The sequence below is a fragment of the Equus asinus genome, chromosome 1, assembly GCF_041296235.1.
Source record: "Equus asinus isolate D_3611 breed Donkey chromosome 1, EquAss-T2T_v2, whole genome shotgun sequence".
NCBI lineage: Eukaryota > Metazoa > Chordata > Mammalia > Perissodactyla > Equidae > Equus > Equus asinus.
Window position 1 is genome coordinate 78,794,635 of NC_091790.1, and position 139,470 is coordinate 78,934,104.

The following is a 139,470-nucleotide window of genomic DNA, read 5'->3' on the forward strand; positions in this document are numbered from 1 at the left end:
CCAGAGCAGAAGTTCTACTTCAGATAGATCAGGCCTTCAAAGAAACTGCGTTTCACGGGCCTTTGTAAGAGATGTTCCCAGTAGTCTGTAAGAACACTGTGCAGAGCGATTTGTTTCTTAGCTTCCCAAAGAACTGGAAGCAATATGCTTTTTGGCGTATCTTTCCCTTTGGAAACAAGGCAGGGCTTTCAGCCTTGAAGCTCTAGAGCAATGTTGCACACCCACAGCAGAAGTTCTACTTCAGCCAGATCAGGCCTGCCAAGAAACTGCGTTTCACAGGCCTTTGGAAGAGATGTTCCCAGTTGTCTGTAAGAGCACTGTGCAGACTGAGTTGTTTCTTAGCTTCCCAATGAGCTGGAAGCAAGATGCTTTGGGGACTATCTTCCCCTTTGGAAACAAGGCAGGGCTTTGAGTCTTGAAGCTCTAGGGCAATGTAGCAGACCCAGAGCAGAAGTTCTACTTCAGCCAGAGGAGGCCTAGAATGAAATTGCGTTTCACAGGCCTTTGTAAGAGATGTTCCCGGCCGGCTGTAAGAGCACTGTGCAGAGCGAGTTGTTTCTTAGCTTCCGAAAGAGCTGGAAGCAAGATGCGTTGGGGCCTATCTCCCCCTTCGCAAACAAGGCAGGACTTTGTGCCTTGCATCTCCTGGGCAATGCAGCACACGGCAGAGCAGAAGTTCAACGTCAGCCAGATCAGGGCAGCGAAGAAAATGCGTTTCACAGGCCTTTGTAAGAGATGATCCCGGTAGTCTGTAAGAGCTCTGTGCAGAGCGAGTTGTTTCTTAGCTTCCCTAAGAGCTGGAAGCAAGACGCTTTGGGGCCTATCTCCGCCTTTGGAAACAATTCAGCACTTTGTGCCTTGAAGCTCAAGGGCAACGTAGCACACCCAGAGCAGAAGAACTACTTCAGCCATATCAGGCCTGCAAAGAAACTGCGTTTCACAGGCCTAAGTAAGAGATGTTCTATAGGCTGTAAGAAAACTGTGCAGAGCGAGTTGTTTCTTAGCTTCCCAAAGAGCTGGAAGCAAGATGCTTTGGAGCCTATCTCCCCCTTTGGAAACAAGGCACGTCTTTGTGCCTTGAATCTCTAGGGCAATGTAGCACACCCAGAGCAGAAGTTCTACTTCAGATAGATCAGGCCTTCAAAGAAACTGCGTTTCACGGGCCTTTGTAAGAGATGTTCCCAGTAGTCTGTAAGAACACTGTGCAGAGCGATTTGTTTCTTAGCTTCCCAAAGAACTGGAAGCAATATGCTTTTTGGCGTATCTTTCCCTTTGGAAACAAGGCAGGGCTTTCAGCCTTGAAGCTCTAGAGCAATGTTGCACACCCACAGCAGAAGTTCTACTTCAGCCAGATCAGGCCTGCCAAGAAACTGCATTTAACAGGCCTTTGGAAGAGATGTTCCCAGTTGTCTGCAAGAGCACTGTGCAGACTGAGTTGTTTCTTAGATTCCCAATGAGCTGGAAGCAAGATGCTTTGGGGCCTATCTTCCCCTTTGGAAACAAGGCAGGGCTTTGAGTTTGAAGCTCTAGGGCAATGTAGCAGACCAAGAGCAGAAGTTCTACTTCAGCCAGAGGAGGCCTAGAATGAAATTGCGTTTCACAGGCCTTTGTAAGAGATGTTCCCGGTAGGCTGTAAGAGCACTGTGCAGAGCGAGTTGTTTCTTAGCTTCCCAAAGAGCTGGAAGCAAGATGCTTTGGTGCCTATCTGAGAAGTTTCTAAACAATTCAGCACTTTGTGCCTTGAATCTCTAGGGCAATATAGCACAGCCAGAGCAGAAGTTATACTTCAGCCAGATCAGGCCTGCAAAGAAATTGCGTTTCACAGGCCTTTGTAAGAGATGTTCCCGGTAGGCTGTAAGAGCACTGTGGACAGCGAGTTGTTTCTCAGCTTCCCAAAGAGCTGGAAGCAAGATGCTTTGGAGCCTATCTCCCCCTTTGGAAACAAGGCACGGCTTTGGGCCTTGAAGCTCTAGGGCAATGTAGCACACCCAGAGCAGAAGTTCTACTTCAGATAGATCAGGCCTTCAAAGAAACTGCGTTTCACGGGCCTTTGTATGAGATTTTCCCTGAAGGATGTAAGAGCACTGTGCAGAGCGAGTTGTTTCATAGCTTCCCAAAGAGATGGAAGCAAGTTGCTTTGGGATCTATCTCCCACTTTGGAGACAAGGCAGGTTTTTGTGCCTTGATGCTCTAGGGCAATGTAGCACACCCAGAGCAGGAGTTCTACTTCAGCCAGATCAGGCCTGCCAAGAAACTGCGTTTCACAGGCCTTTGGAAGAGATGTTCCCAGTTGTCTGCAAGAGCACTGTGCAGACTGAGTTGTTTCTTAGATTCCCAATGAGCTGGAAGCAAGATGCTTTGGGGCCTATCTTCCCCTTTGGAAACAAGGCAGGGCTTTGAGTTTGAAGCTCTAGGGCAATGTAGCAGACCCAGAGCAGAACTTCTACTTCAGCCAGAGGAGGCCTGCAAAGAAACTGCGTTTCACAGGCCTTTGTAAGAGATGTTCCCAGTAGGCTGTAAGAACACTGTGCAGAGCGATTTGTTTCTTAGCTTCCCAAAGAACTGGAAGCAATATGCTTTTTGGCGTATCTTTCCCTTTGGAAACAAGGCAGGGCTTTCAGCCTTGAAGCTCTAGAGCAATGTAGCACACCCACAGCAGAAGTTCTACTTCAGCCAGGTCAGACCTGCAGAGAAGCTGCGTTTCACAGGCCTTTGTAAGAGATGTTCGCAGTAGGCTGTAAGAGCACTGTGCAGAGAGAGTTGTTTCTTAGCTTCCCAAAGAGCTGGAAGCAAGACGCTTTGGGGCCTATCTCCGCCTTTGGAAACAATTCAGCACTTTGTGCCTTGAAGCTCAAGGGCAACGTAGCACACCCAGTGCAGAAGAACTACTTCAGCCAGATCAGGCCTGCAAAGAAACTGCGTTTCACAGGCCTTTGTTAGAGATGTTCCCTATAGGCTGTAAGAAAACTGTGCAGAGCGAGTTGTTTCTTAGCTTCCCAAAGAGCTGGAAGCAAGATGCTTTGGAGCCTATCTCCCCCTTTGGAAACAAGGCACGTCTTTGGGCCTTGAATCTCTAGGGCAATGTAGCACACCCAGAGCAGAAGTTCTACTTCAGATAGATCAGGCCTTCAAAGAAACTGCGTTTCACGGGCCTTTGTAAGAGATGTTCCCAGTAGTCTGTAAGAACACTGTGCAGAGCGATTTGTTTCTTAGCTTCCCAAAGAACTGGAAGCAATATGCTTTTTGGCGTATCTTTCCCTTTGGAAACAAGGCAGGGCTTTCAGCCTTGAAGCTCTAGAGCAATGTTGCACACCCACAGCAGAAGTTCTACTTCAGCCAGATCAAGCCTGCCAAGAAACTGCATTTCACAGGCCTTTGGAAGAGATGATCCCAGTTGTCTGTAAGAGCACTGTGCAGACTGAGTTGTTTCTTAGCTTCCCAATGAGCTGGAAGCAAGATGCTTTGGGGACTATCTTCCCCTTTGGAAACAAGGCAGGGCTTTGAGTCTTGAAGCTATAGGGCAATGTAGCACACCCAGAGCAGAAGTTCTACTTCAGCCAGAGGAGGCCTAGAATGAAATTGCGTTTCACAGGCCTTTGTAAGAGTTGTTCACGATAGGCTGTAAGAGAACTGTGCAGAGCGAGTTGTTTATTAGCTTCCCAAAGAGCTGGAAGCAAGATGCTTTGGTGCCTATCTGAGAACTTTTTAAACAATTCAGCACTTTGTGCCTTGAATCTGTAGGGCAATATAGCACACGTCAGAGCAGAAGTTCAACGTCAGCCAGATCAGGGCAGCGAAGAAAATGCGTTTGACAAGCCTTTGTAAGAGATGTTCCAGGTAGCCTGTGAGAGCACTGTGCAGAGCGAGTTGGTTCTTAGCTTCCCAAAGAGCTGGATGCAAGATGATTTGGGGCCTATCGCCCCCTTTGGGAGCAAGGCAGGGCTTTGCGCCTTGAAGCTCTAGGGCAATGTAGCATACCCAGAGCAGGAGTTCAACTTCACCCATATCAGGCCTGCAAAGAAACTGCGTTTCACAGGCCTTTGTAAGAGATGTTCCCAGTGAGCTGTAAGAACACTGTGCAGAGCGATTTGTTTCTTAGCTTCCCAAAGAACTGGAAGCAATATGCTTTTTGGCGTATCTTTCCCTTTGGAAACAAGGCAGGGCTTTCAGCCTTGAAGCTCTAGAGCAATGTAGCACACCCACAGCAGAAGTTCTACTTCAGCCAGGTCAGGCCTGCAGAGAAACTGCGTTTCACAGGCCTTTGTAAGAGATGTTCGCAGTAGGCTGTAAGAGCACTGTGCAGAGCGAGTTGTTTCTTAGCTTCCCAAAGAGCTGAAAGCAAGACGCTTTGTGGCCTATCTCCACCTATGGAAACAATTCAGCACTTTGTGCCTTGAAGCTCAAGGGCAACGTAGCACACCCAGAGCAGAAGTTCTACTTCAGATAGATCAGGCCTGCAAAGAAATTGCGTTTCACAGGCCTTTGTAAGAGATGTTCCCGGTAGGCTGTAAGAGCACTGTGGACAGCGAGTTGTTTCTCAGCTTCCCAAAGAGCTGGAAGCAAGATGCTTTGGAGCCTATCTCCCCCTTTGGAAACAAGGCATGGCTTTGGGCCTTGAAGCTCTAGGGCAATGTAGCACACCAAGAGCAGAAGTTCTACTTCAGATAGATCAGGCCTTCAAAGAAACTGCGTTTCACGGGCCTTTGTATGAGATTTTCCCTGAAGGATGTAAGAGCACTGTGCAGAGCGAGTTGTTTCATAGCTTCCCAAAGAGATGGAAGCAAGTTGCTTTGGGATCTATCTCCCACTTTGGAGACAAGGCAGGTTTTTGTGCCTTGATGCTCTAGGGCAATGTAGCACACCCAGAGCAGGAGTTCTACTTCAGCCAGATCAGGCCTGCCAAGAAACTGCGTTTCACAGGCCTTTGGAAGAGATGTTCCCAGTTGTCTGCAAGAGCACTGTGCAGACTGAGTTGTTTCTTAGATTCCCAATGAGCTGGAAGCAAGATGCTTTGGGGCCTATCTTCCCCTTTGGAAACAAGGCAGGGCTTTGAGTTTGAAGCTCTAGGGCAATGTAGCAGACCCAGAGCAGAAGTTCTACTTCAGCCAGAGGAGGCCTAGAATGAAATTGCGTTTCACAGGCCTTTGTAAGAGATGTTCCCGGTAGGCTGTAAGAGCACTGTGCAGAGCGAGTTGTTTCTTAGCTTCCCAAAGACCTGGAAGCAAGATGCTTTGGTGCCTATCTGAGAAGTTTCTAAACAATTCAGCACTTTGTGCCTTGAATCTCTAGGGCAATATAGCACAGCCAGAGCAGAAGTTATACTTCAGCCAGATCAGGCCTGCAAAGAAATTGCGTTTCACAGGCCTTTGTAAGAGATGTTCCCGGTAGGCTGTAAGAGCACTGTGGACAGCGAGTTGTTTCTCAGCTTCCCAAAGAGCTGGAAGAAAGATGCTTTGGAGCCTATCTCCCCCTTTGGAAACAAGGCACGGCTTTGGGCCTTGAAGCTCTAGGGCAATGTAGCACACCCAGAGCAGAAGTTCTACTTCAGATAGATCAGGCCTTCAAAGAAACTGCGTTTCACGGGCCTTTGTAAGAGATGTTCCCAGTAGTCTGTAAGAACACTGTGCAGAGCGATTTGTTTCTTAGCTTCCCAAAGAACTGGAAGCAATATGCTTTTTGGCGTATCTTTCCCTTTGGAAACAAGGCAGGGCTTTCAGCCTTGAAGCTCTAGAGCAATGTTGCACACCCACAGCAGAAGTTCTACTTCAGCCAGATCAGGCCTGCCAAGAAACTGCGTTTCACAGGCCTTTGTAAGAGATGTTCCCGGTAGGCTGTAAGAGCACTGTGCAGAGCGAGTTGTTTCTTAGCTTCCCAAAGAGCTGGAAGCAAGATGCTTTGGTGCCTATCTGAGAAGTTTCTAAACAATTCAGCACTTTGTGCCTTGAATCTCTAGGGCAATATAGCACAGCCAGAGCAGAAGTTATACTTCAGCCAGATCAGGCCTGCAAAGAAATTGCATTTCACAGGCCTTTGTAAGAGATGTTCCCGGTAGGCTGTAAGAGCACTGTGGACAGCGAGTTGTTTCTCAGCTTCCCAAAGAGCTGGAAGCAAGATGCTTTGGAGCCTATCTCCCCCTTTGGAAACAAGGCACGGCTTTGGGCCTTGAAGCTCTAGGGCAATGTAGCACACCCAGAGCAGAAGTTCTACTTCAGATAGATCAGGCCTTCAAAGAAACTGCGTTTCACGGGCCTTTGTATGAGATTTTCCCTGAAGGATGTAAGAGCACTGTGCAGAGCGAGTTGTTTCATAGCTTCCCAAAGAGATGGAAGCAAGTTGCTTTGGGATCTATCTCCCACTTTGGAGACAAGGCAGGTTTTTGTGCCTTGATGCTCTAGGGCAATGTAGCACACCCAGAGCAGGAGTTCTACTTCAGCCAGATCAGGCCTGCCAAGAAACTGCGTTTCACAGGCCTTTGGAAGAGATGTTCCCAGTTGTCTGCAAGAGCACTGTGCAGACTGAGTTGTTTCTTAGATTCCCAATGAGCTGGAAGCAAGATGCTTTGGGGCCTATCTTCCCCTTTGGAAACAAGGCAGGGCTTTGAGTTTGAAGCTCTAGGGCAATGTAGCAGACCCAGAGCAGAACTTCTATTTCAGCCAGAGGAGGCCTGCAAAGAAACTGCGTTTCACAGGCCTTTGTAAGAGATGTTCCCAGTAGGCTGTAAGAACACTGTGCAGAGCGATTTGTTTCTTAGCTTCCCAAAGAACTGGAAGCAATATGCTTTTTGGCGTATCTTTCCCTTTGGAAACAAGGCAGGGCTTTCAGCCTTGAAGCTCTAGAGCAATGTAGCACACCCACAGCAGAAGTTCTACTTCAGCCAGGTCAGACCTGCAGAGAAGCTGCGTTTCACAGGCCTTTGTAAGAGATGTTCGCAGTAGGCTGTAAGAGCACTGTGCAGAGAGAGTTGTTTCTTAGCTTCCCAAAGAGCTGGAAGCAAGACGCTTTGGGGCCTATCTCCGCCTTTGGAAACAATTCAGCACTTTGTGCCTTGAAGCTCAAGGGCAACGTAGCACACCCAGTGCAGAAGAACTACTTCAGCCAGATCAGGCCTGCAAAGAAACTGCGTTTCACAGGCCTTTGTTAGAGATGTTCCCTATAGGCTGTAAGAAAACTGTGCAGAGCGAGTTGTTTCTTAGCTTCCCAAAGAGCTGGAAGCAAGATGCTTTGGAGCCTATCTCCCCCTTTGGAAACAAGGCACGTCTTTGGGCCTTGAATCTCTAGGGCAATGTAGCACACCCAGAGCAGAAGTTCTACTTCAGATAGATCAGGCCTTCAAAGAAACTGCGTTTCACGGGCCTTTGTAAGAGATGTTCCCAGTAGTCTGTAAGAACACTGTGCAGAGCGATTTGTTTCTTAGCTTCCCAAAGAACTGGAAGCAATATGCTTTTTGGCGTATCTTTCCCTTTGGAAACAAGGCAGGGCTTTCAGCCTTGAAGCTCTAGAGCAATGTTGCACACCCACAGCAGAAGTTCTACTTCAGCCAGATCAAGCCTGCCAAGAAACTGCATTTCACAGGCCTTTGGAAGAGATGATCCCAGTTGTCTGTAAGAGCACTGTGCAGACTGAGTTGTTTCTTAGCTTCCCAATGAGCTGGAAGCAAGATGCTTTGGGGACTATCTTCCCCTTTGGAAACAAGGCAGGGCTTTGAGTCTTGAAGCTATAGGGCAATGTAGCACACCCAGAGCAGAAGTTCTACTTCAGCCAGAGGAGGCCTAGAATGAAATTGCGTTTCACAGGCCTTTGTAAGAGTTGTTCACGATAGGCTGTAAGAGAACTGTGCAGAGCGAGTTGTTTATTAGCTTCCCAAAGAGCTGGAAGCAAGATGCTTTGGTGCCTATCTGAGAACTTTTTAAACAATTCAGCACTTTGTGCCTTGAATCTGTAGGGCAATATAGCACACGTCAGAGCAGAAGTTCAACGTCAGCCAGATCAGGGCAGCGAAGAAAATGCGTTTGACAAGCCTTTGTAAGAGATGTTCCAGGTAGCCTGTGAGAGCACTGTGCAGAGCGAGTTGGTTCTTAGCTTCCCAAAGAGCTGGATGCAAGATGATTTGGGGCCTATCGCCCCCTTTGGGAACAAGGCAGGGCTTTGCGCCTTGAAGCTCTAGGGCAATGTAGCATACCCAGAGCAGGAGTTCTACTTCACCCATATCAGGCCTGCAAAGAAACTGCGTTTCACAGGCCTTTGTAAGAGATGTTCCCAGTGAGCTGTAAGAACACTGTGCAGAGCGATTTGTTTCTTAGCTTCCCAAAGAACTGGAAGCAATATGCTTTTTGGCGTATCTTTCCCTTTGGAAACAAGGCAGGGCTTTCAGCCTTGAAGCTCTAGAGCAATGTAGCACACCCACAGCAGAAGTTCTACTTCAGCCAGGTCAGGCCTGCAGAGAAACTGCGTTTCACAGGCCTTTGTAAGAGATGTTCGCAGTAGGCTGTAAGAGCACTGTGCAGAGCGAGTTGTTTCTTAGCTTCCCAAAGAGCTGAAAGCAAGACGCTTTGGGGCCTATCTCCACCTATGGAAACAATTCAGCACTTTGTGCCTTGAAGCTCAAGGGCAACGTAGCACACCCAGAGCAGAAGTTCTACTTCAGATAGATCAGGCCTGCAAAGAAATTGCGTTTCACAGGCCTTTGTAAGAGATGTTCCCGGTAGGCTGTAAGAGCACTGTGGACAGCGAGTTGTTTCTCAGCTTCCCAAAGAGCTGGAAGCAAGATGCTTTGGAGCCTATCTCCCCCTTTGGAAACAAGGCATGGCTTTGGGCCTTGAAGCTCTAGGGCAATGTAGCACACCAAGAGCAGAAGTTCTACTTCAGATAGATCAGGCCTTCAAAGAAACTGCGTTTCACGGGCCTTTGTATGAGATTTTCCCTGAAGGATGTAAGAGCACTGTGCAGAGCGAGTTGTTTCATAGCTTCCCAAAGAGATGGAAGCAAGTTGCTTTGGGAGCTATCTCCCACTTTGGAGACAAGGCAGGTTTTTGTGCCTTGATGCTCTAGGGCAATGTAGCACACCCAGAGCAGGAGTTCTACTTCAGCAAGATCAGGCCTGACAAGAAACTGCGTTTCACAGGCCTTTGGAAGAGATGTTCCCAGTTGTCTGCAAGAGCACTGTGCAGACGGAGTTGTTTCTTAGATTCCCAATGAGCTGGAAGCAAGATGCTTTGGGGCCTATCTTCCCCTTTGGAAACAAGGCAGGGCTTTGAGTTTGAAGCTCTAGGGCAATGTAGCATACCCAGAGCAGGAGTTCTACTTCACCCATATCAGGCCTGCAAAGAAACTGCGTTTCACAGGCCTTTGTAAGAGATGTTCCCAGTAGGCTGTAAGAACACTGTGCAGAGCGATTTGTTTCTTAGCTTCCCAAAGAACTGGAAGCAATATGCTTTTTGGCGTATCTTTCCCTTTGGAAACAAGGCAGGGCTTTCAGCCTTGAAGCTCTAGAGCAATGTAGCACACCCACAGCAGAAGTTCTACTTCAGCCAGGTCAGACCTGCAGAGAAGCTGCGTTTCACAGGCCTTTGTAAGAGATGTTCGCAGTAGGCTGTAAGAGCACTGTGCAGAGAGAGTTGTTTCTTAGCTTCCCAAAGAGCTGGAAGCAAGACGCTTTCGGGCCTATCTCCGCCTTTGGAAACAATTCAGCACTTTGTGCCTTGAAGCTCAAGGGCAACGTAGCACACCCAGTGCAGAAGAACTACTTCAGCCAGATCAGGCCTGCAAAGAAACTGCGTTTCACAGGCCTTTGTTAGAGATGTTCCCTATAGGCTGTAAGAAAACTGTGCAGAGCGAGTTGTTTCTTAGCTTCCCAAAGAGCTGGAAGCAAGATGCTTTGGAGCCTATCTCCCCCTTTGGAAACAAGGCACGTCTTTGGGCCTTGAATCTCTAGGGCAATGTAGCACACCCAGAGCAGAAGTTCTACTTCAGATAGATCAGGCCTTCAAAGAAACTGCGTTTCACGGGCCTTTGTAAGAGATGTTCCCAGTAGTCTGTAAGAACACTGTGCAGAGCGATTTGTTTCTTAGCTTCCCAAAGAACTGGAAGCAATATGCTTTTTGGCGTATCTTTCCCTTTGGAAACAAGGCAGGGCTTTCAGCCTTGAAGCTCTAGAGCAATGTTGCACACCCACAGCAGAAGTTCTACTTCAGCCAGATCAAGCCTGCCAAGAAACTGCATTTCACAGGCCTTTGGAAGAGATGATCCCAGTTGTCTGTAAGAGCACTGTGCAGACTGAGTTGTTTCTTAGCTTCCCAATGAGCTGGAAGCAAGATGCTTTGGGGACTATCTTCCCCTTTGGAAACAAGGCAGGGCTTTGAGTCTTGAAGCTATAGGGCAATGTAGCACACCCAGAGCAGAAGTTCTACTTCAGCCAGAGGAGGCCTAGAATGAAATTGCGTTTCACAGGCCTTTGTAAGAGTTGTTCACGATAGGCTGTAAGAGAACTGTGCAGAGCGAGTTGTTTATTAGCTTCCCAAAGAGCTGGAAGCAAGATGCTTTGGTGCCTATCTGAGAACTTTTTAAACAATTCAGCACTTTGTGCCTTGAATCTGTAGCGCAATATAGCACACGTCAGAGCAGAAGTTCAACGTCAGCCAGATCAGGGCAGCGAAGAAAATGCGTTTGACAAGCCTTTGTAAGAGATGTTCCAGGTAGCCTGTGAGAGCACTGTGCAGAGCGAGTTGGTTCTTAGCTTCCCAAAGAGCTGGATGCAAGATGATTTGGGGCCTATCGCCCCCTTTGGGAACAAGGCAGGGCTTTGCGCCTTGAAGCTCTAGGGCAATGTAGCATACCCAGAGCAGGAGTTCTACTTCACCCATATCAGGCCTGCAAAGAAACTGCGTTTCACAGGCCTTTGTAAGAGATGTTCCCAGTGAGCTGTAAGAACACTGTGCAGAGCGATTTGTTTCTTAGCTTCCCAAAGAACTGGAAGCAATATGCTTTTTGGCGTATCTTTCCCTTTGGAAACAAGGCAGGGCTTTCAGCCTTGAAGCTCTAGAGCAATGTAGCACACCCACAGCAGAAGTTCTACTTCAGCCAGGTCAGGCCTGCAGAGAAACTGCGTTTCACAGGCCTTTGTAAGAGATGTTCGCAGTAGGCTGTAAGAGCACTGTGCAGAGCGAGTTGTTTCTTAGCTTCGCAAAGAGCTGGAAGCAAGACGCTTTGGGGCCTATCTCCGCCTTTGGAAACAATTCAGCACTTTGTGCCTTGAAGCTCAAGGGCAACGTAGCACACCCAGTGCAGAAGAACTACTTCAGCCAGATCAGGCCTGCAAAGAAATTGCGTTTCACAGGCCTTTGTAAGAGATGTTCCCTATAGGCTGTAAGAAAACTGTGCAGAGCAAGTTGTTTCTTAGCTTCCCAAAGAGCTGGAAGCAAGATGCTTTGGAGCCTATCTCCCCCTTTGGAAACAAGGCACGGCTTTGTGCCTTGAATCTCTAGGGCAATGTAGCACACCCAGAGCAGAAGTTCTACTTCAGATAGATCAGGCCTTCAAAGAAACTGCGTTTCACGGGCCTTTGTAAGAGATGTTCCCAGTAGTCTGTAAGAACACTGTGCAGAGCGATTTGTTTCTTAGCTTCCCAAAGAACTGGAAGCAATATGCTTTTTGGCGTATCTTTCCCTTTGGAAACAAGGCAGGGCTTTCAGCCTTGAAGCTCTAGAGCAATGTTGCACACCCACAGCAGAAGTTCTACTTCAGCCAGATCAGGCCTGCCAAGAAACTGCGTTTCACAGGCCTTTGGAAGAGATGTTCCCAGTTGTCTGTAAGAGCACTGTGCAGACTGAGTTGTTTCTTAGCTTCCCAATGAGCTGGAAGCAAGATGCTTTGGGGACTATCTTCCCCTTTGGAAACAAGGCAGGGCTTTGAGTCTTGAAGCTCTAGGGCAATGTAGCAGACCCAGAGCAGAAGTTCTACTTCAGCCAGAGGAGGCCTAGAATGAAATTGCGTTTCACAGGCCTTTGTAAGAGATGTTCCCGGTAGGCTGTAAGAGCACTGTGCAGAGCGAGTTGTTTCTTAGCTTCCGAAAGAGCTGGAAGCAAGATGCTTTGGGGCCTATCTCCCCCTTCGCAAACAAGGCAGGACTTTGTGCCTTGCATCTCCTGGGCAATGCAGCACACGGCAGAGCAGAAGTTCAACGTCAGCCAGATCAGGGCAGCGAAGAAAATGCGTTTCACAGGCCTTTGTAAGAGATGATCCCGGTAGTCTGTAAGAGCTCTGTGCAGAGCGAGTTGTTTCTTAGCTTCCCTAAGAGCTGGAAGCAAGACGCTTTGGGGCCTATCTCCGCCTTTGGAAACAATTCAGCACTTTGTGCCTTGAAGCTCAAGGGCAACGTAGCACACCCAGAGCAGAAGAACTACTTCAGCCATATCAGGCAAGCAAAGAAACTGCGTTTCACAGGCCTTTGTAAGAGATGTTCTATAGGCTGTAAGAAAACTGTGCAGAGCGAGTTGTTTCTTAGCTTCCCAAAGAGCTGGAAGCAAGATGCTTTGGAGCCTATCTCCCCCTTTGGAAACAAGGCACGTCTTTGTGCCTTGAATCTCTAGGGCAATGTAGCACACCCAGAGCAGAAGTTCTACTTCAGATAGATCAGGCCTTCAAAGAAACTGCGTTTCACGGGCCTTTGTAAGAGATGTTCCCAGTAGTCTGTAAGAACACTGTGCAGAGCGATTTGTTTCTTAGCTTCCCAAAGAACTGGAAGCAATATGCTTTTTGGCGTATCTTTCCCTTTGGAAACAAGGCAGGGCTTTCAGCCTTGAAGCTCTAGAGCAATGTTGCACACCCACAGCAGAAGTTCTACTTCAGCCAGATCAGGCCTGCCAAGAAACTGCGTTTAACAGGCCTTTGGAAGAGATGTTCCCAGTTGTCTGCAAGAGCACTGTGCAGACTGAGTTGTTTCTTAGATTCCCAATGAGCTGGAAGCAAGATGCTTTGGGGCCTATCTTCCCCTTTGGAAACAAGGCAGGGCTTTGAGTTTGAAGCTCTAGGGCAATGTAGCAGACCAAGAGCAGAAGTTCTACTTCAGCCAGAGGAGGCCTAGAATGAAATTGCGTTTCACAGGCCTTTGTAAGAGATGTTCCCGGTAGGCTGTAAGAGCACTGTGCAGAGCGAGTTGTTTCTTAGCTTCCCAAAGAGCTGGAAGCAAGATGCTTTGGTGCCTATCTGAGAAGTTTCTAAACAATTCAGCACTTTGTGCCTTGAATCTCTAGGGCAATATAGCACAGCCAGAGCAGAAGTTATACTTCAGCCAGATCAGGCCTGCAAAGAAATTGCGTTTCACAGGCCTTTGTAAGAGATGTTCCCGGTAGGCTGTAAGAGCACTGTGGACAGCGAGTTGTTTCTCAGCTTCCCAAAGAGCTGGAAGCAAGATGCTTTGGAGCCTATCTCCCCCTTTGGAAACAAGGCACGGCTTTGGGCCTTGAAGCTCTAGGGCAATGTAGCACACCCAGAGCAGAAGTTCTACTTCAGATAGATCAGGCCTTCAAAGAAACTGCGTTTCACGGGCCTTTGTATGAGATTTTCCCTGAAGGATGTAAGAGCACTGTGCAGAGCGAGTTGTTTCATAGCTTCCCAAAGAGATGGAAGCAAGTTGCTTTGGGATCTATCTCCCACTTTGGAGACAAGGCAGGTTTTTGTGCCTTGATGCTCTAGGGCAATGTAGCACACCCAGAGCAGGAGTTCTACTTCAGCCAGATCAGGCCTGCCAAGAAACTGCGTTTCACAGGCCTTTGGAAGAGATGTTCCCAGTTGTCTGCAAGAGCACTGTGCAGACTGAGTTGTTTCTTAGATTCCCAATGAGCTGGAAGCAAGATGCTTTGGGGCCTATCTTCCCCTTTGGAAACAAGGCAGGGCTTTGAGTTTGAAGCTCTAGGGCAATGTAGCAGACCCAGAGCAGAACTTCTACTTCAGCCAGAGGAGGCCTGCAAAGAAACTGCGTTTCACAGGCCTTTGTAAGAGATGTTCCCAGTAGGCTGTAAGAACACTGTGCAGAGCGATTTGTTTCTTAGCTTCCCAAAGAACTGGAAGCAATATGCTTTTTGGCGTATCTTTCCCTTTGGAAACAAGGCAGGGCTTTCAGCCTTGAAGCTCTAGAGCAATGTAGCACACCCACAGCAGAAGTTCTACTTCAGCCAGGTCAGACCTGCAGAGAAGCTGCGTTTCACAGGCCTTTGTAAGAGATGTTCGCAGTAGGCTGTAAGAGCACTGTGCAGAGAGAGTTGTTTCTTAGCTTCCCAAAGAGCTGGAAGCAAGACGCTTTGGGGCCTATCTCCGCCTTTGGAAACAATTCAGCACTTTGTGCCTTGAAGCTCAAGGGCAACGTAGCACACCCAGTGCAGAAGAACTACTTCAGCCAGATCAGGCCTGCAAAGAAACTGCGTTTCACAGGCCTTTGTTAGAGATGTTCCCTATAGGCTGTAAGAAAACTGTGCAGAGCGAGTTGTTTCTTAGCTTCCCAAAGAGCTGGAAGCAAGATGCTTTGGAGCCTATCTCCCCCTTTGGAAACAAGGCACGTCTTTGGGCCTTGAATCTCTAGGGCAATGTAGCACACCCAGAGCAGAAGTTCTACTTCAGATAGATCAGGCCTTCAAAGAAACTGCGTTTCACGGGCCTTTGTAAGAGATGTTCCCAGTAGTCTGTAAGAACACTGTGCAGAGCGATTTGTTTCTTAGCTTCCCAAAGAACTGGAAGCAATATGCTTTTTGGCGTATCTTTCCCTTTGGAAACAAGGCAGGGCTTTCAGCCTTGAAGCTCTAGAGCAATGTTGCACACCCACAGCAGAAGTTCTACTTCAGCCAGATCAAGCCTGCCAAGAAACTGCATTTCACAGGCCTTTGGAAGAGATGATCCCAGTTGTCTGTAAGAGCACTGTGCAGACTGAGTTGTTTCTTAGCTTCCCAATGAGCTGGAAGCAAGATGCTTTGGGGACTATCTTCCCCTTTGGAAACAAGGCAGGGCTTTGAGTCTTGAAGCTATAGGGCAATGTAGCACACCCAGAGCAGAAGTTCTACTTCAGCCAGAGGAGGCCTAGAATGAAATTGCGTTTCACAGGCCTTTGTAAGAGTTGTTCACGATAGGCTGTAAGAGAACTGTGCAGAGCGAGTTGTTTATTAGCTTCCCAAAGAGCTGGAAGCAAGATGCTTTGGTGCCTATCTGAGAACTTTTTAAACAATTCAGCACTTTGTGCCTTGAATCTGTAGGGCAATATAGCACACGTCAGAGCAGAAGTTCAACGTCAGCCAGATCAGGGCAGCGAAGAAAATGCGTTTGACAAGCCTTTGTAAGAGATGTTCCAGGTAGCCTGTGAGAGCACTGTGCAGAGCGAGTTGGTTCTTAGCTTCCCAAAGAGCTGGATGCAAGATGATTTGGGGCCTATCGCCCCCTTTGGGAACAAGGCAGGGCTTTGCGCCTTGAAGCTCTAGGGCAATGTAGCATACCCAGAGCAGGAGTTCTACTTCACCCATATCAGGCCTGCAAAGAAACTGCGTTTCACAGGCCTTTGTAAGAGATGTTCCCAGTGAGCTGTAAGAACACTGTGCAGAGTGATTTGTTTCTTAGCTTCCCAAAGAACTGGAAGCAATATGCTTTTTGGCGTATCTTTCCCTTTGGAAACAAGGCAGGGCTTTCAGCCTTGAAGCTCTAGAGCAATGTAGCACACCCACAGCAGAAGTTCTACTTCAGCCAGGTCAGGCCTGCAGAGAAACTGCGTTTCACAGGCCTTTGTAAGAGATGTTCGCAGTAGGCTGTAAGAGCACTGTGCAGAGCGAGTTGTTTCTCAGCTTCCCAAAGAGCTGGAAGCAAGATGCTTTGGAGCCTATCTCCCCCTTTGGAAACAAGGCATGGCTTTGGGCCTTGAAGCTCTAGGGCAATGTAGCACACCAAGAGCAGAAGTTCTACTTCAGATAGATCAGGCCTTCAAAGAAACTGCGTTTCACGGGCCTTTGTATGAGATTTTCCCTGAAGGATGTAAGAGCACTGTGCAGAGCGAGTTGTTTCATAGCTTCCCAAAGAGATGGAAGCAAGTTGCTTTGGGATCTATCTCCCACTTTGGAGACAAGGCAGGTTTTTGTGCCTTGATGCTCTAGGGCAATGTAGCACACCCAGAGCAGGAGTTCTACTTCAGCCAGATCAGGCCTGCCAAGAAACTGCGTTTCACAGGCCTTTGGAAGAGATGTTCCCAGTTGTCTGCAAGAGCACTGTGCAGACTGAGTTGTTTCTTAGATTCCCAATGAGCTGGAAGCAAGATGCTTTGGGGCCTATCTTCCCCTTTGGAAACAAGGCAGGGCTTTGAGTTTGAAGCTCTAGGGCAATGTAGCAGACCCAGAGCAGAAGTTCTACTTCAGCCAGAGGAGGCCTAGAATGAAATTGCGTTTCACAGGCCTTTGTAAGAGATGTTCCCGGTAGGCTGTAAGAGCACTGTGCAGAGCGAGTTGTTTCTTAGCTTCCCAAAGACCTGGAAGCAAGATGCTTTGGTGCCTATCTGAGAAGTTTCTAAACAATTCAGCACTTTGTGCCTTGAATCTCTAGGGCAATATAGCACAGCCAGAGCAGAAGTTATACTTCAGCCAGATCAGGCCTGCAAAGAAATTGCGTTTCACAGGCCTTTGTAAGAGATGTTCCCGGTAGGCTGTAAGAGCACTGTGGACAGCGAGTTGTTTCTCAGCTTCCCAAAGAGCTGGAAGAAAGATGCTTTGGAGCCTATCTCCCCCTTTGGAAACAAGGCACGGCTTTGGGCCTTGAAGCTCTAGGGCAATGTAGCACACCCAGAGCAGAAGTTCTACTTCAGATAGATCAGGCCTTCAAAGAAACTGCGTTTCACGGGCCTTTGTAAGAGATGTTCCCAGTAGTCTGTAAGAACACTGTGCAGAGCGATTTGTTTCTTAGCTTCCCAAAGAACTGGAAGCAATATGCTTTTTGGCGTATCTTTCCCTTTGGAAACAAGGCAGGGCTTTCAGCCTTGAAGCTCTAGAGCAATGTTGCACACCCACAGCAGAAGTTCTACTTCAGCCAGATGAGGAATGCCAAGAAACTGCGTTTCACAGGCCTTTGTAAGAGATGTTCCCGGTAGGCTGTAAGAGCACTGTGCAGAGCGAGTTGTTTCTTAGCTTCCCAAAGAGCTGGAAGCAAGATGCTTTGGTGCCTATCTGAGAAGTTTCTAAACAATTCAGCACTTTGTGCCTTGAATCTCTAGGGCAATATAGCACAGCCAGAGCAGAAGTTATACTTCAGCCAGATCAGGCCTGCAAAGAAATTGCGTTTCACAGGCCTTTGTAAGAGATGTTCCCGGTAGGCTGTAAGAGCACTGTGGACAGCGAGTTGTTTCTCAGCTTCCCAAAGAGCTGGAAGCAAGATGCTTTGGAGCCTATCTCCCCCTTTGGAAACAAGGCACGGCTTTGGGCCTTGAAGCTCTAGGGCAATGTAGCACACCCAGAGCAGAAGTTCTACTTCAGATAGATCAGGCCTTCAAAGAAACTGCGTTTCACGGGCCTTTGTATGAGATTTTCCCTGAAGGATGTAAGAGCACTGTGCAGAGCGAGTTGTTTCATAGCTTCCCAAAGAGATGGAAGCAAGTTGCTTTGGGATCTATCTCCCACTTTGGAGACAAGGCAGGTTTTTGTGCCTTGATGCTCTAGGGCAATGTAGCACACCCAGAGCAGGAGTTCTACTTCAGCCAGATCAGGCCTGCCAAGAAACTGCGTTTCACAGGCCTTTGGAAGAGATGTTCCCAGTTGTCTGCAAGAGCACTGTGCAGACTGAGTTGTTTCTTAGATTCCCAATGAGCTGGAAGCAAGATGCTTTGGGGCCTATCTTCCCCTTTGGAAACAAGGCAGGGCTTTGAGTTTGAAGCTCTAGGGCAATGTAGCAGACCCAGAGCAGGAGTTCTACTTCACCCATATCAGGCCTGCAAAGAAACTGCGTTTCACAGGCCTTTGTAAGAGATGTTCCCAGTAGGCTGTAAGAACACTGTGCAGAGCGATTTGTTTCTTAGCTTCCCAAAGAACTGGAAGCAATATGCTTTTTGGCGTATCTTTCCCTTTGGAAACAAGGCAGGGCTTTCAGCCTTGAAGCTCTAGAGCAATGTAGCACACCCACAGCAGAAGTTCTACTTCAGCCAGGTCAGACCTGCAGAGAAGCTGCGTTTCACAGGCCTTTGTAAGAGATGTTCGCAGTAGGCTGTAAGAGCACTGTGCAGAGAGAGTTGTTTCTTAGCTTCCCAAAGAGCTGGAAGCAAGACGCTTTGGGGCCTATCTCCGCCTTTGGAAACAATTCAGCACTTTGTGCCTTGAAGCTCAAGGGCAACGTAGCACACCCAGTGCAGAAGAACTACTTCAGCCAGATCAGGCCTGCAAAGAAACTGCGTTTCACAGGCCTTTGTTAGAGATGTTCCCTATAGGCTGTAAGAAAACTGTGCAGAGCGAGTTGTTTCTTAGCTTCCCAAAGAGCTGGAAGCAAGATGCTTTGGAGCCTATCTCCCCCTTTGGAAACAAGGCACGTCTTTGGGCCTTGAATCTCTAGGGCAATGTAGCACACCCAGAGCAGAAGTTCTACTTCAGATAGATCAGGCCTTCAAAGAAACTGCGTTTCACGGGCCTTTGTAAGAGATGTTCCCAGTAGTCTGTAAGAACACTGTGCAGAGCGATTTGTTTCTTAGCTTCCCAAAGAACTGGAAGCAATATGCTTTTTGGCGTATCTTTCCCTTTGGAAACAAGGCAGGGCTTTCAGCCTTGAAGCTCTAGAGCAATGTTGCACACCCACAGCAGAAGTTCTACTTCAGCCAGATCAGGCCTGCCAAGAAACTGCGTTTCACAGGCCTTTGGAAGAGATGTTCCCAGTTGTCTGTAAGAGCACTGTGCAGACTGAGTTGTTTCTTAGCTTCCCAATGAGCTGGAAGCAAGATGCTTTGGGGACTATCTTCCCCTTTGGAAACAAGGCAGGGCTTTGAGTCTTGAAGCTCTAGGGCAATGTAGCAGACCCAGAGCAGAAGTTCTACTTCAGCCAGAGGAGGCCTAGAATGAAATTGCGTTTCACAGGCCTTTGTAAGAGATGTTCCCGGTAGGCTGTAAGAGCACTGTGCAGAGCGAGTTGTTTCTTAGCTTCCGAAAGAGCTGGAAGCAAGATGCTTTGGGGCCTATCTCCCCCTTCGCAAACAAGGCAGGACTTTGTGCCTTGCATCTCCTGGGCAATGCAGCACACGGCAGAGCAGAAGTTCAACGTCAGCCAGATCAGGGCAGCGAAGAAAATGCGTTTCACAGGCCTTTGTAAGAGATGATCCCGGTAGTCTGTAAGAGCTCTGTGCAGAGCGAGTTGTTTCTTAGCTTCCCTAAGAGCTGGAAGCAAGACGCTTTGGGGCCTATCTCCGCCTTTGGAAACAATTCAGCACTTTGTGCCTTGAAGCTCAAGGGCAACGTAGCACACCCAGAGCAGAAGAACTACTTCAGCCATATCAGGCAAGCAAAGAAACTGCGTTTCACAGGCCTTTGTAAGAGATGTTCTATAGGCTGTAAGAAAACTGTGCAGAGCGAGTTGTTTCTTAGCTTCCCAAAGAGCTGGAAGCAAGATGCTTTGGAGCCTATCTCCCCCTTTGGAAACAAGGCACGTCTTTGTGCCTTGAATCTCTAGGGCAATGTAGCACACCCAGAGCAGAAGTTCTACTTCAGATAGATCAGGCCTTCAAAGAAACTGCGTTTCACGGGCCTTTGTAAGAGATGTTCCCAGTAGTCTGTAAGAACACTGTGCAGAGCGATTTGTTTCTTAGCTTCCCAAAGAACTGGAAGCAATATGCTTTTTGGCGTATCTTTCCCTTTGGAAACAAGGCAGGGCTTTCAGCCTTGAAGCTCTAGAGCAATGTTGCACACCCACAGCAGAAGTTCTACTTCAGCCAGATCAGGCCTGCCAAGAAACTGCGTTTAACAGGCCTTTGGAAGAGATGTTCCCAGTTGTCTGCAAGAGCACTGTGCAGACTGAGTTGTTTCTTAGATTCCCAATGAGCTGGAAGCAAGATGCTTTGGGGCCTATCTTCCCCTTTGGAAACAAGGCAGGGCTTTGAGTTTGAAGCTCTAGGGCAATGTAGCAGACCAAGAGCAGAAGTTCTACTTCAGCCAGAGGAGGCCTAGAATGAAATTGCGTTTCACAGGCCTTTGTAAGAGATGTTCCCGGTAGGCTGTAAGAGCACTGTGCAGAGCGAGTTGTTTCTTAGCTTCCCAAAGAGCTGGAAGCAAGATGCTTTGGTGCCTATCTGAGAAGTTTCTAAACAATTCAGCACTTTGTGCCTTGAATCTCTAGGGCAATATAGCACAGCCAGAGCAGAAGTTATACTTCAGCCAGATCAGGCCTGCAAAGAAATTGCGTTTCACAGGCCTTTGTAAGAGATGTTCCCGGTAGGCTGTAAGAGCACTGTGGACAGCGAGTTGTTTCTCAGCTTCCCAAAGAGCTGGAAGCAAGATGCTTTGGAGCCTATCTCCCCCTTTGGAAACAAGGCACGGCTTTGGGCCTTGAAGCTCTAGGGCAATGTAGCACACCCAGAGCAGAAGTTCTACTTCAGATAGATCAGGCCTTCAAAGAAACTGCGTTTCACGGGCCTTTGTATGAGATTTTCCCTGAAGGATGTAAGAGCACTGTGCAGAGCGAGTTGTTTCATAGCTTCCCAAAGAGATGGAAGCAAGTTGCTTTGGGATCTATCTCCCACTTTGGAGACAAGGCAGGTTTTTGTGCCTTGATGCTCTAGGGCAATGTAGCACACCCAGAGCAGGAGTTCTACTTCAGCCAGATCAGGCCTGCCAAGAAACTGCGTTTCACAGGCCTTTGGAAGAGATGTTCCCAGTTGTCTGCAAGAGCACTGTGCAGACTGAGTTGTTTCTTAGATTCCCAATGAGCTGGAAGCAAGATGCTTTGGGGCCTATCTTCCCCTTTGGAAACAAGGCAGGGCTTTGAGTTTGAAGCTCTAGGGCAATGTAGCAGACCCAGAGCAGAACTTCTACTTCAGCCAGAGGAGGCCTGCAAAGAAACTGCGTTTCACAGGCCTTTGTAAGAGATGTTCCCAGTAGGCTGTAAGAACACTGTGCAGAGCGATTTGTTTCTTAGCTTCCCAAAGAACTGGAAGCAATATGCTTTTTGGCGTATCTTTCCCTTTGGAAACAAGGCAGGGCTTTCAGCCTTGAAGCTCTAGAGCAATGTAGCACACCCACAGCAGAAGTTCTACTTCAGCCAGGTCAGACCTGCAGAGAAGCTGCGTTTCACAGGCCTTTGTAAGAGATGTTCGCAGTAGGCTGTAAGAGCACTGTGCAGAGAGAGTTGTTTCTTAGCTTCCCAAAGAGCTGGAAGCAAGACGCTTTGGGGCCTATCTCCGCCTTTGGAAACAATTCAGCACTTTGTGCCTTGAAGCTCAAGGGCAACGTAGCACACCCAGTGCAGAAGAACTACTTCAGCCAGATCAGGCCTGCAAAGAAACTGCGTTTCACAGGCCTTTGTTAGAGATGTTCCCTATAGGCTGTAAGAAAACTGTGCAGAGCGAGTTGTTTCTTAGCTTCCCAAAGAGCTGGAAGCAAGATGCTTTGGAGCCTATCTCCCCCTTTGGAAACAAGGCACGTCTTTGGGCCTTGAATCTCTAGGGCAATGTAGCACACCCAGAGCAGAAGTTCTACTTCAGATAGATCAGGCCTTCAAAGAAACTGCGTTTCACGGGCCTTTGTAAGAGATGTTCCCAGTAGTCTGTAAGAACACTGTGCAGAGCGATTTGTTTCTTAGCTTCCCAAAGAACTGGAAGCAATATGCTTTTTGGCGTATCTTTCCCTTTGGAAACAAGGCAGGGCTTTCAGCCTTGAAGCTCTAGAGCAATGTTGCACACCCACAGCAGAAGTTCTACTTCAGCCAGATCAAGCCTGCCAAGAAACTGCATTTCACAGGCCTTTGGAAGAGATGATCCCAGTTGTCTGTAAGAGCACTGTGCAGACTGAGTTGTTTCTTAGCTTCCCAATGAGCTGTAAGCAAGATGCTTTGGGGACTATCTTCCCCTTTGGAAACAAGGCAGGGCTTTGAGTCTTGAAGCTATAGGGCAATGTAGCACACCCAGAGCAGAAGTTCTACTTCAGCCAGAGGAGGCCTAGAATGAAATTGCGTTTCACAGGCCTTTGTAAGAGTTGTTCACGATAGGCTGTAAGAGAACTGTGCAGAGCGAGTTGTTTATTAGCTTCCCAAAGAGCTGGAAGCAAGATGCTTTGGTGCCTATCTGAGAACTTTTTAAACAATTCAGCACTTTGTGCCTTGAATCTGTAGGGCAATATAGCACACGTCAGAGCAGAAGTTCAACGTCAGCCAGATCAGGGCAGCGAAGAAAATGCGTTTGACAAGCCTTTGTAAGAGATGTTCCAGGTAGCCTGTGAGAGCACTGTGCAGAGCGAGTTGGTTCTTAGCTTCCCAAAGAGCTGGATGCAAGATGATTTGGGGCCTATCGCCCCCTTTGGGAACAAGGCAGGGCTTTGCGCCTTGAAGCTCTAGGGCAATGTAGCATACCCAGAGCAGGAGTTCTACTTCACCCATATCAGGCCTGCAAAGAAACTGCGTTTCACAGGCCTTTGTAAGAGATGTTCCCAGTGAGCTGTAAGAACACTGTGCAGAGTGATTTGTTTCTTAGCTTCCCAAAGAACTGGAAGCAATATGCTTTTTGGCGTATCTTTCCCTTTGGAAACAAGGCAGGGCTTTCAGCCTTGAAGCTCTAGAGCAATGTAGCACACCCACAGCAGAAGTTCTACTTCAGCCAGGTCAGGCCTGCAGAGAAACTGCGTTTCACAGGCCTTTGTAAGAGATGTTCGCAGTAGGCTGTAAGAGCACTGTGCAGAGCGAGTTGTTTCTCAGCTTCCCAAAGAGCTGGAAGCAAGATGCTTTGGAGCCTATCTCCCCCTTTGGAAACAAGGCATGGCTTTGGGCCTTGAAGCTCTAGGGCAATGTAGCACACCAAGAGCAGAAGTTCTACTTCAGATAGATCAGGCCTTCAAAGAAACTGCGTTTCACGGGCCTTTGTATGAGATTTTCCCTGAAGGATGTAAGAGCACTGTGCAGAGCGAGTTGTTTCATAGCTTCCCAAAGAGATGGAAGCAAGTTGCTTTGGGATCTATCTCCCACTTTGGAGACAAGGCAGGTTTTTGTGCCTTGATGCTCTAGGGCAATGTAGCACACCCAGAGCAGGAGTTCTACTTCAGCCAGATCAGGCCTGCCAAGAAACTGCGTTTCACAGGCCTTTGGAAGAGATGTTCCCAGTTGTCTGCAAGAGCACTGTGCAGACTGAGTTGTTTCTTAGATTCCCAATGAGCTGGAAGCAAGATGCTTTGGGGCCTATCTTCCCCTTTGGAAACAAGGCAGGGCTTTGAGTTTGAAGCTCTAGGGCAATGTAGCAGACCCAGAGCAGAAGTTCTACTTCAGCCAGAGGAGGCCTAGAATGAAATTGCGTTTCACAGGCCTTTGTAAGAGATGTTCCCGGTAGGCTGTAAGAGCACTGTGCAGAGCGAGTTGTTTCTTAGCTTCCCAAAGACCTGGAAGCAAGATGCTTTGGTGCCTATCTGAGAAGTTTCTAAACAATTCAGCACTTTGTGCCTTGAATCTCTAGGGCAATATAGCACAGCCAGAGCAGAAGTTATACTTCAGCCAGATCAGGCCTGCAAAGAAATTGCGTTTCACAGGCCTTTGTAAGAGATGTTCCCGGTAGGCTGTAAGAGCACTGTGGACAGCGAGTTGTTTCTCAGCTTCCCAAAGAGCTGGAAGAAAGATGCTTTGGAGCCTATCTCCCCCTTTGGAAACAAGGCACGGCTTTGGGCCTTGAAGCTCTAGGGCAATGTAGCACACCCAGAGCAGAAGTTCTACTTCAGATAGATCAGGCCTTCAAAGAAACTGCGTTTCACGGGCCTTTGTAAGAGATGTTCCCAGTAGTCTGTAAGAACACTGTGCAGAGCGATTTGTTTCTTAGCTTCCCAAAGAACTGGAAGCAATATGCTTTTTGGCGTATCTTTCCCTTTGGAAACAAGGCAGGGCTTTCAGCCTTGAAGCTCTAGAGCAATGTTGCACACCCACAGCAGAAGTTCTACTTCAGCCAGATGAGGAATGCCAAGAAACTGCGTTTCACAGGCCTTTGTAAGAGATGTTCCCGGTAGGCTGTAAGAGCACTGTGCAGAGCGAGTTGTTTCTTAGCTTCCCAAAGAGCTGGAAGCAAGATGCTTTGGTGCCTATCTGAGAAGTTTCTAAACAATTCAGCACTTTGTGCCTTGAATCTCTAGGGCAATATAGCACAGCCAGAGCAGAAGTTATACTTCAGCCAGATCAGGCCTGCAAAGAAATTGCGTTTCACAGGCCTTTGTAAGAGATGTTCCCGGTAGGCTGTAAGAGCACTGTGGACAGCGAGTTGTTTCTCAGCTTCCCAAAGAGCTGGAAGCAAGATGCTTTGGAGCCTATCTCCCCCTTTGGAAACAAGGCACGGCTTTGGGCCTTGAAGCTCTAGGGCAATGTAGCACACCCAGAGCAGAAGTTCTACTTCAGATAGATCAGGCCTTCAAAGAAACTGCGTTTCACGGGCCTTTGTATGAGATTTTCCCTGAAGGATGTAAGAGCACTGTGCAGAGCGAGTTGTTTCATAGCTTCCCAAAGAGATGGAAGCAAGTTGCTTTGGGATCTATCTCCCACTTTGGAGACAAGGCAGGTTTTTGTGCCTTGATGCTCTAGGGCAATGTAGCACACCCAGAGCAGGAGTTCTACTTCAGCCAGATCAGGCCTGCCAAGAAACTGCGTTTCACAGGCCTTTGGAAGAGATGTTCCCAGTTGTCTGCAAGAGCACTGTGCAGACTGAGTTGTTTCTTAGATTCCCAATGAGCTGGAAGCAAGATGCTTTGGGGCCTATCTTCCCCTTTGGAAACAAGGCAGGGCTTTGAGTTTGAAGCTCTAGGGCAATGTAGCAGACCCAGAGCAGGAGTTCTACTTCACCCATATCAGGCCTGCAAAGAAACTGCGTTTCACAGGCCTTTGTAAGAGATGTTCCCAGTAGGCTGTAAGAACACTGTGCAGAGCGATTTGTTTCTTAGCTTCCCAAAGAACTGGAAGCAATATGCTTTTTGGCGTATCTTTCCCTTTGGAAACAAGGCAGGGCTTTCAGCCTTGAAGCTCTAGAGCAATGTAGCACACCCACAGCAGAAGTTCTACTTCAGCCAGGTCAGACCTGCAGAGAAGCTGCGTTTCACAGGCCTTTGTAAGAGATGTTCGCAGTAGGCTGTAAGAGCACTGTGCAGAGAGAGTTGTTTCTTAGCTTCCCAAAGAGCTGGAAGCAAGACGCTTTGGGGCCTATCTCCGCCTTTGGAAACAATTCAGCACTTTGTGCCTTGAAGCTCAAGGGCAACGTAGCACACCCAGTGCAGAAGAACTACTTCAGCCAGATCAGGCCTGCAAAGAAACTGCGTTTCACAGGCCTTTGTTAGAGATGTTCCCTATAGGCTGTAAGAAAACTGTGCAGAGCGAGTTGTTTCTTAGCTTCCCAAAGAGCTGGAAGCAAGATGCTTTGGAGCCTATCTCCCCCTTTGGAAACAAGGCACGTCTTTGGGCCTTGAATCTCTAGGGCAATGTAGCACACCCAGAGCAGAAGTTCTACTTCAGATAGATCAGGCCTTCAAAGAAACTGCGTTTCACAGGCCTTTGTAAGAGATGTTCCCAGTAGTCTGTAAGAACACTGTGCAGAGCGATTTGTTTCTTAGCTTCCCAAAGAACTGGAAGCAATATGCTTTTTGGCGTATCTTTCCCTTTGGAAACAAGGCAGGGCTTTCAGCCTTGAAGCTCTAGAGCAATGTTGCACACCCACAGCAGAAGTTCTACTTCAGCCAGATCAGGCCTGCCAAGAAACTGCGTTTCACAGGCCTTTGGAAGAGATGTTCCCAGTTGTCTGTAAGAGCACTGTGCAGACTGAGTTGTTTCTTAGCTTCCCAATGAGCTGTAAGCAAGATGCTTTGGGGACTATCTTCCCCTTTGGAAACAAGGCAGGGCTTTGAGTCTTGAAGCTATAGGGCAATGTAGCACACCCAGAGCAGAAGTTCTACTTCAGCCAGAGGAGGCCTAGAATGAAATTGCGTTTCACAGGCCTTTGTAAGAGTTGTTCACGATTGGCTGTAAGAGAACTGTGCAGAGCGAGTTGTTTATTAGCTTCCCAAAGAGCTGGAAGCAAGATGCTTTGGTGCCTATCTGAGAACTTTTTAAACAATTCAGCACTTTGTGCCTTGAATCTGTAGGGCAATATAGCACACGGCAGAGCAGAAGTTCAACGTCAGCCAGATCAGGGCAGCGAAGAAAATGCGTTTGACAAGCCTTTGTAAGAGATGTTCCAGGTAGCCTGTGAGAGCACTGTGCAGAGCGAGTTGGTTCTTAGCTTCCCAAAGAGCTGGATGCAAGATGATTTGGGGCCTATCGCCCCCTTTGGGAACAAGGCAGGGCTTTGCGCCTTGAAGCTCTAGGGCAATGTAGCATACCCAGAGCAGGAGTTCTACTTCACCCATATCAGGCCTGCAAACAAACTGCGTTTCACAGGCCTTTGTAAGAGATGTTCCCAGTGAGCTGTAAGAACACTGTGCAGAGCGATTTGTTTCTTAGCTTCCCAAAGAACTGGAAGCAATATGCTTTTTGGCGTATCTTTCCCTTTGGAAACAAGGCAGGGCTTTCAGCCTTGAAGCTCTAGAGCAATGTTGCACACCCACAGCAGAAGTTCTACTTCAGCCAGATGAGGAATGCCAAGAAACTGCGTTTCACAGGCCTTTGTAAGAGATGTTCCCGGTAGGCTGTAAGAGCACTGTGCAGAGCGAGTTGTTTCTTAGCTTCCCAAAGAGCTGGAAGCAAGATGCTTTGGTGCCTATCTGAGAAGTTTCTAAACAATTCAGCACTTTGTGCCTTGAATCTCTAGGGCAATATAGCACAGCCAGAGCAGAAGTTATACTTCAGCCAGATCAGGCCTGCAAAGAAATTGCGTTTCACAGGCCTTTGTAAGAGATGTTCCCGGTAGGCTGTAAGAGCACTGTGGACAGCGAGTTGTTTCTCAGCTTCCCAAAGAGCTGGAAGCAAGATGCTTTGGAGCCTATCTCCCCCTTTGGAAACAAGGCACGGCTTTGGGCCTTGAAGCTCTAGGGCAATGTAGCACACCCAGAGCAGAAGTTCTACTTCAGATAGATCAGGCCTTCAAAGAAACTGCGTTTCACGGGCCTTTGTATGAGATTTTCCCTGAAGGATGTAAGAGCACTGTGCAGAGCGAGTTGTTTCATAGCTTCCCAAAGAGATGGAAGCAAGTTGCTTTGGGATCTATCTCCCACTTTGGAGACAAGGCAGGTTTTTGTGCCTTGATGCTCTAGGGCAATGTAGCACACCCAGAGCAGGAGTTCTACTTCAGCCAGATCAGGCCTGCCAAGAAACTGCGTTTCACAGGCCTTTGGAAGAGATGTTCCCAGTTGTCTGCAAGAGCACTGTGCAGACTGAGTTGTTTCTTAGATTCCCAATGAGCTGGAAGCAAGATGCTTTGGGGCCTATCTTCCCCTTTGGAAACAAGGCAGGGCTTTGAGTTTGAAGCTCTAGGGCAATGTAGCAGACCCAGAGCAGAACTTCTACTTCAGCCAGAGGAGGCCTGCAAAGAAACTGCGTTTCACAGGCCTTTGTAAGAGATGTTCCCAGTAGGCTGTAAGAACACTGTGCAGAGCGATTTGTTTCTTAGCTTCCCAAAGAACTGGAAGCAATATGCTTTTTGGCGTATCTTTCCCTTTGGAAACAAGGCAGGGCTTTCAGCCTTGAAGCTCTAGAGCAATGTAGCACACCCACAGCAGAAGTTCTACTTCAGCCAGGTCAGACCTGCAGAGAAGCTGCGTTTCACAGGCCTTTGTAAGAGATGTTCGCAGTAGGCTGTAAGAGCACTGTGCAGAGAGAGTTGTTTCTTAGCTTCCCAAAGAGCTGGAAGCAAGACGCTTTGGGGCCTATCTCCGCCTTTGGAAACAATTCAGCACTTTGTGCCTTGAAGCTCAAGGGCAACGTAGCACACCCAGTGCAGAAGAACTACTTCAGCCAGATCAGGCCTGCAAAGAAACTGCGTTTCACAGGCCTTTGTTAGAGATGTTCCCTATAGGCTGTAAGAAAACTGTGCAGAGCGAGTTGTTTCTTAGCTTCCCAAAGAGCTGGAAGCAAGATGCTTTGGAGCCTATCTCCCCCTTTGGAAACAAGGCACGTCTTTGGGCCTTGAATCTCTAGGGCAATGTAGCACACCCAGAGCAGAAGTTCTACTTCAGATAGATCAGGCCTTCAAAGAAACTGCGTTTCACGGGCCTTTGTAAGAGATGTTCCCAGTAGTCTGTAAGAACACTGTGCAGAGCGATTTGTTTCTTAGCTTCCCAAAGAACTGGAAGCAATATGCTTTTTGGCGTATCTTTCCCTTTGGAAACAAGGCAGGGATTTCAGCCTTGAAGCTCTAGAGCAATGTTGCACACCCACAGCAGAAGTTCTACTTCAGCCAGATCAGGCCTGCCAAGAAACTGCGTTTCACAGGCCTTTGGAAGAGATGTTCCCAGTTGTCTGTAAGAGCACTGTGCAGACTGAGTTGTTTCTTAGCTTCCCAATGAGCTGTAAGCAAGATGCTTTGGGGACTATCTTCCCCTTTGGAAACAAGGCAGGGCTTTGAGTCTTGAAGCTATAGGGCAATGTAGCACACCCAGAGCAGAAGTTCTACTTCAGCCAGAGGAGGCCTAGAATGAAATTGCGTTTCACAGGCCTTTGTAAGAGATGTTCACGATAGGCTGTAAGAGAACTGTGCAGAGTGAGTTTTTTTTTAGCTTCCCAAAGAGCTGGATGCAAGATGATTTGGGGCGTATCGCCCCCTTTGGAAACAAGGCAGGCCTTTGCGCCTTGAAGCTCTAGGGCAATGTAGCATACCCAGAGCAGGAGTTCTACTTCACCCAGATCAGGCCTGCAAAGAAACTGCGTTTCACAGGCCTTTGTAAGAGATGTTCACGATAGGCTGTAAGAGAACTGTGCAGAGTGAGTTGTTTCTTAGCTTAACAAAGAGCTGGAAGCAAGATGCTTTGGTGCCTATCAGAGAACTTTTTAAACAATTCAGCACTTTGTGCCTTGAATCTGTAGGGCAATATAGCACACGGCAGAGCAGAAGTTCAACGTCAGCCAGATCAGGGCAGCGAAGAAAATGCGTTTGACAAGCCTTTGTAAGAGATGTTCCAGGTAGCCTGTGAGAGCACTGTGCAGAGCGAGTTGGTTCTTAGCTTCCCAAAGAGCTGGATGCAAGATGATTTGGGGCCTATCGCCCCCTTTGGGAACAAGGCAGGGCTTTGCGCCTTGAAGCTCTAGGGCAATGTAGCATACCCAGAGCAGGAGTTCTACTTCACCCATATCAGGCCTGCAAAGAAACTGCGTTTCACAGGCCTTTGTAAGAGATGTTCCCAGTGAGCTGTAAGAACACTGTGCAGAGCGATTTGTTTCTTAGCTTCCCAAAGAACTGGAAGCAATATGCTTTTTGGCGTATCTTTCCCTTTGGAAACAAGGCAGGGCTTTCAGCCTTGAAGCTCTAGAGCAATGTAGCACACCCACAGCAGAAGTTCTACTTCAGCCAGGTCAGGCCTGCAGAGAAACTGCGTTTCACAGGCCTTTGTAAGAGATGTTCGCAGTAGGCTGTAAGAGCACTGTGCAGAGCGAGTTGTTTCTTAGCTTCCCAAAGAGCTGAAAGCAAGACGCTTTGGGGCCTATCTCCACCTATGGAAACAATTCAGCACTTTGTGCCTTGAAGCTCAAGGGCAACGTAGCACACCCAGAGCAGAAGTTCTACTTCAGATAGATCAGGCCTGCAAAGAAATTGCGTTTCACAGGCCTTTGTAAGAGATGTTCCCGGTAGGCTGTAAGAGCACTGTGGACAGCGAGTTGTTTCTCAGCTTCCCAAAGAGCTGGAAGCAAGATGCTTTGGAGCCTATCTCCCCCTTTGGAAACAAGGCATGGCTTTGGGCCTTGAAGCTCTAGGGCAATGTAGCACACCAAGAGCAGAAGTTCTACTTCAGATAGATCAGGCCTTCAAAGAAACTGCGTTTCACGGGCCTTTGTATGAGATTTTCCCTGAAGGATGTAAGAGCACTGTGCAGAGCGAGTTGTTTCATAGCTTCCCAAAGAGATGGAAGCAAGTTGCTTTGGGAGCTATCTCCCACTTTGGAGACAAGGCAGGTTTTTGTGCCTTGATGCTCTAGGGCAATGTAGCACACCCAGAGCAGGAGTTCTACTTCAGCAAGATCAGGCCTGACAAGAAACTGCGTTTCACAGGCCTTTGGAAGAGATGTTCCCAGTTGTCTGCAAGAGCACTGTGCAGACGGAGTTGTTTCTTAGATTCCCAATGAGCTGGAAGCAAGATGCTTTGGGGCCTATCTTCCCCTTTGGAAACAAGGCAGGGCTTTGAGTTTGAAGCTCTAGGGCAATGTAGCATACCCAGAGCAGGAGTTCTACTTCACCCAGATCAGGCCTGCAAAGAAACTGCGTTTCACAGGCCTTTGTAAGAGATGTTCACGATAGGCTGTAAGAGAACTGTGCAGAGTGAGTTGTTTCTTAGCTTCCCAAAGAGCTGGAAGCAAGATGCTTTGGTGCCTATCAGAGAACTTTTTAAACAATTCAGCACTTTGTGCCTTGAATCTGTAGGGCAATATAGCACACGGCAGAGCAGAAGTTCAACGTCAGCCAGATCAGGGCAGCGAAGAAAATGCGTTTCACAAGCCTTTCTAAGAGATGTTCCAGGTAGCCTGTGAGAGCACTGTGCAGAGCGAGTTGGTTCTTAGCTTCCCAAAGAGCTGGATGCAAGATGATTTGGGGCCTATCGCCCCCTTTGGGAACAAGGCAGGGCTTTGCGCCTTGAAGCTCTAGGGCAATGTAGCATACCCAGAGCAGGAGTTCTACTTCACCCATATCAGGCCTGCAAAGAAACTGCGTTTCACAGGCCTTTGTAAGAGATGTTCCCAGTGAGCTGTAAGAACACTGTGCAGAGCGATTTGTTTCTTAGCTTCCCAAAGAACTGGAAGCAATATGCTTTTTGGCGTATCTTTCCCTTTGGAAACAAGGCAGGGCTTTCAGCCTTGCAGCTCTAGGGCAATGTAGCACACCCACAGCAGAAGTTCTACTTCAGCCAGGTCAGGCCTGCAGAGAAACTGCGTTTCACAGGCCTTTGTAAGAGATGTTCGCAGTAGGCTGTAAGAGCACTGTGCAGAGCGAGTTGTTTCTTAGCTTCCCAAAGAGCTGAAAGCAAGACGCTTTGGGGCCTATCTCCACCTATGGAAACAATTCAGCACTTTGTGCCTTGAAGCTCAAGGGCAACGTAGCACACCCAGAGCAGAAGTTCTACTTCAGATAGATCAGGCCTGCAAAGAAATTGCGTTTCACAGGCCTTTGTAAGAGATGTTCCCGGTAGGCTGTAAGAGCACTGTGGACAGCGAGTTGTTTCTCAGCTTCCCAAAGAGCTGGAAGCAAGATGCTTTGGAGCCTATCTCCCCCTTTGGAAACAAGGCATGGCTTTGGGCCTTGAAGCTCTAGGGCAATGTAGCACACCCAGAGCAGAAGTTCTACTTCAGATAGATCAGGCCTTCAAAGAAACTGCGTTTCACGGGCCTTTGTATGAGATTTTCCCTGAAGGATGTAAGAGCACTGTGCAGAGCGAGTTGTTTCATAGCTTCCCAAAGAGATGGAAGCAAGTTGCTTTGGGAGCTATCTCCCACTTTGGAGACAAGGCAGGTTTTTGTGCCTTGATGCTCTAGGGCAATGTAGCACACCCAGAGCAGGAGTTCTACTTCAGCAAGATCAGGCCTGACAAGAAACTGCGTTTCACAGGCCTTTGGAAGAGATGTTCCCAGTTGTCTGCAAGAGCACTGTGCAGACGGAGTTGTTTCTTAGATCCCAATGAGCTGGAAGCAAGATGCTTTGGGGCCTATCTTCCCCTTTGGAAACAAGGCAGGGCTTTGAGTTTGAAGCTCTAGGGCAATGTAGCAGACCCAGAGCAGAAGTTCTACTTCAGCCAGAGGAGGCCTAGAATGAAATTGCGTTTCACAGGCCTTTGTAAGAGATGTTCCCGGTAGGCTGTAAGAGCACTGTGCAGAGCGAGTTGTTTCTTAGCTTCCCAAAGAGCTGGAAGCAAGATGCTTTGGTGCCTATCTGAGAAGTTTCTAAACAATTCAGCACTTTGTGCCTTGAATCTCTAGGGCAATATAGCACAGCCAGAGCAGAAGTTATACTTCAGCCAGATCAGGCCTGCAAAGAAATTGCGTTTCACAGGCCTTTGTAAGAGATGTTCCCGGTAGGCTGTAAGAGCACTGTGGACAGCGAGTTGTTTCTCAGCTTCCCAAAGAGCTGGAAGCAAGATGCTTTGGAGCCTATCTCCCCCTTTGGAAACAAGGCACGGCTTTGGGCCTTGAAGCTCTAGGGCAATGTAGCACACCCAGAGCAGAAGTTCTACTTCAGATAGATCAGGCCTTCAAAGAAACTGCGTTTCACGGGCCTTTGTATGAGATTTTCCCTGAAGGATGTAAGAGCACTGTGCAGAGCGAGTTGTTTCATAGCTTCCCAAAGAGATGGAAGCAAGTTGCTTTGGGATCTATCTCCCACTTTGGAGACAAGGCAGGTTTTTGTGCCTTGATGCTCTAGGGCAATGTAGCACACCCAGAGCAGGAGTTCTACTTCAGCCAGATCAGGCCTGCCAAGAAACTGCGTTTCACAGGCCTTTGGAAGAGATGTTCCCAGTTGTCTGCAAGAGCACTGTGCAGACTGAGTTGTTTCTTAGATTCCCAATGAGCTGGAAGCAAGATGCTTTGGGGCCTATCTTCCCCTTTGGAAACAAGGCAGGGCTTTGAGTTTGAAGCTCTAGGGCAATGTAGCAGACCCAGAGCAGAACTTCTACTTCAGCCAGAGGAGGCCTGCAAAGAAACTGCGTTTCACAGGCCTTTGTAAGAGATGTTCCCAGTAGGCTGTAAGAACACTGTGCAGAGCGATTTGTTTCTTAGCTTCCCAAAGAACTGGAAGCAATATGCTTTTTGGCGTATCTTTCCCTTTGGAAACAAGGCAGGGCTTTCAGCCTTGAAGCTCTAGAGCAATGTAGCACACCCACAGCAGAAGTTCTACTTCAGCCAGGTCAGACCTGCAGAGAAGCTGCGTTTCACAGGCCTTTGTAAGAGATGTTCGCAGTAGGCTGTAAGAGCACTGTGCAGAGAGAGTTGTTTCTTAGCTTCCCAAAGAGCTGGAAGCAAGACGCTTTGGGGCCTATCTCCGCCTTTGGAAACAATTCAGCACTTTGTGCCTTGAAGCTCAAGGGCAACGTAGCACACCCAGTGCAGAAGAACTACTTCAGCCAGATCAGGCCTGCAAAGAAACTGCGTTTCACAGGCCTTTGTTAGAGATGTTCCCTATAGGCTGTAAGAAAACTGTGCAGAGCGAGTTGTTTCTTAGCTTCCCAAAGAGCTGGAAGCAAGATGCTTTGGAGCCTATCTCCCCCTTTGGAAACAAGGCACGTCTTTGGGCCTTGAATCTCTAGGGCAATGTAGCACACCCAGAGCAGAAGTTCTACTTCAGATAGATCAGGCCTTCAAAGAAACTGCGTTTCACGGGCCTTTGTAAGAGATGTTCCCAGTAGTCTGTAAGAACACTGTGCAGAGCGATTTGTTTCTTAGCTTCCCAAAGAACTGGAAGCAATATGCTTTTTGGCGTATCTTTCCCTTTGGAAACAAGGCAGGGATTTCAGCCTTGAAGCTCTAGAGCAATGTTGCACACCCACAGCAGAAGTTCTACTTCAGCCAGATCAGGCCTGCCAAGAAACTGCGTTTCACAGGCCTTTGGAAGAGATGTTCCCAGTTGTCTGTAAGAGCACTGTGCAGACTGAGTTGTTTCTTAGCTTCCCAATGAGCTGTAAGCAAGATGCTTTGGGGACTATCTTCCCCTTTGGAAACAAGGCAGGGCTTTGAGTCTTGAAGCTATAGGGCAATGTAGCACACCCAGAGCAGAAGTTCTACTTCAGCCAGAGGAGGCCTAGAATGAAATTGCGTTTCACAGGCCTTTGTAAGAGTTGTTCACGATTGGCTGTAAGAGAACTGTGCAGAGCGAGTTGTTTATTAGCTTCCCAAAGAGCTGGAAGCAAGATGCTTTGGTGCCTATCTGAGAACTTTTTAAACAATTCAGCACTTTGTGCCTTGAATCTGTAGGGCAATATAGCACACGGCAGAGCAGAAGTTCAACGTCAGCCAGATCAGGGCAGCGAAGAAAATGCGTTTGACAAGCCTTTGTAAGAGATGTTCCAGGTAGCCTGTGAGAGCACTGTGCAGAGCGAGTTGGTTCTTAGCTTCCCAAAGAGCTGGATGCAAGATGATTTGGGGCCTATCGCCCCCTTTGGGAACAAGGCAGGGCTTTGCGCCTTGAAGCTCTAGGGCAATGTAGCATACCCAGAGCAGGAGTTCTACTTCACCCATATCAGGCCTGCAAAGAAACTGCGTTTCACAGGCCTTTGTAAGAGATGTTCCCAGTGAGCTGTAAGAACACTGTGCAGAGCGATTTGTTTCTTAGCTTCCCAAAGAACTGGAAGCAATATGCTTTTTGGCGTATCTTTCCCTTTGGAAACAAGGCAGGGCTTTCAGCCTTGAAGCTCTAGAGCAATGTAGCACACCCACAGCAGAAGTTCTACTTCAGCCAGGTCAGACCTGCAGAGAAACTGCGTTTCACAGGCCTTTGTAAGAGAAGTTCGCAGTAGGCTGTAAGAGCACTGTGCAGAGCGAGTTGTTTCTTAGCTTCCCAAAGAGCTGGAAGCAAGACGCTTTGGGGCCTATCTCCGCCTTTGGAAACAATTCAGCACTTTGTGCCTTGAAGCTCAAGGGCAACGTAGCACACCCAGTGCAGAAGAACTACTTCAGCCAGATCAGGCCTGCAAAGAAACTGCGTTTCACAGTCCTTTGTAAGAGATGTTCCCTATAGGCTGTAAGAAAACTGTGCAGAGCAAGTTGTTTCTTAGCTTCCCAAAGAGCTGGAAGCAAGATGCTTTGGAGCCTATCTCCCCCTTTGGAAACAAGGCACGGCTTTGTGCCTTGAATCTCTAGGGCAATGTAGCACACCCAGAGCAGAAGTTCTACTTCAGATAGATCAGGCCTTCAAAGAAACTGCGTTTCACGGGCCTTTGTAAGAGATGTTCCCAGTAGTCTGTAAGAACACTGTGCAGAGCGATTTGTTTCTTAGCTTCCCAAAGAACTGGAAGCAATATGCTTTTTGGCGTATCTTTCCCTTTGGAAACAAGGCAGGGCTTTCAGCCTTGAAGCTCTAGAGCAATGTTGCACACCCACAGCAGAAGTTCTACTTCAGCCAGATCAGGCCTGCCAAGAAACTGCGTTTCACAGGCCTTTGGAAGAGATGTTCCCAGTTGTCTGTAAGAGCACTGTGCAGACTGAGTTGTTTCTTAGCTTCCCAATGAGCTGTAAGCAAGATGCTTTGGGGACTATCTTCCCCTTTGGAAACAAGGCAGGGCTTTGAGTCTTGAAGCTCTAGGGCAATGTAGCAGACCCAGAGCAGAAGTTCTACTTCAGCCAGAGGAGGCCTAGAATGAAATTGCGTTTCACAGGCCTTTGTAAGAGATGTTCCCGGTAGGCTGTAAGAGCACTGTGCAGAGCGAGTTGTTTCTTAGCTTCCGAAAGAGCTGGAAGCAAGATGCTTTGGGGCCTATCTCCCCCTTCGCAAACAAGGCAGGACTTTGTGCCTTGCATCTCCTGGGCAATGCAGCACACGGCAGAGCAGAAGTTCAACGTCAGCCAGATCAGGGCAGCGAAGAAAATTCGTTTCACAGGCCTTTGTAAGAGATGATCCCGGTAGTCTGTAAGAGCTCTGTGCAGAGCGAGTTGTTTCTTAGCTTCCCTAAGAGCTGGAAGCAAGACGCTTTGGGGCCTATCTCTGCCTTTGGAAACAATTCAGCACTTTGTGCCCTGAAGCTCAATGGCAACGTAGCACACCCAGAGCAGAAGAACTACTTCAGCCAGATCAGGCCTGCAAAGAAACTGCGTTTCACAGGCCTTTGTAAGAGATGTTCTATAGGCTGTAAGAAAACTGTGCAGAGCGAGTTGTTTCTTAGCTTCCCAAAGAGCTGGAAGCAAGATGCTTTGGAGCCTATCTCCCCCTTTGGAAACAAGGCACGTCTTTGTGCCTTGAATCTCTAGGGCAATGTAGAACACCCAGAGCAGAAGTTATACTTCAGATAGATCAGGCCTTCAAAGAAACTGCGTTTCACGGGCCTTTGTAAGAGATGTTCCCAGTAGTCTGTAAGAACACTGTGCAGAGCGATTTGTTTCTTAGCTTCCCAAAGAACTGGAAGCAATATGCATTTTGGCGTATCTTTCCCTTTGGAAACAAGGCAGGGCTTTCAGCCTTGAAGCTCTAGAGCAATGTTGCACACCCACAGCAGAAGTTCTACTTCAGCCAGATCAGGCCTGCCAAGAAACTGCGTTTCACAGGCCTTTGGAAGAGATGTTCCCAGTTGTCTGCAAGAGCACTGTGCAGACGGAGTTGTTTCTTAGATTCCCAATGAGCTGGAAGCAAGATGCTTTGGGGCCTATCTTCCCCTTTGGAAACAAGGCAGGGCTTTGAGTTTGAAGCTCTAGGGCAATGTAGCAGACCCAGAGCAGAAGTTCTACTTCAGCCAGAGGAGGCCTAGAATGAAATTGCGTTTCACAGGCCTTTGTAAGAGATGTTCCCGGTAGGCTGTAAGAGCACTGTGCAGAGCGAGTTGTTTCTTAGCTTCCCAAAGACCTGGAAGCAAGATGCTTTGGTGCCTATCTGAGAAGTTTCTAAACAATTCAGCACTTTGTGCCTTGAATCTCTAGGGCAATATAGCACAGCCAGAGCAGAAGTTATACTTCAGCCAGATCAGGCCTGCAAAGAAATTGCGTTTCACAGGCCTTTGTAAGAGATGTTCCCGGTAGGCTGTAAGAGCACTGTGGACAGCGAGTTGTTTCTCAGCTTCCCAAAGAGCTGGAAGCAAGATGCTTTGGAGCCTATCTCCCCCTTTGGAAACAAGGCACGGCTTTGGGCCTTGAAGCTCTAGGGCAATGTAGCACACCCAGAGCAGAAGTTCTACTTCAGATAGATCAGGCCTTCAAAGAAACTGCGTTTCACGGGCCTTTGTATGAGATTTTCCCTGAAGGATGTAAGAGCACTGTGCAGAGCGAGTTGTTTCATAGCTTCCCAAAGAGATGGAAGCAAGTTGCTTTGGGATCTATCTCCCACTTTGGAGACAAGGCAGGTTTTTGTGCCTTGATGCTCTAGGGCAATGTAGCACACCCAGAGCAGGAGTTCTACTTCAGCCAGATCAGGCCTGCCAAGAAACTGCGTTTCACAGGCCTTTGGAAGAGATGTTCCCAGTTGTCTGCAAGAGCACTGTGCAGACTGAGTTGTTTCTTAGATTCCCAATGAGCTGGAAGCAAGATGCTTTGGGGCCTATCTTCCCCTTTGGAAACAAGGCAGGGCTTTGAGTTTGAAGCTCTAGGGCAATGTAGCATACCCAGAGCAGGAGTTCTACTTCACCCATATCAGGCCTGCAAAGAAACTGCGTTTCACAGGCCTTTGTAAGAGATGTTCCCAGTAGGCTGTAAGAACAGTGTGCAGAGCGATTTGTTTCTTAGCTTCCCAAAGAACTGGAAGCAATATGCTTTTTGGCGTATCTTTCCCTTTGGAAACAAGGCAGGGCTTTCAGCCTTGAAGCTCTAGAGCAATGCAGCACACCCACAGCAGAAGTTCTACTTCAGCCAGGTCAGACCTGCAGAGAAGCTGCGTTTCACAGGCCTTTGTAAGAGATGTTCGCAGTAGGCTGTAAGAGCACTGTGCAGAGCGAGTTTTTTTTTAGCTTCCCAAAGAGCTGGATGCAAGATGATTTGGGGCGTATCGCCCCCTTTGGAAACAAGGCAGGCCTTTGCGCCTTGAAGCTCTAGGGCAATGTAGCATACCCAGAGCAGGAGTTCTACTTCACCCAGATCAGGCCTGCAAAGAAACTGCGTTTCACAGGCCTTTGTAAGAGATGTTCACGATAGGCTGTAAGAGAACTGTGCAGAGTGAGTTGTTTCTTAGCTTAACAAAGAGCTGGAAGCAAGATGCTTTGGTGCCTATCAGAGAACTTTTTAAACAATTCAGCACTTTGTGCCTTGAATCTGTAGGGCAATATAGCACACGGCAGAGCAGAAGTTCAACGTCAGCCAGATCAGGGCAGCGAAGAAAATGCGTTTGACAAGCCTTTGTAAGAGATGTTCCAGGTAGCCTGTGAGAGCACTGTGCAGAGCGAGTTGGTTCTTAGCTTCCCAAAGAGCTGGATGCAAGATGATTTGGGGCCTATCGCCCCCTTTGGGAACAAGGCAGGGCTTTGCGCCTTGAAGCTCTAGGGCAATGTAGCATACCCAGAGCAGGAGTTCTACTTCACCCATATCAGGCCTGCAAAGAAACTGCGTTTCACAGGCCTTTGTAAGAGATGTTCCCAGTGAGCTGTAAGAACACTGTGCAGAGCGATTTGTTTCTTAGCTTCCCAAAGAACTGGAAGCAATATGCTTTTTGGCGTATCTTTCCCTTTGGAAACAAGGCAGGGCTTTCAGCCTTGAAGCTCTAGAGCAATGTAGCACACCCACAGCAGAAGTTCTACTTCAGCCAGGTCAGGCCTGCAGAGAAACTGCGTTTCACAGGCCTTTGTAAGAGATGTTCGCAGTAGGCTGTAAGAGCACTGTGCAGAGCGAGTTGTTTCTTAGCTTCCCAAAGAGCTGAAAGCAAGACGCTTTGGGGCCTATCTCCACCTATGGAAACAATTCAGCACTTTGTGCCTTGAAGCTCAAGGGCAACGTAGCACACCCAGAGCAGAAGTTCTACTTCAGATAGATCAGGCCTGCAAAGAAATTGCGTTTCACAGGCCTTTGTAAGAGATGTTCCCGGTAGGCTGTAAGAGCACTGTGGACAGCGAGTTGTTTCTCAGCTTCCCAAAGAGCTGGAAGCAAGATGCTTTGGAGCCTATCTCCCCCTTTGGAAACAAGGCATGGCTTTGGGCCTTGAAGCTCTAGGGCAATGTAGCACACCAAGAGCAGAAGTTCTACTTCAGATAGATCAGGCCTTCAAAGAAACTGCGTTTCACGGGCCTTTGTATGAGATTTTCCCTGAAGGATGTAAGAGCACTGTGCAGAGCGAGTTGTTTCATAGCTTCCCAAAGAGATGGAAGCAAGTTGCTTTGGGAGCTATCTCCCACTTTGGAGACAAGGCAGGTTTTTGTGCCTTGATGCTCTAGGGCAATGTAGCACACCCAGAGCAGGAGTTCTACTTCAGCAAGATCAGGCCTGACAAGAAACTGCGTTTCACAGGCCTTTGGAAGAGATGTTCCCAGTTGTCTGCAAGAGCACTGTGCAGACGGAGTTGTTTCTTACATTCCCAATGAGCTGGAAGCAAGATGCTTTGGGGCCTATCTTCCCCTTTGGAAACAAGGCAGGGCTTTGAGTTTGAAGCTCTAGGGCAATGTAGCATACCCAGAGCAGGAGTTCTACTTCACCCAGATCAGGCCTGCAAAGAAACTGCGTTTCACAGGCCTTTGTAAGAGATGTTCACGATAGGCTGTAAGAGAACTGTGCAGAGTGAGTTGTTTCTTAGCTTCCCAAAGAGCTGGAAGCAAGATGCTTTGGTGCCTATCAGAGAACTTTTTAAACAATTCAGCACTTTGTGCCTTGAATCTGTAGGGCAATATAGCACACGGCAGAGCAGAAGTTCAACGTCAGCCAGATCAGGGCAGCGAAGAAAATGCGTTTCACAAGCCTTTCTAAGAGATGTTCCAGGTAGCCTGTGAGAGCACTGTGCAGAGCGAGTTGGTTCTTAGCTTCCCAAAGAGCTGGATGCAAGATGATTTGGGGCCTATCGCCCCCTTTGGGAACAAGGCAGGGCTTTGCGCCTTGAAGCTCTAGGGCAATGTAGCATACCCAGAGCAGGAGTTCTACTTCACCCATATCAGGCCTGCAAAGAAACTGCGTTTCACAGGCCTTTGTAAGAGATGTTCCCAGTGAGCTGTAAGAACACTGTGCAGAGCGATTTGTTTCTTAGCTTCCCAAAGAACTGGAAGCAATATGCTTTTTGGCGTATCTTTCCCTTTGGAAACAAGGCAGGGCTTTCAGCCTTGCAGCTCTAGGGCAATGTAGCACACCCACAGCAGAAGTTCTACTTCAGCCAGGTCAGGCCTGCAGAGAAACTGCGTTTCACAGGCCTTTGTAAGAGATGTTCGCAGTAGGCTGTAAGAGCACTGTGCAGAGCGAGTTGTTTCTTAGCTTCCCAAAGAGCTGAAAGCAAGACGCTTTGGGGCCTATCTCCACCTATGGAAACAATTCAGCACTTTGTGCCTTGAAGCTCAAGGGCAACGTAGCACACCCAGAGCAGAAGTTCTACTTCAGATAGATCAGGCCTGCAAAGAAATTGCGTTTCACAGGCCTTTGTAAGAGATGTTCCCGGTAGGCTGTAAGAGCACTGTGGACAGCGAGTTGTTTCTCAGCTTCCCAAAGAGCTGGAAGCAAGATGCTTTGGAGCCTATCTCCCCCTTTGGAAACAAGGCATGGCTTTGGGCCTTGAAGCTCTAGGGCAATGTAGCACACCCAGAGCAGAAGTTCTACTTCAGATAGATCAGGCCTTCAAAGAAACTGCGTTTCACGGGCCTTTGTATGAGATTTTCCCTGAAGGATGTAAGAGCACTGTGCAGAGCGAGTTGTTTCATAGCTTCCCAAAGAGATGGAAGCAAGTTGCTTTGGGAGCTATCTCCCACTTTGGAGACAAGGCAGGTTTTTGTGCCTTGATGCTCTAGGGCAATGTAGCACACCCAGAGCAGGAGTTCTACTTCAGCAAGATCAGGCCTGACAAGAAACTGCGTTTCACAGGCCTTTGGAAGAGATGTTCCCAGTTGTCTGCAAGAGCACTGTGCAGACGGAGTTGTTTCTTAGATCCCAATGAGCTGGAAGCAAGATGCTTTGGGGCCTATCTTCCCCTTTGGAAACAAGGCAGGGCTTTGAGTTTGAAGCTCTAGGGCAATGTAGCAGACCCAGAGCAGAAGTTCTACTTCAGCCAGAGGAGGCCTAGAATGAAATTGCGTTTCACAGGCCTTTGTAAGAGATGTTCCCGGTAGGCTGTAAGAGCACTGTGCAGAGCGAGTTGTTTCTTAGCTTCCCAAAGAGCTGGAAGCAAGATGCTTTGGTGCCTATCTGAGAAGTTTCTAAACAATTCAGCACTTTGTGCCTTGAATCTCTAGGGCAATATAGCACAGCCAGAGCAGAAGTTATACTTCAGCCAGATCAGGCCTGCAAAGAAATTGCGTTTCACAGGCCTTTGTAAGAGATGTTCCCGGTAGGCTGTAAGAGCACTGTGGACAGCGAGTTGTTTCTCAGCTTCCCAAAGAGCTGGAAGCAAGATGCTTTGGAGCCTATCTCCCCCTTTGGAAACAAGGCACGGCTTTGGGCCTTGAAGCTCTAGGGCAATGTAGCACACCCAGAGCAGAAGTTCTACTTCAGATAGATCAGGCCTTCAAAGAAACTGCGTTTCACGGGCCTTTGTATGAGATTTTCCCTGAAGGATGTAAGAGCACTGTGCAGAGCCAGTTGTTTCATAGCTTCCCAAAGAGATGGAAGCAAGTTGCTTTGGGATCTATCTCCCACTTTGGAGACAAGGCAGGTTTTTGTGCCTTGATGCTCTAGGGCAATGTAGCACACCCAGAGCAGGAGTTCTACTTCAGCCAGATCAGGCCTGCCAAGAAACTGCGTTTCACAGGCCTTTGGAAGAGATGTTCCCAGTTGTCTGCAAGAGCACTGTGCAGACTGAGTTGTTTCTTAGATTCCCAATGAGCTGGAAGCAAGATGCTTTGGGGCCTATCTTCCCCTTTGGAAACAAGGCAGGGCTTTGAGTTTGAAGCTCTAGGGCAATGTAGCATACCCAGAGCAGGAGTTCTACTTCACCCATATCAGGCCTGCAAAGAAACTGCGTTTCACAGGCCTTTGTAAGAGATGTTCCCAGTAGGCTGTAAGAACACTGTGCAGAGCGATTTGTTTCTTAGCTTCCCAAAGAACTGGAAGCAATATGCTTTTTGGCGTATCTTTCCCTTTGGAAACAAGGCAGGGCTTTCAGCCTTGAAGCTCTAGAGCAATGCAGCACACCCACAGCAGAAGTTCTACTTCAGCCAGGTCAGACCTGCAGAGAAGCTGCGTTTCACAGGCCTTTGTAAGAGATGTTCGCAGTAGGCTGTAAGAGCACTGTGCAGAGCGAGTTGTTTATTAGCTTCCCAAAGAGCTGGATGCAAGATGATTTGGGGCGTATCGCCCCCTTTGGAAACAAGGCAGGCCTTTGCGCCTTGAAGCTCTAGGGCAATGTAGCATACCCAGAGCAGGAGTTCTACTTCACCCAGATCAGGCCTGCAAAGAAACTGCGTTTCACAGGCCTTTGTAAGAGATGTTCACGATAGGCTGTAAGAGAACTGTGCAGAGTGAGTTGTTTCTTAGCTTCCCAAAGAGCTGGAAGCAAGATGCTTTGGTGCCTATCAGAGAACTTTTTAAACAATTCAGCACTTTGTGCCTTGAATCTGTAGGGCAATATAGCACACGGCAGAGCAGAAGTTCAACGTCAGCCAGATCAGGGCAGCGAAGAAAATGCGTTTGACAAGCCTTTGTAAGAGATGTTCCAGGTAGCCTGTGAGAGCACTGTGCAGAGCGAGTTGGTTCTTAGCTTCCCAAAGAGCTGGATGCAAGATGATTTGGGGCCTATCGCCCCCTTTGGGAACAAGGCAGGGCTTTGCGCCTTGAAGCTCTAGGGCAATGTAGCATACCCAGAGCAGGAGTTCTACTTCACCCATATCAGGCCTGCAAAGAAACTGCGTTTCACAGGCCTTTGTAAGAGATGTTCCCAGTGAGCTGTAAGAACACTGTGCAGAGCGATTTGTTTCTTAGCTTCCCAAAGAACTGGAAGCAATATGCTTTTTGGCGTATCTTTTCTTTGGAAACAAGGCAGGGCTTTCAGCCTTGAAGCTCTAGAGCAATGTAGCACACCCACAGCAGAAGTTCTACTTCAGCCAGGTCAGGCCTGCAGAGAAACTGCGTTTCACAGGCCTTTGTAAGAGATGTTCGCAGTAGGCTGTAAGAGCACTGTGCAGAGCGAGTTGTTTCTTAGCTTCCCAAAGAGCTGAAAGCAAGACGCTTTGGGGCCTATCTCCACCTATGGAAACAATTCAGCACTTTGTGCCTTGAAGCTCAAGGGCAACGTAGCACACCCAGAGCAGAAGTTCTACTTCAGATAGATCAGGCCTGCAAAGAAATTGCGTTTCACAGGCCTTTGTAAGAGATGTTCCCGGTAGGCTGTAAGAGCACTGTGGACAGCGAGTTGTTTCTCAGCTTCCCAAAGAGCTGGAAGCAAGATGCTTTGGAGCCTATCTCCCCCTTTGGAAACAAGGCATGGCTTTGGGCCTTGAAGCTCTAGGGCAATGTAGCACACCAAGAGCAGAAGTTCTACTTCAGATAGATCAGGCCTTCAAAGAAACTGCGTTTCACGGGCCTTTGTATGAGATTTTCCCTGAAGGATGTAAGAGCACTGTGCAGAGCGAGTTGTTTCATAGCTTCCCAAAGAGATGGAAGCAAGTTGCTTTGGGAGCTATCTCCCACTTTGGAGACAAGGCAGGTTTTTGTGCCTTGATGCTCTAGGGCAATGTAGCACACCCAGAGCAGGAGTTCTACTTCAGCAAGATCAGGCCTGACAAGAAACTGCGTTTCACAGGCCTTTGGAAGAGATGTTCCCAGTTGTCTGCAAGAGCACTGTGCAGACTGAGTTGTTTCTTAGATTCCCAATGAGCTGGAAGCAAGATGCTTTGGGGCCTATCTTCCCCTTTGGAAACAAGGCAGGGCTTTGAGTTTGAAGCTCTAGGGCAATGTAGCAGACCCAGAGCAGAAGTTCTACTTCAGCCAGAGGAGGCCTAGAATGAAATTGCGTTTCACAGGCCTTTGTAAGAGATGTTCCCGGTAGGCTGTAAGAGCACTGTGCAGAGCGAGTTGTTTCTTAGCTTCCCAAAGAGCTGGAAGCAAGATGCTTTGGTGCCTATCTGAGAAGTTTCTAAACAATTCAGCACTTTGTGCCTTGAATCTCTAGGGCAATATAGCACAGCCAGAGCAGAAGTTATACTTCAGATAGATCAGGCCTTCAAAGAAACTGCGTTTCACGGGCCTTTGTAAGAGATGTTCCCAGTAGTCTGTAAGAACACTGTGCAGAGCGATTTGTTTCTTAGCTTCCCAAAGAACTGGAAGCAATATGCTTTCTGGCGTATCTTTCCCTTTGGAAACAAGGCAGGGCTTTCAGCCTTGAAGCTCTAGAGCAATGTTGCACACCCACAGCAGAAGTTCTACTTCAGCCAGAACAGGCCTGCCAGGCAACTGCGTTTCACAGGCCTTTGGAAGAGATGTTCCCAGTTGTCTGTAAGAGCACTGTGCAGACTGAGTTGTTTCTTAGCTTCCCAATGAGCTGGAAGCAAGATGCTTTGGGGACTATCTTCCCCTTTGGAAACAAGGCAGGGCTTTGAGTCTTGAAGCTCTAGGGCAATGTAGCACACCCTGAGCAGAAGTTCTACTTCAGCCAGAGGAGGCCTAGAATGAAATTGCGTTTCACAGGCCTTTGTAAGAGATGTTCCCGGTAGGCTGTAAGAGCACTGTGCAGAGCGAGTTGTTTCTTAGCTTCCCAAAGAGATGGATGCAAGATGATTTGGGGCCTATCGCCCCCTTTGGAAACAAGGCAGGGCTTTGCGCCTTGAAGCTCTAGGGCAATGTAGCATACCCAGAGCAGGAGTTCTACTTCACCCAGATCAGGCCTGCAAAGAAACTGCGCTTCACAGGCCTTTGTAAGAGATGTTCACGATAGGCTGTAAGAGAACTGTGCAGAGTGAGTTGTTTCTTAGCTTCCCAAAGAGCTGGAAGCAAGATGCTTTGGTGCCTATCTGAGAACTTTCTAAACAATTCAGCACTTTGTGCCTTGAATCTCTAGGGCAATATAGCACACGGCAGAGCAGAAGTTCAACGTCAGCCAGATCAGGGCAGCGAAGAAAATGCGTTTCCCATGGCTTTGTAAGAGATGTTCCAAGTGGCCTGTAAGAGCACTGTACAGAGCGAGTTGGTTCTTAGCTTCCCAAAGAGCTGGATGCAAGATGATTTGGGGCCTATCGCCCTATTGGGAACAAGGCAGGGCTTTGCGCCTTGAAGCTCTAGGGCAATGTAGCATACCCAGAGCAGGAGTTCTACTTCACCCATATCAGGCCTGCAAAGAAACTGCGTTTCACAGGCCTTTGTAAGAGATGTTCCCAGTAGGCTGTAAGAACACTGTGCAGAGCGATTTGTTTCTTAGCTTCCCAAAGAACTGGAAGCAATATGCTTTTTGGCATATCTTTCCCTTTGGAAACAAGGCAGGGCTTTCAGCCTTGAAGCTCTAGAGCAATGTAGCACACCCACAGCAGAAGTTCTACTTCAGCCAGGTCAGGCCTGCAGAGAAACTGCGTTTCACAGGCCTTTGTAAGAGATGTTCGCAGTAGGCTGTAAGAGCACTGTGCAGAGCGAGTTGTTTCTTAGCTTCCCAAAGAGCTGGAAGCAAGACGCTTTGGGGCCTATCTCCGCCTTTGGAAACAATTCAGCACTTTGTGCCTTGAAGATCAAGGGCAACGTAGCACACCCAGTGCAGAAGTTCTACTTCAGCCAGATCAGGCCTGCAAAGGAACTGCGTTTCAAAGGCCTTTGTAAGAGATGTTCCCTATAGGCTGTAAGAAAACTGTGCAGAGCGAGTTGTTTCTTAGCTTCCCAAAGAGCTGGAAGCAAGATGCTTTGGAGCCTATCTCCCCCTTTGGAAACAAGGCACGTCTTTGTGCCTTGAATCTCTAGGGCAATGTAGCTCACCCAGAGCAGAAGTTCTACTTCAGATAGATCAGGCCTTCAAAGAAACTGCGTTTCACGGGCCTTTGTAAGAGATGTTCCCAGTAGTCTGTAAGAACACTGTGCAGAGCGATTTGTTTCTTAGCTTCCCAAAGAACTGGAAGCAATATGCTTTTTGGCGTATCTTTCCCTTTGGAAACAAGGCAGGGCTTTCAGCCTTGAAGCTCTAGAGCAATGTTGCACACCCACAGCAGAAGTTCTACTTCAGCCAGAACAGGCCTGCCAGGCAACTGCGTTTCACAGGCCTTTGGAAGAGATGTTCCCAGTTGTCTGTAAGAGCACTGTGCAGACTGAGTTGTTTCTTAGCTTCCCAATGAGCTGGAAGCAAGATGCTTTGGGGACTATCTTCCCCTTTGGAAACAAGGCAGGGCTTTGAGTCTTGAAGCTCTAGGGCAATGTAGCACACCCAGAGCAGAAGTTCTACTTCAGCCAGAGGAGGCCTAGAATGAAATTGCGTTTCACAGGCCTTTGTAAGAGATGTTCCCGGTAGGCTGTAAGAGCACTGTGCAGAGCGAGTTGTTTCTTAGCTTCCCAAAGAGATGGATGCAAGATGATTTGGGGCCTATCGCCCCCTTTGGAAACAAGGCAGGGCTTTGCGCCTTGAAGCTCTAGGGCAATGTAGCATACCCAGAGCAGGAGTTCTACTTCACCCAGATCAGGCCTGCAAAGAAACTGCGCTTCACAGGCCTTTGTAAGAGATGTTCACGATAGGCTGTAAGAGAACTGTGCAGAGTGAGTTGTTTCTTAGCTTCCCAAAGAGCTGGAAGCAAGATGCTTTGGTGCCTATCTGAGAACTTTCTAAACAATTCAGCACTTTGTGCCTTGAATCTCTAGGGCAATATAGCGCACGGCAGAGCAGAAGTTCAACGTCAGCCAGATCAGGGCAGCGAAGAAAATGCGTTTCCCATGGCTTTGTAAGAGATGTTCCAAGTGGCCTGTAAGAGCACTGTGCAGTGCGAGTTGGTTCTTAGCTTCCCAAAGATCTGGATGCAAGATGATTTGGGGCCTATCGCCCCCTTGGGAACAAGGCAGGGCTTTGCGCCTTGAAGCTCTAGGGCAATGTAGCATACCAAGAGCAGGAGTTCTACTTCACCCATATCAGGCCTGCAAAGAAACTGCGTTTCACAGGCCTTTGTAAGAGATGTTCCCAGTAGGCTGTAAGAACACTGTGCAGAGCGATTTGTTTCTTAGCTTCCCAAAGAACTGGAAGCAATATGCTTTTTGGCGTATCTTTCCCTTTGGAAACAAGGCAGGGCTTTCAGCCTTGAAGCTCTAGAGCAATGTAGCACACCCACAGCAGAAGTTCTACTTCAGCCAGGTCAGGCCTGCAGAGAAACTGCGTTTCACAGGCCTTTGTAAGAGATGTTCGCAGTAGGCGGTAAGAGCACTGTGCAGAGCGAGTTGTTTCTTAGCTTCCCAAAGAGCTGGAAGCAAGACGCTTTGGGGCCTATCTCCGCCTTTGGAAACAATTCAGCACTTTGTGCCTTGAATCTCAAGGGCAACGTAGCACACCCAGTGCAGAAGTTCTACTTCAGCCAGATCAGGCCTGCAAAGAAACTGCGTTTCACAGGCCTTTGTAAGAGATGTTCCCGATAGGCAGTAAGAGAACTGTGCCGAGCGAGTTGTTTCTTAGCTTCCCAAAGAGCTGAAAGCAAGATGCATTGGTGCCTATCTGAGAAGTTTCTAAACAATTCAGCACTTTGTGCCTTGAATCTCTAGGGCAATATAGCACAGCCAGAGCAGAAGTTCTACTTCAGCCAGATCAGGCCTGCAAAGAAATTGCGTTTCACAGGCCTTTGTAAGAGATGTTCCCGATAGGCTGTAAGAGAACTGTGCCGAGCGAGTTGTTTCTCAGCTTCCCAAAGAGCTGGAAGCAAGATGCTTTGGAGCCTATCTCCCCCTTTGGAAACAAGGCACGGCTTTGGGAATTGAAGCTCTAGGGCAATGTAGCACACCCAGAGCAGAAGTTCTACTTCAGATAGATCAGGCCTTCAAAGAAACTGCGTTTCACGGGCCTTTGTATGAGATTTTCCCTGAAGGATGTAAGAGCACTGTGCAGAGCGAGTTGTTTCATAGCTTCCCAAAGACATGGAAGCAAGTTGCTTTGGGATCTATCTCCCACTTTGGACACAAGGCAGGTTTTTGTGCCTTGATGCTCTAGGGCAATGTAGCACACCCAGAGCAGGAGTTCTACTTCAGCCAGATCAGGCCTGCCAAGAAACTGCGTTTCACAGGCCTTTGGAAGAGATGTTCCCAGTTGTCTGCAAGAGCACTGTGCAGACTGAGTTGTTTCTTAGATTCCCAATGAGCTGGAAGCAAGATGCTTTGGGGCCTATCTTCCCCTTTGGAAACAAGGCAGGGCTTTGAGTTTGAAGCTCTAGGGCAATGTAGCAGACCCAGAGCAGAAGTTCTACTTCAGCCAGAATAGGCCTAGAATGAAATTGCGTTTCACAGGCCTTTGTAAGAGATGTTCCCGGTAGGCTGTAAGAGCACTGTGCAGAGCGAGTTGTTTCTTAGTTCCGAAAGAGCTGGAAGCAAGATGATTTGGGGCCTATCTCCCCCTTCGCAAACAAGGCAGGACTTTGTGCCTTGCATCTCCTGGGCAATGCAGCACACGGCAGAGCAGAAGTTCAACGTCAGCCAGATCAGGGCAGCGAAGAAAATGCGTTTCACAGGCCTTTGTAAGAGATGATCCCGGTAGTCTGTAAGAGCTCTGTGCAGAGCGATTTGTTTCTTAGCTTCCCAAAGAACTGGAAGCAATATGCTTTTTGGCGTATCTTTCCCTTTGGAAACAAGGCAGGGCTTTCAGCCTTGAAGCTCTAGAGCAATGTTGCACACCCACAGCAGAAGTTCTACTTCAGCCAGAACAGGCCTGCCAGGCAACTGCGTTTCACAGGCCTTTGTAAGAGATGTTCCCAGTTGTCTGTAAGAGCACTGTGCAGACTGAGTTGTTTCTTAGCTTCCCAATGAGCTGGAAGCAAGATGCTTTGGGGACTATCTTCCCCTTTGGAAACAAGGTAGGGCTTTGAGTCTTGAAGCTCTAGGGCAATGTTGCACACCCAGAGCAGAAGTTCTACTTCAGCCACAGGAGGCCTAGAATGAAATTGCGTTTCACAGGCCTTTGTAAGAGATGTTCCCGGTAGGCTGTAAGAGCACTGTGCAGAGCGAGTTGTTTCTTAGCTTCCCAAAGAGATGGATGCAAGATGATTTGGGGCCTATCGCCCCCTTTGGAAACAAGGCAGGGCTTTGCGCCTTGAAGCTCTAGGGCAATGTAGCATACCCAGAGCAGGAGTTCTACTTCACCCAGATCAGGCCTGCAAAGAAACTGCGCTTCACAGGCCTTTGTAAGAGATGTTCACGATAGGCTGTAAGAGAACTGTGCAGAGTGAGTTGTTTCTTAGCTTCCCAAAGAGCTGGAAGCAAGATGCTTTGGTGCCTATCTGAGAACTTTCTAAACAATTCAGCACTTTGTGCCTTGAATCTCTAGGGCAATATAGCGCACGGCAGAGCAGAAGTTCAACGTCAGCCAGATCAGGGCAGCGAAGAAAATGCGTTTCCCATGGCTTTGTAAGAGATGTTCCAAGTGGCCTGTAAGAGCACTGTGCAGAGCGAGTTGGTTCTTAGCTTCCCAAAGATCTGGATGCAAGATGATTTGGGGCCTATCGCCCCCTTGGGAACAAGGCAGGGCTTTGCGCCTTGAAGCTCTAGGGCAATGTAGCATACCCAGAGCAGGAGTTCTACTTCACCCATATCAGGCCTGCAAAGAAACTGCGTTTCACAGGCCTTTGTAAGAGATGTTCCCAGTAGGCTGTAAGAACACTGTGCAGAGCGATTTGTTTCTTAGCTTCCCAAAGAACTGGAAGCAATATGCTTTTTGGCGTATCTTTCCCTTTGGAAACAAGGCAGGGCTTTCAGCCTTGAAGCTCTAGAGCAATGTAGCACACCCACAGCAGAAGTTCTACTTCAGCCAGGTCAGGCCTGCAGAGAAACTGCGTTTCACAGGCCTTTGTAAGAGATGTTCGCAGTAGGCTGTAAGAGCACTGTGCAGAGCGAGTTGTTTCTTAGCTTCCCAAAGAGCTGGAAGCAAGACGCTTTGGGGCCTATCTCCGCCTTTGGAAACAATTCAGCACTTTGTGCCTTGAAGCTCAAGGGCAACGTAGCACACCCAGTGCAGAAGTTCTACTTCAGCCAGATCAGGCCTGCAAAGAAACTGCGTTTCACAGGCCTTTGTAAGAGATGTTCCCGATAGGCAGTAAGAGAACTGTGCCGAGCGAGTTGTTTCTTAGCTTCCCAAAGAGCTGAAAGCAAGATGCATTGGTGCCTATCTGAGAAGTTTCTAAACAATTCAGCACTTTGTGCCTTGAATCTCTAGGGCAATATAGCACAGCCAGAGCAGAAGTTCTACTTCAGCCAGATCAGGCCTGCCAAGAAAGTGCGTTTCACAGGCCTTTGGAAGAGATGTTCCCGATAGGCTGTAAGAGGACTGTGCAAAGAGAGTTGCTTCTTAGCTTCCCAAAGAGCTGGAAGCAAGATGTTTTGGGGCCTATCTCAGTCTTTGGAAACAATTCAGCACTTTGTGCCTTGAAGCTCTAGGGCAATGTGGAAGACCCAGAGCAGGAGATCTACTTCTGCCAGATCAGGCCTGCAAAGAAACTGCGTTTCACAGACATTTTTAGGAGATGTTCCGGGTAGGCTCTAAGAGTCCAATGCAGAGCGAGTGGTTTCGTAGCTTCCCAAAGAGCTGGAAGCAAGATGCTTTGGGGCTTATCTTCCCCTTTGGAAACAAGGCAGGGCTTTGTGCCTTGAATCTCTAGGGCAATGTAGCACACCCAGAGCAGAAGTTCTACTTCAGCCAGATCAGGCCTGCCAAGAAAGTGCGTTTCACAGGCCTTCGGAAGAGATGTTCCCGGTAGGCTGTAAGAGCATTGTGCAAAGAGAGTTGGTTCTTAGCTTCCCAAAGAGCTGTAAGCAAGATGCTTTGGGGCCTATCTCCGTCTTTGGAAACAAGGCAGGGCTTTGAGTCTTGGAGCTCTCGGGCAATGTAGCACACCAAGAGCAGAAGTTCTACTTCAGCCCGATCGAACCTGCAATGAAACTGCGTTTCACAGGCCTTTGGAATAGATGTTCCCGGTAGGCTGTCAGAGCACTGTGCAGAGTGAGTTGTTTCTTAGCTTCCCAAAGAGCTGGAAGCAAGATGCTTTGGGGCCTATCTCTTTCTTTGGAAACAATTCAGCACTTTGTGCCTTGAAGCTCTAGGGCAATGTAGCACACCCACAGCAGAAGTTCTACTTCAGCCAGATCAGGCCCGCAAAGAAACTGCGTTTCACAGCCCTTTGTAAGGGATGTTCCCGGTAGGCTGTAAGGGCCCAATGCAGAGCGAGTTGTTTCTTAGCTTCCCAAAGAGCTGGAAGCAAGATGCTTTGGGGCTTATCTTCCCCTTTGGAAACAAGGCAGGCTTTGTGCCTTGAATCTCTAGGGCAATGTAGCACACCCAGAGCAGTTCTACTTCAGCCAGATCAGGCCTGCCAAGAAAGTGCGTTTCACAGGCCTTTGGAAGAGATGTTCCCGGTAGGCTGTAAGAGCATTGTGCAAAGAGAGTTGCTTCTTAGCTTCCCAAAGAGCTGGAAGCAAGATGCTTTGGGGACTATCTCTGTCTTTGGAAACAATTCAGCACTTTGTGCCTTGAAGCTCTAGGGCAATGTAGCACACCCACAGCAGAAGTTCTACTTCAGCCAGATCAGGCCTGCCAAGAAACTGCATTCACCATGACTTTGTAAGAGAAGTTCCCCATGGGCTGTAAGAACACTGTGCAGAGCGAGTTGTTTCATAGCTTCCCATAGAGCTGGAAGCAAGATGCTTCATGGCCTATCAAAGAACTTCCTAAAATATTCAGCACGTTGTGCCTTGAAGCTCTAGGGCAATGTAGCAGACCCAGAGCAGGAGTTCTACTTCAGCCACATCAGGCCTGCCAAGAAACTGCGTTTCACAGACATTTCTAGGAGATGTTCCCGGTAGGCTCTAGGAGCCCAATGCAGAGCGAGTTGTTTCTTAGCTTCCCAAAGAGCTGGAAGCAAGATGCTTTGGGGCTTATCTTCCCCTTTGGAAACAAGGCAGGTTTTGTGCCTTGAATCTCTAGGGCAATGTAGCACACCCAGAGCAGAAGTTCTATTTCAGCCAGATCAGGCCTGCAAAGAAAGTGCGTTTCACAGGCCTTTGGAAGAGATGTTCCCGGTAGGCTGTCAGAGCACTGTGCACTGCGAGTTGATTCTTAGCATCGAAAAGAGTTGCAAGCAAGATGGTTTGGGGCCTATCTCCGGCTTTGGAAACAAGGCAGGGCTTTGAGCCTTGGAGCTCTAGGGCAATGTAGCACACCCACAGCAGAAGTTCTACTTCATCCAGATCGGGCCTTCACAAAAGTGCGTTTCACAGGCCTTTGGAAGAGATGTTCCCGGTAGGCTGTAAGAGCACTGTGCAAAGAGAGTTGCTTCTTAGCTTCCCAAAGAGCTGGAAGCAAGATGCTTTGGGGACTATCTCTGTCTTTGGAAACAATTCAGCACTTTGTGCCTTGAAGCTCTAGGGCAATGTAGCACACCCACAGCAGAAGTTCTACTTCAGCCAGATCAGGCCTGCCAAGAAACTGCATTCACCATGACTTTGTAAGAGAAGTTCCCCATGGGCTGTAAGAACACTGTGCAGAGCGAGTTGTTTCATAGCTTCCCATAGAGCTGGAAGCAAGATGCTTCGTGGCCTATCAAAGAACTTCCTAAAATATTCAGCACGTTGTGCCTTGAAGCTCTAGGGCAATGTAGCAGACCCAGAGCAGGAGTTCTACTTCAGCCACATCAGGCCTGCCAAGAAACTGCGTTTCACAGACATTTCTAGGAGATGTTCCCGGTAGGCTCCAAGAGCCCAATGCAGAGCGAGTGGTTTCTTAGCTTCCCAAAGAGCTGGAAGCAAGATGCTTTGGGGCTTATCTTCCCCTTTGGAAACAAGGCAGGGCTTTGTGCCTTGAATCTCTAGGGCAATGTAGCACACCCAGAGCAGAAGTTCTATTTCAGCCAGATCAGGCCTGCAAAGAAAGTGCGTTTCACAGGCCTTTGGAAGAGATATTCCCGGTAGGCTGTAAGAGCATTGTGCAAAGAGAGTTGCTTCTTAGCTTCCCAAAGAGCTGGAAGCAAGATGCTTTGGGACCTATCTCTGCCTTTGGAAACAATTCAGCACTTTGTGTCTTGAAGCTCTAGGGCAATGTAGCACACCCACAGCAGAAGTTCTACTTCAGCCAGATCAGACCCGCAAAGAAACTGCGTTTCACAGCCCTTTGTAACGCATGTTCCCGGTAGGCTGTAAGAGCCCAATGCAGAGCGAGTTGTTTCTTAGCTTCGCAAAGAGCTGGAAGCAGGATGCTTCGTGGCCTATCAAAGAACTTCCTAAAATATTCAGCACGTTGTGCCTTGAAGCTCTAGGGCAATGTAGCAGACCCAGAGCAGGAGTTCTACTTCAGCCACATCAGGCCTGCCAAGAAACTGCGTTTCACAGACATTTCTAGGAGATGTTCCCGGTAGGCTCTAAGAGCCCAATGCAGAGCGAGTTGTTTCTTAGCTTCCCAAAGAGCTGGAAGCAAGATGCTTTGGGGCTTATCTTCCCCTTTGGAAACAAGGCAGGGCTTTGTGCCTTGAATCTCTAGGGCAATGTAGCACACCCAGAGCAGAAGTTCTAATTCAGCCAGATCAGGCCTGCAAAGAAAGTGCGTTTCCCAGGCCTTCGGAAGAGATGTTCCCGGTAGGCTGTCAGAGCACTGTGCACTGCGAGTTGATTCTTAGCTTCGCAAAGAGCTGGAAGCAAGATGGTTTGGGGCCTATCTCCGGCTTTGGAAACAAGGCAGGGCTTTGAGCCTTGGAGCTCTAGGGCAATGTAGCACACCCACAGCAGAAGTTCTACTTCATCCAGATCGGGCCTTCATAAAAGTGCGTTTCACAGGCCTTTGGAAGAGATGTTCCCGGTAGGCTGTAAGAGCACTGTGCAAAGAGAGTTGCATCTTAGCTTCCCAAAGAGCTGGAAGCAAGATGCTTTGGGGCCTATCTCTGTCTTTGGAACCAATTCAGCACTTTGTGCCTTGAAGCTCTAGGCCAATGTAGCACACCCACAGCAGAAGTTCTACTTCAGCCAGATCAGGCCCGCAAAGAAACTGCGTTTCACAGCCCTTTGTAACGCATGTTCCCGGTAGGCTGTAAGAGCCCAATGCAGAGCGAGTTGTTTCATAGCTTCGCAAAGAGCTGGAAGCAAGATGCTTTGGGGCCTATCTTCAGCTTTGGAAACAAGGCAGGGCTTTGAGCCTTGGAGCTCTAGGGCAATGTAGCACACCAAGGGCAGAATTTCTACTTCAGCCAGATCAGGCCTGCCAAGAAACTGCATTCACCATGACTTTGTAAGAGATGTTCCCCATGGGCTGTAAGAACACTGTGCAGAGCGAGTTGTTTCATAGCTTCCCAAAGAGCTGGAAGCAAGATGCTTTGGGGCTTATCTTCCCCTTTGGAAACAAAGCAGGGCTTTGTGCCTTGAATCTCTAGGGCAATGTAGAACACCCAGAGCAGAAGTTCTACTTCAGCCAGATCAGGCCTGCCAAGAAAGTGCGTTTCACAGGCATTTGGAAGAGATGTTCCCGATAGGCTGTAAGAGGACTGTGCAAAGAGAGTTGCTTCTTAGCTTCCCAAAGAGCTGGAAGCAAGATGTTTTGGGGCCTATCTCAGTCTTTGGAAACAATTCAGCACTTTGTGCCTTGAAGCTCTAGGGCAATGTAGAAGACCCAGAGCAGGAGATCTACTTCTGCCAGATCAGGCCTGCAAAGAAACTGCGTTTCACAGACATTTTTAGGAGATGTTCCGGGTAGGCTCTAAGAGTCCAATGCAGAGCGAGTGGTTTCGTAGCTTCCCAAAGAGCTGGAAGCAAGATGCTTTGGGGCTTATCTTCCCCTTTGGAAACAAGGCAGGGCTTTGTGCCTTGAATCTCTAGGGCAATGTAGCACACCCAGAGCAGAAGTTCTACTTCAGCCAGATCAGGCCTGCCAAGAAAGTGCGTTTCACAGGCCTTCGGAAGAGATGTTCCCGGTAGGCTGTAAGAGCATTGTGCAAAGAGAGTTGGTTCTTAGCTTCCCAAAGAGCTGGAAGCAAGATGCTTTGGGGCCTATCTCCGTCTTTGGAAACAAGGCAGGGCTTTGAGTCTTGGAGCTCTCGGGCAATGTAGCACACCAAGAGCAGAAGTTCTACTTCAGCCCGATCGAACCTGCAATGAAACTGCGTTTCACAGGCCTTTGGAATAGATGTTCCCGGTAGGCTGTCAGAGCACTGTGCAGAGTGAGTTGTTTCTTAGCTTCCCAAAGAGCTGGAAGCAAGATGCTTTGGGGCTTATCTTCCCCTTTGGAAACAAGGCATTCTTTGTGCCTTGAATCTCTAGGGCAATGTAGCATACCCAGAGCAGAAGTTCTATTTCAGCCAGATCAGGCCTGCAAAGAAAGTGCGTTTCACAGGCCTTTGGAAGAGATGTTCCCGGTAGGCTGTCAGAGCACTGTGCACTGCGAGTTGATTCTAAGCATCGCAAAGAGCTGGAAGCAAGATGGTTTGGGGCCTATCTCCGGCTTTGGAAACAAGGCAGGGCTTTGAGCCTTGGAGCTCTAGGGCAATGTAGCACACCCACAGCAGAAGTTCTACTTCATCCAGATCGGGCCTTCACAAAAGTGCGTTTCACAGGCCTTTGGAAGAGATGTTCCCGGTAGGCTGTAAGAGCACTGTGCAAAGAGAGTTGCTTCTTAGCTTCCCAAAGAGCTGGAAGCAAGATGCTTTGGGGACTATCTCTGTCTTTGGAAACAATTCAGCACTTTGTGCCTTGAAGCTCTAGGGCAATGTAGCACACACACAGCAGAAGTTCTACTTCAGCCAGATCAGGCCTGCCAAGAAACTGCATTCACCATGACTTTGTAAGAGAAGTTCCCCATGGGCTGTAAGAACACTGTGCAGAGCGAGTTGTTTCATAGCTTCCCATAGAGCTGGAAGCAAGATGCTTCGTGGCCTATCAAAGAACTTCCTAAAATATTCAGCACGTTGTGCCTTGAAGCTCTAGGGCAATGTAGCAGACCCAGAGCAGGAGTTCTACTTCAGCCACATCAGGCCTGCCAAGAAACTGCGTTTCACAGACATTTCTAGGAGATGTTCCCGGTAGGCTCTAAGAGCCCAATGCAGAGCGAGTTGTTTCTTAGCTTCCCAAAGAGCTGGAAGCAAGATGCTTTGGGGCTTATCTTCCCCTTTGGAAACAAGGCAGGGCTTTGTGCCTTGAATCTCTAGGGCAATGTAGCACACCCAGAGCAGAAGTTCTATTTCAGCCAGATCAGGCCTGCAAAGAAAGTGCGTTTCACAGGCCTTTGGAAGAGATGTTCCCGGTAGGCTGTCAGAGCACTGTGCACTGCGAGTTGATTCTTAGCTTCGCAAAGAGCTGGAAGCAAGATGGTTTGGGGCCTATCTCCGGCTTTGGAAACAAGGCAGGGCTTTGAGCCTTGGAGCTCTAGGGCAATGTAGCACACCCACAAAAGAAGTTCTACTTCATCCAGATCGGGCCTTCAGAAAAGTGTGTTTCACAGGCCTTTGGAAGAGATGTTCCCGGTAGGCTGTAAGAGCACTGTGCAAAGAGAGTTGCTTCTTAGCTTCCCAAAGAGCTGGAAGCAAGATGCTTTGGGACCTATCTCTGTCTTTGGAAACAATTCAGCACTTTGTGCCTTGAAGCTCTAGGGCAATGTAGCACACCCACAGCAGAAGTTCTACTTCAGCCAGATCAGACCCGCAAAGAAACTGCGTTTCACAGCCCTTTGTAACGCATGTTCCCGGTAGGCTGTAAGAGCCCAATGCAGAGCGAGTTGTTTCTTAGCTTCGCAAAGAGCTGGAAGCAAGATGCTTTGGGGCCTATCTTCAGCTTTGGAAACAAGGCAGGGCTTTGAGCCTTGGAGCTCTAGGGCAATGTAGCACACCAAGGGCAGAATTTCTACTTCAGCCAGATCAGGCCTGCCAAGAAACTGCATTCACCATGACTTTGTAAGAGATGTTCCCCATGGGCTGTAAGAACACTGTGCAGAGCGAGTTGTTTCATAGCTTCCCATAGAGCTGGAAGCAAGATGCTTCGTGGCCTATCAAAGAACTTCCTAAAATATTCAGCACGTTGTGCCTTGAAGCTCTAGGGCAATGTAGCAGACCCAGAGCAGGAGATCTACTTCTGCCAGATCAGGCCTGCAAAGAAACTGCGTTTCACAGACATTTTTAGGAGATGTTCCGGGTAGGCTCTAAGAGTCCAATGCAGAGCGAGTGGTTTCGTAGCTTCCCAAAGAGCTGGAAGCAAGATGCTTTGGGGCTTATCTTCCCCTTTGGAAACAAGGCAGGGCTTTGTGCCTTGAATCTCTAGGGCAATGTAGCACACCCAGAGCAGAAGTTCTACTTCAGCCAGATCAGGCCTGCCAAGAAAGTGCATTTCACAGGCCTTCGGAAGAGATGTTCCCGGTAGGCTGTAAGAGCACTGTGCAAAGAGAGTTGGTTCTTAGCTTCCCAAAGAGCTGGAAGCAAGATGCTTTGGGGCCTATCTCCGTCTTTGGAAACAAGGCAGGGCTTTGAGTCTTGGAGCTCTCGGGCAATGTAGCACACCAATAGCAGAAGTTCTACTTCAGCCCGATCGAACCTGCAATGAAACTGCGTTTCACAGGCCTTTGGAATAGATGTTCCCGGTAGGCTGTCAGAGCACTGTGCAGAGCGAGTTGTTTCTTAGCTTCCCAAAGAGCTGGAAGCAAGATGCTTTGGGGCCTATCTCTGTCTTTGGAAACAATTCAGCACTTTGTGCCTTGAAGCTCTAGGGCAATGTAGCACACCCACAGCAGAAGTTCTACTTCAGCCAGATCAGGCCCGCAAAGAAACTGCGTTTCACAGCCCTTTGTAAGGGATGTTCCCGGTAGGCTGTAAGGGCCCAATGCAGAGCGAGTTGTTTCTTAGCTTCCCAAAGAGCTGGAAGCAAGATGCTTTGGGGCTTATCTTCCCCTTTGGAAACAAGGCAGGGCTTTGTGCCTTGAATCTCTAGGGCAATGTAGCACACCCAGAGCAGAAGTTCTACTTCAGCCAGATCAGGCCTGCCAAGAAAGTGCGTTTCACAGGCCTTTGGAAGAGATGTTCCCGGTAGGCTGTAAGAGCATTGTGCAAAGAGAGTTGGTTCTTAGCTTCCCAAAGAGCTGGAAGCAAGATGCTTTGGGGACTATCTCTGTCTTTGGAAACAATTCAGCACTTTGTGCCTTGAAGCTCTAGGGCAATGTAGCACACCCACAGCAGAAGTTCTACTTCAGCCAGATCGGGCCTGCCAAGAAACTGCATTCACCATGACTTTGTAAGAGAAGTTCCCCATGGGCTGTAAGAACACTGTGCAGAGCGAGTTGTTTCATAGCTTCCCATAGAGCTGGAAGCAAGATGCTTCGTGGCCTATCAAAGAACTTCCTAAAATATTCAGCACGTTGTGCCTTGAAGCTCTAGGGCAATGTAGCAGACCCAGAGCAGGAGTTCTACTTCAGCCACATCAGGCCTGCCAAGAAACTGCGTTTCACAGACATTTCTAGGAGATGTTCCCGGTAGGCTCTAAGAGCCCAATGCAGAGCGAGTTGTTTCTTAGCTTCCCAAAGAGCTGGAAGCAAGATGCTTTGGGGCTTATCTTCCCCTTTGGAAACAAGGCAGGCTTTGTGCCTTGAATCTCTAGGGCAATGTAGCACACCCAGAGCAGAAGTTCTACTTCAGCCAGAACAGGCCTGCCAAGAAAGTGCGTTTCACAGGCCTTTGGAAGAGATGTTCCCGGTAGGCTGTAAGAGCATTGTGCAAAGAGAGTTGGTTCTTAGCTTCCCAAAGAGCTGGAAGCAAGATGCTTTGGGGACTATCTCTGTCTTTGGAAACAATTCAGCACTTTGTGCCTTGAAGCTCTAGGGCAATGTAGCACACCCACAGCAGAAGTTCTACTTCAGCCAGATCAGGCCTGCCAAGAAACTGCATTCACCATGACTTTGTAAGAGAAGTTCCCCATGGGCTGTAAGAACACTGTGCAGAGCGAGTTGTTTCATAGCTTCCCATAGAGCTGGAAGCAAGATGCTTCGTGGCCTATCAAAGAACTTCCTAAAATATTCAGCACGTTGTGCCTTGAAGCTCTAGGGCAATGTAGCAGACCCAGAGCAGGAGTTCTACTTCAGCCACATCAGGCCTGCCAAGAAACTGCGTTTCACAGACATTTCTAGGAGATGTTCCCGGTAGGCTCGAAGAACCCAATGCAGAGCGAGTTGTTTCTTAGCTTCCCAAAGAGCTGGAAGCAAGATGCTTTGGGGCTTATCTTCCCCTTTGGAAACAAGGCAGGCTTTGTGCCTTGAATCTCTAGGGCAATGTAGCACACCCAGAGCAGAAGTTCTATTTCAGCCAGATCAGGCCTGCAAAGAAAGTGCGTTTCACAGGCCTTTGGAAGAGATGTTCCCGGTAGGCTGTCAGAGCACTGTGCACTGCGAGTTGATTCTTAGCATCGCAAAGAGCTGGAAGCAAGATGGTTTGGGGCCTATCTCCGGCTTTGGAAACAAGGCAGGGCTTTGAGCCTTGGAGCTCTAGGGCAATGTAGCACACCCACAGCAGAAGTTCTACTTCATCCAGATCGGGCCTTCACAAAAGTGCGTTTCACAGGCCTTTGGAAGAGATGTTCCCGGTAGGCTGTAAGAGCACTGTGCAAAGAGAGTTGCTTCTTAGCTTCCCAAAGAGCTGGAAGCAAGATGCTTTGGGGCCTATCTCTGTCTTTGGAAACAATTCAGCACTTTGTGCCTTGAAGCTCTAGGGCAATGTAGCACACCCACAGCAGAAGTTCTACTTCAGCCAGATCAGGCCCGCAAAGAAACTGCGTTTCACAGCCCTTTGTAAGGGATGTTCCCGGTAGGCTGTAAGGGCCCAATTCAGAGCGAGTTGTTTCTTAGCTTCCCAAAGAGCTGGAAGCAAGATGCTTTGGGGCTTATCTTCCCCTTTGGAAACAAGGCAGGGCTTTGTGCCTTGAATCTCTAGGGCAATGTAGCACACCCAGAGCAGAAGTTCTACTTCAGCCAGATCAGGCCTGCCAAGAAAGTGCGTTTCACAGGCCTTTGGAAGAGATGTTCCCGGTAGGCTGTAAGAGCATTGTGCAAAGAGAGTTGATTCTTAGCTTCCCAAAGAGCTGGAAGCAAGATGCTTTGGGGACTATCTCTGTCTTTGGAAACAATTCAGCACTTTGTGCCTTGAAGCTCTAGGGCAATGTAGCACACCCACAGCAGAAGTTCTACTTCAGCCAGATCGGGCCTGCCAAGAAACTGCATTCACCATGACTTTGTAAGAGAAGTTCCCCATGGGCTGTAAGAACACTGTGCAGAGCGAGTTGTTTCATAGCTTCCCATAGAGCTGGAAGCAAGATGCTTCGTGGCCTATCAAAGAACTTCCTAAAATATTCAGCACGTTGTGCCTTGAAGCTCTAGGGCAATGTAGCAGACCCAGAGCAGGAGTTCTACTTCAGCCACATCAGGCCTGCCAAGAAACTGCGTTTCACAGACATTTCTAGGAGATGTTCCCGGTAGGCTCTAAGAGCCCAATGCAGAGCGAGTTGTTTCTTAGCTTCCCAAAGAGCTGGAAGCAAGATGCTTTGGGGCTTATCTTCCCCTTTGGAAACAAGGCAGGCTTTGTGCCTTGAATCTCTAGGGCAATGTAGCACACCCAGAGCAGAAGTTCTACTTCAGCCAGATCAGGCCTGCCAAGAAAGTGCGTTTCACAGGCCTTTGGAAGAGATGTTCCCGGTAGGCTGTAAGAGCATTGTGCAAAGAGAGTTGGTTCTTAGCTTCCCAAAGAGCTGGAAGCAAGATGCTTTGGGGACTATCTCTGTCTTTGGAAACAATTCAGCACTTTGTGCCTTGAAGCTCTAGGGCAATGTAGCACACCCACAGCAGAAGTTCTACTTCAGCCAGATCAGGCCTGCCAAGAAACTGCATTCACCATGACTTTGTAAGAGAAGTTCCCCATGGGCTGTAAGAACACTGTGCAGAGCGAGTTGTTTCATAGCTTCCCATAGAGCTGGAAGCAAGATGCTTCGTGGCCTATCAAAGAACTTCCTAAAATATTCAGCACGTTGTGCCTTGAAGCTCTAGGGCAATGTAGCAGACCCAGAGCAGGAGTTCTACTTCAGCCACATCAGGCCTGCCAAGAAACTGCGTTTCACAGACATTTCTAGGAGATGTTCCCGGTAGGCTCGAAGAACCCAATGCAGAGCGAGTTGTTTCTTAGCTTCCCAAAGAGCTGGAAGCAAGATGCTTTGGGGCTTATCTTCCCCTTTGGAAACAAGGCAGGCTTTGTGCCTTGAATCTCTAGGGCAATGTAGCACACCCAGAGCAGAAGTTCTATTTCAGCCAGATCAGGCCTGCAAAGAAAGTGCGTTTCACAGGCCTTTGGAAGAGATGTTCCCGGTAGGCTGTCAGAGCACTGTGCACTGCGAGTTGATTCTTAGCATCGCAAAGAGCTGGAAGCAAGATGGTTTGGGGCCTATCTCCGGCTTTGGAAACAAGGCAGGGCTTTGAGCCTTGGAGCTCTAGGGCAATGTAGCACACCCACAGCAGAAGTTCTACTTCATCCAGATCGGGCCTTCACAAAAGTGCGTTTCACAGGCCTTTGGAAGAGATGTTCCCGGTAGGCTGTAAGAGCACTGTGCAAAGAGAGTTGCTTCTTAGCTTCCCAAAGAGCTGGAAGCAAGATGCTTTGGGGCCTATCTCTGTCTTTGGAAACAATTCAGCACTTTGTGCCTTGAAGCTCTAGGGCAATGTAGCACACCCACAGCAGAAGTTCTACTTCAGCCAGATCAGGCCCGCAAAGAAACTGCGTTTCACAGCCCTTTGTAAGGGATGTTCCCGGTAGGCTGTAAGGGCCCAATGCAGAGCGAGTTGTTTCTTAGCTTCCCAAAGAGCTGGAAGCAAGATGCTTTGGGGCTTATCTTCCCCTTTGGAAACAAGGCAGGGCTTTGTGCCTTGAATCTCTAGGGCAATGTAGCACACCCAGAGCAGAAGTTCTACTTCAGCCAGATCAGGCCTGCCAAGAAAGTGCGTTTCGCAGGCCTTTGGAAGAGATGTTCCCGGTAGGCTGTAAGAGCATTGTGCAAAGAGAGTTGGTTCTTAGCTTCCCAAAGAGCTGGAAGCAAGATGCTTTGGGGACTATCTCTGTCTTTGGAAACAATTCAGCACTTTGTGCCTTGAAGCTCTAGGGCAATGTAGCACACCCACAGCAGAAATTCTACTTCAGCCAGATCGGGCCTGCCAAGAAACTGCATTCACCATGACTTTGTAAGAGAAGTTCCCCATGGGCTGTAAGAACACTGTGCAGAGCGAGTTGTTTCATAGCTTCCCATAGAGCTGGAAGCAAGACGCTTCGTGGCCTATCAAAGAACTTCCTAAAATATTCAGCACGTTGTGCCTTGAAGCTCTAGGGCAATGTAGCAGACCCAGAGCAGGAGTTCTACTTCAGCCACATCAGGCCTGCCAAGAAACTGCGTTTCACAGACATTTCTAGGAGATGTTCCCGGTAGGCTCTAAGAGCCCAATGCAGAGCGAGTTGTTTCTTAGCTTCACAAAGAGCTGGAAGCAAGATGCTTTGGGGCTTATCTTCCCCTTTGGAAACAAGGCAGGCTTTGTGCCTTGAATCTCTAGGGCAATGTAGCACACCCAGAGCAGAAGTTCTACTTCAGCCAGATCAGGCCTGCCAAGAAAGTGCGTTTCACAGGCCTTTGGAAGAGATGTTCCCGGTAGGCTGTAAGAGCATTGTGCAAAGAGAGTTGGTTCTTAGCTTCCCAAAGAGCTGGAAGCAAGATGCTTTGGGGACTATCTCTGTCTTTGGAAACAATTCAGCACTTTGTGCCTTGAAGCTCTAGGGCAATGTAGCACACCCACAGCAGAAGTTCTACTTCAGCCAGATCGGGCCTGCCAAGAAACTGCATTCACCATGACTTTGTAAGAGAAGTTCCCCATGGGCTGTAAGAACACTGTGCAGAGCGAGTTGTTTCATAGCTTCCCATAGAGCTGGAAGCAAGATGCTTCGTGGCCTATCAAAGAACTTCCTAAAATATTCAGCACGTTGTGCCTTGAAGCTCTAGGGCAATGTAGCAGACCCAGAGCAGGAGTTCTACTTCAGCCACATCAGGCCTGCCAAGAAACTGCGTTTCACAGACATTTCTAGGAGATGTTCCCGGTAGGCTCTAAGAGCCCAATGCAGAGCGAGTTGTTTCTTAGCTTCCCAAAGAGCTGGAAGCAAGATGCTTTGGGGCTTATCTTCCCCTTTGGAAACAAGGCAGGCTTTGTGCCTTGAATCTCTAGGGCAATGTAGCACACCCAGAGCAGAAGTTCTATTTCAGCCAGTACAGGCCTGCAAAGAAAGTGCGTTTCACAGGCCTTTGGAAGAGATGTTCCCGGTAGGCTGTCAGAGCACTGTGCACTGCGAGTTGATTCTTAGCATCGCAAAGAGCTGGAAGCAAGATGGTTTGGGGCCTATCTCCGGCTTTGGAAACAAGGCAGGGCTTTGAGCCTTGGAGCTCTAGGGCAATGTAGCACACCCACAGCAGAAGTTCTACTTCATCCAGATCGGGCCTTCACAAAAGTGCGTTTCACAGGCCTTTGGAAGAGATGTTCCCGGTAGGCTGTAAGAGCACTGTGCAAAGAGAGTTGCTTCTTAGCTTCCCAAAGAGCTGGAAGCAAGATGCTTTGGGGCCTATCTCTGTCTTTGGAAACAATTCAGCACTTTGTGCCTTGAAGCTCTAGGGCAATGTAGCACACCCACAGCAGAAGTTCTACTTCAGCCAGATCAGGCCCGCAAAGAAACTGCGTTTCACAGCCCTTTGTAAGGGATGTTCCCGGTAGGCTGTAAGGGCCCAATGCAGAGCGAGTTGTTTCTTAGCTTCCCAAAGAGCTGGAAGCAAGATGCTTTGGGGCTTATCTTCCCCTTTGGAAACAAGGCAGGGCTTTGTGCCTTGAATCTCTAGGGCAATGTAGCACACCCAGAGCAGAAGTTCTACTTCAGCCAGATCAGGCCTGCCAGAAAGTGCGTTTCGCAGGCCTTTGGAAGAGATGTTCCCGGTAGGCTGTAAGAGCATTGTGCAAAGAGAGTTGGTTCTTAGCTTCCCAAAGAGCTGGAAGCAAGATGCTTTGGGGACTATCTCTGTCTTTGGAAACAATTCAGCACTTTGTGCCTTGAAGCTCTAGGGCAATGTAGCACACCCACAGCAGAAGTTCTACTTCAGCCAGATCAGGCCTGCCAAGAAACTGCATTCACCATGACTTTGTAAGAGAAGTTCCCCATGGGCTGTAAGAACACTGTGCAGAGCGAGTTGTTTCATAGCTTCCCATAGAGCTGGAAGCAAGACGCTTCGTGGCCTATCAAAGAACTTCCTAAAATATTCAGCATGTTGTGCCTTGAAGCTCTAGGGCAATGTAGCAGACCCAGAGCAGGAGTTCTACTTCAGCCACATCAGGCCTGCCAAGAAACTGCGTTTCACAGACATTTCTAGGAGATGTTCCCGGTAGGCTCGAAGAGCCCAATGCAGAGCGAGTTGTTTCTTAGCTTCACAAAGAGCTGGAAGCAAGATGCTTTGGGGCTTATCTTCCCCTTTGGAAACAAGGCAGGCTTTGTGCCTTGAATCTCTAGGGCAATGTAGCACACCCAGAGCAGAAGTTCTATTTCAGCCAGATCAGGCCTGCAAAGAAAGTGCGTTTCACAGGCCTTTGGAAGAGATGTTCCCGGTAGGCTGTCAGAGCACTGTGCACTGCGAGTTGATTCTTAGCATCGCAAAGAGCTGGAAGCAAGATGGTTTGGGGCCTATCTCCGGCTTTGGAAACAAGGCAGGGCTTTGAGCCTTGGAGCTCTAGGGCAATGTAGCACACCCACAGCAGAAGTTCTACTTCAGCCAGATCGGGCCTTCACAAAAGTGCGTTTCACAGGCCTTTGGAAGAGATGTTCCCGGTAGGCTGTAAGAGCACTGTGCAAAGAGAGTTGCTTCTTAGCTTCCCAAAGAGCTGGAAGCAAGATGCTTTGGGGACTATCTCTGTCTTTGGAAACAATTCAGCACTTTGTGCCTTGAAGCTCTAGGGCAATGTAGCACACCCACAGCAGAAGTTCTACTTCAGCCAGATCAGGCCTGCCAAGAAACTGCATTCACCATGACTTTGTAAGAGAAGTTCCCCATGGGCTGTAAGAACACTGTGCAGAGCGAGTTGTTTCATAGCTTCCCATAGAGCTGGAAGCAAGATGCTTCGTGGCCTATCAAAGAACTTCCTAAAATATTCAGCACGTTGTGCCTTGAAGCTCTAGCGCAATGTAGCAGACCCAGAGCAGGAGTTCTACTTCAGCCACATCAGGCCTGCCAAGAAACTGCGTTTCACAGACATTTCTAGGAGATGTTCCGGGTAGGCTCCAAGAGCCCAATGCAGAGCGAGTGGTTTCTTAGCTTCCCAAAGAGCTGGAAGCAAGATGCTTTGGGGCTTATCTTCCCCTTTGGAAACAAGGCAGGGCTTTGTGCCTTGAATCTCTAGGGCAATGTAGCACACCCAGAGCAGAAGTTCTATTTCAGCCAGATCAGGCCTGCCAAGAAAGTGCGTTTCACAGGCCTTTGGAAGAGATGTTCCCGGTAGGCTGTCAGAGCACTGTGCACTGCGAGTTGATTTTTAGCTTTGCAAAGAGCTGTAAGCAAGATGGTTTGGGGCCTATCTCCGGCTTTGGAAACAAGGCAGGGCTTTGAGCCTTGGAGCTCTAGGGCAATGTAGCACACCCACAAAAGAAGTTCTACTTCATCCAGATGGGGCCTTCAGAAAAGTGCGTTTCACAGGCCTTTGGAAGAGATGTTCCCGGTAGGCTGTAAGAGCACTGTGCAAAGAGAGTTGCTTCTTAGCTTCCCAAAGAGCTGGAAGCAAGATGCTTTGGGACCTATCTCTGTCTTTGGAAACAATTCAGCACTTTGTGCCTTGAAGCTCTAGGGCAATGTAGCACACCCACAGCAGAAGTTCTACTTCAGCCAGATCAGACCCGCAAAGAAACTGCGTTTCACAGCCCTTTGTAACGCATGTTCCCGGTAGGCTGTAAGAGCCCAATGCAGAGCGAGTTGTTTCTTAGCTTCGCAAAGAGCTGGAAGCAAGATGCTTTGGGGCCTATCTTCAGCTTTGGAAACAAGGCACGGCTTTGAGCCTTGGAGCTCTAGGTCAATGTAGCACACCAAGGGCAGAATTTCTACTTCAGCCAGATCAGGCCTGCCAAGAAACTGCATTCACCATGACTTTGTAAGAGATGTTCCCCATGGGCTGTAAGAACACTGTGCAGAGCGAGTTGTTTCATAGCTTCCCATAGAGTTGGAAGCAAGATGCTTCGTGGCCTATCAAAGACCTTCCTAAAATATTCAGCACGTTGTGCCTTGAAGCTCTAGGGCAATGTAGCAGACCCAGAGCAGGAGATCTACTTCTGCCAGATCAGGCCTGCAAAGAAACTGCGTTTCACAGACATTTTTAGGAGATGTTCCGGGTAGGCTCTAAGAGTCCAATGCAGAGCGAGTGGTTTCGTAGCTTCCCAAAGAGCTGGAAGCAAGATGCTTTGGGGCTTTTCTTCCCCTTTGGAAACAAGGCAGGGTTTTGTGCCATGAATCTCTAGGGCAATGTAGCACACCCAGAGCAGAAGTTCTACTTCAGCCAGATCAGGCCTGCCAAGAAAGTGCGTTTCACAGGCCTTCGGAAGAGATGTTCCCGGTAGGCTGTAAGAGCACTGTGCAAAGAGAGTTGGTTCTTAGCTTCCCAAAGAGCTGAAAGCAAGATGCTTTGGGGCCTATCTCCGTCTTTGGAAACAAGGCAGGGCTTTGAGGATTGGAGCTCTCGGGCAATGTAGCACACCAAGAGCAGAAGTTCTACTTCAGGCCGATCGAACCTGCAATGAAACTGCCTTTCACAGGCCTTTGGAATAGATGTTCCCGGTAGGCTGTCAGAGCACTGTGCAGAGCGAGTTGTTTCTTAGCTTCCCAAAGAGCTGGAAGCAAGATGCTTTGGGGCCTATCTCTGTCTTTGGAAACAATTCAGCACTTTGTGCCTTGAAGCTCTAGGGCAATGTAGCACACCCACAGCAGAAGTTCTACTTCAGCCAGATCAGGCCCGCAAAGAAACTGCGTTTCACAGCCCTTTGTAAGGGATGTTCCCGGTAGGCTGTAAGGGCCCAAAACAGAGCGAATGTTTCTTAGCTTCACAAAGAGCTGGAAGCAAGATGCTTTGGGGCTTATCTTCCCCTTTGGAAACAAGGCAGGGCTGTGTGCCTTGAATCTCTAGGGCAATGTAGCACACCCACAGCAGAAGTTCTACTTCAGCCAGATCAGGCCTGCCAAGAAAGTGCGTTTCACAGGCCTTTGGAAGAGATGTTCCCGGTAGGCTGTAAGAGCATTGTGCAAAGAGAGTTGGTTCTTAGCTTCCCAAAGAGCTGGAAGCAAGATGCTTTGGGGACTATCTCTGTCTTTGGAAACAATTCAGCACTTTGTGCCTTGAAGCTCTAGGGCAATGTAGCACACCCACAGCAGAAGTTCTACTTCAGCCAGATCAGGCCTGCCAAGAAACTGCATTCACCATGACTTTGTAAGAGAAGTTCCCCATGGGCTGTAAGAACACTGTGCAGAGCGAGTTGTTTCATAGCTTCCCATAGAGCTGGAAGCAAGATGCTTCGTGGCCTATCAAAGAACTTCCTAAAATATTCAGCACGTTGTGCCTTGAAGCTCTAGGGCAATGTAGCAGACCCAGAGCAGGAGTTCTACTTCAGCCACATCAGGCCTGCCAAGAAACTGCGTTTCACAGACATTTCTAGGAGATGTTCCCGGTAGGCTCTAAGAGCCCAATGCAGAGCGAGTTGTTTCTTAGCTTCCGAAAGAGCTGGAAGCAAGATGCTTTGGGGCTTATCTTCCCCTTTGGAAACAAGGCAGGCTTTGTGCCTTGAATCTCTAGGGCAATGTAGCACACCCAGAGCAGAAGTTCTATTTCAGCCAGATCAGGCCTGCAAAGAAAGTGCATTTCACAGGCCTTTGGAAGAGATGTTCCCGGTAGGCTGTCAGAGCACTGTGCACTGCGAGTTGATTCTTAGCATCGCAAAGAGCTGGAAGCAAGATGGTTTGGGGCCTATCTCCGGCTTTGGAAACAAGGCAGGGCTTTGAGCCTTGGAGCTCTAGGGCAATGTAGCACACCCACAGCAGAAGTTCTACTTCATCCAGATCGGACCTTCACAAAAGTGCGTTTCACAGGCCTTTGGAAGAGATGTTCCCGGTAGGCTGTAAGAGCACTGTGCAAAGAGAGTTGCTTCTTAGCTTCCCAAAGAGCTGGAAGCAAGATGCTTTGGGGCCTATATCTGTCTTTGGAAACAATTCAGCACTTTGTGCCTTGAAGCTCTAGGGCAATGTAGCACACCCACAGCAGAAGTTCTACTTCAGCCAGATCAGGCCTGCCAAGAAACTGCATTCACCATGACTTTGTAAGAGAAGTTCCCCATGGGCTGTAAGAACACTGTGCAGAGCGAGTTGTTTCATAGCTTCCCATAGAGCTGGAAGCAAGATGCTTCGTGGCCTATCAAAGAACTTCCTAAAATATTCAGCACGTTGTGCCTTGAAGCTCTAGGGCAATGTAGCAGACCCAGAGCAGGAGTTCTACTTCAGCCACATCAGGCCTGCCAAGAAACTGCGTTTCACAGACATTTCTAGGAGATGTTCCCGGTAGGCTCTAAGAGCCCAATGCAGAGCGAGTTGTTTCTTAGCTTCCCAAAGAGCTGGAAGCAAGATGCTTTGGGGCTTATCTTCCCCTTTGGAAACAAGGCAGGGCTTTGTGCCTTGAATCTCTAGTTCAATGTAGCACACCCAGAGCAGAAGTTCTATTTCAGCCAGATCAGGCCTGCCAAGAAAGTGCGTTTCACAGGCCTTTGGAAGAGATGTTCCCGGTAGGCTGTCAGAGCACTGTGCACTGCGAGTTGATTCTTAGCTTCGCAAAGAGCTGGAAGCAAGATGGTTTGGGGCCTATCTCCGGCTTTGGAAACAAGGCAGGGCTTTGAGCCTTGGAGCTCTAGGGCAATGTAGCACACCCACAAAAGAAGTTCTACTTCATCCAGATCGGGCCTTCAGAAAAGTGCGTTTCACAGGCCTTTGGAAGAGATGTTCCCGGTAGGCTGTAAGAGCACTGTGCAAGGAGAGTTGCTTCTTAGCTTCCCAAAGAGCTGGAAGCAAGATGCTTTGGGACCTATCTCTGTCTTTGGAAACAATTCAGCACTTTGTGCCTTGAAGCTCTAGGGCAATGTAGCAGACCCAGAGCAGGAGTTCTACTTCAGCAAGATCAGGCCTGCAATGAAACTGCGTTTCACAGACATTTCTAGGAGATGTTCCGGGTAGGCTCTAAGAGTCCAATGCAGAGCGAGTGGTTTCGTAGCTTCCCAAAGAGCTGGAAGCAAGATGCTTTGGGGCTTATCTTCCCCTTTGGAAACAAGGCAAAGCTTTGTGCCTTGAATCTCTAGGGCAATGTAGCACACCCAGAGCAGAAGTTCTACTTCAGCCAGATCAGGCCTGCCAAGAAAGTGCTTTTCACAGGCCTTCGGAAGAGATGTTCCCGGTAGGCTGTAAGAGCACTGTGCAAAGAGAGTTGGTTCTTAGCTTCCCAAAGAGCTGGAAGCAAGATGCTTTGGGGCCTATCTCCGTCTTTGGAAACAAGGCAGGGCTTTTAGGATTGGAGCTCTAGGGCAATGTAGCACACCAAGAGCAGAAGTTCTACTTCAGCCCGATCGAACCTGCAATGAAACTGCGTTTCACAGGCCTTTGGAATAGATGTTCCCGGTAGGCTGTCAGAGCACTGTGCAGAGCGAGTTGTTTCTTAGCTTCCCAAAGAGCTGGAAGGAAGATGCTTTGGGGCCAATCTCCAGCTTTGGAAACAAGGCACGGCTTTGAGCCTTGCAGCTCTAGGGCAATGTAGCACACCAAGAGCAGAAGTTCTACTTCATCCAGATCAGGCCTTCACAAAAGTGCGTTTCACAGGCCTTTGGAAGAGATGTTCCCGGTAGGCTGTAAGACCACTGTGCAAAGAGAGTTGCTTCTTAGCTTCCCAAAGAGCTGGAAGCAAGATGCTTTGGGGCCTATCTCTGTCTTTGGAAACAATTCAGCACTTTGTGCCTTGAAGCTCTAGGGCAATGTAGCACACCCACAGCAGAAGTTCTACTTCAGCCAGATCAGGCCCGCAAAGAAACTGCGTTTCACAGCCCTTTGTAACGCATGTTCCCGGTAGGCTGTAAGAGCCCAATGCAGAGCGAGTTGTTTCTTAGCTTCGCAAAGAGCTGGAAGCAAGATGCTTTGGGGCCTATCTCCAGCTTTGGAAACAAGGCAGGGCTTTGAGCCTTGGAGCTCTAGGGCAATGTAGCACACCAAGGGCAGAATTTCTACTTCAGCCAGATCAGGCCTGCCAAGAAACTGCATTCACCATGACTTTGTAAGAGATGTTCCCCATGGGCTGTAAGAACACTGTGCAGAGCGAGTTGTTTCATAGCTTCCCATAGAGCTGGAAGCAAGATGCTTCGTGGCCTATCAAAGACCTTCCTAAAATATTCAGCACGTTGTGCCTTGAAGCTCTAGGGCAATGTAGCAGACCCAGAGCAGGAGATCTACTTCTGCCAGATCAGGCCTGCAAAGAAACTGCGTTTCACAGACATTTTTAGGAGATGTTCCGGGTAGGCTCTAAGAGTCCAATGCAGAGCGAGTGGTTTCGTAGCTTCCCAAAGAGCTGGAAGCAAGATGCTTTGGGGCTTATCTTCCCCTTTGGAAACAAGGCAGGGCTTTGTGCCTTGAATCTCTAGGGCAATGTAGCACACCCAGAGCAGAAGTTCTACTTCAGCCAGATCAGGCCTGCCAAGAAAGTGCGTTTCACAGGCCTTCGGAAGAGATGTTCCCGGTAGGCTGTAAGAGCACTGTGCAAAGAGAGTTGGTTCTTAGCTTCCCAAAGAGCTGGAAGCAAGATGCTTTGGGGCCTATCTCCGTCTTTGGAAACAAGGCAGGGCTTTGAGGCTTGGAGCTCTAGGGCAATGTAGCACACCAAGAGCAGAAGTTCTACTTCAGCCTGATCGAACCTGCAATGAAACTGCGTTTCACAGGCCTTTGGAATAGATGTTCCCGGTAGGCTGTCAGAGCACTGTGCAGAGCGAGTTGTTTCTTAGCTTCCCAAAGAGCTGGAAGCAAGATGCTTTGGGGCCTATCTCTGTCTTTGGAAACAATTCAGCACTTTGTGCCTTGAAGCTCTAGGGCAATGTAGCACACCCACAGCAGAAGTTCTACTTCAGCCAGATCAGGCCCGCAAAGAAACTGCGTTTCACAGCCCTTTGTAAGGGATGTTCCCGGTAGGCTGTAAGAGCCCAATGCAGAGCGAGTTGTTTCTTAGCTTCGCAAAGAGCTGGAAGCAAGATGCTTTGGGGCCTATCTTCAGCTTTGGAAACAAGGCAGGGCTTTGAGCCTTGGAGCTCTAGGGCAATGTAGCACACCAAGGGCAGAATTTCTACTTCAGCCAGATCAGGCCAGCCAAGAAACTGCATTCACCATGACTTTGTAAGAGATGTTCCCCATGGGCTGCAAGAACACTGTGCAGAGCGAGTTGTTTCATAGCTTCCCATAGAGCTGGAAGCAAGATGCTTCGTGGCCTATCAAAGAACTTCCTAAAATATTCAGCACGTTGTGCCTTGAAGCTCTAGGGCAATGTAGCAGACCCAGAGCAGGAGATCTACTTCTGCCAGATCAGGCCTGCAAAGAAACTGCGTTTCACAGACATTTTTAGGAGATGTTCCGGGTAGGCTCTAAGAGTCCAATGCAGAGCGAGTGGTTTCGTAGCTTCCCAAAGAGCTGGAAGCAAGATGCTTTGGGGCTTTTCTTCCCCTTTGGAAACAAGGCAGGGCTTTGTGCCTGGAATCTCTAGGGCAATGTAGCACACCCAGAGCAGAAGTTCTATTTCAGCCAGATAAGGCCTGCAAAGAAAGTGCGTTTCACAGGCCTTTGGAAGAGATGTTCCCGGTAGGCTGTAAGACCACTGTGCAAAGAGAGTTGCTTCTTAGCTTCCCAAAGAGGTGGAAGCAAGATGCTTTGGGGCCTATCTCTGTCTTTGGAAACAATTAAGCACGTTGTGCCTTGAAGCTCTAGGGCAATGTAGCAGACCCAGAGCAGGAGTTCTACTTCAGCAAGATCAGGCCTGCAATGAAACTGCGTTTCACAGACATTTCTAGGAGATGTTCCGGGTAGGCTCTAAGAGTCCAATGCAGAGCGAGTGGTTTCGTAGCTTCCCAAAGAGCTGGAAGCAAGATGCTTTGGGGCTTATCTTCCCCTTTGGAAACAAGGCAGGGCTTTGTGCCTTGAATCTCTACGGCAATGTAGCACACCCAGAGCAGAAGTTCTACTTCAGCCAGATCAGGCCTGCCAAGAAAGTGCTTTTCACAGGCCTTCGGAAGAGATGTTCCCGGTAGGCTGTAAGAGCACTGTGCAAAGAGAGTTGGTTCTTAGCTTCCCAAAGAGCTGGAAGCAAGATGCTTTGGGGCCTATCTCCGTCTTTGGAAACAAGGCAGGGCTTTGAGGATTGGAGCTCTAGGGCAATGTAGCACACCAAGAGCAGAAGTTCTACTTCAGCCCGATCGAACCTGCAATGAAACTGCGTTTCACAGGCCTTTGGAATAGATGTTCCCGGTAGGCTGTCAGAGCACTGTGCAGAGCGAGTTGTTTCTTAGCTTCCCAAAGAGCTGGAAGGAAGATGCTTTGGGGCCAATCTCCAGCTTTGGAAACAAGGCACGGCTTTGAGCCTTGCAGCTCTAGGGCAATGTAGCACACCAAGAGCAGAAGTTCTACTTCATCCAGATCGGGCCTTCACAAAAGTGCGTTTCACAGGCCTTTGGAAGAGATGTTCCCGGTAGGCTGTAAGACCACTGTGCAAAGAGAGTTGCTTCTTAGCTTCCCAAAGAGCTGGAAGCAAGATGCTTTGGGGCCTATCTCTGTCTTTGGAAACAATTCAGCACTTTGTGCCTTGAAGCTCTAGGGCAATGTAGCACACCCACAGCAGAAGTTCTACTTCAGCCAGATCAGGCCCGCAAAGAAACTGCGTTTCACAGCCCTTTGTAACGCATGTTCCCGGTAGGCTGTAAGAGCCCAATGCAGAGCGAGTTGTTTCTTAGCTTCGCAAAGAGCTGGAAGCAAGATGCTTTGGGGCCTATCTTCAGCTTTGGAAACAAGGCAGGGCTTTGAGCCTTGGAGCTCTAGGGCAATGTAGCACACCAAGGGCAGAATTTCTACTTCAGCCAGATCAGGCCTGCCAAGAAACTGCATTCACCATGACTTTGTAAGAGATGTTCCCCATGGGCTGTAAGAACACTGTGCAGAGCGAGTTGTTTCATAGCTTCCCATAGAGCTGGAAGAAAGATGCTTCGTGGCCTATCAAAGAACTTCCTAAAATATTCAGCACGTTGTGCCTTGAAGCTCTAGGGCAATGTAGCAGACCCAGAGCAGGAGATCTACTTCTGCCAGATCAGGCCTGCAAAGAAACTGCGTTTCACAGACATTTTTAGGAGATGTTCCGGGTAGGCTCTAAGAGTCCAATGCAGAGCGAGTGGTTTCGTAGCTTCCCAAAGAGCTGGAAGCAAGATGCTTTGGGGCTTATCTTCCCCTTTGGAAACAAGGCAGGGCTTTGTGCCTTGAATCTCTAGGGCAATGTAGCACACCCAGAGCAGAAGTTCTACTTCAGCCAGATCAGGCCTGCCAAGAAAGTGCGTTTCACAGGCCTTCGGAAGAGATGTTCCCGGTAGGCTGTAAGAGCACTGTGCAAAGAGAGTTGGTTCTTAGCTTCCCAAAGAGCTGGAAGCAAGATGCTTTGGGGCCTATCTCCGTCTTTGGAAACAAGGCAGGGCTTTGAGGATTGGAGCTCTCGGGCAATGTAGCACACCAAGAGCAGAAGTTCTAATTCAGCCCGATCGAACCTGCAATGAAACTGCGTTTCACAGGCCTTTGGAATAGATGTTCCCGGTAGGCTGTCAGAGCACTGTGCAGAGCGAGTTGTTTCTTAGCTTCCCAAAGAGCTGGAAGCAAGATGCTTTGGGGCTTATCTTCCCCTTTGGAAACAAGGCAGGGCTTTGTGCCTTGAATCTCTAGGCCAATGTAGCACACCCACACCAGACGTTCTACTTCAGCCAGATCAGGCCTGCCAAGAAAGTGCGTTTCACAGGCCTTTGGAAGAGATGTTCCCGGTAGGCTGTAAGATCATTGTGCAAAGAGTGTTGGTTCTTAGCTTCCCAAAGAGCTGGAAGCAAGATGCTTTGGGGACTATCTCTGTCTTTGGAAACAATTCAGCACTTTGTGCCTTGAAGCTCTAGGGCAATGTAGCACACCCACAGCAGAATTTCTACTTCAGCCAGATCAGGCCTGCCAAGAAACTGCATTCACCATGACTTTGTAAGAGAAGTTCCCCATGGGCTGTAAGAACACTGTGCAGAGCGAGTTGTTTCATAGCTTCCCATACAGCTGGAAGCAAGATGCTTCGTGGCCTATCAAAGAACTTCCTAAAATATTCAGCACGTTGTGCCTTGAAGCTCTAGGGCAATGTAGCAGACCCAGAGCAGGAGTTCTACTTCAGCCACATCAGGCCTGCCAAGAAACTGCGTTTCACAGACATTTCTAGGAGAAGTTCCCGGTAGGCTCTAAGAGCCCAATGCAGAGCGAGTTGTTTCTTAGCTTCCCAAAGAGCTGGAAGCAAGATGCTTTGGGGCTTATCTTCCCCTTTGAAAACAAGGCAGGCTTTGTGCCTTGAATCTCTAGGGCAATGTAGCACACCCAGAGCAGAAGTTCTATTTCAGCCAGATCAGGCCTGCAAAGAAAGTCCGTTTCACAGGCCTTTGGAAGAGATGTTCCCGGTAGGCTGTCAGAGCACTGTGCACTGCGATTTGATTCTTAGCATCGCAAAGAGCTGGAAGCAAGATGGTTTGAGGCCTATCTCCGGCTTTGGAAACAAGGCAGGGCTTTGAGACTTGGAGCTCTAGGGCAATGTAGCACACCCACAGCAGAAGTTCTACTTCATCCAGATCGGGCCTTCACAAAAGTGCGTTTCACAGGCCTTTGGAAGAGATGTTCCCGGTAGGCTGTAAGAGCACTGTGCAAAGAGAGTTGCTTCTTAGCTTCCCAAAGAGCTGGAAGCAAGATGCTTTGGGGCCTATATCTGTCTTTGGAAACAATTCAGCACTTTGTGCCTTGAAGCTCTAGGGCAATGTAGCACACCCACAGCAGAAGTTCTACTTCAGCCAGATCAGGCCTGCCAAGAAACTGCATTCACCATGACTTTGTAAGAGAAGTTCCCCATGGGCTGTAAGAACACTGTGCAGAGCGAGTTGTTTCATAGCTTCCCATAGAGCTGGAAGCAAGATGCTTCGTGGCCTATCAAAGAACTTCCTAAAATATTCAGCACGTTGTGCCTTGAAGCTCTAGGGCAATGTAGCAGACCCAGAGCAGGAGTTCTACTTCAGCCACATCAGGCCTGCCAAGAAACTGCGTTTCACAGACATTTCTAGGAGATGTTCCCGGTAGGCTCTAAGAGCCCAATGCAGAGCGAGTTGTTTCTTAGCTTCCCAAAGAGCTGGAAGCAAGATGCTTTGGGGCTTATCTTCCCCTTTGGAAACAAGGCAGGGCTTTGTGCCTTGAATCTCTAGGGCAATGTAGCACACCCAGAGCAGAAGTTCTATTTCAGCCAGATCAGGCCTGCAAAGAAAGTGCGTTTCACAGGCCTTTGGAAGAGATGTTCCCGGTAGGCTGTCAGAGCACTGTGCACTGCGAGTTGATTCTTAGCATCGCAAAGAGCTGGAAGCAAGATGGTTTGGTGCCTATCTCCGGCTTTGGAATCAAGGCAGGGCTTTGAGCCTTGGAGCTCTAGGGCAATGTAGCACACCCACAGCAGAAGTTCTACTTCATCCAGATCGGGCCTTCACAAAAGTGTGTTTCACAGGCCTTTGGAAGAGATGTTCCCGGTAGGCTGTAAGAGCAGTGTGCAAAGAGAGTTGCTTCTTAGCTTCCCAAAGAGCTGGAAGCAAGATGCTTTGGGGCCTATATCTGTCTTTGGAAACAATTCAGCACTTTGTGCCTTGAAGCTCTAGGGCAATGTAGCACACCCACAGCAGAAGTTCTACTTCAGCCAGATCAGGCCTGCCAAGAAACTGGATTCACCATGACTTTGTAAGAGAAGTTCCCCATGGGCTGTAAGAACACTGTGCAGAGCGAGTTGTTTCATAGCTTCCCATAGAGCTGGAAGAAAGATGCTTCGTGGCCTATCAAAGAACTTCCTAAAATATTCAGCACGTTGTGCCTTGAAGCTCTAGGGCAATGTAGCAGACCCAGAGCAGGAGTTCTACTTCAGCCACATCAGGCCTGCCAAGAAACTGCGTTTTACAGACATTTCTTGGAGATGTTCCCAGTAGGCTCTAAGAGCCCAATGCAGAGAGAGTTGTTTCTTATCTTCCCAAAGAGCTGGAAGCAAGATGCTTTGGGGCTTATCTTCCCCTTTGGAAACAAGGCAGGGCTTTGTGCCTGGAATCTCTAGGGCAATGTAGCACACCCAGAGCAGAAGTTCTATTTCAGCCAGATAAGGCCTGCAAAGAAAGTGCGTTTCACAGGCCTTTGGAAGAGATGTTCCCGGTAGGCTGTAAGACCACTGTGCAAAGAGAGTTGCTTCTTAGCTTCCCAAAGAGGTGGAAGCAAGATGCTTTGGGGCTTATCTCTGTCTTTGGAAACAATTAAGCACGTTGTGCCTTGAAGCTCTAGGGCAATGTAGCAGACCCAGAGCAGGAGTTCTACTTCAGCAAGATCAGGCCTGCAATGAAACTGCGTTTCACAGACATTTCTAGGAGATGTTCCGGGTAGGCTCTAAGAGTCCAATGCAGAGCGAGTGGTTTCGTAGCTTCCCAAAGAGCTGGAAGCAAGATGCTTTGGGGCTTATCTTCCCCTTTGGAAACAAGGCAGGGCTTTGTGCCTTGAATCTCTAGGGCAATGTAGCACACCCAGAGCAGAAGTTCTACTTCAGCCAGATCAGGCCTGCCAAGAAAGTGCTTTTCACAGGCCTTCGGAAGAGATGTTCCCGGTAGGCTGTAAGAGCACTGTGCAAAGAGAGTTGGTTCTTAGCTTCCCAAAGAGCTGGAAGCAAGATGCTTTGGGGCCTATCTCCGTCTTTGGAAACAAGGCAGGGCTTTTAGGATTGGAGCTCTAGGGCAATGTAGCACACCAAGAGCAGAAGTTCTACTTCAGCCCGATCGAACCTGCAATGAAACTGCGTTTCACAGGCCTTTGGAATAGATGTTCCCGGTATGCTGTCAGAGCACTGTGCAGAGCGAGTTGTTTCTTAGCTTCCCAAAGAGCTGGAAGCAAGATGCTTTGGGGCCTATCTCTGTCTTTGGAACCAATTCAGCACTTTGTGCCTTGAAGCTCTAGGGCAATGTAGCACACCCACAGCAGAAGTTCTACTTCAGCCAGATCAGGCCCGCAAAGAAACTGCGTTTCACAGCCCTTTGTAACGCATGTTCCCGGTAGGCTGTAAGAGCCCAATGCAGAGCGAGTTGTTTCTTAGCTTTGCAAAGAGCTGGAAGCAAGATGCTTTGGGGCCTATCTTCAGCTTTGGAAACAAGGCAGGGCTTTGAGCCTTGGAGCTCTAGGGCAATGTAGCACACCAAGGGCAGAATTTCTACTTCAGCCAGATCAGGCCTGCCAAGAAACTGCATTCACCATGACTTTGTAAGAGATGTTCCCAATGGGCTGTAAGAACACTGTGCAGAGCGAGTTGTTTCATAGCTTCCCATAGAGCTGGAAGCAAGATGCTTCGTGGCCTATCAAAGAACTTCCTAAAATATTCAGCACGTTGTGCCTTGAAGCTCTAGGGCAATGTAGCAGACCCAGAGCAGGAGATCTACTTCTGCCAGATCAGGCCTGCAAAGAAACTGCGTTTCACAGACATTTTTAGGAGATGTTCCGTGTAGGCTCTAAGAGTCCAATGCAGAGCGAGTGGTTTTGTAGCTTCCCAAAGAGCTGGAAGCAAGATGCTTTGGGGCTTATCTTCCCCTTTGGAAACAAGGCAGGGCTTTGTGCCTTGAATCTCTAGGGCAATGTAGCACACCCAGAGCAGAAGTTCTACTTCAGCCAGATCAGGCCTGCCAAGAAAGTGCGTTTCACAGGCCTTCGGAAGAGATGTTCCCGGTAGGCTGTAAGAGCACTGTGCAAAGAGAGTTGGTTCTTAGCTTCCCAAAGAGCTGGAAGAAAGATGCTTTGGGGCCTATCTCCGTCTTTGGAAACAAGGCAGGGCTTTGAGGCTTGGAGCTCTAGGGCAATGTAGCACACCAAGAGCAGAAGTTCTACTTCAGCCTGATCGAACCTGCAATGAAACTGCGTTTCACAGGCCTTTGGAATAGATGTTCCCGGTAGGCTGTCAGAGCACTGTGCAGAGCGAGTTGTTTCTTAGCTTCCCAAAGAGCTGGAAGCAAGATGCTTTGGGGCCTATCTCTGTCTTTGGAAACAATTCAGCACTTTGTGCCTTGAAGCTCTAGGGCAATGTAGCACACCCACAGCAGAAGTTCTACTTCAGCCAGATCAGGCCCGCAAAGAAACTGCGTTTCACAGCCCTTTGTAACGCATGTTCCCGGTAGGCTGTAAGAGCCCAATGCAGAGCGAGTTGTTTCTTAGCTTCGCAAAGAGCTGGAAGCAAGATGCTTTGGGGCCTATCTTCAGCTTTGGAAACAAGGCAGGGCTTTGAGCCTTGGAGCTCTAGGGCAATGTAGCACACCAAGGGCAGAATTTCTACTTCAGCCAGATCAGGCCTGCCAAGAAACTGCATTCACCATGACTTTGTAAGAGATGTTCCCCATGGGCTGCAAGAACACTGTGCAGAGCGAGTTGTTTCATAGCTTCCCATAGAGCTGGAAGCAAGATGCTTCGTGGCCTATCAAAGAACTTCCTAAAATATTCAGCACGTTGTGCCTTGAAGCTCTAGGGCAATGTAGCAGACCCAGAGCAGGAGATCTACTTCTGCCAGATCAGGCCTGCAAAGAAACTGCGTTTCACAGACATTTTTAGGAGATGTTCCGGGTAGGCTCTAAGAGTCCAATGCAGAGCGAGTGGTTTTGTAGCTTCCCAAAGAGCTGGAAGCAAGATGCTTTGGGGCTTATCTTCCCCTTTGGAAACAAGGCAGGGCTTTGTGCCTGGAATCTCTAGGGCAATGTAGCACACCCAGAGCAGAAGTTCTATTTCAGCCAGATCAGGCCTGCAAAGAAAGTGCGTTTCACAGGCCTTTGGAAGAGATGTTCCCGGTAGGCTGTAAGACCACTGTGCAAAGAGAGTTGCTTCTTAGCTTCCCAAAGAGGTGGAAGCAAGATGCTTTGGGGCCTATCTCTGTCTTTGGAAACAATTAAGCACGTTGTGCCTTGAAGCTCTAGGGCAATGTAGCAGACCCAGAGCAGGAGTTCTACTTCAGCAAGATCAGGCCTGCAATGAAACTGCGTTTCACAGACATTTCTAGGAGATGTTCCCGGTAGGCTCTAAGAGCCCAATGCAGAGCGAGTTGTTTCTTAGCTTCGCAAAGAGCTGGAAGCAAGATGCTTTGGGGCCTATCTCCTGCTTTGGAAACAAGGCAGGGCTTTGAGCCTTGGAGCTCTAGGGCAATGTAGCACACCAAGGGCAGAATTTCTACTTCAGCCAGATCAGGCCTGCCAAGAAACTGCATTCACCATGACTTTGTAAGAGATGTTCCCCATGGGCTGTAAGAACACTGTGCAGAGCGAGTTGTTTCATAGCTTCCCATAGAGCTGGAAGCAAGATGCTTCGTGGCCTATCAAAGAACTTCCTAAAATATTCAGCACGTTGTGCCTTGAAGCTCTAGGGCAATGTAGCAGACCCAGAGCAGGAGATCTACTTCTGCCAGATCAGGCCTGCAAAGAAACTGCGTTTCACAGACATTTTTAGGAGATGTTCCGGGTAGGCTCTAAGAGTCCAATGCAGAGCGAGTGGTTTCGTAGCTTCCCAAAGAGCTGGAAGCAAGATGCTTTGGGGCTTATCTTCCCCTTTGGAAACAAGGCAGGGCTTTGTGCCTTGAATCTCTAGGGCAATGTAGCACACCCAGAGCAGAAGTTCTACTTCAGCCAGATCAGGCCTGCCAAGAAAGTGCGTTTCACAGGCCTTCGGAAGAGATGTTCCCGGTAGGCTGTAAGAGCACTGTGCAAAGAGAGTTGGTTCTTAGCTTCCCAAAGAGCTGGAAGCAAGATGCTTTGGGGCCTATCTCCGTCTTTGGAAACAAGGCAGGGCTTTGAGGATTGGAGCTCTCGGGCAATGTAGCACACCAAGAGCAGAAGTTCTAATTCAGCCCGATCGAACCTGCAATGAAACTGCGTTTCACAGGCCTTTGGAATAGATGTTCCCGGTAGGCTGTCAGAGCACTGTGCAGAGCGAGTTGTTTCTTAGCTTCCCAAAGAGCTGGAAGCAAGATGCTTTGGGGCTTATCTTCCCCTTTGGAAACAAGGCAGGGCTTTGTGCCTTGAATCTCTAGGGCAATGTAGCACACCCACAGCAGAAGTTCTACTTCAGCCAGATCAGGCCTGCCAAGAAAGTGCGTTTCACAGGCCTTTGGAAGAGATGTTCCCGGTAGGCTGTAAGATCATTGTGCAAAGAGAGTTGGTTCTTAGCTTCCCAAAGAGCTGGAAGCAAGATGCTTTGGGGACTATCTCTGTCTTTGGAAACAATTCAGCACTTTGTGCCTTGAAGCTCTAGGGCAATGTAGCACACCCACAGCAGAATTTCTACTTCAGCCAGATCAGGCCTGCCAAGAAACTGCATTCACCATGACTTTGTAAGAGAAGTTCCCCATGGGCTGTAAGAACACTGTGCAGAGCGAGTTGTTTCATAGCTTCCCATAGAGCTGGAAGCAAGATGCTTCGTGGCCTATCAAAGAACTTCCTAAAATATTCAGCACGTTGTGCCTTGAAGCTCTAGGGCAATGTAGCAGACCCAGAGCAGGAGTTCTACTTCAGCCACATCAGGCCTGCCAAGAAACTGCGTTTCACAGACATTTCTAGGAGATGTTCCCGGTAGGCTCTAAGAGCCCAATGCAGAGCGAGTTGTTTCTTAGCTTCCCAAAGAGCTGGAAGCAAGATGCTTTGGGGCTTATCTTCCCCTTTGGAAACAAGGCAGGGCTTTGTGCCTGGAATCTCTAGGGCAATGTAGCACACCCAGAGCAGAAGTTCTATTTCAGCCAGATCAGGCCTGCAAAGAAAGTGCGTTTCACAGGCCTTTGGAAGAGATGTTCCCGGTAGGCTGTCAGAGCACTGTGCACTGCGAGTTGATTCTTAGCATCGCAAAGAGCTGGAAGCAAGATGGTTTGGTGCCTATCTCCGGCTTTGGAAACAAGGCAGGGCTTTGAGCCTTGGAGCTCTAGGGCAATGTAGCACACCCACAGCAGAAGTTCTACTTCATCCAGATCGGGCCTTCACAAAAGTGTGTTTCACAGGCCTTTGGAAGAGATGTTCCCGGTAGGCTGTAAGAGCAGTGTGCAAAGAGAGTTGCTTCTTAGCTTCCCAAAGAGCTGGAAGCAAGATGCTTTGGGGCCTATATCTGTCTTTGGAAACAATTCAGCACTTTGTGCCTTGAAGCTCTAGGGCAATGTAGCACACCAAGGGCAGAATTTCTACTTCAGCCAGATCAGGCCTGCCAAGAAACTGGATTCACCATGACTTTGTAAGAGAAGTTCCCCATGGGCTGTAAGAACACTGTGCAGAGCGAGTTGTTTCATAGCTTCCCATAGAGCTGGAAGAAAGATGCTTCGTGGCCTATCAAAGAACTTCCTAAAATATTCAGCACGTTGTGCCTTGAAGCTCTAGGGCAATGTAGCAGACCCAGAGCAGGAGTTCTACTTCAGCCACATCAGGCCTGCCAAGAAACTGCGTTTTACAGACATTTCTTGGAGATGTTCCCAGTAGGCTCTAAGAGCCCAATGCAGAGAGAGTTGTTTCTTATCTTCCCAAAGAGCTGGAAGCAAGATGCTTTGGGGCTTATCTTCCCCTTTGGAAACAAGGCAGGGCTTTGTGCCTGGAATCTCTAGGGCAATGTAGCACACCCAGAGCAGAAGTTCTATTTCAGCCAGATAAGGCCTGCAAAGAAAGTGCGTTTCACAGGCCTTTGGAAGAGATGTTCCCGGTAGGCTGTAAGACCACTGTGCAAAGAGAGTTGCTTCTTAGCTTCCCAAAGAGGTGGAAGCAAGATGCTTTGGGGCTTATCTCTGTCTTTGGAAACAATTAAGCACGTTGTGCCTTGAAGCTCTAGGGCAATGTAGCAGACCCAGAGCAGGAGTTCTACTTCAGCAAGATCAGGCCTGCAATGAAACTGCGTTTCACAGACATTTCTAGGAGATGTTCCGGGTAGGCTCTAAGAGTCCAATGCAGAGCGAGTGGTTTCGTAGCTTCCCAAAGAGCTGGAAGCAAGATGCTTTGGGGCTTATCTTCCCCTTTGGAAACAAGGCAGGGCTTTGTGCCTTGAATCTCTAGGGCAATGTAGCACACCCAGAGCAGAAGTTCTACTTCAGCCAGATCAGGCCTGCCAAGAAAGTGCTTTTCACAGGCCTTCGGAAGAGATGTTCCCGGTAGGCTGTAAGAGCACTGTGCAAAGAGAGTTGGTTCTTAGCTTCCCAAAGAGCTGGAAGCAAGATGCTTTGGGGCCTATCTCCGTCTTTGGAAACAAGGCAGGGCTTTTAGGATTGGAGCTCTAGGGCAATGTAGCACACCAAGAGCAGAAGTTCTACTTCAGCCCGATCGAACCTGCAATGAAACTGCGTTTCACAGGCCTTTGGAATAGATGTTCCCGGTATGCTGTCAGAGCACTGTGCAGAGCGAGTTGTTTCTTAGCTTCCCAAAGAGCTGGAAGCAAGATGCTTTGGGGCCTATCTCTGTCTTTGGAAACAATTCAGCACTTTGTGCCTTGAAGCTCTAGGGCAATGTAGCACACCCACAGCAGAAGTTCTACTTCAGCCAGATCAGGCCCGCAAAGAAACTGCGTTTCACAGCCCTTTGTAACGCATGTTCCCGGTAGGCTGTAAGAGCCCAATGCAGAGCGAGTTGTTTCTTAGCTTCGCAAAGAGCTGGAAGCAAGATGCTTTGGGGCCTATCTCCAGCTTTGGAAACAAGGCAGGGCTTTGAGCCTTGGAGCTCTAGGGCAATGTAGCACACCAAGGGCAGAATTTCTACTTCAGCCAGATCAGGCCTGCCAAGAAACTGCATTCACCATGACTTTGTAAGAGATGTTCCCAATGGGCTGTAAGAACACTGTGCAGAGCGAGTTGTTTCATAGCTTCCCATAGAGCTGGAAGCAAGATGCTTCGTGGCCTATCAAAGAACTTCCTAAAATATTCAGCACGTTGTGCCTTGAAGCTCTAGGGCAATGTAGCAGACCCAGAGCAGGAGATCTACTTCTGCCAGATCAGGCCTGCAAAGAAACTGCGTTTCACAGACATTTTTAGGAGATGTTCCGGGTAGGCTCTAAGAGTCCAATGCAGAGCGAGTGGTTTCGTAGCTTCCCAAAGAGCTGGAAGCAAGATGCTTTGGGGCTTATCTTCCCCTTTGGAAACAAGGCAGGGCTTTGTGCCTTGAATCTCTAGGGCAATGTAGCACACCCAGAGCAGAAGTTCTACTTCAGCCAGATCAGGCCTGCCAAGAAAGTGCGTTTCACAGGCCTTCGGAAGAGATGTTCCCGGTAGGCTGTAAGAGCACTGTGCAAAGAGAGTTGGTTCTTAGCTTCCCAAAGAGCTGGAAGCAAGATGCTTTGGGGCCTATCTCCGTCTTTGGAAACAAGGCAGGGCTTTGAGGCTTGGAGCTCTAGGGCAATGTAGCACACCAAGAGCAGAAGTTCTACTTCAGCCTGATCGAACCTGCAATGAAACTGCGTTTCACAGGCCTTTGGAATAGATGTTCCCGGTAGGCTGTCAGAGCACTGTGCAGAGCGAGTTGTTTCTTAGCTTCCCAAAGAGCTGGAAGCAAGATGCTTTGGGGCCTATCTCTGTCTTTGGAAACAATTCAGCACTTTGTGCCTTGAAGCTCTAGGGCAATGTAGCACACCCACAGCAGAAGTTCTACTTCAGCCAGATCAGGCCCGCAAAGAAACTGCGTTTCACAGCCCTTTGTAACGCATGTTCCCGGTAGGCTGTAAGAGCCCAATGCAGAGCGAGTTGTTTCTTAGCTTCGCAAAGAGCTGGAAGCAAGATGCTTTGGGGCCTATCTTCAGCTTTGGAAACAAGGCAGGGCTTTGAGCCTTGGAGCTCTAGGGCAATGTAGCACACCAAGGGCAGAATTTCTACTTCAGCCAGATCAGGCCTGCCAAGAAACTGCATTCACCATGACTTTGTAAGAGATGTTCCCCATGGGCTGCAAGAACACTGTGCAGAGCGAGTTGTTTCATAGCTTCCCATAGAGCTGGAAGCAAGATGCTTCGTGGCCTATCAAAGAACTTCCTAAAATATTCAGCACGTTGTGCCTTGAAGCTCTAGGGCAATGTAGCAGACCCAGAGCAGGAGATCTACTTCTGCCAGATCAGGCCTGCAAAGAAACTGCGTTTCACAGACATTTTTAGGAGATGTTCCGGGTAGGCTCTAAGAGTCCAATGCAGAGCGAGTGGTTTTGTAGCTTCCCAAAGAGCTGGAAGCAAGATGCTTTGGGGCTTATCTTCCCCTTTGGAAACAAGGCAGGGCTTTGTGCCTGGAATCTCTAGGGCAATGTAGCACACCCAGAGCAGAAGTTCTATTTCAGCCAGATAAGGCCTGCAAAGAAAGTGCGTTTCAGAGGCCTTTGGAAGAGATGTTCCCGGTAGGCTGTAAGACCACTGTGCAAAGAGAGTTGCTTCTTAGCTTCCCAAAGAGGTGGAAGCAAGATGCTTTGGGGCCTATCTCTGTCTTTGGAAACAATTAAGCACGTTGTGCCTTGAAGCTCTAGGGCAATGTAGCAGACCCAGAGCAGGAGTTCTACTTCAGCAAGATCAGGCCTGCAATGAAACTGCGTTTCACAGACATTTCTAGGAGATGTTCCGGGTAGGCTCTAAGAGTCCAATGCAGAGCGAGTGGTTTCGTAGCTTCCCAAAGAGCTGGAAGCAAGATGCTTTGGGGCTTATCTTCCCCTTTGGAAACAAGGCAGGGCTTTGTGCCTTGAATCTCTAGGGCAATGTAGCACACCCAGAGCAGAAGTTCTACTTCAGCCAGATCAGGCCTGCCAAGAAAGTGCTTTTCACAGGCCTTCGGAAGAGATGTTCCCGGTAGGCTGTAAGAGCACTGTGCAAAGAGAGTTGGTTCTTAGCTTCCCAAAGAGCTGGAAGCAAGATGCTTTGGGGCCTATCTCCGTCTTTGGAAACAAGGCAGGGCTTTGAGGATTGGAGCTCTAGGGCAATGTAGCACACCAAGAGCAGAAGTTCTACTTCAGCCCGATCGAACCTGCAATGAAACTGCGTTTCACAGGCCTTTGGAATAGATGTTCCCGGTAGGCTGTCAGAGCACTGTGCAGAGCGAGTTGTTTCTTAGCTTCCCAAAGAGCTGGAAGGAAGATGCTTTGGGGCCAATCTCCAGCTTTGGAAACAAGGCACGGCTTTGAGCCTTGCAGCTCTAGGGCAATGTAGCACACCAAGAGCAGAAGTTCTACTTCATCCAGATCGGGCCTTCACAAAAGTGCGTTTCACAGGCCTTTGGAAGAGATGTTCCCGGTAGGCTGTAAGACCACTGTGCAAAGAGAGTTGCTTCTTAGCTTCCCAGAGAGCTGGAAGCAAGATGCTTCGTGGCCTATCAAAGAACTTCCTAAAATATTCAGCACGTTGTGCCTTGAAGCTCTAGGGCAATGTAGCAGACCCAGAGCAGGAGATCTACTTCAGCCACATCAGGCCTGCCAAGAAACTGCGTTTCACAGACATTTCTAGGAGATGTTCCCGGTAGGCTCTAAGAGCCCAATGCAGAGCGAGTTGTTTCTTAGCTTCCCAAAGAGCTGGAAGCAAGATGCTTTGGGGCTTATCTTCCCCTTTGGAAACAAGGCAGGGCTTTGTGCCTGGAATCTCTAGGGCAATGTAGCACACCCAGAGCAGAAGTTCTATTTCAGCCAGATCAGGCCTGCAAAGAAAGTGCGTTTCACAGGCCTTTGGAAGAGATGTTCCCGGTAGGCTGTCAGAGCACTGTGCACTGCGAGTTGATTCTTAGCATCGCAAAGAGCTGGAAGCAAGATGGTTTGGTGCCTATCTCCGGCTTTGGAAACAAGGCAGGGCTTTGAGCCTTGGAGCTCTAGGGCAATGTAGCACACCCACAGCAGAAGTTCTACTTCATCCAGATCGGGCCTTCACAAAAGTGTGTTTCACAGGCCTTTGGAAGAGATGTTCCCGGTAGGCTGTAAGAGCAGTGTGCAAAGAGAGTTGCTTCTTAGCTTCCCAAAGAGCTGGAAGCAAGATGCTTTGGGGCCTATATCTGTCTTTGGAAACAATTCAGCACTTTGTGCCTTGAAGCTCTAGGGCAATGTAGCACACCAAGGGCAGAATTTCTACTTCAGCCAGATCAGGCCTGCCAAGAAACTGGATTCACCATGACTTTGTAAGAGAAGTTCCCCATGGGCTGTAAGAACACTGTGCAGAGCGAGTTGTTTCATAGCTTCCCATAGAGCTGGAAGAAAGATGCTTCGTGGCCTATCAAAGAACTTCCTAAAATATTCAGCACGTTGTGCCTTGAAGCTCTAGGGCAATGTAGCAGACCCAGAGCAGGAGTTCTACTTCAGCCACATCAGGCCTGCCAAGAAACTGCGTTTTACAGACATTTCTTGGAGATGTTCCCAGTAGGCTCTAAGAGCCCAATGCAGAGAGAGTTGTTTCTTATCTTCCCAAAGAGCTGGAAGCAAGATGCTTTGGGGCTTATCTTCCCCTTTGGAAACAAGGCAGGGCTTTGTGCCTGGAATCTCTAGGGCAATGTAGCACACCCAGAGCAGAAGTTCTATTTCAGCCAGATAAGGCCTGCAAAGAAAGTGCGTTTCACAGGCCTTTGGAAGAGATGTTCCCGGTAGGCTGTAAGACCACTGTGCAAAGAGAGTTGCTTCTTAGCTTCCCAAAGAGGTGGAAGCAAGATGCTTTGGGGCTTATCTCTGTCTTTGGAAACAATTAAGCACGTTGTGCCTTGAAGCTCTAGGGCAATGTAGCAGACCCAGAGCAGGAGTTCTACTTCAGCAAGATCAGGCCTGCAATGAAACTGCGTTTCACAGACATTTCTAGGAGATGTTCCGGGTAGGCTCTAAGAGTCCAATGCAGAGCGAGTGGTTTCGTAGCTTCCCAAAGAGCTGGAAGCAAGATGCTTTGGGGCTTATCTTCCCCTTTGGAAACAAGGCAGGGCTTTGTGCCTTGAATCTCTAGGGCAATGTAGCACACCCAGAGCAGAAGTTCTACTTCAGCCAGATCAGGCCTGCCAAGAAAGTGCTTTTCACAGGCCTTCGGAAGAGATGTTCCCGGTAGGCTGTAAGAGCACTGTGCAAAGAGAGTTGGTTCTTAGCTTCCCAAAGAGCTGGAAGCAAGATGCTTTGGGGCCTATCTCCGTCTTTGGAAACAAGGCAGGGCTTTGAGGATTGGAGCTCTAGGGCAATGTAGCACACCAAGAGCAGAAGTTCTACTTCAGCCCGATCGAACCTGCAATGAAACTGCGTTTCACAGGCCTTTGGAATAGATGTTCCCGGTAGGCTGTCAGAGCACTGTGCAGAGCGAGTTGTTTCTTAGCTTCCCAAAGAGCTGGAAGGAAGATGCTTTGGGGCCAATCTCCAGCTTTGGAAACAAGGCACGGCTTTGAGCCTTGCAGCTCTAGGGCAATGTAGCACACCAAGAGCAGAAGTTCTACTTCATCCAGATCGGGCCTTCACAAAAGTGCGTTTCACAGGCCTTTGGAAGAGATGTTCCCGGTAGGCTGTAAGACCACTGTGCAAAGAGAGTTGCTTCTTAGCTTCCCAGAGAGCTGGAAGCAAGATGCTTCGTGGCCTATCAAAGAACTTCCTAAAATATTCAGCACGTTGTGCCTTGAAGCTCTAGGGCAATGTAGCAGACCCAGAGCAGGAGATCTACTTCAGCCACATCAGGCCTGCCAAGAAACTGCGTTTCACAGACATTTCTAGGAGATGTTCCCGGTAGGCTCTAAGAGCCCAATGCAGAGCGAGTTGTTTCTTAGCTTCCCAAAGAGCTGGAAGCAAGATGCTTTGGGGCTTATCTTCCCCTTTGGAAACAAGGCAGGGCTTTGTGCCTGGAATCTCTAGGGCAATGTAGCACACCCAGAGCAGAAGTTCTATTTCAGCCAGATCAGGCCTGCAAAGAAAGTGCGTTTCACAGGCCTTTGGAAGAGATGTTCCCGGTAGGCTGTCAGAGCACTGTGCACTGCGAGTTGATTCTTAGCATCGCAAAGAGCTGGAAGCAAGATGGTTTGGTGCCTATCCCCGGCTTTGGAAACAAGGCAGGGCTTTGAGCCTTGGAGCTCTAGGGCAATGTAGCACACCCACAGCAGAAGTTCTACTTCATCCAGATCGGGCCTTCACAAAAGTGTGTTTCACAGGCCTTTGGAAGAGATGTTCCCGGTAGGCTGTAAGAGCAGTGTGCAAAGAGAGTTGCTTCTTAGCTTCCCAAAGAGCTGGAAGCAAGATGCTTTGGGGCCTATATCTGTCTTTGGAAACAATTCAGCACTTTGTGCCTTGAAGCTCTAGGGCAATGTAGCACACCAAGGGCAGAATTTCTACTTCAGCCAGATCAGGCCTGCCAAGAAACTGGATTCACCATGACTTTGTAAGAGAAGTTCCCCATGGGCTGTAAGAACACTGTGCAGAGCGAGTTGTTTCATAGCTTCCCATAGAGCTGGAAGAAAGATGCTTCGTGGCCTATCAAAGAACTTCCTAAAATATTCAGCACGTTGTGCCTTGAAGCTCTAGGGCAATGTAGCAGACCCAGAGCAGGAGTTCTACTTCAGCCACATCAGGCCTGCCAAGAAACTGCGTTTTACAGACATTTCTTGGAGATGTTCCCAGTAGGCTCTAAGAGCCCAATGCAGAGAGAGTTGTTTCTTATCTTCCCAAAGAGCTGGAAGCAAGATGCTTTGGGGCTTATCTTCCCCTTTGGAAACAAGGCAGGGCTTTGTGCCTGGAATCTCTAGGGCAATGTAGCACACCCAGAGCAGAAGTTCTATTTCAGCCAGATAAGGCCTGCAAAGAAAGTGCGTTTCACAGGCCTTTGGAAGAGATGTTCCCGGTAGGCTGTAAGACCACTGTGCAAAGAGAGTTGCTTCTTAGCTTCCCAAAGAGGTGGAAGCAAGATGCTTTGGGGCTTATCTCTGTCTTTGGAAACAATTAAGCACGTTGTGCCTTGAAGCTCTAGGGCAATGTAGCAGACCCAGAGCAGGAGTTCTACTTCAGCAAGATCAGGCCTGCAATGAAACTGCGTTTCACAGACATTTCTAGGAGATGTTCCGGGTAGGCTCTAAGAGTCCAATGCAGAGCGAGTGGTTTCGTAGCTTCCCAAAGAGCTGGAAGCAAGATGCTTTGGGGCTTATCTTCCCCTTTGGAAACAAGGCAGGGCTTTGTGCCTTGAATCTCTAGGGCAATGTAGCACACCCAGAGCAGAAGTTCTACTTCAGCCAGATCAGGCCTGCCAAGAAAGTGCTTTTCACAGGCCTTCGGAAGAGATGTTCCCGGTAGGCTGTAAGAGCACTGTGCAAAGAGAGTTGGTTCTTAGCTTCCCAAAGAGCTGGAAGCAAGATGCTTTGGGGCCTATCTCCGTCTTTGGAAACAAGGCAGGGCTTTTAGGATTGGAGCTCTAGGGCAATGTAGCACACCAAGAGCAGAAGTTCTACTTCAGCCCGATCGAACCTGCAATGAAACTGCGTTTCACAGGCCTTTGGAATAGATGTTCCCGGTATGCTGTCAGAGCACTGTGCAGAGCGAGTTGTTTCTTAGCTTCCCAAAGAGCTGGAAGCAAGATGCTTTGGGGCCTATCTCTGTCTTTGGAAACAATTCAGCACTTTGTGCCTTGAAGCTCTAGGGCAATGTAGCACACCCACAGCAGAAGTTCTACTTCAGCCAGATCAGGCCCGCAAAGAAACTGCGTTTCACAGCCCTTTGTAACGCATGTTCCCGGTAGGCTGTAAGAGCCCAATGCAGAGCGAGTTGTTTCTTAGCTTCGCAAAGAGCTGGAAGCAAGATGCTTTGGGGCCTATCTCCAGCTTTGGAAACAAGGCAGGGCTTTGAGCCTTGGAGCTCTAGGGCAATGTAGCACACCAAGGGCAGAATTTCTACTTCAGCCAGATCAGGCCTGCCAAGAAACTGCATTCACCATGACTTTGTAAGAGATGTTCCCAATGGGCTGTAAGAACACTGTGCAGAGCGAGTTGTTTCATAGCTTCCCATAGAGCTGGAAGCAAGATGCTTCGTGGCCTATCAAAGAACTTCCTAAAATATTCAGCACGTTGTGCCTTGAAGCTCTAGGGCAATGTAGCAGACCCAGAGCAGGAGATCTACTTCTGCCAGATCAGGCCTGCAAAGAAACTGCGTTTCACAGACATTTTTAGGAGATGTTCCGGGTAGGCTCTAAGAGTCCAATGCAGAGCGAGTGGTTTCGTAGCTTCCCAAAGAGCTGGAAGCAAGATGCTTTGGGGCTTATCTTCCCCTTTGGAAACAAGGCAGGGCTTTGTGCCTTGAATCTCTAGGGCAATGTAGCACACCCAGAGCAGAAGTTCTACTTCAGCCAGATCAGGCCTGCCAAGAAAGTGCGTTTCACAGGCCTTCGGAAGAGATGTTCCCGGTAGGCTGTAAGAGCACTGTGCAAAGAGAGTTGGTTCTTAGCTTCCCAAAGAGCTGGAAGCAAGATGCTTTGGGGCCTATCTCCGTCTTTGGAAACAAGGCAGGGCTTTGAGGCTTGGAGCTCTAGGGCAATGTAGCACACCAAGAGCAGAAGTTCTACTTCAGCCTGATCGAACCTGCAATGAAACTGCGTTTCACAGGCCTTTGGAATAGATGTTCCCGGTAGGCTGTCAGAGCACTGTGCAGAGCGAGTTGTTTCTTAGCTTCCCAAAGAGCTGGAAGCAAGATGCTTTGGGGCCTATCTCTGTCTTTGGAAACAATTCAGCACTTTGTGCCTTGAAGCTCTAGGGCAATGTAGCACACCCACAGCAGAAGTTCTACTTCAGCCAGATCAGGCCCGCAAAGAAACTGCGTTTCACAGCCCTTTGTAACGCATGTTCCCGGTAGGCTGTAAGAGCCCAATGCAGAGCGAGTTGTTTCTTAGCTTCGCAAAGAGCTGGAAGCAAGATGCTTTGGGGCCTATCTTCAGCTTTGGAAACAAGGCAGGGCTTTGAGCCTTGGAGCTCTAGGGCAATGTAGCACACCAAGGGCAGAATTTCTACTTCAGCCAGATCAGGCCTGCCAAGAAACTGCATTCACCATGACTTTGTAAGAGATGTTCCCCATGGGCTGCAAGAACACTGTGCAGAGCGAGTTGTTTCATAGCTTCCCATAGAGCTGGAAGCAAGATGCTTCGTGGCCTATCAAAGAACTTCCTAAAATATTCAGCACGTTGTGCCTTGAAGCTCTAGGGCAATGTAGCAGACCCAGAGCAGGAGATCTACTTCTGCCAGATCAGGCCTGCAAAGAAACTGCGTTTCACAGACATTTTTAGGAGATGTTCCGGGTAGGCTCTAAGAGTCCAATGCAGAGCGAGTGGTTTTGTAGCTTCCCAAAGAGCTGGAAGCAAGATGCTTTGGGGCTTATCTTCCCCTTTGGAAACAAGGCAGGGCTTTGTGCCTGGAATCTCTAGGGCAATGTAGCACACCCAGAGCAGAAGTTCTATTTCAGCCAGATAAGGCCTGCAAAGAAAGTGCGTTTCAGAGGCCTTTGGAAGAGATGTTCCCGGTAGGCTGTAAGACCACTGTGCAAAGAGAGTTGCTTCTTAGCTTCCCAAAGAGGTGGAAGCAAGATGCTTTGGGGCCTATCTCTGTCTTTGGAAACAATTAAGCACGTTGTGCCTTGAAGCTCTAGGGCAATGTAGCAGACCCAGAGCAGGAGTTCTACTTCAGCAAGATCAGGCCTGCAATGAAACTGCGTTTCACAGACATTTCTAGGAGATGTTCCGGGTAGGCTCTAAGAGTCCAATGCAGAGCGAGTGGTTTCGTAGCTTCCCAAAGAGCTGGAAGCAAGATGCTTTGGGGCTTATCTTCCCCTTTGGAAACAAGGCAGGGCTTTGTGCCTTGAATCTCTAGGGCAATGTAGCACACCCAGAGCAGAAGTTCTACTTCAGCCAGATCAGGCCTGCCAAGAAAGTGCTTTTCACAGGCCTTCGGAAGAGATGTTCCCGGTAGGCTGTAAGAGCACTGTGCAAAGAGAGTTGGTTCTTAGCTTCCCAAAGAGCTGGAAGCAAGATGCTTTGGGGCCTATCTCCGTCTTTGGAAACAAGGCAGGGCTTTGAGGATTGGAGCTCTAGGGCAATGTAGCACACCAAGAGCAGAAGTTCTACTTCAGCCCGATCGAACCTGCAATGAAACTGCGTTTCACAGGCCTTTGGAATAGATGTTCCCGGTAGGCTGTCAGAGCACTGTGCAGAGCGAGTTGTTTCTTAGCTTCCCAAAGAGCTGGAAGGAAGATGCTTTGGGGCCAATCTCCAGCTTTGGAAACAAGGCACGGCTTTGAGCCTTGCAGCTCTAGGGCAATGTAGCACACCAAGAGCAGAAGTTCTACTTCATCCAGATCGGGCCTTCACAAAAGTGCGTTTCACAGGCCTTTGGAAGAGATGTTCCCGGTAGGCTGTAAGACCACTGTGCAAAGAGAGTTGCTTCTTAGCTTCCCAGAGAGCTGGAAGCAAGATGCTTCGTGGCCTATCAAAGAACTTCCTAAAATATTCAGCACGTTGTGCCTTGAAGCTCTAGGGCAATGTAGCAGACCCAGAGCAGGAGATCTACTTCTGCCAGATCAGGCCTGCAAAGAAACTGCGTTTCACAGACATTTTTAGGAGATGTTCCGGGTAGGCTCTAAGAGTCCAATGCAGAGCGAGTGGTTTCGTAGCTTCCCAAAGAGCTGGAAGCAAGATGCTTTGGGGCTTATCTTCCCCTTTGGAAACAAGGCAGGGCTTTGTGCCTTGAATCTCTAGGGCAATGTAGCACACCCAGAGCAGAAGTTCTACTTCAGCCAGATCAGGCCTGCCAAGAAAGTGCGTTTCACAGGCCTTCGGAAGAGATGTTCCCGGTAGGCTGTAAGAGCACTGTGCAAAGAGAGTTGGTTCTTAGCTTCCCAAAGAGCTGGAAGCAAGATGCTTTGGGGCCTATCTCCGTCTTTGGAAACAAGGCAGGGCTTTGAGGCTTGGAGCTCTAGGGCAATGTAGCACACCAAGAGCAGAAGTTCTACTTCAGCCTGATCGAACCTGCAATGAAACTGCGTTTCACAGGCCTTTGGAATAGATGTTCCCGGTAGGCTGTCAGAGCACTGTGCAGAGCGAGTTGTTTCTTAGCTTCCCAAAGAGCTGGAAGCAAGATGCTTTGGGGCCTATCTCTGTCTTTGGAAACAATTCAGCACTTTGTGCCTTGAAGCTCTAGGGCAATGTAGCACACCCACAGCAGAAGTTCTACTTCAGCCAGATCAGGCCCGCAAAGAAACTGCGTTTCACAGCCCTTTGTAACGCATGTTCCCGGTAGGCTGTAAGAGCCCAATGCAGAGCGAGTTGTTTCTTAGCTTCGCAAAGAGCTGGAAGCAAGATGCTTTGGGGCCTATCTTCAGCTTTGGAAACAAGGCAGGGCTTTGAGCCTTGGAGCTCTAGGGCAATGTAGCACACCAAGGGCAGAATTTCTACTTCAGCCAGATCAGGCCTGCCAAGAAACTGCATTCACCATGACTTTGTAAGAGATGTTCCCCATGGGCTGCAAGAACACTGTGCAGAGCGAGTTGTTTCATAGCTTCCCATAGAGCTGGAAGCAAGATGCTTCGTGGCCTATCAAAGAACTTCCTAAAATATTCAGCACGTTGTGCCTTGAAGCTCTAGGGCAATGTAGCAGACCCAGAGCAGGAGATCTACTTCTGCCAGATCAGGCCTGCAAAGAAACTGCGTTTCACAGACATTTTTAGGAGATGTTCCGGGTAGGCTCTAAGAGTCCAATGCAGAGCGAGTGGTTTTGTAGCTTCCCAAAGAGCTGGAAGCAAGATGCTTTGGGGCTTATCTTCCCCTTTGGAAACAAGGCAGGGCTTTGTGCCTGGAATCTCTAGGGCAATGTAGCACACCCAGAGCAGAAGTTCTATTTCAGCCAGATAAGGCCTGCAAAGAAAGTGCGTTTCAGAGGCCTTTGGAAGAGATGTTCCCGGTAGGCTGTAAGACCACTGTGCAAAGAGAGTTGCTTCTTAGCTTCCCAAAGAGGTGGAAGCAAGATGCTTTGGGGCCTATCTCTGTCTTTGGAAACAATTAAGCACGTTGTGCCTTGAAGCTCTAGGGCAATGTAGCAGACCCAGAGCAGGAGTTCTACTTCAGCAAGATCAGGCCTGCAATGAAACTGCGTTTCACAGACATTTCTAGGAGATGTTCCGGGTAGGCTCTAAGAGTCCAATGCAGAGCGAGTGGTTTCGTAGCTTCCCAAAGAGCTGGAAGCAAGATGCTTTGGGGCTTATCTTCCCCTTTGGAAACAAGGCAGGGCTTTGTGCCTTGAATCTCTAGGGCAATGTAGCACACCCAGAGCAGAAGTTCTACTTCAGCCAGATCAGGCCTGCCAAGAAAGTGCTTTTCACAGGCCTTCGGAAGAGATGTTCCCGGTAGGCTGTAAGAGCACTGTGCAAAGAGAGTTGGTTCTTAGCTTCCCAAAGAGCTGGAAGCAAGATGCTTTGGGGCCTATCTCCGTCTTTGGAAACAAGGCAGGGCTTTGAGGATTGGAGCTCTAGGGCAATGTAGCACACCAAGAGCAGAAGTTCTACTTCAGCCCGATCGAACCTGCAATGAAACTGCGTTTCACAGGCCTTTGGAATAGATGTTCCCGGTAGGCTGTCAGAGCACTGTGCAGAGCGAGTTGTTTCTTAGCTTCCCAAAGAGCTGGAAGGAAGATGCTTTGGGGCCAATCTCCAGCTTTGGAAACAAGGCACGGCTTTGAGCCTTGCAGCTCTAGGGCAATGTAGCACACCAAGAGCAGAAGTTCTACTTCATCCAGATCGGGCCTTCACAAAAGTGCGTTTCACAGGCCTTTGGAAGAGATGTTCCCGGTAGGCTGTAAGACCACTGTGCAAAGAGAGTTGCTTCTTAGCTTCCCAAAGAGCTGGAAGCAAGATGCTTTGGGGCCTATCTCTGTCTTTGGAAACAATTCAGCACTTTGTGCCTTGAAGCTCTAGGGCAATGTAGCACACCCACAGCAGAAGTTCTACTTCAGCCAGATCAGGCCCGCAAAGAAACTGCGTTTCACAGCCCTTTGTAACGCATGTTCCCGGTAGGCTGTAAGAGCCCAATGCAGAGCGAGTTGTTTCTTAGCTTCGCAAAGAGCTGGAAGCAAGATGCTTTGGGGCCTATCTTCAGCTTTGGAAACAAGGCAGGGCTTTGAGCCTTGGAGCTCTAGGGCAATGTAGCACACCAAGGGCAGAATTTCTACTTCAGCCAGATCAGGCCTGCCAAGAAACTGCATTCACCATGACTTTGTAAGAGATGTTCCCCATGGGCTGTAAGAACACTGTGCAGAGCGAGTTGTTTCATAGCTTCCCATAGAGCTGGAAGCAAGATGCTTCGTGGCCTATCAAAGAACTTCCTAAAATATTCAGCACGTTGTGCCTTGAAGCTCTAGGGCAATGTAGCAGACCCAGAGCAGGAGATCTACTTCTGCCAGATCAGGCCTGCAAAGAAACTGCGTTTCACAGACATTTTTAGGAGATGTTCCGGGTAGGCTCTAAGAGTCCAATGCAGAGCGAGTGGTTTCGTAGCTTCCCAAAGAGCTGGAAGCAAGATGCTTTGGGGCTTATCTTCCCCTTTGGAAACAAGGCAGGGCTTTGTGCCTTGAATCTCTAGGGCAATGTAGCACACCCAGAGCAGAAGTTCTACTTCAGCCAGATCAGGCCTGCCAAGAAAGTGCGTTTCACAGGCCTTCGGAAGAGATGTTCCCGGTAGGCTGTAAGAGCACTGTGCAAAGAGAGTTGGTTCTTAGCTTCCCAAAGAGCTGGAAGCAAGATGCTTTGGAGACTATCTCTGTCTTTGGAAACAATTCAGCACTTTGTGCCTTGAAGCTCTAGGGCAATGTAGCACACCCACAGCAGAATTTCTACTTCAGCCAGATCAGGCCTGCCAAGAAACTGCATTCACCATGACTTTGTAAGAGAAGTTCCCCATGGGCTGTAAGAACACTGTGCAGAGCGAGTTGTTTCATAGCTTCCCATACAGCTGGAAGCAAGATGCTTCGTGGCCTATCAAAGAACCTCCTAAAATATTCAGCACGTTGTGCCTTGAAGCTCTAGGGCAATGTAGCAGACCCAGAGCAGGAGTTCTACTTCAGCCACATCAGGCCTGCCAAGAAACTGCGTTTTACAGACATTTCTAGGAGATGTTCCCGGTAGGCTCTAAGAGCCCAATGCAGAGCGAGTTGTTTCTTAGCTTCCCAAAGAGCTGGAAGCAAGATGCTTTGGGGCTTATCTTCCCCTTTGGAAACAAGGCAGGCTTTGTGCCTTGAATCTCTAGGGCAATGCAGCACACCCAGAGCAGAAGTTCTATTTCAGCCAGATCAGGCCTGCAAAGAAAGTGCGTTTCACAGGCCTTTGGAAGAGATGTTCCCGGTAGGCTGTCAGAGCACTGTGCACTGCGAGTTGATTCTTAGCATCGCAAAGAGCTGGAAGCAAGATGGTTTGGGGCCTATCTCCGGCTTTGGAAACAAGGCAGGGCTTTGAGACTTGGAGCTCTAGGGCAATGTAGCACACCCACAGCAGAAGTTCTACTTCATCCAGATCGGGCCTTCACAAAAGTGCGTTTCACAGGCCTTTGGAAGAGATGTTCCCGGTAGGCTGTAAGAGCACTGTGCAAAGAGAGTTGCTTCTTAGCTTCCCAAAGAGCTGGAAGCAAGATGCTTTGGGGCCTATATCTGTCTTTGGAAACAATTCAGCACTTTGTGCCTTGAAGCTCTAGGGCAATGTAGCACACCCACAGCAGAAGTTCTACTTCAGCCAGATCAGGCCTGCCAAGAAACTGGATTCACCATGACTTTGTAAGAGAAGTTCCCCATGGGCTGTAAGAACACTGTGCAGAGCGAGTTGTTTCATAGCTTCCCATAGAGCTGGAAGCAAGATGCTTCGTGGCCTATCAAAGAACTTCCTAAAATATTCAGCACGTTGTGCCTTGAAGCTCTAGGGCAATGTAGCAGACCCAGAGCAGGAGTTCTACTTCACCCACATCAGGCCTGCCAAGAAAATGCGTTTCACAGACATTTCTAGGAGATGTTCCCGGTAGGCTCTAAGAGCCCAATGCAGAGCGAGTTGTTTCTTAGCTTCCCAAAGAGCTGGAAGCAAGATGCTTTGGGGCTTATCTTCCCCTTTGGAAACAAGGCAGGGCTTTGTGCCTTGAATCTCTAGGGCAATGTAGCACACCCATAGCAGAAGTTCTATTTCAGCCAGATCAGGCCTGCAAAGAAAGTGCGTTTCACAGGCCTTTGGAAGAGATGTTCCCGGTAGGCTGTCAGAGCACTGTGCACTGCGAGTTGATTCTTAGCATCGCAAAGAGCTGGAAGCAAGATGGTTTGGGGCCTATCTCCGGCTTTGGAAACAAGGCAGGGCTTTGAGCCTTGGAGCTCTAGGGCAATGTAGCACACCCACAGCAGAAGTTCTACTTCATCCAGATCGGGCCTTCACAAAAGTGTGTTTCACAGGCCATTGGAAGAGATGTTCCCGGTAGGCTGTAAGAGCACTGTGCAAAGAGAGTTGCTTCTTAGCTTCCCAAAGAGCTGGAAGCAAGATGCTTTGGGGCCTATATCTGTCTTTGGAAACAATTCAGCACTTTGTGCCTTGAAGCTCTAGGGCAATGTAGCACACCCACAGCAGAAGTTCTACTTCAGCCAGATCAGGCCTGCCAAGAAACTGCATTCACCATGACTTTGTAAGAGAAGTTCCCCATGGGCTGTAAGAACACTGTGCAGAGCGAGTTGTTTCATAGCTTCCCATAGAGCTGGAAGAAAGATGCTTCGTGGCCTATCAAAGAACTTCCTAAAATATTCAGCACGTTGTGCCTTGAAGCTCTAGGGCAATGTAGCAGACCCAGAGCAGGAGTTCTACTTCAGCCACATCAGGCCTGCCAAGAAACTGCGTTTTACAGACATTTCTTGGAGATGTTCCCAGTAGGCTCTAAGAGCCCAATGCAGAGCGAGTTGTTTCTTAGCTTCCCAAAGAGCTGGAAGCAAGATGCTTTGGGGCTTATCTTCCCCTTTGGAAACAAGGCAGGGCTTTGTGCCTGGAATCTCTAGGGCAATGTAGCACACCCAGAGCAGAAGTTCTATTTCAGCCAGATAAGGCCTGCAAAGAAAGTGCGTTTCACAGGCCTTTGGAAGAGATGTTCCCGGGAGGCTGTAAGACCACTGTGCAAAGAGAGTTGCTTCTTAGCTTCCCAAAGAGGTGGAAGCAAGATGCTTTGGGGCCTATCTCTGTCTTTGGAAACAATTAAGCACGTTGTGCCTTGAAGCTCTAGGGCAATGTAGCAGACCCAGAGCAGGAGTTCTACTTCAGCAAGATCAGGCCTGCAATGAAACTGCGTTTCACAGACATTTCTAGGAGATGTTCCGGGTAGGCTCTAAGAGTCCAATGCAGAGCGAGTGGTTTCGTAGCTTCCCAAAGAGCTGGAAGCAAGATGCTTTGGGGCTTATCTTCCCCTTTGGAAACAAGGCAGGGCTTTGTGCCTTGAATCTCTAGGGCAATGTAGCACACCCAGAGCAGAAGTTCTACTTCAGCCAGATCAGGCCTGCCAAGAAAGTGCTTTTCACAGGCCTTCGGAAGAGATGTTCCCGGTAGGCTGTAAGAGCACTGTGCAAAGAGAGTTGGTTCTTAGCTTCCCAAAGAGCTGGAAGCAAGATGCTTTGGGGCCTATCTCCGTCTTTGGAAACAAGGCAGGGCTTTGAGGATTGGAGCTCTAGGGCAATGTAGCACACCAAGAGCAGAAGTTCTACTTCAGCCCGATCGAACCTGCAATGAAACTGCGTTTCACAGGCCTTTGGAATAGATGTTCCCGGTAGGCTGTCAGAGCACTGTGCAGAGCGAGTTGTTTCTTAGCTTCCCAAAGAGCTGGAAGCAAGATGCTTTGGGGCCTATCTCTGTCTTTGGAAACAATTCAGCACTTTGTGCCTTGAAGCTCTAGGGCAATGTAGCACACCCACAGCAGAAGTTCTACTTCAGCCAGATCAGGCCCGCAAAGAAACTGCGTTTCACAGCCCTTTGTAACGCATGTTCCCTGTAGGCTGTAAGAGCCCAATGCAGAGCGAGTTGTTTCTTAGCTTTGCAAAGAGCTGGAAGCAAGATGCTTTGGGTCCTATCTCCAGCTTTGGAAACAAGGCAGGGCTTTGAGCCTTGGAGCTCTAGGGCAATGTAGCACACCAAGGGCAGAATTTCTACTTCAGCCAGATCAGGCCTGCCAAGAAACTGCATTCACCATGACTTTGTAAGAGATGTTCCCAATGGGCTGTAAGAACACTGTGCAGAGCGAGTTGTTTCATAGCTTCCCATAGAGCTGGAAGCAAGATGCTTCGTGGCCTATCAAAGAACTTCCTAAAATATTCAGCACGTTGTGCCTTGAAGCTCTAGGGCAATGTAGCAGACCCAGAGCAGGAGATCTACTTCTGCCAGATCAGGCCTGCAAAGAAACTGCGTTTCACAGACATTTTTAGGAGATGTTCCGGGTAGGCTCTAAGAGTCCAATGCAGAGCGAGTGGTTTCGTAGCTTCCCAAAGAGCTGGAAGCAAGATGCTTTGGGGCTTATCTTCCCCTTTGGAAACAAGGCAGGGCTTTGTGCCTTGAATCTCTAGGGCAATGTAGCACACCCAGAGCAGAAGTTCTACTTCAGCCAGATCAGGCCTGCCAAGAAAGTGCGTTTCACAGGCCTTCGGAAGAGATGTTCCCGGTAGGCTGTAAGAGCACTGTGCAAAGAGAGTTGGTTCTTAGCTTCCCAAAGAGCTGGAAGCAAGATGCTTTGGGGCCTATCTCCGTCTTTGGAAACAAGGCAGGGCTTTGAGGCTTGGAGCTCTAGGGCAATGTAGCACACCAAGAGCAGAAGTTCTACTTCAGCCTGATCGAACCTGCAATGAAACTGCGTTTCACAGGCCTTTGGAATAGATGTTCCCGGTAGGCTGTCAGAGCACTGTGCAGAGCGAGTTGTTTCTTAGCTTCCCAAAGAGCTGGAAGCAAGATGCTTTGGGGCCTATCTCTGTCTTTGGAAACAATTCAGCACTTTGTGCCTTGAAGCTCTAGGGCAATGTAGCACACCCACAGCAGAAGTTCTACTTCAGCCAGATCAGGCCCGCAAAGAAACTGCGTTTCACAGCCCTTTGTAACGCATGTTCCCGGTAGGGTGTAAGAGCCCAATGCAGAGCGAGTTGTTTCTTAGCTTCGCAAAGAGCTGGAAGCAAGATGCTTTGGGGCCTATCTTCAGCTTTGGAAACAAGGCAGGGCTTTGAGCCTTGGAGCTCTAGGGCAATGTAGCACACCAAGGGCAGAATTTCTACTTCAGCCAGATCAGGCCTGCCAAGAAACTGCATTCACCATGACTTTGTAAGAGATGTTCCCCATGGGCTGCAAGAACACTGTGCAGAGCGAGTTGTTTCATAGCTTCCCATAGAGCTGGAAGCAAGATGCTTCGTGGCCTATCAAAGAACTTCCTAAAATATTCAGCACGTTGTGCCTTGAAGCTCTAGGGCAATGTAGCAGACCCAGAGCAGGAGATCTACTTCTGCCAGATCAGGCCTGCAAAGAAACTGCGTTTCACAGACATTTTTAGGAGATGTTCCGGGTAGGCTCTAAGAGTCCAATGCAGAGCGAGTGGTTTTGTAGCTTCCCAAAGAGCTGGAAGCAAGATGCTTTGGGGCTTATCTTCCCCTTTGGAAACAAGGCAGGGCTTTGTGCCTGGAATCTCCCGGGCAATGTAGCACACCCAGAGCAGAAGTTCTATTTCAGCCAGATAAGGCCTGCAAAGAAAGTGCGTTTCACAGGCCTTTGGAAGAGATGTTCCCGGTAGGCTGTAAGACCACTGTGCAAAGAGAGTTGCTTCTTAGCTTCCCAAAGAGGTGGAAGCAAGATGCTTTGGGGCCTATCTCTGTCTTTGGAAACAATTAAGCACGTTGTGCCTTGAAGCTCTAGGGCAATGTAGCAGACCCAGAGCAGGAGTTCTACTTCAGCAAGATCAGGCCTGCAATGAAACTGCGTTTCACAGACATTTCTAGGAGATGTTCCGGGTAGGCTCTAAGAGTCCAATGCAGAGCGAGTGGTTTCGTAGCTTCCCAAAGAGCTGGAAGCAAGATGCTTTGGGGCTTATCTTCCCCTTTGGAAACAAGGCAGGGCTTTGTGCCTTGAATCTCTAGGGCAATGTAGCACACCCAGAGCAGAAGTTCTACTTCAGCCAGATCAGGCCTGCCAAGAAAGTGCTTTTCACAGGCCTTCGGAAGAGATGTTCCCGGTAGGCTGTAAGAGCACTGTGCAAAGAGAGTTGGTTCTTAGCTTCCCAAAGAGCTGGAAGCAAGATGCTTTGGGGCCTATCTCCGTCTTTGGAAACAAGGCAGGGCTTTGAGGATTGGAGCTCTAGGGCAATGTAGCACACCAAGAGCAGAAGTTCTACTTCAGCCCGATCGAACCTGCAATGAAACTGCGTTTCACAGGCCTTTGGAATAGATGTTCCCGGTAGGCTGTCAGAGCACTGTGCAGAGCGAGTTGTTTCTTAGCTTCCCAAAGAGCTGGAAGGAAGATGCTTTGGGGCCAATCTCCAGCTTTGGAAACAAGGCACGGCTTTGAGCCTTGCAGCTCTAGGGCAATGTAGCACACCAAGAGCAGAAGTTCTACTTCATCCAGATCGGGCCCTCACAAAAGTGCGTTTCACAGGCCTTTGGAAGAGATGTTCCCGGTAGGCTGTAAGACCACTGTGCAAAGAGAGTTGCTTCTTAGCTTCCCAAAGAGCTGGAAGCAAGATGCTTTGGGGCCTATCTCTGTCTTTGGAAACAATTCAGCACTTTGTGCCTTGAAGCTCTAGGGCAATGTAGCACACCCACAGCAGAAGTTCTACTTCAGCCAGATCAGGCCCGCAAAGAAACTGCGTTTCACAGCCCTTTGTAACGCATGTTCCCGGTAGGCTGTAAGAGCCCAATGCAGAGCGAGTTGTTTCTTAGCTTCGCAAAGAGCTGGAAGCAAGATGCTTTGGGGCCTATCTCCTGCTTTGGAAACAAGGCAGGGCTTTGAGCCTTGGAGCTCTAGGGCAATGTAGCACACCAAGGGCAGAATTTCTACTTCAGCCAGATCAGGCCTGCCAAGAAACTGCATTCACCATGACTTTGTAAGAGATGTTCCCCATGGGCTGTAAGAACACTGTGCAGAGCGAGTTGTTTCATAGCTTCCCATAGAGCTGGAAGCAAGATGCTTCGTGGCCTATCAAAGAACTTCCTAAAATATTCAGCACGTTGTGCCTTGAAGCTCTAGGGCAATGTAGCAGACCCAGAGCAGGAGATCTACTTCTGCCAGATCAGGCCTGCCAAGAAACTGCGTTTCACAGACATTTTTAGGAGATGTTCCGGGTAGGCTCTAAGAGTCCAATGCAGAGCGAGTGGTTTCGTAGCTTCCCAAAGAGCTGGAAGCAAGATGCTTTGGGGCTTATCTTCCCCTTTGGAAACAAGGCAGGGCTTTGTGCCTTGAATCTCTAGGGCAATGTAGCACACCCAGAGCAGAAGTTCTACTTCAGCCAGATCAGGCCTGCCAAGAAAGTGCGTTTCACAGGCCTTCGGAAGAGATGTTCCCGGTAGGCTGTCAGAGCACTGTGCACTGCGAGTTGATTCTTAGCATCGCAAAGAGCTGGAAGCAAGATGGTTTGGGGCCTATCTCCGGCTTTGGAAACAAGGCAGGGCTTTGAGACTTGGAGCTCTAGGGCAATGTAGCACACCCACAGCAGAAGTTCTACTTCATCCAGATCGGGCCTTCACAAAAGTGCGTTTCACAGGCCTTTGGAAGAGATGTTCCCGGTAGGCTGTAAGAGCACTGTGCAAAGAGAGTTGCTTCTTAGCTTCCCAAAGAGCTGGAAGCAAGATGCTTTGGGGCCTATATCTGTCTTTGGAAACAATTCAGCACTTTGTGCCTTGAAGCTCTAGGGCAATGTAGCACACCCACAGCAGAAGTTCTACTTCAGCCAGATCAGGCCTGCCAAGAAACTGGATTCACCATGACTTTGTAAGAGAAGTTCCCCATGGGCTGTAAGAACACTGTGCAGAGCGAGTTGTTTCATAGCTTCCCATAGAGCTGGAAGCAAGATGCTTCGTGGCCTATCAAAGAACTTCCTAAAATATTCAGCACGTTGTGCCTTGAAGCTCTAGGGCAATGTAGCAGACCCAGAGCAGGAGTTCTACTTCACCCACATCAGGCCTGCCAAGAAACTGCGTTTCACAGACATTTCTAGGAGATGTTCCCGGTAGGCTCTAAGAGCCCAATGCAGAGCGAGTTGTTTCTTAGCTTCCCAAAGAGCTGGAAGCAAGATGCTTTGGGGCTTATCTTCCCCTTTGGAAACAAGGCAGGGCTTTGTGCCTTGAATCTCTAGGGCAATGTAGCACACCCAGAGCAGAAGTTCTATTTCAGCCAGATCAGGCCTGCAAAGAAAGTGCGTTTCACAGGCCTTTGGAAGAGATGTTCCCGGTAGGCTGTCAGAGCACTGTGCACTGCGAGTTGATTCTTAGCATCGCAAAGAGCTGGAAGCAAGATGGTTTGGGGCCTATCTCCGGCTTTGGAAACAAGGCAGGGCTTTGAGCCTTGGAGCTCTAGGGCAATGTAGCACACCCACAGCAGAAGTTCTACTTCATCCAGATCGGGCCTTCACAAAAGTGTGTTTCACAGGCCTTTGGAAGAGATGTTCCCGGTAGGCTGTAAGAGCACTGTGCAAAGAGAGTTGCTTCTTAGCTTCCCAAAGAGCTGGAAGCAAGATGCTTTGGGGCCTATATCTGTCTTTGGAAACAATTCAGCACTTTGTGCCTTGAAGCTCTAGGGCAATGTAGCACACCCACAGCAGAAGTTCTACTTCAGCCAGATCAGGCCTGCCAAGAAACTGCATTCACCATGACTTTGTAAGAGAAGTTCCCCATGGGCTGTAAGAACACTGTGCAGAGCGAGTTGTTTCATAGCTTCCCATAGAGCTGGAAGAAAGATGCTTCGTGGCCTATCAAAGAACTTCCTAAAATATTCAGCACGTTGTGCCTTGAAGCTCTAGGGCAATGTAGCAGACCCAGAGCAGGAGTTCTACTTCAGCCACATCAGGCCTGCCAAGAAACTGCGTTTTACAGACATTTCTTGGAGATGTTCCCAGTAGGCTCTAAGAGCCCAATGCAGAGCGAGTTGTTTCTTAGCTTCCCAAAGAGCTGGAAGCAAGATGCTTTGGGGCTTATCTTCCCCTTTGGAAACAAGGCAGGGCTTTGTGCCTGGAATCTCTAGGGCAATGTAGCACACCCAGAGCAGAAGTTCTATTTCAGCCAGATAAGGCCTGCAAAGAAAGTGCGTTTCACAGGCCTTTGGAAGAGATGTTCCTGGTAGGCTGTAAGACCACTGTGCAAAGAGAGTTGCTTCTTAGCTTCCCAAAGAGGTGGAAGCAAGATGCTTTGGGGCCTATCTCTGTCTTTGGAAACAATTCAGCACTTTGTGCCTTGAAGCTCTAGGGCAATGTAGCACACCCACAGCAGAAGTTCTACTGCAGCCAGATCAGGCCCGCAAAGAAACTGCGTTTCACAGCCCTTTGTAACGCATGTTCCCGGTAGGCTGTAAGAGCCCAATGCAGAGCGAGTTGTTTCTTAGCTTTGCAAAGAGCTGGAAGCAAGATGCTTTGGGGCCTATCTCCAGCTTTGGAAACAAGGCAGGGCTTTGAGCCTTGGAGCTCTAGGGCAATGTAGCACACCAAGGGCAGAATTTCTACTTCAGCCAGATCAGGCCTGCCAAGAAACTGCATTCACCATGACTTTGTAAGAGATGTTCCCAATGGGCTGTAAGAACACTGTGCAGAGCGAGTTGTTTCATAGCTTCCCATAGAGCTGGAAGCAAGATGCTTCGTGGCCTATCAAAGAACTTCCTAAAATATTCAGCACGTTGTGCCTTGAATCTCTAGGGCAATGTAGCAGACCCAGAGCAGGAGATCTACTTCTGCCAGATCAGGCCTGCAAAGAAACTGCGTTTCACAGACATTTTTAGGAGATGTTCCGGGTAGGCTCTAAGAGTCCAATGCAGAGCGAGTGGTTTCGTAGCTTCCCAAAGAGCTGGAAGCAAGATGCTTTGGGGGTTATCTTCCCCTTTGGAAACAAGGCAGGGCTTTGTGCCTTGAATCTCTAGGGCAATGTAGCACACCCAGAGCAGAAGTTCTACTTCAGCCAGATCAGGCCTGCCAAGAAAGTGCGTTTCACAGGCCTTCGGAAGAGATGTTCCCGGTAGGCTGTAAGAGCACTAGGCAAAGAGAGTTGGTTCTTAGTTTCCCAAAGAGCTGGAAGCAAGATGCTTTGGGGCCTATCTCCGTCTTTGGAAACAAGGCAGGGCTTTGAGGCTTGGAGCTCTAGGGCAATGTAGCACACCAAGAGCAGAAGTTCTACTTCAGCCTGATCGAACCTGCAATGAAACTGCGTTTCACAGGCCTTTGGAATAGATGTTCCCGGTAGGCTGTCAGAGCACTGTGCAGAGCGAGTTGTTTCTTAGCTTCCCAAAGAGCTGGAAGCAAGATGCTTTGGGGCCTATCTCTGTCTTTGGAAACAATTCAGCACTTTGTGCCTTGAAGCTCTAGGGCAATGTAGCACACCCACAGCAGAAGTTCTACTTCAGCCAGATCAGGCCCGCAAAGAAACTGCGTTTCACAGCCCTTTGTAACGCATGTTCCCGGTAGGCTGTAAGAGCCCAATGCAGAGCGAGTTGTTTCTTAGCTTCGCAAAGAGCTGGAAGCAAGATGCTTTGGGGCCTATCTTCAGCTTTGGAAACAAGGCAGGGCTTTGAGCCTTGGAGCTCTAGGGCAATGTAGCACACCAAGGGCAGAATTTCTACTTCAGCCAGATCAGGCCTGCCAAGAAACTGCATTCACCATGACTTTGTAAGAGATGTTCCCCATGGGCTGTAAGAACACTGTGCAGAGCGAGTTGTTTCATAGCTTCCCATAGAGCTGGAAGCAAGATGCTTCGTGGCCTATCAAAGAACTTCCTAAAATATTCAGCACGTTGTGCCTTGAAGCTCTAGGGCAATGTAGCAGACCCAGAGCAGGAGATCTACTTCTGCCAGATCAGGCCTGCAAAGAAACTGCGTTTCACAGACATTTTTAGGAGATGTTCCGGGTAGGCTCTAAGAGTCCAATGCAGAGCGAGTGGTTTCGTAGCTTCCCAAAGAGCTGGAAGCAAGATGCTTTGGGGCTTATCTTCCCCTTTGGAAACAAGGCAGGGCTTTGTGCCTTGAATCTCTAGGGCAATGTAGCACACCCAGAGCAGAAGTTCTACTTCAGCCAGATCAGGCCTGCCAAGAAAGTGCGTTTCACAGGCCTTCGGAAGAGATGTTCCCGGTAGGCTGTAAGAGCACTGTGCAAAGAGAGTTGGTTCTTAGCTTCCCAAAGAGCTGGAAGCAAGATGCTGTGGGGCCTATCTCTGTCTTTGGAAACAATTCAGCACTTTGTGCCTTGAAGCTCTAGGGCAATGTAGCACACCCACAGCAGAATTTCTACTTCAGCCAGATCAGGCCTGCCAAGAAACTGCATTCACCATGACTTTGTAAGAGAAGTTCCCCATGGGCTGTAAGAACACTGTGCAGAGCGAGTTGTTTCATAGCTTCCCATACAGCTGGAAGCAAGATGCTTCGTGGCCTATCAAAGAACTTCCTAAAATATTCAGCACGTTGTGCCTTGAAGCTCTAGGGCAATGTAGCAGACCCAGAGCAGGAGTTCTACTTCAGCCACATCAGGCCTGCCAAGAAACTGCGTTTCACAGACATTTCTAGGAGATGTTCCCGGTAGGCTCTAAGAGCCCAATGCAGAGCGAGTTGTTTCTTAGCTTCCCAAAGAGCTGGAAGCAAGATGCTTTGGGGCTTATCTTCCCCTTTGGAAACAAGGCAGGCTTTGTGCCTTGAATCTCTAGGGCAATGCAGCACACCCAGAGCAGAAGTTCTATTTCAGCCAGATCAGGCCTGCAAAGAAAGTCCGTTTCACAGGCCTTTGGAAGAGATGTTCCCGGTAGGCTGTCAGAGCACTGTGCACTGCGAGTTGATTCTTAGCATCGCAAAGAGCTGGAAGCAAGATGGTTTGGGGCCTATCTCCGGCTTTGGAAACAAGGCAGGGCTTTGAGACTTGGAGCTCTAGGGCAATGTAGCACACCCACAGCAGAAGTTCTACTTCATCCAGATCGGGCCTTCACAAAAGTGCGTTTCACAGGCCTTTGGAAGAGATGTTCCCGGTAGGCTGTAAGAGCACTGTGCAAAGAGAGTTGCTTCTTAGCTTCCCAAAGAGCTGGAAGCAAGATGCTTTGGGGCCTATATCTGTCTTTGGAAACAATTCAGCACTTTGTGCCTTGAAGCTCTAGGGCAATGTAGCACACCCACAGCAGAAGTTCTACTTCAGCCAGATCAGGCCTGCCAAGAAACTGCATTCACCATGACTTTGTAAGAGAAGTTCCCCATGGGCTGTAAGAACACTGTGCAGAGCGAGTTGTTTCATAGCTTCCCATAGAGCTGGAAGCAAGATGCTTCGTGGCCTATCAAAGAACTTCCTAAAATATTCAGCACGTTGTGCCTTGAAGCTCTAGGGCAATGTAGCAGACCCAGAGCAGGAGTTCTACTTCACCCACATCAGGCCTGCCAAGAAACTGCGTTTCACAGACATTTCTAGGAGATGTTCCCGGTAGGCTCTAAGAGCCCAATGCAGAGCGAGTTGTTTCTTAGCTTCCCAAAGAGCTGGAAGCAAGATGCTTTGGGGCTTATCTTCCCCTTTGGAAACAAGGCAGGGCTTTGTGCCTTGAATCTCTAGGGCAATGTAGCACACCCAGAGCAGAAGTTCTATTTCAGCCAGATCAGGCCTGCAAAGAAAGTGCGTTTCACAGGCCTTTGGAAGAGATGTTCCCGGTAGGCTGTCAGAGCACTGTGCACTGCGAGTTGATTCTTAGCATCGCAAAGAGCTGGAAGCAAGATGGTTTGGGGCCTATCTCCGGCTTTGGAAACAAGGCAGGGCTTTGAGCCTTGGAGCTCTAGGGCAATGTAGCACACCCACAGCAGAAGTTCTACTTCATCCAGATCGGGCCTTCACAAAAGTGTGTTTCACAGGCCTTTGGAAGAGATGTTCCCGGTAGGCTGTAAGAGCACTGTGCAAAGAGAGTTGCTTCTTAGCTTCCCAAAGAGCTGGAAGCAAGATGCTTTGGGGCCTATATCTGTCTTTGGAAACAATTCAGCACTTTGTGCCTTGAATCTCTAGGGCAATGTAGCACACCCACAGCAGAAGTTCTACTTCAGCCAGATCAGGCCTGCCAAGAAACTGCATTCACCATGACTTTGTAAGAGAAGTTCCCCATGGGCTGTAAGAACACTGTGCAGAGCGAGTTGTTTCATAGCTTCCCATAGAGCTGGAAGAAAGATGCTTCGTGGCCTATCAAAGAACTTCCTAAAATATTCAGCACGTTGTGCCTTGAAGCTCTAGGGCAATGTAGCAGACCCAGAGCAGGAGTTCTACTTCAGCCACATCAGGCCTGCCAAGAAACTGCGTTTTACAGACATTTCTTGGAGATGTTCCCAGTAGGCTCTAAGAGCCCAATGCAGAGCGAGTTGTTTCTTAGCTTCCCAAAGAGCTGGAAGCAAGATGCTTTGGGGCTTATCTTCCCCTTTGGAAACAAGGCAGGGCTTTGTGCCTGGAATCTCTAGGGCAATGTAGCACACCCAGAGCAGAAGTTCTATTTCAGCCAGATAAGGCCTGCAAAGAAAGTGCGTTTCACAGGCCTTTGGAAGAGATGTTCCCGGTAGGCTGTAAGACCACTGTGCAAAGAGAGTTGCTTCTTAGCTTCCCAAAGAGGTGGAAGCAAGATGCTTTGGGGCCTATCTCTGTCTTTGGAAACAATTCAGCACTTTGTGCCTTGAAGCTCTAGGGCAATGTAGCACACCCACAGCAGAAGTTCTACTGCAGCCAGATCAGGCCCGCAAAGAAACTGCGTTTCACAGCCCTTTGTAACGCATGTTCCCGGTAGGCTGTAAGAGCCCAATGCAGAGCGAGTTGTTTCTTAGCTTTGCAAAGAGCTGGAAGCAAGATGCTTTGGGGCCTATCTCCAGCTTTGGAAACAAGGCAGGGCTTTGAGCCTTGGAGCTCTAGGGCAATGTAGCACACCAAGGGCAGAATTTCTACTTCAGCCAGATCAGGCCTGCCAAGAAACTGCATTCACCATGACTTTGTAAGAGATGTTCCCAATGGGCTGTAAGAACACTGTGCAGAGCGAGTTGTTTCATAGCTTCCCATAGAGCTGGAAGCAAGATGCTTCGTGGCCTATCAAAGAACTTCCTAAAATATTCAGCACGTTGTGCCTTGAATCTCTAGGGCAATGTAGCAGACCCAGAGCAGGAGATCTACTTCTGCCAGATCAGGCCTGCAAAGAAACTGCGTTTCACAGACATTTTTAGGAGATGTTCCGGGTAGGCTCTAAGAGTCCAATGCAGAGCGAGTGGTTTCGTAGCTTCCCAAAGAGCTGGAAGCAAGATGCTTTGGGGCTTATCTTCCCCTTTGGAAACAAGGCAGGGCTTTGTGCCTTGAATCTCTAGGGCAATGTAGCACACCCAGAGCAGAAGTTCTACTTCAGCCAGATCAGGCCTGCCAAGAAAGTGCGTTTCACAGGCCTTCGGAAGAGATGTTCCCGGTAGGCTGTAAGAGCACTAGGCAAAGAGAGTTGGTTCTTAGTTTCCCAAAGAGCTGGAAGCAAGATGCTTTGGGGCCTATCTCCGTCTTTGGAAACAAGGCAGGGCTTTGAGGCTTGGAGCTCTAGGGCAATGTAGCACACCAAGAGCAGAAGTTCTACTTCAGCCTGATCGAACCTGCAATGAAACTGCGTTTCACAGGCCTTTGGAATAGATGTTCCCGGTAGGCTGTCAGAGCACTGTGCAGAGCGAGTTGTTTCTTAGCTTCCCAAAGAGCTGGAAGCAAGATGCTTTGGGGCCTATCTCTGTCTTTGGAAACAATTCAGCACTTTGTGCCTTGAAGCTCTAGGGCAATGTAGCACACCCACAGCAGAAGTTCTACTTCAGCCAGATCAGGCCCGCAAAGAAACTGCGTTTCACAGCCCTTTGTAACGCATGTTCCCGGTAGGCTGTAAGAGCCCAATGCAGAGCGAGTTGTTTCTTAGCTTCGCAAAGAGCTGGAAGCAAGATGCTTTGGGGCCTATCTTCAGCTTTGGAAACAAGGCAGGGCTTTGAGCCTTGGAGCTCTAGGGCAATGTAGCACACCAAGGGCAGAATTTCTACTTCAGCCAGATCAGGCCTGCCAAGAAACTGCATTCACCATGACTTTGTAAGAGATGTTCCCCATGGGCTGTAAGAACACTGTGCAGAGCGAGTTGTTTCATAGCTTCCCATAGAGCTGGAAGCAAGATGCTTCGTGGCCTATCAAAGAACTTCCTAAAATATTCAGCACGTTGTGCCTTGAAGCTCTAGGGCAATGTAGCAGACCCAGAGCAGGAGATCTACTTCTGCCAGATCAGGCCTGCAAAGAAACTGCGTTTCACAGACATTTTTAGGAGATGTTCCGGGTAGGCTCTAAGAGTCCAATGCAGAGCGAGTGGTTTCGTAGCTTCCCAAAGAGCTGGAAGCAAGATGCTTTGGGGCTTATCTTCCCCTTTGGAAACAAGGCAGGGCTTTGTGCCTTGAATCTCTAGGGCAATGTAGCACACCCAGAGCAGAAGTTCTACTTCAGCCAGATCAGGCCTGCCAAGAAAGTGCGTTTCACAGGCCTTCGGAAGAGATGTTCCCGGTAGGCTGTAAGAGCACTGTGCAAAGAGAGTTGGTTCTTAGCTTCCCAAAGAGCTGGAAGCAAGATGCTTTGGGGCCTATCTCCGTCTTTGGAAACAAGGCAGGGCTTTGAGGATTGGAGCTCTCGGGCAATGTAGCACACCAAGAGCAGAAGTTCTAATTCAGCCCGATCGAACCTGCAATGAAACTGCGTTTCACAGGCCTTTGGAATAGATGTTCCCGGTAGGCTGTCAGAGCACTGTGCAGAGCGAGTTGTTTCTTAGCTTCCCAAAGAGCTGGAAGCAAGATGCTTTGGGGCTTATCTTCCCCTTTGGAAACAAGGCAGGGCTTTGTGCCTTGAATCTCTAGGGCAATGTAGCACACCCACAGCAGAAGTTCTACTTCAGCCAGATCAGGCCTGCCAAGAAAGTGCGTTTCACAGGCCTTTGGAAGAGATGTTCCCGGTAGGCTGTAAGATCATTGTGCAAAGAGAGTTGGTTCTTAGCTTCCCAAAGAGCTGGAAGCAAGATGCTGTGGGGCCTATCTCTGTCTTTGGAAACAATTCAGCACTTTGTGCCTTGAAGCTCTAGGGCAATGTAGCACACCCACAGCAGAATTTCTACTTCAGCCAGATCAGGCCTGCCAAGAAACTGCATTCACCATGACTTTGTAAGAGAAGTTCCCCATGGGCTGTAAGAACACTGTGCAGAGCGAGTTGTTTCATAGCTTCCCATACAGCTGGAAGCAAGATGCTTCGTGGCCTATCAAAGAACTTCCTAAAATATTCAGCACGTTGTGCCTTGAAGCTCTAGGGCAATGTAGCAGACCCAGAGCAGGAGTTCTACTTCAGCCACATCAGGCCTGCCAAGAAACTGCGTTTCACAGACATTTCTAGGAGATGTTCCCGGTAGGCTCTAAGAGCCCAATGCAGAGCGAGTTGTTTCTTAGCTTCCCAAAGAGCTGGAAGCAAGATGCTTTGGGGCTTATCTTCCCCTTTGGAAACAAGGCAGGCTTTGTGCCTTGAATCTCTAGGGCAATGCAGCACACCCAGAGCAGAAGTTCTATTTCAGCCAGATCAGGCCTGCAAAGAAAGTCCGTTTCACAGGCCTTTGGAAGAGATGTTCCCGGTAGGCTGTCAGAGCACTGTGCACTGCGAGTTGATTCTTAGCATCGCAAAGAGCTGGAAGCAAGATGGTTTGGGGCCTATCTCCGGCTTTGGAAACAAGGCAGGGCTTTGAGACTTGGAGCTCTAGGGCAATGTAGCACACCCACAGCAGAAGTTCTACTTCATCCAGATCGGGCCTTCACAAAAGTGCGTTTCACAGGCCTTTGGAAGAGATGTTCCCGGTAGGCTGTAAGAGCACTGTGCAAAGAGAGTTGCTTCTTAGCTTCCCAAAGAGCTGGAAGCAAGATGCTTTGGGGCCTATATCTGTCTTTGGAAACAATTCAGCACTTTGTGCCTTGAAGCTCTAGGGCAATGTAGCACACCCACAGCAGAAGTTCTACTTCAGCCAGATCAGGCCTGCCAAGAAACTGCATTCACCATGACTTTGTAAGAGAAGTTCCCCATGGGCTGTAAGAACACTGTGCAGAGCGAGTTGTTTCATAGCTTCCCATAGAGCTGGAAGCAAGATGCTTCGTGGCCTATCAAAGAACTTCCTAAAATATTCAGCACGTTGTGCCTTGAAGCTCTAGGGCAATGTAGCAGACCCAGAGCAGGAGTTCTACTTCACCCACATCAGGCCTGCCAAGAAACTGCGTTTCACAGACATTTCTAGGAGATGTTCCCGGTAGGCTCTAAGAGCCCAATGCAGAGCGAGTTGTTTCTTAGCTTCCCAAAGAGCTGGAAGCAAGATGCTTTGGGGCTTATCTTCCCCTTTGGAAACAAGGCAGGGCTTTGTGCCTTGAATCTCTAGGGCAATGTAGCACACCCAGAGCAGAAGTTCTATTTCAGCCAGATCAGGCCTGCAAAGAAAGTGCGTTTCACAGGCCTTTGGAAGAGATGTTCCCGGTAGGCTGTCAGAGCACTGTGCACTGCGAGTTGATTCTTAGCATCGCAAAGAGCTGGAAGCAAGATGGTTTGGGGCCTATCTCCGGCTTTGGAAACAAGGCAGGGCTTTGAGCCTTGGAGCTCTAGGGCAATGTAGCACACCCACAGCAGAAGTTCTACTTCATCCAGATCGGGCCTTCACAAAAGTGTGTTTCACAGGCCTTTGTAAGAGATGTTCCCGGTAGGCTGTAAGAGCACTGTGCAAAGAGAGTTGCTTCTTAGCTTCCCAAAGAGCTGGAAGCAAGATGCTTTGGGGCCTATATCTGTCTTTGGAAACAATTCAGCACTTTGTGCCTTGAAGCTCTAGGGCAATGTAGCACACCCACAGCAGAAGTTCTACTTCAGCCAGATCAGGCCTGCCAAGAAACTGGATTCACCATGACTTTGTAAGAGAAGTTCCCCATGGGCTGTAAGAACACTGTGCAGAGCGAGTTGTTTCATAGCTTCCCATAGAGCTGGAAGCAAGATGCTTCGTGGCCTATCAAAGAACTTCCTAAAATATTCAGCACGTTGTGCCTTGAAGCTCTAGGGCAATGTAGCAGACCCAGAGCAGGAGTTCTACTTCAGCCACATCAGGCCTGCCAAGAAACTGCGTTTTACAGACATTTCTTGGAGATGTTCCCAGTAGGCTCTAAGAGCCCAATGCAGAGCGAGTTGTTTCTTAGCTTCCCAAAGAGCTGGAAGCAAGATGCTTTGGGGCTTATCTTCCCCTTTGGAAACAAGGCAGGGCTTTGTGCCTGGAATCTCTAGGGCAATGTAGCACATCCAGAGCAGAAGTTCTATTTCAGCCAGATAAGGCCTGCAAAGAAAGTGCGTTTCACAGGCCTTTGGAAGAGATGTTCCCGGTAGGCTGTAAGACCACTGTGCAAAGAGAGTTGCTTCTTAGCTTCCCAAAGAGGTGGAAGCAAGATGCTTTGGGGCCTATCTCTGTCTTTGGAAACAATTAAGCACGTTGTGCCTTGAAGCTCTAGGGCAATGTAGCAGACCCAGAGCAGGAGTTCTACTTCAGCAAGATCAGGCCTGCAATGAAACTGCGTTTCACAGACATTTCTAGGAGATGTTCCGGGTAGGCTCTAAGAGTCCAATGCAGAGCGAGTGGTTTCGTAGCTTCCCAAAGAGCTGGAAGCAAGATGCTTTGGGGCTTATCTTCCCCTTTGGAAACAAGGCAGGGCTTTGTGCCTTGAATCTCTAGGGCAATGTAGCACACCCAGAGCAGAAGTTCTACTTCAGCCAGATCAGGCCTGCCAAGAAAGTGCTTTTCACAGGCCTTCGGAAGAGATGTTCCCGGTAGGCTGTAAGAGCACTGTGCAAAGAGAGTTGGTTCTTAGCTTCCCAAAGAGCTGGAAGCAAGATGCTTTGGGGCCTATCTCCGTCTTTGGAAACAAGGCAGGGCTTTTAGGATTGGAGCTCTAGGGCAATGTAGCACACCAAGAGCAGAAGTTCTACTTCAGCCCGATCGAACCTGCAATGAAACTGCGTTTCACAGACCTTTGGAATAGATGTTCCCGGTAGGCTGTCAGAGCACTGTGCAGAGCGAGTTGTTTCTTAGCTTCCCAAAGAGCTGGAAGCAAGATGCTTTGGGGCCTATCTCTGTCTTTGGAAACAATTCAGCACTTTGTGCCTTGAAGCTCTAGGGCAATGTAGCACACCCACAGCAGAAGTTCTACTTCAGCCAGATCAGGCCCGCAAAGAAACTGCGTTTCACAGCCCTTTGTAACGCATGTTCCCGGTAGGCTGTAAGAGCCCAATGCAGAGCGAGTTGTTTCTTAGCTTTGCAAAGAGCTGGAAGCAAGATGCTTTGGGGCCTATCTCCAGCTTTGGAAACAAGGGAGGGCTTTGAGCCTTGGAGCTCTAGGGCAATGTAGCACACCAAGGGCAGAATTTCTACTTCAGCCAGATCAGGCCTGCCAAGAAACTGCATTCACCATGACTTTGTAAGAGATGTTCCCAATGGGCTGTAAGAACACTGTGCAGAGCGAGTTGTTTCATAGCTTCCCATAGAGCTGGAAGCAAGATGCTTCGTGGCCTATCAAAGAACTTCCTAAAATATTCAGCACGTTGTGCCTTGAAGCTCTAGAGCAATGTAGCAGACCCAGAGCAGGAGATCTACTTCTGCCAGATCAGGCCTGCAAAGAAACTGCGTTTCACAGACATTTTTAGGAGATGTTCCGGGTAGGCTCTAAGAGTCCAATGCAGAGCGAGTGGTTTCGTAGCTTCCCAAAGAGCTGGAAGCAAGATGCTTTGGGGCTTATCTTCCCCTTTGGAAACAAGGCAGGGCTTTGTGCCTTGAATCTCTAGGGCAATGTAGCACACCCAGAGCAGAAGTTCTACTTCAGCCAGATCAGGCCTGCCAAGAAAGTGCGTTTCACAGGCCTTCGGAAGAGATGTTCCCGGTAGGCTGTAAGAGCACTAGGCAAAGAGAGTTGGTTCTTAGTTTCCCAAAGAGCTGGAAGCAAGATGCTTTGGGGCCTATCTCCGTCATTGGAAACAAGGCAGGGCTTTGAGGCTTGGAGCTCTAGGGCAATGTAGCACACCAAGAGCAGAAGTTCTACTTCAGCCTGATCGAACCTGCAATGAAACTGCGTTTCACAGGCCTTTGGAATAGATGTTCCCGGTAGGCTGTCAGAGCACTGTGCAGAGCGAGTTGTTTCTTAGCTTCCCAAAGAGCTGGAAGCAAGATGCTTTGGGGCCTATCTTCAGCTTTGGAAACAAGGCAGGGCTTTGAGCCTTGGAGCTCTAGGGCAATGTAGCACACCAAGGGCAGAATTTCTACTTCAGCCAGATCAGGCCTGCCAAGAAACTGCATTCACCATGACTTTGTAAGAGATGTTCCCCATGGGCTGCAAGAACACTGTGCAGAGCGAGTTGTTTCATAGCTTCCCATAGAGCTGGAAGCAAGATGCTTCGTGGCCTATCAAAGAACTTCCTAAAATATTCAGCACGTTGTGCCTTGAAGCTCTAGGGCAATGTAGCAGACCCAGAGCAGGAGATCTACTTCTGCCAGATCAGGCCTGCAAAGAAACTGCGTTTCACAGACATTTTTAGGAGATGTTCCGGGTAGGCTCTAAGAGTCCAATGCAGAGCGAGTGGTTTTGTAGCTTCCCAAAGAGCTGGAAGCAAGATGCTTTGGGGCTTATCTTCCCCTTTGGAAACAAGGCAGGGCTTTGTGCCTTGAATCTCTAGGGCAATGTAGCACACCCAGAGCAGAAGTTCTACTTCAGCCAGATCAGGCCTGCCAAGAAAGTGCGTTTCACAGGCCTTCGGAAGAGATGTTCCCGGTAGGCTGTAAGAGCACTGTGCAAAGAGAGTTGGTTCTTAGCTTCCCAAAGAGCTGGAAGCAAGATGCCTTGGGGCCTATCTCCGTCTTTGGAAACAAGGCAGGGCTTTGAGGATTGGAGCTCTCGGGCAATGTAGCACACCAAGAGCAGAAGTTCTAATTCAGCCCGATCGAACCTGCAATGAAACTGCGTTTCACAGGCCTTTGGAATAGATGTTCCCGGTAGGCTGTCAGAGCACTGTGCAGAGCGAGTTGTTTCTTAGCTTCCCAAAGAGCTGGAAGCAAGATGCTTTGGGGCTTATCTTCCCCTTTGGAAACAAGGCAGGGCTTTGTGCCTTGAATCTCTTGGGCAATGTAGCACACCCACAGCAGAAGTTCTACTTCAGCCAGATCAGGCCTGCCAAGAAAGTGCGTTTCACAGGCCTTTGGAAGAGATGTTCCCGGTAGGCTGTAAGAGCATTGTGCAAAGAGAGTTGGTTCTTAGCTTCCCAAAGAGCTGGAAGCAAGATGCTTTGGGGACTATCTCTGTCTTTGGAAACAATTCAGCACTTTGTGCCTTGAAGCTCTAGGGCAATGTAGCACACCCACAGCAGAATTTCTACTTCAGCCAGATCAGGCCTGCCAAGAAACTGCATTCACCATGACTTTGTAAGAGAAGTTCCCCATGGGCTGTAAGAACACTGTGCAGAGCGAGTTGTTTCATAGCTTCCCATACAGCTGGAAGCAAGATGCTTCGTGGCCTATCAAAGAACTTCCTAAAATATTCAGCACGTTGTGCCTTGAAGCTCTAGGGCAATGTAGCAGACCCAGAGCAGGAGTTCTACTTCAGCCACATCAGGCCTGCCAAGAAACTGCGTTTCACAGACATTTCTTGGAGATGTTCCCAGTAGGCTCTAAGAGCCCAATGCAGAGCGAGTTGTTTCTTAGCTTCCCAAAGAGCTGGAAGCAAGATGCTTTGGGGCTTATCTTCCCCTTTGGAAACAAGGCAGGGCTTTGTGCCTTTAATCTCTAGGGCAATGTAGCACACCCAGAGCAGAAGTTCTATTTCAGCCAGATAAGGCCTGCAAAGAAAGTGCGTTTCACAGGCCTTTGGAAGAGATGTTCCCGGTAGGCTGTAAGACCACTGTGCAAAGAGAGTTGCTTCTTAGCTTCCCAAAGAGCTGGAAGCAAGATGCTTTGGGGCCTATCTCTGTCTTTGGAAACAATTAAGCACGTTGTGCCTTGAAGCTCTAGGGCAATGTAGCAGACCCAGAGCAGGAGTTCTACTTCAGCAAGATCAGGCCTGCAATGAAACTGCGTTTCACAGACATTTCTAGGAGATGTTCCGGGTAGGCTCTAAGAGTCCAATGCAGAGCGAGTGGTTTCGTAGCTTCCCAAAGAGCTGGAAGCAAGATGCTTTGGGGCTTATCTTCCCCTTTGGAAACAAGGCAGGGCTTTGTGCCTTGAATCTCTAGGGCAATGTAGCACACCCAGAGCAGAAGTTCTACTTCAGCCAGATCAGGCCTGCCAAGAAAGTGCTTTTCACAGGCCTTCGGAAGAGATGTTCCCGGTAGGCTGTAAGAGCACTGTGCAAAGAGAGTTGGTTCTTAGCTTCCCAAAGAGCTGGAAGCAAGATGCTTTGGGGCCTATCTCCGTCTTTGGAAACAAGGCAGGGCTTTTAGGATTGGAGCTCTAGGGCAATGTAGCACACCAAGAGCAGAAGTTCTACTTCAGCCCGATCGAACCTGCAATGAAACTGCGTTTCACAGGCCTTTGGAATAGATGTTCCCGGTAGGCTGTCAGAGCACTGTGCAGAGCGAGTTGTTTCTTAGCTTCCCAGAGAGCTGGAAGGAAGATGCTTTGGGGCCAATCTCCAGCTTTGGAAACAAGGCACGGCTTTGAGCCTTGCAGCTCTAGGGCAATGTAGCACACCAAGAGCAGAAGTTCTACTTCATCCAGATCGGGCCTTCACAAAAGTGCGTTTCACAGGCCTTTGGAAGAGATGTTCCCGGTAGGCTGTAAGACCACTGTGCAAAGAGAGTTGCTTCTTAGCTTCCCAAAGAGCTGGAAGCAAGATGCTTTGGGGCCTATCTCTGTCTTTGGAAACAATTCAGCACTTTGTGCCTTGAAGCTCTAGGGCAATGTAGCACACCCACAGCAGAAGTTCTACTTCAGCCAGATCAGGCCCGCAAAGAAACTGCGTTTCACAGCCCTTTGTAACGCATGTTCCCGGTAGGCTGTAAGAACACTGTGCAGAGCGAGTTGTTTCATAGCTTCCCATAGAGCTGGAAGCAAGATGCTTTGGCGCCTATCTCCGGCTTTGGAAACAAGGCAGGGCTTTAAGCCTTGGAGCTCTAGGGCAATGTAGCACACCAAGAGCAGAAGTTCTACTTCATCCAGATCGGGCCTTCAAAAAAGTGCGTTTCACAGGCCTATGGAAGAGATGTTCCCGGTAGGCTGTCAGAGCACTGTGCAAAGAGAGTTGTTTCTTACCTTCCCAAAGAGCTGGAAGCAAGATGCTTTGGGGCCTATCTCTGTCTTTGGAAACAATTCAGCACTTTTTGCCTTGAAGCTCTAGGGCAATGTAGCAGCCAGAGAGCAGGACTTCTACTTCTGCCAGAGCAGGCCTGCAAAGAAACTGCGTTTCACAGCCCTTTGTAAGGGATGTTCCCGGTAGGCTGTAAGAGCCCAATGCAGAGCGAGTTGTTTCTTATCTTCCCAAAGAGCTGGAAGCAAGATGCTTTGGGGCTTATCTTCCCCTTTGGAAACAAGGCAGGGCTTTGAACCTTGGAGCTCTAGGGCAATGTAGCAAACCAAAAGCAGAAGTTCTACTTCATCCAGATTTGGCCTGCAATGAAAGTGTGTTTCACAGGCCTTTGGAAGAGATGTTCCCGGTAGGCTGTAAGAGCACTGTGCACAGCGAGTTGATTCTTAGCTTCGCAAAGAGCTGGAAGCAAGATGCTTTGGGGCCTATCTCTGTCTTTGGAAACAATTCAGCACTTTGTGCCTTGAAGCTCTAGGGCAATGTAGCACACTCAGAGCAGAAGTTCTACTTCAGCCCGATCATGCCTGCCAAGAAACTGCGTTATAAAGGACTTTGTAAGAGATGTTCCCCATAGGCTGTAAGAACACTGTGCAGAGCGAGTTGTTTTATAGCTTCCCATAGAGCTGCAAGCAAGATGCTTCGTGGCCTATCAAGGAACTTCCTAAAATATTCAGCACGTTGTGCCTTGAATCTCTATGGCAATGTAGCAGACCCAGAGCAGGAGTTCTACTTCAGCCAGATCAGGCCTGCGAAGAAACTGCATTTCACAGACATTTCTAAGAGATTTTCCCGGTAGGCTCTAAGAGCCCAATGCAGAGCGAGTTGTTTCTTAGCTTCCCAAAGAGCTGGAAGCAAGATGCTTTGGGGCTTATCTTCCCCTTTGGAAACAAGGCAGGGCTTTGTGCCTTGAATCTCTAGGGCAATGTAGCACACCCAGAGCAGAAGTTCTACTTCAGCCCGATCATGCCTGCCAAGAAACTGCGTTATAAAGGACTTTGTAAGAGATGTTCCCCATAGGCTGTAAGAACACTGTGCAGAGCGAGTTGTTTCATAGCTTCCCATAGAGCTGCAAGCAAGATGCTTCGTGGCCTATCAAGGAACTTCCTAAAATATTCAGCACGTTGTGCCTTGAATCTCTATGGCAATGTAGCAGACCCAGAGCAGGAGTTCTACTTCAGCCAGATCAGGCCTGCGAAGAAACTGCATTTCACAGACATTTCTAAGAGATTTTCCCGGTAGGCTCTAAGAGCCCAATGCAGAGCGAGTTGTTTCTTAGCTTCCCAAAGAGCTGGAAGCAAGATGCTTTGGGGCTTATCTTCCCCTTTGGAAACAAGGCAGGGCTTTGTGCCTTGAATCTCTAGGGCAATGTAGCACACCCAGAGCAGAAGTTCTACTTCAGCCCGATCATGCCTGCCAAGAAACTGCATTATAAAGGACTTTGTAAGAGATGTTCCCCATAGGCTGTAAGAACACTGTGCAGAGCGAGTTGTTTCATAGCTTCCCATAGAGCTGCAAGCAAGATGCTTCGTGGCCTATCAAGGAACTTCCTAAAATATTCAGCACGTTGTGCCTTGAATCTCTATGGCAATGTAGCAGACCCAGAGCAGGAGTTCTACTTCAGCCAGATCAGGCCTGCGAAGAAACTGCATTTCACAGACATTTCTAAGAGATTTTCCCGGTAGGCTCTAAGAGCCCAATGCAGAGCGAGTTGTTTCTTAGCTTCCCAAAGAGCTGGAAGCAAGATGCTTTGGGGCTTATCTTCCCCTTTGGAAACAAGGCAGGGCTTTGTGCCTTGAATCTCTAGGGCAATGTAGCACACCCAGAGCAGAAGTTCTTCTTCAGCCAGATCGAACCTGCAAAGAAACTGCGTTTCACAGGCCTTTGGAATAGATGTTCCCCGTAGGCTGTCAGAGCACTGTGCAGAGCGAGTTGTTTCTTAGCTTCCCAAAGAGCTGGAAGCAAGATGCTTTGGCGCCTATCTCCGGCTTTGGAAACAAGGCAGGGCTTTAAGCCTTGGAGCTCTAGGGCAATGTAGCACACCAAGAGCAGAAGTTCTACTTCATCCAGATCGGGCCTTCAAAAAAGTGCGTTTCACAGGCCTATGGAAGAGATCTTCCCGGTAGGCTGTAAGAGCACTGTGCAAAGAGAGTTGTTTCTTACCTTCCAAAAGAGCTGGAAGCAAGATGCTTTGGGGCCTATCTCAGTCTTTCGAAACAATCCAGCACTTTGTGCCTTGAAGCTCTAGGGCAATGTAGCACACCCAGAGTAGAAGTTCTACTTCAGCCAGATCATGCCTTCCAAGAAACTGCATTTTACAGGACTTTGTAAGAGATGTTCCCCATAGGCTGTAAGAGCACTGTGCCGAGCGAGTTGGTTCTTCGCTTCCCAAAGAGCCGGAAGCTGGATGCTTTGGCGCCTATCTCTGGCTTTGGAAACAAGGCAGGGATTTGAGCCTTGGAGCTCTAAGGCAATGTAGCACACCCAGAGCAGAAGTTCTTCTTCAGCCAGATCGAACCTGCAAAGAAACTGCGTTTCACAGGCCTTTGGAATAGATGTTCCCGGTAGGCTGTCAGAGCACTGTGCAGAGCGAGTTGTTTCTTAGCTTCCCAAAGAGCTGGAAGCAAGATGCTTTGGGGCCTATCTCTGTCTTTGGAAACAATTCAGCACTTTTTGCCTTGAAGCTCTAGGGCAATGTAGCAGCCAGAGAGCAGGACTTCTGCTTCTGCCAGAGCAGGCCTGCAAAGAAACTGCGTTTCACAGCCCTTTGTAAGGGATGTTCCCCGTAGCCTGTAAGAGCCCAATGCAGAGTGAGTTGTTTCTTATCTTCCCAAAGAGCTGGAAGCAAGATGCTTTGGGGCTTATCTTCCCCTTTGGAAACAAGGCAGGGCTTTGTGCCTTGAATCTCTAGGGCAATGTAGCACACCCAGAGCAGAACTTCTACTTCAGCCAGATCAGGCCTGCCAAGAAAGTGCGTTTCACAGGCCTTTGGAAGAGATGTTCCCGGTAGGCTGTAAGAGCACTGTGCAAAGAGAGTTGCTTCTTAACTTCCCAAAGAGCTGGAAGCAAGATACTTTGGGGCCATCTCTGTCTTTGGAAACAATTCAGCACTTTGTGCCTTGAAGCTCTAGGGCAACGTAGCACACACACAGCAGAAGTTCTACTTCAGCCAGATCAGGCCTGCCAAGAAACTGCATTCACCATGACTTTGTAAGAGATGTTTTCCATGGGCTGTAAGAACACTGTGCAGAGCGAGTTGTTTCATAGCTTCCCATAGAGCTGGAAGCAAGATGCTTCGTGGCCTATCAAAGAACTTCCTAAAATATTCAGCACGTAGTGCCTTGAAGCTCTAGGGCAATGTAGCAGACCCAGAGCAGGAGTTCTACTTCAGCCAGATTACGCCTGCCAAGAAACTGCGTTTCACAGACATTTCTAGGAGATGTTCCCGGAGCTCTAAGAGCCCAATGCAGAGCGAGTTGTTTCTTAGATTCCCAAGGAGCTGGAAACAAGATGCTTTGGGGCACATCTTCCCCTTTGGAAACAAGGCAGGGCTTTGAGCCTTGGAGCTCTAGGGCAATGTAGCACACCCAATGCAGAAGTTCTACTTCAGCCAGATCAGGCCTGCAAAGAAAGTGCGTTTCACAGGCCTTTGGAAGACATGTTCCCGGTAGGCTGTAAGAGCACTGTGCAGAGCGAGTTCGTTCTTAGCTTCCCAAAGAGCTGGAAGCAAGATGCTTTGGGGCCTATCTCTGTCTTTGGAAACAAGGCAGGGCTTTGAGGCTTGGAGCTCTTGGGCAATGTATCACACCAAGAGCAGAAGTTCTACTTCAGCCCGATCGAACCTGCAAAGAAACTGCGTTTCACAGGCCTTTGGAAGAGATGTTCCCGGTAGGCTGTAAGAGCACTGTGCAAAGAGAGTTGCCTCTTAGCTTCCCAAAGAGCTGGAAGCAAGATGCTTTGGCGCCTATCTCTGTCTTTGGAAACAATTCAGCACTTTGCGCCTTGAAGCTCTAGGACAATGTAGCTCACTCACAGCAGAAGTTCTACTTCAGCCAGATCAGGCCTGCCAAGAAACTGCGTTCAACAGGACTTTGTAAGAGATGTTCCCCATAGGCTGTAAGAACACTGTGCAGAGCGAGTTGTTTCATAGCTTCTCATAGAGCTGGAAGCAAGATGCTTTGGCGCCTATCTCCGGCTTTGGAAACAAGGCAGGGCTTTGAGCCTTGGAGCTTTGGGGCAATGTAGCACACCAAGAGCAGAAGTTCTACTTCATCCAGATCGGGCCTTCAAAAAAGTGCGTTTCACAGTCCTATGGAAGAGATGTTCCCGGTAGGCTGTAAGAGCACTGTGCAAAGAGAGTTGTTTCTTACCTTCCCAAAGAGCTGGAAGCAAGATGCTTTGGGGCCTATCTCTGTCTTTGGAAACAATCCAGCACTTTCTGCCTTGAAGCTCTAGGGCAATGTAGCACACCCATAGCAGAAGTTCTACTTCAGCCAGATCATGCCTGCCAAGAAACTGCGTTTTACAGGACTTTGTAAGAGATGTTCCCCATAGGCTGTAAGAGCACTGTGCCGAGCGAGTTGGTTCTTCGCTTCCCAAAGAGCCGGAAGCAGGATGCTTTGGCGCCTATCTCTGGCTTTGGAAACAAGGCAGGGATTTGAGCCTTGGAGCTCTAAGGCAATGTAGCACACCCAGAGCAGAAGTTCTTCTTCAGCCAGATCGAACCTGCAAAGAAACTGCGTTTCACAGGCCTTTGGAATAGATGTTCCCGGTAGGCTGTCAGAGCACTGTGCAGAGCGAGTTGTTTCTTAGCTTCCCAAAGAGCTGGAAGCAAGATGCTTTGGGGCCTATCTCTGTCTTTGGAAACAATTCAGCACTTTGTGCCTTGAAGCTCTAGGGCAATGTAGCACACCCAGAGCAAAAGTTCTACTTCTGCCAGATCAGGCCTGCAAAGAAACTGCGTTTCACAGCCCTTTGTAAGGGATGTTCCCGGTAGGCTGTAAGAGCCCAATGCAGAGCGAGTTGTTTCTTATCTTCCCAAAGAGCTGGAAGCAAGATGCTTTGGGGCTTATCTTCCCCTTTGGAAACAAGGCAGGGCTTTGAACCTTGGAGCTCTAGGTCAATGTAGCACACCAAAAGCAGAAGTTCTACTTCATCCAGATTGGGCCTGCAAAGAAAGTGTGTTTCACAGGCCTTTGGAAGAGATGTTCCCGGTAGACTGTAAGAGCACTGTGCAAAGAGAGTTGCTTCTTAACTTCCCAAAGAGCTGGAAGCAAGATGCTTTGGGGCCAATCTCTGTCTTTGCAAACAATTCAGCACTTTGTGCCTTGAAGCTCTAGGGCAACGTAGCACACCCACAGCAGAAGTTCTACTTCAGCCAGATCAGGCCTGCCAAGAAACTGCATTCACCATGACTTTGTAAGAGATGTTCCCCATGGGCTGTAAGAACACTGTGCAGAGCGAGTTGTTTCATAGCTTCCCATAGAGCTGGAAGCAAGATGCTTCGTGGCCTATCAAAGAACTTCCTAAAATATTCAGCACGTAGTGCCTTGAAGCTCTAGGGCAATGTAGCAGACCCAGAGCAGGAGTTCTACTTCAGCCAGATTACGCCTGCCAAGAAACTGCGTTTCACAGGCATTTCTAGGAGATGTTCCCGGGGCTCTAAGAGCCCAATGCAGAGCGAGTTGTTTCTTAGATTCCCAAAGAGCTGGAAACAAGATGCTTTGCGGCTTATCTTCCCCTTTGGAAACAAGGCAGGGCTTTGAGCCTTGGAGCTCTAGGGCAATGTAGCACACCCAATGCAGAAGTTCTACTTCAGCCAGATCAGGCCTGCAAAGAAAGTGCGTTTCACAGGCCTTTGGAAGACATGTTCCCGGTAGGCTGTAAGAGCACTGTGCAGAGCGAGTTCGTTCTTAGCTTCCCAAAGAGCTGGAAGCAAGATGCTTTGGGGCCTATCTCCGTCTTTGGAAACAAGGCGGGGCTTTGAGGCTTGGAGCTCTAGGGCAATGTATCACACCAAGAGCAGAAGTTCTACTTCAGCCCGATCGAACCTGCAAAGAAACTGCGTTTCACAGGCCTTTGGAAGACATGTTCCCGGTAGGCTGTAAGAGCACTGTGCAAAGAGAGTTGCCTCTTAGCTTCCCAAAGAGCTGGAAGCAAGATGCTTTGGGGCCTATCTCTGTCTTTGGAAACAATTCAGCACTTTGCGCCTTGAAGCTCTAGGGCAATGTAGCTCACTCACAGCAGAAGTTCTACTTCAGCCAGATCAGGCCTGCCAACAAACTGCGTTCAACAGGACTTTGTAAGAGATGTTCCCCATAGGCTGTAAGAACACTGTGCAGAGCGAGTTGTTTCATAGCTTCTCATAGAGCTGGAAGCAAGATGCTTTGGCGCCTATCTCCGGCTTTGGAAACAAGGCAGGGCTTTGAGCCTTGGAGCTCTAGGGCAATGTAGCACACCAAGAGCAGAAGTTCTACTTCATCCAGATCGGGCCTTCAAAAAAGTGCGTTTCACAGTCCTATGGAAGAGATGTTCCCGGTAGGCTGTAAGAGCACTGTGCAAAGAGAGTTGTTTCTTACCTTCCCAAAGAGCTGGAAGCAAGATGCTTTGGGGCCTATCTCTGTCTTTGGAAACAATTAAGCACGTTGTGCCTTGAAGCTCTAGGGCAATGTAGCAGACCCAGAGCAGGAGTTCTACTTCAGCAAGATCAGGCCTGCAATGAAACTGCGTTTCACAGACATTTCTAGGAGATGTTCCGGGTAGGCTCTAAGAGTCCAATGCAGAGCGAGTGGTTTTGTAGCTTCCCAAAGAGCTGGAAGCAACATGCTTTGGGGCTTATCTTCCCCTTTGGAAACAAGGCAGGGCTTTGTGCCTTGAATCTCTAGGGCAATGTAGCACACCCAGAGCAGAAGTTCTACTTCAGCCAGATCAGGCCTGCCAAGAAAGTGTTTTCACAGGCCTTCGGAAGAGATGTTCCCGGTAGGCTGTAAGAGCACTGTGCAAAGAGAGTTGGTTCTTAGCTTCCCAAAGAGCTGGAAGCAAGATGCTTTGGGGCCTATCTCCGTCTTTGGAAACAAGGCAGGGCTTTGAGGATTGGAGCTCTAGGGCAATGTAGCACACCAAGAGCAGAAGTTCTACTTCAGCCCGATCGAACCTGCAATGAAACTGCATTTCACAGGCCTTTGGAATAGATGTTCCCGGTAGGCTGTCAGAGCACTGTGCAGAGCGAGTTGTTTCTTAGCTTCCCAAAGAGCTGGAAGGAAGATGCTTTGGGGCCAATCTCCAGCTTTGGAAACAAGGCACGGCTTTGAGCCTTGCAGCTCTAGGGCAATGTAGCACACCAAGAGCAGAAGTCCTACTTCATCCAGATCGGGCCTTCACAAAAGTGCGTTTCACAGGCCTTTGGAAGAGATGTTCCCGGTAGGCTGTAAGACCACTGTGCGAAGAGAGTTGCTTCTTAGCTTCCCAAAGAGCTGGAAGCAAGATGCTTTGGGACCTATCTCTGTCTTTGGAAACAATTCAGCACTTTGTGCCTTGAAGCTCTAGGGCAATGTAGCACACCCACAGCAGAAGTTCTACTTCAGCCAGGTCAGGCCCGCAAAGAAACTGCGTTTCACAGCCCTTTGTAACGCATGTTCCCGGTAGGCTGTAAGAGCCCAATGCAGAGCGAGTTGTTTCTTAGCTTCGCAAAGAGCTGGAAGCAAGATGCTTTGGGGCCTATCTTCAGCTTTGGAAACAAGGCAGGGCTTTGAGCCTTGGAGCTCTAGGGCAATGTAGCACACCAGGGCAGAATTTCTACTTCAGCCAGATCAGGCCTGCCAAGAAACTGCATTCACCATGACTTTGTAAGAGATGTTCCCCATGGGCTGCAAGAACACTGTGCAGAGCGAGTTGTTTCATAGCTTCCCATAGAGCTGGAAGCAAGATGCTTCGTGGCCTATCAAAGAACTTCCTAAAATATTCAGCACGTTGTGCCTTGAAGCTCTAGGGCAATGTAGCAGACCCAGAGCAGGAGATCTACTTCTGCCAGATCAGGCCTGCAAAGAAACTGCGTTTCACAGACATTTTTAGGAGATGTTCCGGGTAGGCTCTAAGAGTCCAATGCAGAGCGAGTGGTTGTGTAGCTTCCCAAAGAGCTGGAAGCAAGATGCTTTGGGGCTTATCTTCCCCTTTGGAAACAAGGCAGGGCTTTGTGCCTTGAATCTCTAGGGCAATGTAGCACACCCAGAGCAGAAGTTCTACTTCAGCCAGATCAGGCCTGCCAAGAAAGTGCGTTTCACAGGCCTTCGGAAGAGATGTTCCCGGTAGGCTGTAAGAGCACTGTGCAAAGAGAGTTGGTTCTTAGCTTCCCAAAGAGCTGGATGCAAGATGCTTTGGGGCCTATCTCCGTCTTTGGAAACAAGGCAGGGCTTTGAGGATTGGAGCTCTCAGGCAATGTAGCACACCAAGAGCAGAAGTTCTAATTCAGCCCGATCGGACCTGCAATGAAACTGCGTTTCACAGGCCTTTGGAATAGATGTTCCCGGTAGGCTGTCAGAGCACTGTGCAGAGCGAGTTGTTTCTTAGCTTCCCAAAGAGCTGGAAGCAAGATGCTTTGGGGCTTATCTTCCCCTTTGGAAACAAGGCAGGGCTTTGTGCCTTGAATCTCTAGGGCAATGTAGCACACCCACAGCAGAAGTTCTACTTCAGCCAGATCAGGCCTGCCAAGAAAGTGCGTTTCACAGGCCTTTGGAAGAGATGTTCCCGGTAGGCTGTAAGAGCATTGTGCAAAGAGAGTTGGTTCTTAGCTTCCCAAAGAGCTGGAAGCAAGATGCTTTGGGGACTATCTCTGTCTTTGGAAACAATTCAGCACTTTGTGCCTTGAAGCTCTAGGGCAATGTAGCACACCCACAGCAGAATTTCTACTTCAGCCAGATCAGGCCTGCCAAGAAACTGCATTCACCATGACTTTGTAAGAGAAGTTCCCCATGGGCTGTAAGAACACTGTGCAGAGCGAGTTGTTTCATAGCTTCCCATAGAGCTGGAAGCAAGATGCTTCGTGTTCTATCAAAGAACTTCCTAAAATATTCAGCACGTTGTGCCTTGAAACTCTAGGGCAATGTAGCAGACCCAGAGCAGGAGTTCTACTTCAGCCACATCAGGCCTGAAAAGAAACTGCGTTTCACAGACATTTCTTGGAGATGTTCCCAGTAGGCTCTAAGAGCCCAATGCAGAGCGAGTTGTTTCTTAGCTTCCCAAAGAGCTGGAAGCAAGATGCTTTGGGGCTTATCTTCCCCTTTGTAAACAAGGCAGGGCTTTGTGCCTGGAATCTCTAGGGCAATGTAGCACATCCAGAGCAGAAGTTCTATTTCAGCCAGATAAGGCCTGCAAAGAAAGTGCGTTTCACAGGCCTTTGGAAGAGATGTTCCCGGTAGGCTGTAAGACCACTGTGCAAAGAGAGTTGCTTCTTAGCTTCCCAAAGAGGTGGAAGCAAGATGCTTTGGGGCCTATCTCTGTCTTTGGAAACAATTAAGCACGTTGTGCCTTCAAGCTCTAGGGCAATGTAGCAGACCCAGAGCAGGAGTTCTACTTCAGCAAGATCAGGCCTGCAATGAAACTGCGTTTCACAGACATTTCTAGGAGATGTTCCAGGTAGGCTCTAAGAGTCCAATGCAGAGCGAGTGGTTTCGTAGCTTCCCAAAGAGCTGGAAGCAAGATGCTTTGGGGCCTATCTCAGTCTTTGGAAACAATCCAGCACTTTGTGCGTTGAAGCTCTAGGGCAATGTAGCACACCCAGAGCAGAAGTTCTACTTCAGCCAGATCATGCCTGCCAAGAAACTGCGTTTTACAGGACTTTGTAAGAGATGTTCCCCATAGGCTGTAAGAGCACTGTGCCGAGCGAGTTGGTTCTTAGCTTCCCAAAGAGCCGGAAGCAGGATGCTTTGGTGCCTATCTCTGGCTTTGGACAAAAGGCAGGGATTTGAGCCTTGGAGCTCTAAGGCAATGTAGCACACCCAGAGCAGAAGTTCTTCAGCCAGATCGAACCTGCAAAGAAACTGCGTTTCACAGGCCTTTGGAATAGATGTTCCCGGTAGGCTGTCAGAGCACTGTGCAGAGCGAGTTGTTTCTTAGCTTCCCAAAGAGCTGGAAGCAAGATGCTTTGGGGCCTATCTCTGTCTTTGGAAACAATTCAGCACTTTGTGCCTTGAAGCTCTAGGGCAATGTAGCAGCCAGAGAGCAGGACTTCTACTTCTGCCAGATCAGGCCTGCAAAGAAACTGCGTTTCACAGCCCTTTGTAAGGGATGTTCCCCATAGCCTTAAGAGCCCAATGCAGAGCGAGTTGTTTCTTATCTTCCCAAAGAGCTGGAAGCAAGATGCTTTGGGGCTTATCTTCCCCTTTGGAAACAAGGCAGGGCTTTGTGCCTTGAATCTCTAGGGCAATGTAGCACACCCAGAGCAGAACTTCTACTTCAGCCAGATCAGGCCTGCCAAGAAAGTGCGTTTCACAGGCCTTTGGAAGAGATGTTCCCGGTAGGCTGTAAGAGCACTGTGCAAAGAGAGTTGCTTCTTAACTTCCCAAAGAGCTGGAAGCAAGATACTTTGGGGCCAATCTCTGTCTTTGGAAACAATTCAGCACTTTGTGCCTTGAAGCTCTAGGGCAACGTAGCACACCCACAGCAGAAGTTCTACTTCAGCCAGATCAGGCCTGCCAAGAAACTGCATTCACCATGACTTTGTAAGAGATGTTTCCCATGGGCTGTAAGAACACTGTGCAGAGCGAGTTGTTTCATAGCTTCCCATAGAGCTGGAAGCAAGATGCTTCGTGGCCTATCAAAGAACTTCCTAAAATATTCAGCACGTAGTGCCTTGAAGCTCTAGGGCAATGTAGCAGACCCAGAGCAGGAGTTCTACTTCAGCCAGATTACGCCTGCCAAGAAACTGCGTTTCACAGACATTTCTAGGAGATGTTCCCGGAGCTCTAAGAGCCCAATGCAGAGCGAGTTGTTTCTTAGATTCCCAAGGAGCTGGAAACAAGATGCTTTGGGGCACATCTTCCCCTTTGGAAACAAGGCAGGGCTTTGAGCCTTGGAGCTCTAGGGCAATGTAGCACACCCAATGCAGAAGTTCTACTTCAGCCAGATCAGGCCTGCAAAGAAAGTGCGTTTCACAGGCCTTTGGAAGACATGTTCCCGGTAGGCTGTAAGAGCACTGTGCAGAGCGAGTTCGTTCTTAGCTTCCCAAAGAGCTGGAAGCAAGATGCTTTGGGGCCTATCTCTGTCTTTGGAAACAAGGCAGGGCTTTGAGGCTTGGAGCTCTTGGGCAATGTATCACACCAAGAGCAGAAGTTCTACTTCAGCCCGATCGAACCTGCCAAGAAACTGCGTTTCACAGGCCTTTGGAAGAGATGTTCCCGGTAGGCTGTAAGAGCATTGTGCAAAGAGAGTTGGTTCTTAGCTTCCCAAAGAGCTGGAAGCAAGATGCTTTGGGGACTATCTCTGTCTTTGGAAACAATTCAGCACTTTGTGCCTTGAAGCTCTAGGGCAATGTAGCACACCCACAGCAGAAGTTCTACTTCAGCCAGATCAGGCCTGCCAAGAAACTGCATTCACCATGACTTTGTAAGAGAAGTTCCCCATGGGCTGTAAGAACACTGTGCAGAGCGAGTTGTTTCATAGCTTCCCATAGAGCTGGAAGCAAGATGCTTCGTGGCCTATCAAAGAACTTCCTAAAATATTCAGCACGTTGTGCCTTGAAGCTCTAGGGCAATGTAGCAGACCCAGAGCAGGAGTTCTACTTCAGCCACATCAGGCCTGAAAAGAAACTGCGTTTCACAGACATTTCTTGGAGATGTTCCCAGTAGGCTCTAAGAGCCCAATGCAGAGCGAGTTGTTTCTTAGCTTCCCAAAGAGCTGGAAGCAAGATGCTTTGGGGCTTATCTTCCCCTTTGTAAACAAGGCAGGGCTTTGTGCCTGGAATCTCTAGGGCAATGTAGCACATCCAGAGCAGAAGTTCTATTTCAGCCAGATAAGGCCTGCAAAGAAAGTGCGTTTCACAGGCCTTTGGAAGAGATGTTCCCGGTAGGCTGTAAGACCACTGTGCAAAGAGAGTTGCTTCTTAGCTTCCCAAAGAGGTGGAAGCAAGATGCTTTGGGGCCTATCTCTGTCTTTGGAAACAATTAAGCACGTTGTGCCTTGAAGCTCTAGGGCAATGTAGCAGACCCAGAGCAGGAGTTCTACTTCAGCAAGATCAGGCCTGCAATGAAACTGCGTTTCACAGACATTTCTAGGAGATGTTCCAGGTAGGCTCTAAGAGTCCAATGCAGAGCGAGTGGTTTCGTAGCTTCCCAAAGAGCTGGAAGCAAGATGCTTTGGGGCTTATCTTCCCCTTTGGAAACAAGGCAGGGCTTTGTGCCTTGAATCTCTAGGGCAATGTAGCACACCCAGAGCAGAAGTTCTACTTCAGCCAGATCAGGCCTGCCAAGAAAGTGCTTTTCACAGGCCTTCGGAAGAGATCTTCCCGGTAGGCTGTAAGAGCACTGTGCAAAGAGAGTTGGTTCTTACCTTCCCAAAGAGCTGGATGCAAGATGCTTTGGGGCCTATCTCAGTCTTTCGAAACAATCCAGCACTTTGTGCCTTGAAGCTCTAGGGCAATGTAGCACACCCAGAGCAGAAGTTCTACTTCAGCCAGATCATGCCTGCCAAGAAACTGCATTTTACAGGACTTTGTAAGAGATGTTCCCCATAGGCTGTAAGAGCACTGTGCCGAGCGAGTTGGTTCTTAGCTTCCCAAAGAGCCGGAAGCAGGATGCTTTGGCGCCTATCTCTGGCTTTGGAAACAAGGCAGGGATTTGAGCCTTGGAGCTCTAAGGCAATGTAGCACACCCAGAGCAGAAGTTCTTCTTCAGCCAGATCGAACCTGCAAAGAAACTGCGTTTCACAGGCCTTTGGAATAGATGTTCCCGGTAGGCTGTCAGAGCACTGTGCAGAGCGAGTTGTTTCTTAGCTTCCCAAAGAGCTGGAAGCAAGATGCTTTGGGGCCTATCTCTGTCTTTGGAAACAATTCAGCACTTTGTGCCTTGAAGCTCTAGGGCAATGTAGCCCACTCACAGCAGAAGTTCTACTTCAGCCAGATCAGGCCTGCCAAGAAACTGCGTTCAACGGGACCTTGTAAGAGATGTTCCCCATAGGCTGTAAGAACACTGTGCAGAGCGAGTTGTTTTATAGCTTCCCATAGAGCTGGAAGCAAGATGCTTTGGCGCCTATATCCGGCTTTGGAAACAAGGCAGGGCTTTAAGCCTTGGAGCTCTAGGGCAATGTAGCACACCAAGAGCAGAAGTTCTACTTCATCCAGATCGGGCCTTCAAAAACGTGCGTTTCACAGGCAATGGAAGAGATGTTCCCGGTAGGCTGTAAGAGCACTGTGCAAAGAGAGTTGTTTCTTACCTTCCCAAAGAGCTGGAAGCAAGATGCTTTGGGGCCTATCTCAGTCTTTGGAAACAATCCAGCACTTTGTGCCTTGAAGCTCTAGGGCAATGTAGCACACCCAGAGCAGAAGTTCTACTTCAGCCAGATCATGCCTGCCAAGAAACTGCGTTTTACAGGACTTTGTAAGAGATGTTCCCCATAGGCTGTAAGAGCACTGTGCCGAGCGAGTTGGTTCTTAGCTTCCCAAAGAGCCGGAAGCAGGATGCTTTGGCGCCTATCTCTGGCTTTGGAAAAAAGGCAAGGATTTGAGCCTTGGAGCTCTAAGGCAATGTAGCACACCCAGAGCAGAAGTTCTTCTTCAGCCAGATCGAACCTGCAAAGAAACTGCGTTTCACAGGCCTTTGGAATAGATGTTCCCGGTAGGCTGTCAGAGCACTGTGCAGAGCGAGTTGTTTCTTAGCTTCCCAAAGAGCTGGAAGCAAGATGCTTTGGGGCTTATCTTCCCCTTTGGAAACAAGGCAGGGCTTTGTGCCTTGAATCTCTAGGGCAATGTAGCACACCCAGAGCAGAACTTCTACTTCAGCCAGATCAGGCCTGCCAAGAAAGTGCGTTTCACAGGCCTTTGGAAGAGATGTTCCCGGTAGGCTGTAAGAGCACTGTGCAAAGAGAGTTGCTTCTTAACTTCCCAAAGAGCTGGAAGCAAGATACTTTGGGGCCAATCTCTGTCTTTGGAAACAATTCAGCACTTTGTGCCTTGAAGCTCTAGGGCAACGTAGCACACCCACAGCAGAAGTTCTACTTCAGCCAGATCAGGCCTGCCAAGAAACTGCATTCACCATGACTTTGTAAGAGATGTTTCCCATGGGCTGTAAGAACACTGTGCAGAGCGAGTTGTTTCATAGCTTCCCATAGAGCTGGAAGCAAGATGCTTCGTGGCCTATCAAAGAACTTCCTAAAATATTCAGCACGTAGTGCCTTGAAGCTCTAGGGCAATGTAGCAGACCCAGAGCAGGAGTTCTACTTCAGCCAGATTACGCCTGCCAAGAAACTGCGTTTCACAGACATTTCTAGGAGATGTTCCCGGAGCTCTAAGAGCCCAATGCAGAGCGAGTTGTTTCTTAGATTCCCAAGGAGCTGGAAACAAGATGCTTTGGGGCACATCTTCCCCTTTGGAAACAAGGCAGGGCTTTGAGCCTTGGAGCTCTAGGGCAATGTAGCACACCCAATGCAGAAGTTCTACTTCAGCCAGATCAGGCCTGCAAAGAAAGTGCGTTTCACAGGCCTTTGGAAGACATGTTCCCGGTAGGCTGTAAGAGCACTGTGCAGAGCGAGTTCGTTCTTAGCTTCCCAAAGAGCTGGAAGCAAGATGCTTTGGGGCCTATCTCTGTCTTTGGAAACAAGGCAGGGCTTTGAGGCTTGGAGCTCTTGGGCAATGTATCACACCAAGAGCAGAAGTTCTACTTCAGCCCGATCGAACCTGCAAAGAAACTGCGTTTCACAGGCCTTTGGAAGAGATGTTCCCGGTAGGCTGTAAGAGCACTGTGCAAAGAGAGTTGCCTCTTAGCTTCCCAAAGAGCTGGAAGCAAGATGCTTTGGCGCCTATCTCCGGCTTTGGAAACAAGGCAGGGCTTTGAGCCTTGGAGCTCTAGGGCAATGTAGCACACAAAGAGCAGAAGTTCTACTTCATCCAGATCGGGCCTTCAAAAAAGTGCGTTTCACAGTCCTATGGAAGAGATGTTCCCGGTAGGCTGTAAGAGCACTGTGCAAAGAGAGTTGTTTCTTACCTTCCCAAAGAGCTGGAAGCAAGATGCTTTGGGGCCTATCTCTGTCTTTGGAAACAATCCAGCACTTTGTGCCTTGAAGCTCTAGGGCAATGTAGCACACCCATAGCAGAAGTTCTACTTCAGCCAGATCATGCCTGCCAAGAAACTGCGTTTTACAGGACTTTGTAAGAGATGTTCCCCATAGGCTGTAAGAGCACTGTGCCGAGCGAGTTGGTTCTTAGCTTCCCAAAGAGCCGGAAGCAGGATGCTTTGGCGCCTATCTCTGGCTTTGGAAACAAGGCAGGGATTTGAGCCTTGGAGCTCTAAGGCAATGTAGCACACCCAGAGCAGAAGTTCTTCTTCAGCCAGATCGAACCTGCAAAGAAACTGCGTTTCACAGGCCTTTGGAATAGATGTTCCCGGTAGGCTGTCAGAGCACTGTGCAGAGCGAGTTGTTTCTTAGCTTCCCAAAGAGCTGGAAGCAAGATGCTTTGGGGCCTATCTCTGTCTTTGGAAACAATTCAGCACTTTGTGCCTTGAAGCTCTAGGGCAATGTAGCAGCCAGAGAGCAGGACTTCTACTTCTGCCAGATCAGGCCTGCAAAGAAACTGCGTTTCACAGCCCTTTGTAAGGGATGTTCCCCATAGCCTGTAAGAGCCCAATGCAGAGCGAGTTGTTTCTTATCTTCCCAAAGAGCTGGAAGCAAGATGCTTTGGGGCTTATCTTCCCCTTTGGAAACAAGGCAGGGCTTTGTGCCTTGAATCTCTAGGGCAATGTAGCACACCCAGAGCAGAACTTCTACTTCAGCCAGATCAGGCCTGCCAAGAAAGTGCGTTTCACAGGCCTTTGGAAGAGATGTTCCCGGTAGGCTGTAAGAGCACTGTGCAAAGAGAGTTGCTTCTTAACTTCCAAAAGAGCTGGAAGCAAGATACTTTGGGGCCAATCTCTGTCTTTGGAAACAATTCAGCACTTTGTGCCTTGAAGCTCTAGGGCAACGTAGCACACCCACAGCAGAAGTTCTACTTCAGCCAGATCAGGCCTGCCAAGAAACTGCATTCACCATGACTTTGTAAGAGATGTTTCCCATGGGCTGTAAGAACACTGTGCAGAGCGAGTTGTTTCATAGCTTCCCATAGAGCTGGAAGCAAGGTGCTTCGTGGCCTATCAAAGAACTTCCTAAAATATTCAGCACGTAGTGCCTTGAAGCTCTAGGGCAATGTAGCAGACCCAGAGCAGGAGTTCTACTTCAGCCAGATTACGCCTGCCAAGAAACTGCGTTTCACAGACATTTCTAGGAGATGTTCCCGGAGCTCTAAGAGCCCAATGCAGAGCGAGTTGTTTCTTAGATTCCCAAGGAGCTGGAAACAAGATGCTTTGGGGCACATCTTCCCCTTTGGAAACAAGGCAGGGCTTTGAGCCTTGGAGCTCTAGGGCAATGTAGCACACCCAATGCAGAAGTTCTACTTCAGCCAGATCAGGCCTGCAAAGAAAGTGCGTTTCACAGGCCTTTGGAAGACATGTTCCCGGTAGGCTGTAAGAGCACTGTGCAGAGCGAGTTCGTTCTTAGCTTCCCAAAGAGCTGGAAGCAAGATGCTTTGGGGCCTATCTCTGTCTTTGGAAACAAGGCAGGGCTTTGAGGCTTGGAGCTCTTGGGCAATGTATCACACCAAGAGCAGAAGTTCTACTTCAGCCCGATCGAACCTGCAAAGAAACTGCGTTTCACAGGCCTTTGGAAGAGATGTTCCCGGTAGGCTGTAAGAGCACTGTGCAAAGAGAGTTGCCTCTTAGCTTCCCAAAGAGCTGGAAGCAAGATGCTTTGGCGCCTATCTCCGGCTTTGGAAACAAGGCAGGGCTTTGAGCCTTGGAGCTCTAGGGCAATGTAGCACACCAAGAGCAGAAGTTCTACTTCATCCAGATCGGGCCTTCAAAAAAGTGCGTTTCACAGTCCTATGGAAGAGATGTTCCCGGTAGGCTGTAAGAGCACTGTGCAAAGAGAGTTGTTTCTTACCTTCCCAAAGAGCTGGAAGCAAGATGCTTTGGGGCCTATCTCTGTCTTTGGAAACAATCCAGCACTTTGTGCCTTGAAGCTCTAGGGCAATGTAGCACACCCATAGCAGAAGTTCTACTTCAGCCAGATCATGCCTGCCAAGAAACTGCGTTTTACAGGACTTTGTAAGAGATGTTCCCCATAGGCTGTAAGAGCACTGTGCCGAGCGAGTTGGTTCTTCGCTTCCCAAAGAGCCGGAAGCAGGATGCTTTGGCGCCTATCTCTGGCTTTGGAAACAAGGCAGGGATTTGAGCCTTGGAGCTCTAAGGCAATGTAGCACACCCAGAGCAGAAGTTCTTCTTCAGCCAGATCGAACCTGCAAAGAAACTGCGTTTCACAGGCCTTTGGAATAGATGTTCCCGGTAGGCTGTCAGAGCACTGTGCAGAGCGAGTTGTTTCTTAGCTTCCCAAAGAGCTGGAAGCAAGATGCTTTGGGGCCTATCTCTGTCTTTGGAAACAATTCAGCACTTTGTGCCTTGAAGCTCTAGGGCAATGTAGCACACCCAGAGCAAAAGTTCTACTTCTGCCAGATCAGGCCTGCAAAGAAACTGCGTTTCACAGCCCTTTGTAAGGGATGTTCCCGGTAGGCTGTAAGAGCCCAATGCAGAGCGAGTTGTTTCTTATCTTCCCAAAGAGCTGGAAGCAAGATGCTTTGGGGCTTATCTTCCCCTTTGGAAACAAGGCAGGGCTTTGAACCTTGGAGCTCTAGGTCAATGTAGCACACCAAAAGCAGAAGTTCTACTTCATCCAGATTGGGCCTGCAAAGAAAGTGTGTTTCACAGGCCTTTGGAAGAGATGTTCCCGGTAGACTGTAAGAGCACTGTGCAAAGAGAGTTGCTTCTTAACTTCCCAAAGAGCTGGAAGCAAGATGCTTTGGGGCCAATCTCTGTCTTTGCAAACAATTCAGCACTTTGTGCCTTGAAGCTCTAGGGCAACGTAGCACACCCACAGCAGAAGTTCTACTTCAGCCAGATCAGGCCTGCCAAGAAACTGCATTCACCATGACTTTGTAAGAGATGTTCCCCATGGGCTGTAAGAACACTGTGCAGAGCGAGTTGTTTCATAGCTTCCCATAGAGCTGGAAGCAAGATGCTTCGTGGCCTATCAAAGAACTTCCTAAAATATTCAGCACGTAGTGCCTTGAAGCTCTAGGGCAATGTAGCAGACCCAGAGCAGGAGTTCTACTTCAGCCAGATTACGCCTGCCAAGAAACTGCGTTTCACAGGCATTTCTAGGAGATGTTCCCGGGGCTCTAAGAGCCCAATGCAGAGCGAGTTGTTTCTTAGATTCCCAAAGAGCTGGAAACAAGATGCTTTGCGGCTTATCTTCCCCTTTGGAAACAAGGCAGGGCTTTGAGCCTTGGAGCTCTAGGGCAATGTAGCACACCCAATGCAGAAGTTCTACTTCAGCCAGATCAGGCCTGCAAAGAAAGTGCGTTTCACAGGCCTTTGGAAGACATGTTCCCGGTAGGCTGTAAGAGCACTGTGCAGAGCGAGTTCGTTCTTAGCTTACCAAAGAGCTGGAAGCAAGATGCTTTGGGGCCTATCTCCGTCTTTGGAAACAAGGCAGGGCTTTGAGGCTTGGAGCTCTAGGGCAATGTATCACACCAAGAGCAGAAGTTCTACTTCAGCCCGATCGAACCTGCAAAGAAACTGCGTTTCACAGGCCTTTGGAAGAGATGTTCCCGGTAGGCTGTAAGAGCACTGTGCAAAGAGAGTTGCCTCTTAGCTTCCCAAAGAGCTGGAAGCAAGATGCTTTGGGGCCTATCTCTGTCTTTGGAAACAATTCAGCACTTTGCGCCTTGAAGCTCTAGGGCAATGTAGCTCACTCACAGCAGAAGTTCTACTTCAGCCAGATCAGGCCTGCCAACAAACTGCGTTCAACAGGACTTTGTAAGAGATGTTCCCCATAGGCTGTAAGAACACTGTGCAGAGCGAGTTGTTTCATAGCTTCTCATAGAGCTGGAAGCAAGATGCTTTGGCGCCTATCTCCGGCTTTGGAAACAAGGCAGGGCTTTGAGCCTTGGAGCTCTAGGGCAATGTAGCACACCAAGAGCAGAAGTTCTACTTCATCCAGATCGGGCCTTCAAAAAAGTGCGTTTCACAGTCCTATGGAAGAGATGTTCCCGGTAGGCTGTAAGAGCACTGTGCAAAGAGAGTTGTTTCTTACCTTCCCAAAGAGCTGGAAGCAAGATGCTTTGGGGCCTATCTCTGTCTTTGGAAACAATTAAGCACGTTGTGCCTTGAAGCTCTAGGGCAATGTAGCAGACCCAGAGCAGGAGTTCTACTTCAGCAAGATCAGGCCTGCAATGAAACTGCGTTTCACAGACATTTCTAGGAGATGTTCCGGGTAGGCTCTAAGAGTCCAATGCAGAGCGAGTGGTTTCGTAGCTTCCCAAAGAGCTGGAAGCAAGATGCTTTGGGGCTTATCTTCCCCTTTGGAAACAAGGCAGGGCTTTGTGCCTTGAATCTCTAGGGCAATGTAGCACACCCAGAGCAGAAGTTCTACTTCAGCCAGATCAGGCCTGCCAAGAAAGTGCTTTTCACAGGCCTTCGGAAGAGATGTTCCCGGTAGGCTGTAAGAGCACTGTGCAAAGAGAGTTGGTTCTTAGCTTCCCAAAGAGCTGGAAGCAAGATGCTTTGGGGCCTATCTCCGTCTTTGGAAACAAGGCAGGGCTTTGAGGATTGGAGCTCTAGGGCAATGTAGCACACCAAGAGCAGAAGTTCTACTTCAGCCCGATCGAACCTGCAATGAAACTGCGTTTCACAGGCCTTTGGAATAGATGTTCCCGGTAGGCTGTCAGAGCACTGTGCAGAGCGAGTTGTTTCTTAGCTTCCCAAAGAGCTGGAAGGAAGATGCTTTGGGGCCAATCTCCAGCTTTGGAAACAAGGCACGGCTTTGAGCCTTGCAGCTCTAGGGCAATGTAGCACACCAAGAGCAGAAGTTCTACTTCATCCAGATCGGGCCTTCACAAAAGTGCGTTTCACAGGCCTTTGGAAGAGATGTTCCCGGTAGGCTGTCAGAGCACTGTGCGAAGAGAGTTGCTTCTTAGCTTCCCAAAGAGCTGGAAGCAAGATGCTTTGGGGCCTATCTCTGTCTTTGGAAACAATTCAGCACTTTGTGCCTTGAAGCTCTAGGGCAATGTAGCACACCCACAGCAGAAGTTCTAC